This window comes from Amblyomma mixtum, chromosome 2 (genome assembly GCF_055824585.1).
Source record: "Amblyomma mixtum isolate Tamu chromosome 2, ASM5582458v1, whole genome shotgun sequence".
Classification (NCBI taxonomy): Eukaryota; Metazoa; Arthropoda; class Arachnida; order Ixodida; family Ixodidae; genus Amblyomma; species Amblyomma mixtum.
The window spans coordinates 227,651,216-227,767,735 of record NC_143013.1 but is presented as its reverse complement, the minus strand read 5'-3'; the positions used below and the strand labels follow the sequence as shown (position 1 = coordinate 227,767,735).

Here is a 116,520-nt window from a genome sequence, read left to right as displayed (position 1 = left end):
GCAGGGATGTGAGTGCCACTTAACCGTTGTGGAAGCCAGAACATATTTTCGGGCCATTTATGCAGTGTTTCGTTGCACGCACTGGCGACGCCTACTTAACAAAGAGGCCGCCCTTAGATGGCTACAGGTCTGAGCAAATGGCGCTGCGCTAGCCGAAAGCACTTGGCTGGAATGTGGATGCACTGCAGTGCGACGCGGGCAAGTCGCGTGGACGCCTCCATTTTATAGGAATGTGATGCGCCTGTTCCCCGTAATGGTGGCTTCCCCCCTGCGACACTGGCGGGTGTTGTCCCAGCTGGAGGCCTTCCAGGGCTGTTTCCTTGCCTGCTTGCCATATTCTGCCCCAAGTCACCGCTGAATCTCCACAGAAGTGACATCATACTCCTATCACAAGAGCCATGTCCTCAAGAGCGGCCCTTGCCGATCATTCTCCATGCTATGGCCTATTATAGGCCACAATGAAAAAAAGGAAACTTTTCAAAGATACGTATACTACAAAGGAATATTACAAAAGAGGATCGTGCGGCATAATCCTAACCTAGGTATTCCTAGATTACCATCTCCCACGCGAAGAGGTTTTATAAGGTACTACATAATTCGAGCTGAACATAAGATTCCACACCGCTTCCTCCGTTCTTTCTACTTCTCTCTAGTTTTTCAAAACATTTCGACGAATCTAGCATCTTTAACACGAAGAAATGATTCTCTATTCACGCGCAGTGATAAAGCTTGATTAACAGAGCTTAAATTTGTGCTAGAAAGTGGGCTTGGGGAGAACAGGTAACGGACGGCTACCCGATAATTCTATTTCTAATTCTCGGGTGTGGGCTGTATATTCTGATTCTATCTTATGAAACCAGTAAGCTGGCCCTTAATGCTCAGTATACAGTGAGAGTCGTCGTTATTTTCAGCCTTACGAAGTGCAAATGTCCCTTTTGGCCCTTCCCTGTTTTCTTCTCTTCAGAGCAGATAGCCGCCGACCACGATTAACTTTGTCCTAGTAAAGTGTTTTTAAACTGCGTGTCCAAAAACACCTTTCTTAGATCTGCGGCATTGTTTGTTCGCCCGTCATGACTATCCCGCTGAAAACTACAAAAGGTCGAGAAGTGCCAGCTCAGCACATGCAATTCACACGCTACCTGATGCGGGGGGATACTCCTAAGTACGGTCTTATTAGCCCTTAAGAAACAATGCTAATTTCAGAAAGAAGGACGTTCGCAGTGAGTAGAAAACATAGACGTATGATATTACTCCTCATCTATTGTGAGTACGCATAGCAGATAAACTGGCTGGTTCACCGCTTTTGCTGACCGCGCAATCCATTCGTTGTTTGCGCCTTGGTGGACACTTTTTCTATCAACGTCGAACTCCATCTCTTCCCGATTGCTACTACTGCTCATATGGCAGCAGAAATGAGCACTCCTCTAAGGCAATGCCAACAAATGGATAAGTTGGAGAGGCTGTATCGCCCGGCCAGCGTCCTTAGGTAGTGGTGCGAGAGCGCATGCAGTGGTTTCCTTGTTTTCAGGCGCCCTTTCCAGCAAACAATCGCATCCGTAACCACATTCGTAACAACTTACCGATATGAATGGCGTTGAGACTTAAGGACAAATGTCATCCGCTGCGGACCGCAGTCAAGCTGCCAGTGCTCACGCTTGAGTCGTCACGTGGATTTTTTTACTCGGTTCGGGACTATTCTTGTCGATGTGTGCATTTTATGCCACTTTTTCTCTTTCATTTGCTCTCCAACCAGCCCGTGTTATTATGTCAGCTCTGCGCTGCCGTGCCATCCACACAGGAGGCCGGCATTGTCATGCTTTTGCTTACCCCTTCGACATCGCGTCTGCGCAGTGAACGTGATATGCCACGAAGAAGCACGACAGAAAGCGTTAACTGCATCACTCGGGAAGAGGAGACGCGTGTGACTCTGTCAGGTGTAAAGTTGTGGAGGTGATCTACAGGGCATTCTTCGGCTGGTATGCCCGATTTTCACCCAGTTGTGTGCGGGAACATTGCTGCCGACGTTTTCGTTTTCACTGCGGAGCTAACATGAGTAGCAATAAAAAACACCCAGGTCTTTATAAGCGCGCACTTCCTGTATGTTAGGTAAGGTAGGAATACAGGTTATCCATGACGTCCGGGTGAGCATGTAAATCAGACAGATGAAGAGGAGGAATAAACAGCAGGCGAAAGAGAAGGAAGCCTCGATATAATGCTTGGGCTTCCGTAGGTAGCTTCAGGAAAGTTGATTTTGTGGCATTGGCACGCAGGATCTCAACCTTTTTATCTGTCAGCTTTTCGTAAGATAAACAATTTGCTGTGAGATCAATTTCAAAAGCAGCAATAAAACGTCGCACAAGCATTGTAAACTGTTAGTCCCTCCATTTGATTTTAGTTCTGGAGCAGAGCAGACGAAGCACCATTGTTTCTCAGTCGGCCATAATACAGAATTTAAAGGAAGGTATAAGGTGACCTTTCAAAGGCCTTACAAAACCACTCCTGTACAGAAAAGACATTACTTTGCTTTGATCGCGAAAGCTTGAAAATAAAGCACTAAGACTGACGTTAAAAGGTACTGTATTCCTCAATAAAGATAAAAATTAATAATCGAATACAAGAGCTTGACAAGCTGTATTACAAAACTTGATGAACAGAGGGACTTTCAATGCAGGCATCAAATTTATGGAGCTCTTTATTAATCTGAATAAAAACGAACTAATGCAGTGGATATAAAACGTAAAACTTATTTGAAGTAAAAAATTGCGAAAATCAAGCACAAAAAGCTTTCAAATCATTGAAATAGAACTCATATCACAGAGGTAAAGTTCTTATCAGGTAATAATATTTAACTTGGCTTTAACACTATTTTTAGCCCCTCTTTGTGATGAATAATTTATTTTTTGTTCTGGTACATTTGTCAGTTGTGATCAATAACCATGGTATGAGCTTCCGTCCAGGTTTATTTTTTTCTTCGTAACCCTACACGACGCCAAGTCAGCCGGCTCGGATTTTTCATGCTTGGTAATGAAGTTAAGACCCTGCAGGTATGTAAACGTTTTTGTACATAAATAACCTATGTTACAGCTTCGCTACCAAGCCCGAAAGGGCCTCTTTTTTTTTACGAATCGTAGTGCAGTGCATCAAGTTAGAGAATCACTAAAACATTTTCTTTAAAGGAATCAATTGTGGCAAGGTCATCATGTGCAAGTAACGTAGTATTATAACACGAACCACATGAGTGCGTAGCGTCGCGTAGAACGCTTTATGCTATTATTAGGTTTGGGTAGACATCCAGGTGAGACTGGCGAATACCCTCCTAGTGTTAGTATTCTTTTTCAACGAAATAGCCAGGAACAACCGATCTATGGTTTGCGGACACATTCAGGATATTTCTTCAGTGGGACAAACCCGAAACTATCTGCATGAAATTCAGAAAAAAACTCGCGGGTTTATTAACGATCGCGTAAGAATGCTCCGTCGTTGAAGAATTAAAGTGGCTACAATCCGCCACGTTGTCGTAATAAATGCTGTTTTTCGCTGCACGAGAGCAATATAATAAAATGAAGAAGGAATTCAGTCATACGTGAGCTGGCTGAGGCGCTTTTTTATACGCAAGAAAGATTTACCCGTACGAGTAATCAAAATTATGAGCTTGTTTCGGCATTACCTAACTTGAGCTATTTCATTATTTTTGAGTTGTTTTTTTTTGTGTGTCTTAAACGCTCGCCATTCTTTCAACCTGCGGCCAGTAAGCTCGTTGGGTGTGTATGCGGGCTCCTGACGCTTTCTTTTTCTTTTTTTGTGCTGTGCAGTGCAGATTTGGAATTTGTATTGTTTACCGCAGGCAATTGCTGCTTTACTGTTGTGAAGCCCATCGATCGCTGCGCGTTTTTTGAGTGTCCTGGGATTCCGGCCAGCCGAAGAACTCTGATGAGTTCAAGATCGAGGAATCAGTGGAGATGCGGGTCTCTGGTTAAGTGCTTTCGGCTATGCGGTAGAAAGCACTTTGCACAAACATATCAGGAGTCATGTTTTTTGTAGGGGTGATGTGTATAGCTTTATTCGAAGAATGCAGAGTGGCTAGTAAAGAAATGACAATGTTCCAACCTGCATTAGCTATTCCACAATAGAAGAAGCAGGGAGTATCGCAGCTTTATTCAAGCCGGCCAAATAGGTGGAATAACGCGTCATCTGGCGGCCTTGAATCCACACAAGATTGCCCACGATTGGACTAGTTTGAAGTTAACTTCAGGCGACCAGCTTTTCTAAAAATGTATATTGCGAGCCCCCCGTGGCACATTTAGATTGAAAGCCTGGCTGTAGGTGTGAACAGAACAACGAAAAATGAAATATTTATTTAAAAGACTAACTAACAAACAAGGTCACAAAAAATTGACGTGTTCTACTCTGTCAACCAAGTTTTCCACCAATATTACTGAAGTAGTGTAGTTGCACAATGCTCTCTCGGATGCTCTTCAGCGCTTCCTTTTTCCTCAGAGTATAATACGAAAACCGGACTTCTAGAGAGGAGTATAACATATGCCGAAATTTAATATAACTACATTGTTCTTATATGAACTATAAAAGGCAGGGAAATTAATGTGCGATTTTGTTTTGGTTTCTTTTTGTCAGTGCAATATTCACTTTTTCTGCTTGCGTCAACTCCTTCTCAGCAACAATGCTGAAAACAAGGGAGGGCTGCAGATGCGGCTGCGATAATCTTTTTTTTAAAAGAAATCTATGCTGCTTTCTTTGGGGCGCATAAACTTCGATGTGGAAGCGTTATCAATCATGCAATCGCTAACATTGCAGATCACTACACCCCACCGAGAGAGCAGCAATACCTTGAGGCCTGAGGCGTTCTTCGTCGTGATTGAGTATTGTAGTGTACGGATACTGAGGTCTTGGCTGATTTTTATAGAATAATCAAGCTAATCAACGGGAATCAGTCAAGTTATTACAGACAGATCCTATTGTGTGTAACAGTCAATAACTCTTGTACCACATGTTGAACAGTTTTGGCATACGTTACAATGCAAGCCAAACAATCTAAGGTTTTCTACGACGCCTTTCTTGAATAAAGCAGAGACAGGCACAACTGTAGTGGGGCTCCTGTTTGGCCTGACAACACCGGTACTTTCTCCGCGAAAAGTTCCTCTTTAAAGCTTTCGTCTCGAAGTAAATGGATGTAACGGACGGCACGCACTGCTTTAGGAAAGCAAAGCCAAGTGCAGCGTTCGCCAGACGGTCATTTTTGCAACGCTTTTACTTTCTTAGTCATGAAGGCCGCATCTCTATATTTCCAAAGCTTGCTTTACCCGAAGCAAACATGAGAAGTTTCGTTGAACTGTTTTTTGTTTATTTGCAGACCCAGAATGGGTAAAGTGTATCACATGAGCGCTCTTTTGCAAGCCTAGGCCCGCTAATAATGACCTCATTGCCAGCTCTCTTCGGCCATTGCTGTTAATAATTTTGACGCCCTTCTTTTACACACGTTTACCAGGTCAGAAAAATAATTTATATGACATGCGGTGACAATTGGAAGAATTGCTAGGCAGAAATAGGGTCATTTGCATTTGTGACCGACCCGCAGGCGCCCAGCTGTCACAGTGTGTCGTAGAACGAGCGAGACATTCGAACTGCCTCTTGCGGTGAATACTTGGGGCGCCAGGCGAGCGCTTTCCTGGTCTCGGCGTCGTCGAACAAGGCTCCGCCGTAGACGTAGCGGATGGTCGACGCTTTCAGCACCTGGCCACGTCGGACACCAGGAAACAGGCGGCCGAACACCCCGACAATGCCTTCAGTGCACGCAGCGAGAACCAGCATCGGCCGGTAGGGCAGCGGCCATGGGAATATGCGGATGCCGCGCCCTTCAACCAGGGGCGTCAGGAAAGCGGCGAAGTCCACGGGCGTGTCATCGCAGGCCACGAGGCAGCGGCCGGACACACTTGTCTCCTCGGACAGTGCATCCAGTGCACGTACTTGAACAGAAGCAGCATTTCCGGCGTAGATGAGCTGCGTGAAAGTCCGAGGACAAAGAAGAAAGCTCGAAACTCAAGGCGATGCTCAGCGCTATGGTACTGTAAGATATAGAGCGTACGCAGTCACCGCGTCACTTCCCGAAAACACTTGCCTACCCTAATAATGTGGCTGCCAAATCGCTTTCTGAAGAAGCGCTCGAATCCCGCTTTGCAGCTGTTGTTCTCTAAAAAGAGCAAAGATATATAGACGCGCATGAAAGTTTCCCTTTCCGCTCTAATTTTCGGTCGTCCAGAAAAACCGTACGAAATAAATTAGCCCTTAGCAATATCTGCACGCCTTCGCAATCACTCCTCTATCTAGAAGTCTGCCAGTGTCCTGCGGATAGATAGGATTAACTCGCCTGAGCCCTAAAAAGAGCTGACATGAACTGTACTTGATGTACAGGCGCTCCGCAAGGCATAGGGACCAAGTCTGTTGCCAAGAACGCCATCTGCTTCTGGCTCTTAACTTCCGTTTTTTATCTCAACTGTTTCATATTCTTAACGAGCCTATACCTGGCCAATCACTGTAATTTTGCAAATGGCTGAGATTGCGCAAACGGTGGCACTGACACGCTGTTTGTACCGGATTGTTTGTACCAGAGATACAAAGAAATGGTCTCCTCCCCGGCGACGAAGCCTACGCTATTGCGCCGGCTCTTGAAGGAGTCATCCTCACCTGAGGAGGAGTAGATGTAAACAGGACTCGAGCCGCATGTCTGCCACCATTCCATTGCTGTGGTCAAGAGGCGATCGTAACTCAGGCCCCCTTTCCGTAGTCAACATTCTATATTCCTGATTGCAAAGTTTTTTCTGCTCCGCAAACCCTTCTATCTTATCCTTGACATGCCTGGAGAACAGCGCAGAGATGGCACCACTGCGACATAGAAAGCGATTTCCTTTTCTTCGTGATTCTGCCGAGTTCCGAAGGCAATATACCTTGTGCAGTGTACCTTTGACGACAGGATATGCCTTAGATAAGGTAGGAAATGTAAAACGGTGTGACACGACACGACTCTCTTGAGTTCGCGAAGTTTTCCTCTCCGCTAACAAGCTAGCCCAAAGTGGTGCACTAATCTTCAAGATTCCACACGAAACTTCATGTCCCTCATTTCTGATGCCCCCATATGCGGGTAAGTTGTTCTGCAACATATTAGCGGTTGGTAGCCCAAACATCGCGTACACGATGTATGTTCGTATAGTTTAGAATTTCAGCAGGGCGCACACTTCAACGGGAAGAAAAGTGTCTCCCTCGGAATCGGCAACAGACACTCGGCATCAACGCACATTACCTGAAAAAAATTAAGCATTACATTCGCATTACCTGAAACCCTGGTCCGAGTTTGAAAATAGTATTGAACATCTTCTTCGCCCACTTAATTTGCGTAGGCACGGCGATATAATCCAGCTCTCCGTAAACCGGTGGCAGCCGAAGAACTAAAGTTCTTAGACGGTGTGCACCTGCGAAAAGAAACAGCTGCTGTAGAACGCCTCTGCTGAACATTGAGACGGTTAGGCAAGTCTAGCTTTAAGCTTCATCTGTACAGCCAAAGCAATGTTAACATCTGATACTGCGTAGGCATTATGTTGAAACCGCTCAGTTTTCAGGAGGGGGCGGGGCAGGGGACGGGGTTAGTAGAAGCAGCTCTAATGAGCTAACTCTGATTTAACATAAAAGTCTTTTAAAGTTCGTTCTCAAAGATATATGATGATATAATTGGAAACCGACAGAGAATAAATGAACGAGGTTTATGCAAAGTTTGAGACGTGAGAAACTCACCCTCCCTAAACTGACGTCTGTTGGCCTCACAAATGATCTTTTCAGCGCGTGCCTTGCTTTCTTGGTACGGACCATCATACCAAGTCTTGTCGTCCCCTGAAGCCTCCTTTCTCGTAATTACAGCCACGGTGCTTGCGTACACAAAGTATGCCACGTTCTCCTCGAGGCAAGCGTCGACCACATTCTGAGTACCTGCACGAGAAGTCATGAATGGATCTGTCATTGTGTGTCATGGAACGGTCGTTAAACGGGTGCCGGTCCAGAAGGTTGTGATGCAGGCAAGCTAACCGCAACAGTTTTTAGTATCTCACAAAGTGCCTGTTGGAAGCTATTAATCTGTAGCTAAATCCACTGCCCTAAAAGTAATCCCAGCTTCATTGATCTCAGAAGAATTAATTACTATCTCTATTTAAGTACAACGTCATGAGAGCCATTTAAGATTTCAGCAACTGAATGGGGAGCCCGAGTGATTCACGGGAGATACTTTGTCGCTCTCATATGCTAAGTACCAAACTGCTGCTGAAGTTCCCGCTTAATTACGGTTTTGGTGTTAAGAATCTTGTGGCCATTTTTCTTACTGGCATTCAATCCCCTCATTCCTTTCCCCGGTGCAGGGTAGCAAGCACTTTTATTCTTCCGGTTAACCTTCCTGCCTTTCCTCCTCTTCCTCCCTCAATCCAGTAAAAGTATAATCTACTGCACTGTATGCCTTTTCCAAGGTACAGTGAATTGCATGATGTATTTCAAGTGAAATAAAGTATAATCTTGGAAGAACACTACTTGGCGCTACCTAGCTTAACTATACCTTTTCTTGCGACTGAGCACTTTAAACATTGCGAGCATAAAAAAGAGTATTTCATGCACATGCGCAGCTCTGCGTTTCCTCTTAGAAACACTAGTTTGCAAATCACATACCCGAATTCACCAATCGACCTTATACCGGATGTTTTACCTAAAACTTTCCAGAATTTAAATAAATAGGCTTTTAGAGCTCGAAGACCATTTTTTTCCGGCATAGCACTGTCAGCGGGGCAGTATACCAGAATACAGATATGACGTGCTAACTAGCAGGAGAGTTAACTAGTATTGAATAACTAATATTTTAACTATTACCGTTAGGCTCCTTAATTATTGAGAGGCATGTAGTCCATCATAGACAGTATGCATATCAGTTTTTAGAATTTCGATACCGAGGTTACCCTCGGCGCTGTGGCCCAACGTTTGGCTATTTCGACGAGTTACAACTGGAGAGGCTGATTTGCCTGCAAGCTTCTCGAAAGCGCATGTATTTTGGCGCGACGTAGCCAAAATTTGTTGGGCCATCGCGCCGAGGCTACCGCGTTTTAGAATTCTAAAAAATGATCTGGATATTACGATGGGCTACATGCCTTTCAGTAATTAGGCAGCCTAACGCTAATAGTAAAGTTATCTATTCAATATTAGTTGACCACCCGTATATTAGCATGCTATAGCTTCATAATCAATGCATTGAACCTTTGACAGCCCTATGCTGAACAAAGCGCTGTTTTAACTAAAAAAGCCCATTTTTAAATAGTGTGGAAAATCTTAAGTGACACACCCTGTTACTTAAAGTTCTTCCGTATACCAAAGTATAACATAACAAAATATACTGCCTCACATCGCTTCATCACTGGCAGCGGAAATGTTGCAGATCTGAAAACATGTCGAAAACAAGTCAGTGATTCAAAGGCAGTTCGAGGACGCAGCCTTGTGGTCGTTCTCTTGCCGATGTATTTTTGCTACCTGCTCCATTATAGGGTTAACAAAAAACGCTGCCTCTAACTCTTTCTGGTGTTAAAAAGAGGAGGTGACCAATAGCATTTATCGCGATTAAGCATTTTTAGTCTCCGACCTCTGTAAATGTCTCAGTTCTCATCTAATGATAATATAGTATCGACTTCTCAAATAAGATAAAGGATATTGAAGGCTACTAAGTTGCTTAACCGCCATGTTCATTTTCAGTGATTTCTCAGCCGTGTTCGTGCGGCAGACGCAGCTATGCCACGGATGACTTGTCTGGTACCGCTTATACACTGACGCAGTTTACTCCACTGACACTTGCATGTCATGTTGCCAATCGCCCATTTATTTATTTATTTATTTATTTATTTATTTATTTATTTATTTATTTATTTATTTATTTATTTATTTATTTATTTATTTATTTATTTATGCAAAATATCCCTAAAAGACCTCTCGGCTGAGCGTATTACATAGGGCGGTACAGGCAAATAATAAAAATTGAAGATAAACCACAAAAAAACGAGGAAAAAAACACATTATAGGACATCGGAATGAAATACTGAGTAGTAATAACTCAACACTTAGGCTAAAATAAAAAGCAAAATAAACAAAAATGAGCAAATGCGCAAAGCACCAGAGGTTGCAAAATTATCCCCTGCTATACAACCTATACAATCTCATTGAAACCACAGCATTAGACTGAAGCAATGCGAATCATCGGTAATTAAAATGCAAGGCAGAAAGACCCAATGCATTAATATGAAGCAATTAACGCAAGAAAGTTAAGCGGCAGTAAGGGCGAGCATTAATTTGTAAAATGTATCCAAATCAGTCGCAGTCGCAACATGTAAAGGCAGAGCGTTCCAATCACTTATAGTTCGTGGTATGAACGAATGGGTGTAGGTAAATTCATTACATGCCACGCGCTTAACTTTAAAAGGATGATCGCGTCGGTCAAAACTGAAAAGAGGCCAACAAAAGAAGCCGTTATGAAGTGCTGAGTGAAGATACAGTCTATAGAAAAGCGATAAACATGTAACTTTACGGCGGAGACAAGTCGTCGCGTTTCTTGAAGACTGTGATGCTGGTATGACGTGAGTAATCATTGCAAATAAAATTAAGTGCTCAATTCTACAAAGATTCGATGTTATTTTTTTTAGATATGTTATTTATGTTATTTCTTAAAGAGCCCCCAATGACCTAATCAGCAAACAAAAAAAACTTCCAAAGTTCCGGGGAGTTGATTCAAGGACCTTCAGATTGCGAGGCCAGCACGTATGCAATCCATAGGGCGCAAAACCTCGCTGTTTATTGGCGAATAAATGTAAGCCTAGTGTACGCGTTACCTGACGACTTTGTTCTAATGACCGGGGGTGCAGCAGGGCTCTTTTGTTTTTCTGTCTTTTTCTTGCCCATTCTAACATATACAGGGTGTTTCACCTAAGACTTTCTGCAATTTTTAAAAATAAGCTATGTGAATTAGATGCACGCTTTTTCTGGCATAGCATTGTCAGTGGTATAGTACATCATAATGCAGCTAAGACGTGCTAACTAGCAGGCTTGTTAACCAATATTTAATAGTTAACTTTTAAACTATTACCGTTGGGCTCCTTAATTATTGACAGGCATGCAGCCCACCGTAAGTAATGTCCATATCCGTGTTTAGAATTTCGAGAACGCGATTATCCTCGGCGCTGTGGCCCAACAAATTTCGCCTACATCGCGCCAAAATACATGCGGTTTGAGAAGCTTGCAGGCAAAGCAACCTCTCCAGTGCACGTAACTCGTCGAAATAGCCAAAATTTGTTGGGCCACAGCGCCGAGGATAATCGCGTTCTCGAAATTCTAAAAACGGATATGGACATTACTTACGGTGGGCTACATGCCTCTCAATAATTAAGGAGCCCAACGGTAATAGTTTAAAAGTTAACTATTAAATATTGGTTAACAAGCCTGCTAGTTAGCACGTCTTAGCTGCATTATGATGCACAACACCACTGACAATGCTATGCCAGAAAAACCGCGCATCTAATTCAAGTAGCTTATTTTTAAAAATTGCAGAAAGTCTTAGGTGAAACACCCTGTATATGCGAATTAGTAGTTGTGTCAATAGAAAGGGAGGAATTTTTTTGAACGTCGCAACGGAGTTCATGATGAGGAAAAATGCGTTCGCATTCAGGGTACGTAAGTAGTGTACTGTGCGATGTAAGTGCACGTTAAAGAGCCCCAGGTGGTCGAAATTCCTGGAGCCCTACACTTCGGCGTCCCTCATAGCCTGAGTCGCTTTCGGACGTTGAGCCCCATAAAATAAACCTAAGTAGTTTTAATAGCCCTCCTTATTTTTTTCGAGCACAAAGCTACTTAATTAACACTAATTGTTATGCAAAATTTTCCTATCGTAGTTCGAGTGCTCTATTTGAAAACTCCAGACAGACCTCTAAAGCATACTTTTGTAGTCTACTGCTTAACTATGTGTTTCACAACAGGCTCATGAATATTTATTGTATGTGCAGAACTTTGCCTAAGAACCATCGCCAATAAATCAGGTCGTCATGTCACGGCAAAGCTATCAACAGTATAGCAGTTAAAGTAAATTTCTTCTAGTTGGTATTTCCAGTTTTGTGCGATAAACAGAAGCAAATGCAAACAAAGCGATGTGATCGCCACCGGTTCACTGAAAAGAACTAATGCAAGAGGAAAAAAACAAAGTCCCGCAGTCAACAACTTCTTAATTAGCTATGACATAACGAAATCGCCTCGCAGTAGACACGATGATTCGTTCAACCGCATGCTCCAGAATGATAGGTACTACCAATTCCTTATGTTTCTTCATGTTCCATGCTCACAACTGAAAGATACCTTGTGTACTACTGACATATCGAGGTGTTAACTGAAAGTAGCTTAAAACCCTCACTGTGCAGCACTGCAATTTTTCGTTTTCAAATCGACAGTCATTACACAAAGCGCTGCTAGGTGCCCTACGGGACACAGCTACGTTGGCAGTCAAGCAACCGAAACAGCTTTCCGGTTTCACGCCGCCTGAATATAATTCTAAATGTGTCATCGCACATGCACTTTGAACGCGGAACCACCACAGCAGTTGGAAGGGGCCATCATGACAGAAGCTCTAAAAGCTGTCGAAGAACTTGGTCGCTAAATGGTCGAGAGCTCCACCACAGTACGCAACATTAAAAGTGCCAACAGGCCACAATAAAACTTATTAATTTTAATAATCACCCTGTCGAAGAGCTGAGGACTGCTACACTAGCGACAATACTGAACTTAGCGAACAATAATGAAGAGAAATGATCTCATTGTGGAACTATAAAACGTTATGAGTCACTCACTATTTTTTAACAGTGCGAAAAAGACGACGACGGTTACACACACGAGAACACAAGAGCTGTTGTATGTGTAAACGTCGTCGTCCTTCTCGCTCTGTTAAAAATGGAAAAGAACCAACTAGTCAGCTTTATGTTCTTGTTTTCACTCACTATGGCTTGAAAGTTTCGGCTTCTTCATTTTAATGTCCTCCTCGACAAGTGGTTAAGGATCGCAGAACTCATCATGGGGAGGTGGGGACAATACCAGTCGAAATTCCTCACCGGTTGCCATCTTTCAGAGTCGATGGAGACGTTCGTTTTTCGCTGCTATTCATCACTGGTCCGTTTGGCATTCTCGAGTTTTTCCACACGCCCACTTTTCGTGTGCCGCAAACCCAGCTCGTGAATAGACAGTCCTTAAAGGGCACAAGACTGCGCCGGTAACGTCTAGAAAAGGCCGCATGAAAATCGACTCCAGGCGATGTTCATGTGGGCTCTTCTGGACGTTACCGGCTCCAGGCGATGGAGCATGCTCATCCAGTGGGTCTGGGAGCGAGGCAAAGTGTGCATACTATGTGTGTTGTGATGAATAGGAAGAGCTTCCACGACGCAACAGTATAAAAATGAAGCGCAGACCTAGAAAACAGATAATAACCATAACGAGTGCTAGGAAATCATATAAATTATTCCAGGTGGGAGGGGCGAGCTCTCTATACGGAGTAGAGCACTGAACTAGCCCGTGATTTCAATCCCGGGACCTTCCGGAGTGTCCGGAGTGTCCTTCGATGCATTGAAGGACTCTAATTATACCGAGCCCAGGACCGGCCCGCCAAGCTCGCTGTGAGGCCCAGAGCGGGCCTGCTCCCGCTGTAGATCAAGAGGCAATATGCTCATTGTGTGCAAGTAGACTCAGCTACAAAAGTAAAGAAGTGACTCAGGCGTTGAAACGGCAATAACTCTGTAAAAAAATGGTTTGGTAAACACCAAAAAAAAAGAGAAGATGAAGCGGCTTTCGCCCATTGGACTTTTCGAAGAAAACAAACAAAAAAAACATCACGAAAACTCTCTATGCACCCCTCTTTTTGACCGATCCCCCTGTGTGGGTATGCGCTATTCTAGAAGGTGAACAACAACAGCAACTTTTCGAAACGTGATTCTGTATGTGAGTAGCTCCGAAGTTCTCAAAATCAAATGGAAAGGTTTGCGCGCCTAATAAACTACTTTGTTGTTGACTTTATTTTTACATTCACTAATCTTTTTCCACCCCCAGAGTGCAAAAATTAAATATCCTCGCAGCCGCAGCAATGACTTCTTTTTTTTAAATGATAACGATTTGCAGGGTTGAGTTCAAGGCCGCACTGGCTGCGTTTCAATAAGGGAAAGCAAAATCACCTGTTTTTTGTGTAGTACGTATGTGTTAGAGGACCTGAAGTGGCCGGAATCAATATGCTGTACCCCTATGAATTTTCTCGTAATGCAGATATGTGTTTTTGGAGATGAAGACACACATTCAAAGCATACCTCGCAACAGACCGCGGCCCGTCCAGCTATCGAATAAGGTCCTCCTCCAGTGGTTCTATGAGATTGCAAACGTCCAAATTTTTGTCCTTTTATGCGTAGCATATTGCAATCACTCAGTTCAGCCCTTGGGCGCGGCCGGGCAGCCACCAAACCACGTGACGTGACGTCACGAAACCACGTAAAAAAAGAAAAAAGGGAAGAAAATAAAAACAAAAAAAAGGGACGGCTGAGCATGCTGGCAGTTGCCACCGACCCGTTTCAAAGTGGGCGCTCCTATCCATCCATCCATCCATACGTCACGGAGGAAAAGCTGCTGAGAAAATCGAGTGCCGCCAAGCAATACCTCGCGCAAAAAGACCGCGCAATATTCAACGCATTCTTGACTTAACCAAGCTAAGCCTGGGCCATTTTTCTCCCCTTTCCCAGGCCTCTATACTTATATGTTTACGTATACATTGTCACGTCACAATGACGAAAGCCAGAGACGCAGTCAAATATTTCCGAATGGTGTCATACGGTTAAGTGTTTCATGCAGTATCAACTTACTAGTTAAGTTAGAGCCTAGCTTGTGGCAGGGATTCGAACCGGCGACCTATAATTGGAGGCTGCGTATCATGCGTGGTTCGGGTGTCCAAAAAGATAAGTGAGACTGTTGCTGCGTCATATCCTTTCCTGACAAAAACTATTTGCGATTTGTCCAACGGGCAAGGCATCCCGCCGAACGTGCGATGGTGTTCCTTGAACTCCCTGGCAGCGCTGCAAGACGCTGGCGCGTTCCGCACTCATAGGCGAAGCTTAAGCGTCCTCCAAATTTTATTGCTACACTTACCACCGTCCTTTCCATAACTCGCTCTTTTGTTCTCAATTCACGACGTTATAGAAGCTTTTATTCTCCAAAGGTAACTACTTGGTCAACACAAACACCAACTAGAACTTAATTTTCTTAGCCTTGTCTCGTCAATAGCTTAAAGACATAGTCCGTTTTGGCAGTCTTGGTGCCGTAAGTAGCATAGGAGTGCTCTCGCGCCGCTGCCGCCCTCACCTTTCCATGACGTTGCACGTGGCACTTGCGGTATGACATGACATTTCACGTGGAGTCTTTCACAGAAGTACACAGCCCGAAGGGGTCTGCTTCTGAGTCTTGCAGCGCGGATCCTCTTGCATACTGAGCGGCCGTAATCTCACGAAGGTGAGGTGGAACTTAAGTCTTCAAACCTCCCAAGCTTAGGACGGTCAATTGTGCTTAATAACCCCGCTACACGGCTTGGAAGCAAACCCCTTGGGATGCATGTTTTTTTGACAAAGACTGTACGCCACTATGGCTGATAGCGGCGCTGGTGAACTTCTCAAGGGTAGATTACACGCAATATAAATACAATCGAAGGTAGAAGGTTGGACAGCTGCCGCCGTATAGGTCAGTTGGGAGAACACCGTGTGCGACATGCGGAGGTCATGGGCTGGGATCCTACCAGTGGCTCTTGGTTGTATTTTCTTTTTTATAACGAATCATCTTTTCGGTAAAATATCATCACTACTATTTTCTCATTTATTGACGCCATACTTAAAAAAGGCATGGCCCTGTGCGTTCCTTGGTTTCATTTATGTTTGGTTCCCTTATCGTGTAACACACTTTACTAATAGGTGAGCATCTTACTGGTGTGCTTCTTGAAAATTACGTAAAAAACTAATAATTGGTATCCATGCCTTTGAGAAGTTGCAAATCCTGAAAGTTGATTGCACTCACAAACTGCTCATATTCTTTCGTTGAAACTCAGTCGATTTTTTACGCAACTGTCTTTCAAACCCCCACAATCCTTCTCTGGAGGGTTCCTTCGTTTCCTGCATTAAGACTAGATCAGACACTGCATTAACGTCGCCTTGTTAGCACTTGTAGACTTTTATCTACTTGATAAAGTAAAGTGAAAAACTTCAACCTTAAGTTAAACTGCTCTATCACTTACAGTGCTGCAAAAACTTGAATGCTCCATTTATTTTGACGCTTAAAAACTGCAATGTTTTTTTTTTTCTGAAACTACCCATATTAATAACTTGGAAACACGCAGCGTCGGCTTTATTATTAAATATCTGCATTTCCCCTGTATCGTGTGTGTTTGGGTAATAGCTCTGGGAAAAAGAATGAGATCATTGGCTGCCAATATCAGGTCTTCAAACTTTAGGGATTTAAACAACAGAAACTCTGATGGGGATGAACGAAAAATAAAATAAAAATTGTCGGTTACACAGAAGTACAAAAATTGCACATAGTAAGCTAGGTGCACACACAAACCTTGTACATTGACCCTCTCGAACGCTGCTTTGTCCTCGGCGGCAGTTGGGGGCACTAGCGCCGCGCTGTGGATCACCGCGTCGGCTCCTCGTACAGCCTCCCGCACGGCTTGAGCATCACATACGCTCGCCACAATCTCTCGGGTCTTCTTGAGCATCGGGTGCCCTGCGCGTAGGATTCCTTCGTCACTCAAAGAGATAGCTTGCTTCGCATTTGAGTGGGGAAAAAAAAGCGAAGCGCACAGGCAGGCAGGGTGGCCTGAAAAGGTTCAGGTTGGGTACCCTGCATTTTAGTACGGGGAAATAAGAATGCAGAGATAAGAAAGTAAGGGGTATAGTATAATGTGCGCTGATGAGAGGAAGTATCAGGAGCAGCCACAGCACATTCTTCAAGCTCGTCGATATCAAAAATAGTTACACCGCATGAGAACCCTCCATGTCTGATGACTGTTGTGGCCATGGGTCAAGAACTGGGTACATCGTAAGCGGACCGCCATTACGGTTGTTAAGAGCGAAACACAGCGCCTGTATTTCCACTGAGCATAAGCGGCAAGCTCAGAAAATATGATGATCCTTCTAATATCCTCCGCGCTGGCTTAGCTATTAGGGCGCTCGTTTGGGGAGCCCGAGGATATGGGCTTCATCCCGGCCGCGGCGGTTACATTTTGATGGAGGCGAGACGCAAAGACCGCCTTTACTGACTCTGCCCCCCCCCCCCCCCCCTCTCTTACAGTTTCCCTTACAAACGCTGCTCCTCAAGGCGCTCCAAAAGCCAAGAATTTGGAACAGTACCACTCAACACACACCAGACAGAGAGCCAGCTTTCTTTTGTGGCTTATAGATGAGACCTCTTTGATTTTATCGAAGTGTAGGGGCTCACCTAACGTGTTTTCGAATGGCCTGGTGTCGAAGAGGCGCACTTCTTGCACGCTGAGATGGTCCTGCAGCTCGCGCACCACGTGATGACCCAGCATACCACTCGACCCGGTCACCAGCACAACCCTAATGGGTCGCTGGGTCCCATTGGCGCTGCACGAAGTGGGAGGGCGTTTCGAACGCTATTACTGGTCCACCTGTACTCTAAAAGTACGCCAGCCGCGGTGCTTCACCTGAACAGTTCCAAAGCCATGTTGTGTACCTTCCAGCGCCAGGCAAGCGCGAAGGGCAAGCGCATTACTCTCTTGGACTTAGGGAACACATTGTCATGACCTGCCAATAGATGGGGCTACATGCCTATCGGCATACTTTTGACGAAGTTTGCACCCGCAGACAGGAGAAAATATGCATAATTTAGGCATTGGCTGAGGCATAAAAGCGATGTAGCATCCTGGAGTGGGCTAGAGCTTGTCCGCGACTCAAACTTAATCAGCTGTCAAGCTAGTTCTAGGCATTGACTGGGTTGCAAAGAATTTCAGGAGCTCTACTCTGCTCCTCGTAGATGTTGTTATGCTGTTCTGATTCGCACACTCTTTTACAAACCTTGTGCATAGTCAGAGCTTACATATTTTCATTGCGCAGAAATTGTGGTGCGTTACTATTTTTCGAAGCCAGCGCAAAGCAAAAAATGGAAGTATGTACAAAGACAGGAAAGAGAAAAGGTGCCTGTGGAAATGTATTTGACCGTATCTGTAGCGCAATAGCCCATATTTTGCTTGTGTACCTTATAACTGCAAGGAAAAATCGGAGAAGCGATTTCGCTAGATTGTAAGGAAAGGCTGCCGCCACAGCACCAGAACGCCTTCCCAATAGACGACAAAATATAAAAGATGAGCTAGACCCCCAAGGGTCTGCAAAGAACATTTTAGAAGTAGGTACGCTTCATAACAGAAAAAGAGTTAGGGTGTCAGGAAAACATAAATTCGAACCAGTTGGTGCGGGCCGCACGTGTTATTAGCGGGAAAAAGACAACGACTGCGAGAAGATAGACGCACAGTCGGTACTATTGGTTGGGTGTACGGATTTTTTTTTCTTTTGTCTAGGTGCTGTAGAACACAGATGATCTCATTTGGCTACCAGTTTAACGCCAAGCCAATATTTCTCCCTTCTTTTTCGCTAGCTCCAGGATGTTCAAATTGCACTATTCAACACATGCACCATTTGGTTACTATTTATATCTGGGGGTGTTCAATAACCTTTTTAATGTCGTTTGATGTAGCTCGAGTACGAACGAATGCACCCCGAGGTTACTATGATTACCAAAATTCAGGACTAGCACATCTAGTTCCCATGGCTGCCTTCACTCGGCGCAGGGCTTTGAACATTCGAAAAGAGATTGGTAATACCATCCGAAACGTAAGAAATAACCTTATTGACGGAGCGGCTGCACAACAGAACGCATTGGACACTAGGCTTAGCGCACTAGCTGGGCGCAGTGCTTAATTATTGCTACCGTCATGTAATTTGGGGTTTTAGCCAAGGGCGCACCGACGACCAGGCATGTGATCACGGTAGGAGCTCTACAACGGCCGAGCAAACCACCCACCCAGGAAGCTCAACGAGGCAGCGGTGCCCGTGTATATCGTGGCTCCAGCAGTCCGAATTTAAAGCGGCAACTTTCGCAGCCTGATGCTGTGTTCCATTCAATGCATTTATTATTGTTCTTGCAGCTTCCTGTTGTCGCGCTGAGGCCTATGACGCTTTGTCGCCCCCAACGCGTTGCACGAACGTTGCATGCACCGTTCGGATTGTGTCATTCATCGTTTTAGATTGGCCCGGAATGAGCAACTGCTATTGCTCCTGCTTATGGCGCCTTACTCGTGGGTCAGGACTGAGGCTGGCGCTCCCCACACTAATTTTAAGGCTTCCCTTCACTGGAGCACACATGTAGCCTTCAAATGATGTGTCAGCTTTTCATTACCATGACGGCAAAACCTTGAAACGGTTGCTACGCTTCTTCTACATAACAAATAAAATATGTCAATCGTAAGATCGTGTAGGTATTAACATCACAGCTAAATACTGCTGCTCCCTCCGCCGTAGAAAACGCGAAATCATGTTTGAACATAATTTAGCTTGCTGTTTTCTCCGACGTTCAAAAATTCACCCCCTCTACCTTCAATTCATGCGTCACGTAAGCATCACGCAGGAAATGCAATGATAGCCAATTTAAAATAACGAACAGACGAGGCGCTACCGCAAAGTGTCGTCAGCCCGGCCGATGAAACCCACCACGACTGCGAGTAGCGACCTTACGAGGTATATAAAAAGGACAAAGAAGAAGCCACGGCATCATTACGCAAGCAATGTCATTCGCTGGGTGGGGCCAGTGGGGGCGCGTCTGGCAATAAAAGAGAAGGAAAGGTTATTGTTGTTGTTGTTGACGTGCTCCTGTATTCTGCACGGCTCGTTATTGTTTCCTGGTTACCTTGCATTTTCAGTCGCTGCGCTCGCTCATTGATGTCGCTCCTGACGCATGTACTCTTTTGTGTTGTCAAGTGTGTATTCTTGAGGGTAGCAGCGCACAAGGCAGGGACGAAAGGTAGAACACAGGACATTACTGAAGAATGTATTAACCTCAATAACATGTTACCAACTCGCCCGTTTTGCAACTGTATTGAAGTGTGGATGATGCTGTTGGTGGTCTTATGCAAAGATGCATATTTTGCCAGTACAAGCAGTTTCTTCAAATTTGTGGAAAGGAACTGTCGGTGCCGCAAACAGGCGCCAACCTCGTGCATATTGTCCAGCGCGAACAAGGCGAGCGTTAAACTTCCATTCCCATAACTCTACTTCTACAAGACGCACCTGAAAACAACAAGTGCGCGCTTCCCCTTTTCAGGAAATTGGGCCAGGTCACGTTTTATCAAACATCTAAAGCGTGGGAACTGGCTTATCCACTTTGCATAGGAAAAGTCTGCTTAGCTTACGTAGTCCACATTTAATATGGGCAGCAAACACAGAAGACCTTTTTCAGACTTTTCATTTCGTTTGCTAGGTCTGCTTTGCATCGCCTTCTTTTTAACTGAAGGCAAAAATTAGAGCAATCTTTTTCTTCTGTGTTCATCATCTTATCACGGCTTCTGCATAGTGTCAGTAAGCGTATTTGAACTGCCTATGCTGAGGTCGATGACTTAGTTTGTCAATTACATCTCATCAGCCTGACTCGCCCACTGCAGAGCGAATACCTCGCCCATGTCTCTCCGATTAACCCTCTCCTTCGCCAACTGCGGCCACAGTATCCCCGTTAACTTCTTTGTCTCATTTGCCCGCCTAACTTTCTGCCGCCCCATGCTACGCTTGCTTTCTCTCAGAATCCACTCCGTTGCCCATAAGGACCAGCGGTTATCTTGCCTTCGCATTACATGCAGTGCCCATGGCCATTTCTTCCTATTGATTTCGACTAGGATGTCTAACCCGCGTTTGTTCCCCCCCCCCCCCCCACTCAGCCCACTTGCGGTCTCTTAACGTTACGGCTATCATTTTTCTTTCCATAGCTCGCTGCGTTGTCCTTAACTTAAGCTGACCATTTTTCATTAGCCTCCACGTTTCTGCCTCGTAGGTGAGTACCGGTAAGATACAACTGTTGTACACTTTTCTCTTGAGGAATGTTGGTAAACTGCCATTTATGATCTGAGTGAAAATACCTGATGCGCTCCACCCAATTCTTATTTTTGCAGTTATTTCTCTCTTATGATCCGGATACGCAGCTACTACCTGCTCTAAGTGCCCGTATTACCTTACCACTTAAGGTACCTCGCTACCAATTGTGAACTGCTGTTTGCTTGCGAGACTGTTGAACATTGCTTTGTTCTTCTGCATGTTAATTATAAGACCTACTGTTCTGTTCTTCCTGTCTAACTCATTTATCATTCTTTGCAGATCATCTCCTGAGTGACTTAGCAAGTCAATGTCATCAGCGAATTTCAAATTACTTAGGTATTCTCCATTAACTCTTATCCCCAACTGTTCCCAATTCAGGCCTAAGAACGCCTCCTGTAAACAGGCACTGAATATCATCGGCGAGATCGTGTCTCCCTGCCTGACACCCTCCTTTAGTGCAATTTTATTGCTGGCTTTACGAAGTAATATGGCAGCTGTGCAGTCGTTATAGATATCTTATAGTATTTTCATATAGACTCTTCTACACCCTGATTTCCTAATGCCAGCATTACTGCTGAGGTTTCAATCGAGTCAAATGCTTTCTCGTAATTAATGAACGCTTTATACATATAAGGGTTGGTTTTATTCTGCACGTTCCTCTATCACCTGATTGATGTTGTGAATATGTTTTATTGTCTAGTATCCTTCACGGAAACCTGTCTGATCATTTGGCTGTTTGATTTCTAAGGTTGTCCTGATTCTATTTGCCATAACCTTAGTAAATATTACCTACGCGTGACTAGTTGTGGTAGCTTTCTGGTGGTGAAATCTGCAGTTCGTTTCTGGCGAGAATACAGAAATATCTAGCAAGAAACAACAAAACTAGCTTAGTTCACACCCTTTCTTGGTGATAAAAAGAGCAGCGATATCTGAAGGGCGTATCGAATGCGTCGAAAGCCAAATTTCACAAATAGCACCGGTACTGTTTCCCCTGAGTGAGCGTTTGCTTTGCTGGAAGGGGCGTAGAAACAGCTTTGTGAAAGCGGCAAGAAAGGCTTAATTTTGGAATGTGACTTGAGAAGATTACGAGGGGCTTTCTCCATTGTTTCCGGCTCCGTCGGGTTGTTCTTTAGCAGAGACATCACAGTAATGATATCATAGCCTAAATCCAGCCAAGAAGTGACTTGTGTGACGAATGTAGTGCGGTAAACAAATAACGGAGGGTAATGCACTATACTCATGGCGGAGAAAAAACGTATTGAAAAGGTTGAAAAGCTTTGCTAGTTGATTCATATGCTCTTTTAAACTTGAAACAGAGCGAATGCGAAGACGCAAGGAGAAACACTTCAATCCTACACCAGCGCTGTGTCTGAAGTTTCTATCCATCAGCGGTCGCTTTCAGGGTGTTTTAATAATTAAAAATATATACAAACGTAGGAATGGATTAGAATATTTGTTGGGGTACGCTGGCGCAGAACACGGCATTTAGGAGGTCAATGGGGGAGGTCCTTGTTCGATATCGCTATTTCACACCAAGGGAAATCGCAAATTTAGAGAGTTTCATAATGCAAAGTTGATAGCTGTTACATTAAATGCGTTTAAATTGAACATTCGGTTAATTCGAACTGAAGGCTTGATTCCATCTGCATCAAGTGCATTAAAAAGAGTTTCCTCAATTACAACTCCGTTTAGAACACCTTCGGATGCGTATCTTAAGAATAATTTCGGTAACCAAGTTGATGAGTATGCATAAAGCACAATATCTACAGTCAGCCCTCGCTTCTCACCGCTTCCCAAAGTTTTTATTTGGCTCTTTTGCTCTTTACCGTGCATTCCTATCGGTCATATACCCCCTGTATAATGAATCTTTTCAGCTGTTTTCTTTTTAAGAGCCTCGCAAAGCAGATAACCGCAAGCCGATATTATTTGACGCTTATTTAAAAAGTCGTTGAACGACATGAAAAAAACGATTTTCCTCATCCCGAGGTTTTCTCTCTTCGCTGGCCAATCCTACCCTGCTGAAACCTTCAGAATAGTTAGTTTAGAGAGAGAGAGAGAGGCTTATTTAAAGAAAAACGCAGAGAGGGAGAGTGTAGCGTAGAAAGTAGTGTAGAAAGTGCAACGCTACCGTTGCAGGACGTTCCATTCACACGATGCGTGATGGTCGGGAATATTCTTGAAATGAAATGAAATTTATTTCAGCAGAATCGGGGTACATATACTTGGGGATTTTTGTTTTTATACCTGCTGAGGTTCACGAGGCAAAAGGCGTCCATATGGTGCCTGACGGGGCCTCGTGACCTTCACGCACGCTGTGCGGCGAACAGTGCCAGTATTTGCTGAAGGAGACCTTGTACACTAGAGAAGTCACATGCGCAGTCTTTTTCAATTTTTAAACATCTTTGTCCTATCAGCAGTCAATAAAGATCGTTCATCTCTGAAATAATGACGTTAGCAGTTTAAATAAAGCTCGAAGGAAGGGCGGCTATTTATTACTCACCTGCAGCCGTTGTTCATAACGGGTTGTGCGTATGGCTCACCGCTGGTACTGATCCTGCAGTCCATTCGTGGTTTGTATACCGGGCGGCGCTCTTTCTCTTGAGCTAGCAAGACACGAACTGTCCCGAACGGCTATTGCTGCTGGCTTGGCGGTAAAGACGTCCCCTCCTGTCAGGCAGGGCCAACGCATGGACGAGGGTGAGAAGGTGTATCACTCAGCTAGCGTCCTTGGGGCCCTGATGGTATGAGTATCCTGACTTCCTTGTTTTCAAGTATTATTTTCAACAACGATCACGTCCGTAAGCGCATGGTGACACGGATGGCAGATTGGGCGGCTGTGAGAGGGTCGAATGTCATCCACTGCGGGCCGCCATTAAGTGGCGAGTCTTCTCGCTGAGCGCGAGCCTTAGACAGCCTTAGGCGTCGCACAGGGAGGGAATACGCTTGTGGCTCTGTTAGACTGCAATGAGTGACGTTTACTTTTTTAGAGCGAAAACACTTATAGGGGGCATTTCCCGCATTTAGCCGTTGTGTGTTTCCTTGTCTGTCTCTCTGTCCGTCTGTTTGTTTGTCTGAAGTCTGCTTTGTGGCAATCTGCGCACTTGTGCAGATATATATGCGCATATACATATGCACGTGTGCACCTCCAGCATTTTTGCACAAATATTTCGAATATTGGAATATTATGAGGCACTGTTACGGAAATATTGAAGGTAATGGTCCGTTCCTACGATGAGCAGCAAAATATTTCTTTTCGAGTTTTTCAATCGCTCGCATCGAGCCGTTAACACTACCTGGAAAACCAATGAGGAAAGCTTTTGATTGGCTTCATGGGGCTTAACGTCCCAAAGCAACTCGGGTTATGAGGGACGCCGTAGTGGAGAGCTCCGGAATAATTCTGACCACCTGGCGTTCTTTAGCGTGCACTGACATCGCAACGTAGACGGGCCTCTAGCATTTCGCTTCTACCGAAATCTCACCGCCGCGGCCGGAATCGAACCCTCGTCTTTCAGGTCAGCAGCAGAGCCCCATAACCACTCAGCTATGGCGGTGGCGGGGAAAACTTTTCATGTTCCTAAAAACGCTAATAGCAAAAGAAAATGCAAGCCTGCTCATGGGCGATGATCGGATATGTTGAGTGTAATAACAAAATTTCATAATTTGAGAAAAATCGCTTTCATAATTTCCTCCCCGCTAAAAGATGCATTTGTTCAGAACTGTTGGGTGTGATATTCATGCCTGGAAACCCGCCCACTGTAGCAGTTAAATCTACGATTGAACGCGAGAGGTTGCTCAGGAAGAGCAGCCTGGTTCTCACAAGCCCGACAGATGGCCGCACCTGCCACCGCACGACAGCAGCGCGTGGCTTAACCGCTGCACCACCACCCCAAGAGGGATACGAGTACTCCCGGGAATCTATGCGAAGTGGAGAACGACCAATTCCGCTTATATGGGGGCGATAACCCATTATTTAAGCGAATAGCTTCCAAGCTTCCATCCGTGAGCAATCGATCCGAGCATCGGAACCGAAGTGTTAGCGCAACAAATTCTTATTCGGCCTAACTACGCAAATGAACTTTAAATTTTTTTTAATGTGGAATTCTATTCTTGGGACTGTCAGCACAATATTCCCCAGTTTCGGGGTCCGTGATGAGCGGAACAATATTGCTCCCGCCCCGGAGGACTTGTCTGGATAACCAAAAAAGAGCACCCAGCTCCTAAAGGCATGCACAGCGTACGCGTGCACATTACAGTGGCTTTGACTTCGCCATGCTCGAAATCTTTGCTTCATTACTTGGCACCCTTTAAGTCGCCTCTCTTAGTACCTTCGTATCCCTTCATATCCCTTTGTCCCAGTGCAGAGTAGCAAACTGGCACGTACTTCTTGCGAATCTCCGCGCCTTACTTCTTGCACTCTATCTTCTCTTAAACCATATTCTGCCACGTAGGTTGGAGAATAGACCACCCATGTTATCCAGGTACATGGCTAACAGTTCTCGACAGAAGTATTTGTGAATGAAAAAGGCCTTACGAGCGAAATTTTTTGCACATTGTAAAATTTCACTATAAAAATCAATATAACCGCAGGTCCCCCCTCGAAACGCTTGCATTTTTTTAATTTTAGTTTTTACAACCGTCAAAAGAGATACTCAGTAGTTTTCTATGGCAGTACTAACTGCTGGATGCGAGGGATGAAAAAATTTAAAGATTTTGCTACATTTTGGAAGAATGAGCCATTGTATTCAATATTTCCATAACAGTACCTTACAAATTTCTAGTGTTTAAAATTTTTGTTCAATAATATTAGACGTGTGTGCGAAAACAAAGAAAAAAGACAGCAAGTGAAGAACATGAAGCTGGTATAGCTAGAATACAACGGCATGTACCCGACGGTTGCACCCAGCGTCTCGAGTGTGTATCTGCAGGCTTTTAATTGGGATCATAATTGGCTGCGATATTATCTTGAAAGCCAGGGGCCAAACGCCGCGTTGCTATTTTGCAAATACCCAGGCACTTCACGTGACGCCAGTCCTGAGCCAATATAGCCTCACGGACTCTCCAGTGACCATACAACGAAAGTGATTGAGAGGTGAGCGCTGAGATTTTAAACATTCCAAAGGCACTCGCAATCTCAAAGTGAGAGCCAGTTCATAACACTTTGTATAAATTTAGCTTTGTTTCCTCTGATCACGGAAGCATGAAAGCAATTGGCCGAGAGCAACAATAAAGCCCACTGTTTTCCTCGATAAAACGAAAAATGTAACCAACAGATTCTTATAGTTCTACCCTTCAAGAATTACTCTTATTCTAGAAGTCTTACTTTTATTTTTAGAGTCTTAATTTAACTATCCCGTAAGAAAGTCTTACATATAGGCTCTGCCTCGAAACTTTATAACTGGGGGTATTTTCAACGAGGCATAAAATTTGCGCAGGTCTCAGAAGATTCAAATTTAAAATGAATGGACAGGGCAATCGTGAAACGTAAGGCCTATTTTAAATAAACGATAGTGAAAGAAAGAAGCAAATACTTTTCCTGATCGCCGGAATAATATATGTCAGCCGAGCAAACGTGATGCGGCTTTGATAGTCGCTGCAGCTTTGTTTTCTTCTCAGCCATCATTTTTTTTTTGTCTAGTGCATCGGTCTCTCGACTTTCTTGATAACAGCTGCACACAACTTCGTTGTTGTTTATTCCTTTTTTTCTCACGGATGACAATCGTCAGCGTTTATGTGACGCGAAAGCAGCTGGAGAGAATAATAATCTTGTGTACCAAAATTGGCAGTTCGTTGGAGTGTAACGGTCATCGTTTAGAGAAAGGACGCCATGTTTCTGCAAAGACAGCCAGTCTAAAAGTGCGCCTTTACTTGTGTTAGCGACAGTGTAGTGCATTTCTACACCATTCGACTGGGGAATTCTTTAGTTGCGCTACACAATCTATTTGCAGCTCGCAGTCTTTTCATCGCCTTTTTGAGGACTAACTTATATCCCTGTCACACGGCATTCCAAGAGGACCTACCTTTCCAGCAAAGGCATCTCTGTTCACCAAAGGAACGAAAACTCAAAGGAGTAGTGAGTGACGCAGCTACACGCCTCAGCAGAAAGGTGAAACAGTCGTTGATGTTTAGCACTCGCTGCTGGGAATGACCGAACTGGCTGAAGTGAGTTTTAAAAATAAAGTGGGGTACTCTATCGATTCGTAGAGCTCACACTTTTTTTTATTCCTACCGCGTCCTTAGAAGAACTTCACCGGCTACTCTCATCACGAGCACGTTTTGTTTATTGCCTACGCCACCAGGGGCACTCGGTGCTGTTGCAACCATTTTACAGACTTGAAATCTGAGCATAAATTTTAAACACCCGTTCAAAATTAAAAACCAGTAAACCTTTTCTTATATTTATAAGATGTTTCCAAACATTGTGAGCTGCTTACATTTTATTCTATGGTTTTACTTTTTGACGCTTGATTGCTGCTATCGCAAATTCTCGATGGCCGCGCATTTGGGCTCGAAAGGTCTCGGACGATCGCCTTCCCCTCCGAGGAGATTAGCGGCTAAGGTGTAACATCTGTGCCTTGTAGCTGCACACCCTGCGCCTTTGGACATAAGGACCTGTTTCTCAAAGGCCTTTGAGATGCCCGTGTAGCCAGGGTATTGTTCTCCTCTCGTTTACAAATCCTACAATTTGCGTATTGGTTTTTCATTTCTTTCCATTTTTTTTATCACGGCAGGCGTTCCTCTAGTGGGTCTCTTACGTTGCGTCATTTCTCAATAGGCAGCAATTACATAAATACTATGTAATTTTTAATCGCATCTCTTGGCATCACCTTTCCCTCTCGTGCACTTTTTTGCTTTACCTATTTCCTGATTTTTTTTTTACTTTCTCCTGTTAATGTAATTGTTTGCTTCTTTGACAGTAAGATACTGTTGTATTTTCGTCAGTCCTCAGTGTTATAAGTGTGTAAATAATTGGCATTTTCTCTATAATCCTAACAAAGAGGAGAATCTGATATTTTTGCTCCGCTTTTCAGCAAAAGTTAGAGTGTGACTACAGTAGAGCTTAAATTGCGCACTGCAACACCGTAACTATAACCGCGAAGGGCACCCCTTTCAAGTTTTCATTCAAGAACATACTACATTAAAATTCAGATGTTTCAGATTTCACGGGACCCGAGGAAGTGTTCGGATGAATCCAGTGTTGAATGACCGCGAGGAGGCGAAAATAACAACGAGGTTCTCTACATCCATATAACTTTATTTCTTTTTAAAAAAATGTAGTCACTGATTGCTCGTTCAGTAAATCTACCTGGCAATAACTATTTTCGCAGTTTCACCAAACAGTATAGCACGCGCCCACAATAGGTTGAACGAACACATGTACATATTCTCTAGGACGCTGAGGGCATCAACAGGCCGTCCTTCCACGTACACACAACACATACGCAGCGCGAAAACAGCTAGGCCTGCATACGCGCACACGATGTATTGTGAAACAGTTGCAGGGCTCGCGAGAACACGAAGAACGTTGACAGCTCGGTCTACGACGTGGAAGCAACGGCAAGAAAAGAGAAACTGGCCAAGTGCAGCATAAACCAGAATGTCATTCCGTCGTACTGTCTCAGTCAATGATCATCGCTTTGAGTGCGGCGCCTTTATATTTGTTGGACGCCAGCACCACTCGTGCTAAAATGGCCAGACTTCTGGATCCCTTACCCACCAATATCTTCACCCGATCACCGGCGAACTCTGCACATGCGAGCTTCTCCACCTGCCCGAATTAACCGAAGCGAGGCGATACCTCTCCGAATTAAAGCGTTTCACACCATAGAGCAGCTTATAGGTTTCACGAGGCCTAGATAGGATGTCCGAACTATCAGGATTTTCGAGTTAACGGTGGTCGATTAAAGAGATTTTAATTAAAGAGAGCTGACGGCGCACGCCATTTATTAAAGTGAAATGCAGCGCTGGCCACAACTGCATTTTTTTCGGCGCCTCTCTTCCGTCATGAAAGCCTTCGCTCTACTGTCTTTCCGAAACTACACTCGGTCTCGAGCGCTCAACAGAAATTCGGCGTCCCTGTGTTCTTTTTGTTTTACTTCTTACGCAGAGTTCAATCAAACGATATGCAGGGTCCCCAGACGGCGCATCAAAAGCATTTTATTGAGGAAGCTGAATTGAAAAGCATGTGCCGTCTCGCGAAGAAAAAAACAACTCAAGCGCGGTGATCCCAAGCAATCTTTCCTCAAACACGTCATTGTGAAGGGTTCACAAGGCGCCCGACCTTCTACATGAACGGATTTCGTCAGAAGTCCTCTCTTTTTTTTCTTTCCTTAAAGGCTGAAGAAAAAATAAGGTTAGAAAAAAGCAACGCTGACGTCTTCATGCACCAAGATTTCAAAAGCAAAACGAAGTTCTTTTCTCGTTTCCGTCTAGTCGCATGTGTGGCGACAATCTGCAGATGCGTACAGCCGCCGTCAAACAATTCGAAAGAGCTCTCCACGTCACGCCAAAGATTTTGCGTCCGCCTCTCGCATTCCATCTTTGTCTGAGACGCCGCGTTCCCGTTGTTTTGCATTCGTTTTCGCACCACCTGTATTGCTATTCTGCTGCTGTAGTTATGAGCGATCACTTTGAAGTCTGCATTAGTGACGTGTTTTGAAATCGCTGGGCCGCGGAGAGTTTTAAAGTCTAGCTTGCTTGCGCCAGCAGCGAATGTTTGTTAGCTCACTCATAGAGCGCTGCGCCATCAGAGATATATACGTGGCAAAATAAAGCACCAAATGAGGTTCTGCGGCTACGTGGCGCAATTTTCCTGAAACCACGGCTCTGCTGTCACATGACACAATTATCATCAAGCCTCTCGGCTCCACCCTAACGCGGCGTAAGTTTGCTCTCAGTCCCCAAAATTGTTTTGGCCTACTCTCTACCGGGAAACCTCTTGCTGTTCACATTGTATACAGCCAGGAACCGTGTGCAAGCAGTCCTCGCAAGCGTAAATAAAGTAATTTGTTTAACAAAACAAGAACAACAACTGCGCATGAATTATTTGGAAAGCAAAATGTATCAAACACCATGCTTATATATGAAGCGTCAATGGTACATTTTCTGTAAAAAAAAAAAGAATTTTGCACAAAATACGACAAAATATTTTGTCGTTTAGTAGGAATAACATATTTTTTGTGTGACATAAAATTATTTTGCTACTACAAGAATCTAAAGGTGCACACTTCTCTTTCAAAAATGGTTTTATTAATCAAGTCACCATTTCGAAAATCTTTAGAGAAAGCGTAATTTTGTGACCTTATTCTGAATATTGCATTGTATTTCATGTAACTCAACTCATTGAGGACTTTTTTTATTAAGTTATGTAAGTTTTTGTGGTGAGCTTTTAAAAGACTTTTCTGTAGAGTACTTGCTAAATGTCGGACATTGGTTTCTCTCGATATCACGGAGTGCAACAAAGGTACACTTATTACAGTTATAGTCCTGCCTATCATAAAAGTTACACTACCGTATTTTGAAGCTGCCACCTCAGAAACGGGAACACATACTTTGCTGCGTCTTTCAGATGTGGCAAATTCAAAATTCCACAACTTAACTTCCATAATAGGCAGGCTGATAACCTTACACTTATTACTTTCCTTGATGCCAGAATAAACCAAAGGCACACATATCGGAACTTTCATGAAGCAAAATATCTTGATAGTACATCACAGAAAATTTGCATAAAATATCGCGTAATTCCTAAAATAATTGGTATACATGAAATATACCCAACATTCAGTATCAGCACACAGAAATACATGTTTCCTCAAGATTTCATCAATGTGTCATGTTTAAAAAGAATATTTTTCTCAGACCAGTATCGTTCAGCGTAGAGTATTCTGCAGAAAATATGTTGTCACGACAGAAAATTTTCTGGACTGTTTTTCGACAATGTTATTAGATAGGATACATGGGATAACGGTTGGTGGCATGCAAGCGCTCAGGAGTTTGGCACGAAATAGAAATGTTGGGATAGATGTGCATTGCAATATAACATCTAATGGCAATTTCGACCACTTGTAGCGAGATGCGAGTCTTAATTACGCACATTTCTATAGGTAAATAAAAGTAACTTACAACCATCACTGCACTCCGGACAGACTGAAATTAGCATTGCCAGTTCTACTGATTACCCAGTCAGCCAACCCGGGAAGTGTCTTTCGATGGCATACCTTCACCCTCCACCGGAAGTGGTCGCTCGGAGTCTGATTCAAAAGCAGAACACTCCGCCACAGTTCATCGATTTTGTGACGAATAAGATTTGGCCGGCCCGTATGCGCGAAGAGCATCATGATACCCATAGCCGTCATTCCTCTGCCTAGGTACAAGCCAAAATACCGCGTTATGTCCACCATGTCCACTTTAATTAACGACGCCAGGATGCCAGTGACGTACACATCGTCGACCCAAAAAATTGGAACATGCATCGAAGCTTCGTAGAGGGCTGACAAAACCGCCGGCCGCATCATGAAGGCTGCGCCGGCACAATAGGCTGGGTACTTGTCCAGTGGATATTCTTCTTTGCTGACGTACCATTTTGACTTTCGCTGCCTGGGAGGGCGAGCTTTGATGTGCAAGTGGCAATGAATGGCGTTCCACTTCATCGCAAGGCTGTCCACGTAAGACGACAGGGCGAATACGTTCACTACAACGTCGTCGTCCATCTTGACGATCGTCGTGGTTGAGCTGAGGAAACAGTTTTCCTCAACCCACTTGGCGCCTTGAGTGAATTTCAGCGACAGGTTGCGGTAGGTGTCTGTGAAATTCAACACAACGACGTCTCCGTGTTGAGTAACCTCTTCCTCGACGCGTCGGTGTTCGTTCGGGTCGGGCGCGTTGCCGACGAAGAAGACAACGGCTGAATTTACAAGGTCCTGGATTTTCGGATCGCCTATGGTCTTCCGTAACCACGCACGCTTTTTCACGTTCTTCGGTGCCGTATGCACGAAGTAGAGGATTCGGAGGCCGGGGCGACGGCACGCCGACGTGCCGGTCCATTCGGTGAAGTTCTCCTCCGTGGATGGCGACGACTCGTTAATGATCTCTCTTGTGGTATTAGTTGCACTAGGTGCAGCGGTAGGAGTAGCGGCTCTATCGGCAGTCGGGAGGCGTCCGTCACTTGCTTCACGAGTAATGCATTCGATGAAAAAAAGTACTATCACAGCTCCAAGAACTCGAACGACAAAAGCAAACCCGCGTGGTTTCTTCCGGTGGCGAAATATGACAGTCGCACTCAACGGTATCCTGAGGCGCTGGGCGTCGGTCGGTTTCGCTGTATCGAAGCCTAGGGAAGAAGCAACCATTTGCCTAGCAAGTCTTTGCCGAAATGCAGCGAAGAGAGACACTGCACGTCACGATATAGCTACGAAGCTTGCTATTGTGTGGATAAAATTAATCATCAAAAGCGCGCGACGAACTTTTCACGGCTGTCACAGCTGCTGTTCACCATTGTTCTTTGTTTTCGAGGACCCTAGCGTAATTTATATCTGGAGGTAGTGACGTGCAAACAGTACAAAAGCCAATCTATCGACTGGCTTCCCGCTTAGTTCGGTCCTGACTGAGATTCTGGGAAATGATCTTGAGAGAAACCGGCAAATTAAGGAAAGCCGACGGCTGTTTCGATAACAGAGCTGCCCATTTTTATGCCAAGGATAATTGAAGTGCACAGCCAGGGTTTATGGAACTGCGAGCGGTGCACTGCACGGAACCATTGTTGCTAGCAGGTTGTGCGACCAGACGCAATCAACAACGAGGTGGTGACGGAGGGGGGGGGGATTAATCTGCACTGTCCATGTCTTAACGGAGCTCATTCAGAAGAAATTATGAAATTAGGCACTGTAGGCAGCCTGCATATTTATCTCGAAACATTAGAGGCCCTTGTAGTCCTAGAATACTCTATTTGGCGGAGTACTTGCCGGCGCTCGTATTCGTGGATATATATTTCTGGAATTAAACTTAATCCGCGTAATTATGCTTTTCAGACAATGACGGTGGGTGCGAAACTCTTTCCTAGTATGATGAGGCTGGTGAGTATGATAAAAATACGACCAAGATTATGTTCCTAACATAAACATGGCCGCAGTGACTAAGAAGCTTAATGTCAGATTTCTGCAAAGATGTCTATCCGCCCCTCTCTATACGTCCGCCTAGTTGAGAATCTACGAGCAAGAACTGTTGTGGCACGCGGCTTATTATTTGAGCTTAAAACGTACTCAAACCCTGTAAAGACCCCTGTAAAGATAAGTGGGCCAAGAACCAGTGTGCAGTACATTTTAAGTAAAGGCCAGCCCTCAAATTACCAAACCTACATCTGCCCAGCAAAAAACGTAACACAGCTTATTAAATTCCCCTTTTGTATGATGATTCTTATTAGCGTGGACAAGCCGTGAAACTTTAACAGACTCTGAGCTAGTTTTAAATATTGTTAGATAGTGGTGACGGCAGTCCAACAGTTATAGAGGCAGTGAAAGGTTTCCAAAAAGAACTGTTTTGTTGAAATGACCCGGGCCCCAAAAAAACTGAGCGACTCGGCTGTCGCCGAGGCTTACCCGAGGCTTACACTGAAGAGAAGCTGTCCCAGGAGAACGAATGGGAATTGTACATTCCTGAGGTGATGCTTGAAACCAATGCTTTTGCACTCCGCACAAGGCGCCATGATATGGCTAGAAAATGACCGAATTTGTCGTCAAAGTTGTGTTAACTGGTTCTCACCGGTTTTTCGGCTTTGGCTTCCGGAAGAGTCGACGAGGCCGAGGAGTATATTCTGCCGGTTGGGGATTGTTATCGATTGTACTATGTGCTACTAGTACAAGATTCTTGGTCAGGACAGTCCCTAACTGCTCCCTCTCTGTAACTCTATAATGTACTATCCAACGTTTCGTACACCAGGCGTAACGCTGTGAAACGTACGGAAGTAGCACGAACGAGGCCATAAAGGCAGGCGTGTTACTCTCCGCTTGTTTTGTGGCATTCAGAGCCACTGTCATTTAGAAAAATATCACTGAGATTTTACATCACCATCATCAGCCTGACTACGCCCACTGCAGGGCAAAAGCATCTCCCATGTCTCTCCAATTAACCCTGCCCCTTGCCAGCTGCGGCCACCGTATCTGCGCAAACTCCTTAATCTCATCCGCCCACGTAACTTTCTGGAGCCCCCTGCTACACTTGCCTTTTCTTGGAATCCACTCCATTGCCCTTACGGGCAAGCGGTTATCTTGCCTTCACATTACATGCCCTGCCCAAGCCTATTTCTCCCTCTTGATTTCGACTAGCATATCATTAATCCGTGTTTGTTCCCTCACCCACTCTGCCCGCTTCCGGTCTCGTAGCGTTACACCTGTTATTTTTATTTCCATAGCTCGCTGCGTTGTCCTTACCATAAGATGACCCCTTTTCGCTAGCCTCCACGTTTCTGCCCCGTAGGTGAGTACCGGTAAGATACTGCTGTTGTATACAACTGCATCTCTCTGCACCAAGCTGCGAGTGTGCCTCGGTTACTATCGTTGTAGATCATAACGATATTGAGGTGATCTGTTTTTTTGAACAGTTTTTTGTGAATTCATTTGGAACAAAAAATTTCGAGTGCCTCATACTTAAGAGGTATTTATGAGGAGCACCTCACCGTTGTAAGCAATTATTCTTTATTGATAATTGTAACTCAATCGAGTTTTGTATTTTCTAGTTCTTTTGTGAAATACAATTCAAGATTTTCTATTTAAATTCCTATCATTCCGTAGCACATGTATGTTGGCATGCTTGAAAGTTTTAGAATATTTTAATTATATGTTCGCAATCAAAATGTTTGTTTATCACAAAAATGTTCCAGTAAAAAATCTTTACAATAGAAATGTTTACACCAACTAGTAATAAAATTCTTGTGTTAAAATATAGATTTTGTTATACGTCAAAGACAGACATTTTTTTTTTCCATGAGGAAGAAACAAATTTTTTTTAGCTTGAAGTATTCATCAGGTACATCACTGAACCTTCCGTGTTTTTATGGAGTAAACAAGTAACCTTCTCCGTATTTCATGTTTGAAAACGTTTTTCGCGTTTTAAACTTATCTCTCTTACTGAGAATTTTCATAACATTTTCTAATACACATCAAAATTTCACTGCTATGCAATATAGTTCTATTTTAAAATCATACAGCAAGTAGACACTCATTTACCTTCATTTTAATGGGCTGCATGTTATGTAACTAACGCCAAATTTTCGGCGAAAACATTGAAATGAACAGTCAAAGACACTCATTTATTTTATCGCAAGGAAAGAGTTAAATCAGTTCTTATGTAGACCTGTTGAAGATTTTTGACGTCGTCGTAAATGAATCTCGTTTCCTGTACGCCATGCGAGGGCATTATCAAGGAACTGGGTGCTGACCTGCAAGAGAGCAGCTGACTAGCCAGTTTGTCTTCGAGCTTAAACATAAATATTTTTAAAAGAATGCCTTGCTATATATGACGTTTAATAATTACTCTATACCTGAGGACCTCGAGCTGATAACAAACGCAAAAGAGTAAATTAGTGACCTTTAGGCAATCACTCAATCAGCGCTCACGCAGTCACGGATTTAACACAGCGCTCCCTCTGCCCCTCCCTCCTTAAACAAAAATTTAAATAAGAAAACAATTCTCAACGCTATTTTTGACGACGTAGGGATGACCCCTTCTACAAGAGAGGCAGAAACACATTCGGTTAAAGCTATTTCATAACCTTCACAGGGCCAGCGGTTTTAAGAAAACATGTATACTTGATTACACCTACAGGTACACCCGAGTTCACCGTTTCCCAGAAATCCTAGAATGCCACTGTCTAAAAAATATTTTATGCATTCATTTTCCCGAAAACCGTTCATGACTGCAACAACTTGCCGGAACGGACTGTCTGTCCATCGCCATGTTCAGACAATTGTTCAGCAAAGTTATTAAGTGAGCGCCATGTAACCTTTTCTTTCCTGTGTGCTTCAGCTACGTGCTGAGATAGCCGTAATATTCATGTTCACATCTTTCTAAATACATTGGAAGATTTTTTTGCATCGTTTATATTCACTTTTTTTGCGTGAATACTTGTTGAATTTTGTATTCTTTCTACGATAACATTGAGTCTGCATGTTGCACCATGCTGCCTACATGATATTTTCATGTTTTCTCCCCTATAATGCCAATTCGAACGCGTAGCTTTATGAGTAAATACAAAATAAAATGAAATAGATGTTAAAATGGGAGTACCCCCCCCCCCCCCCCCCCCCCCCGCCCCCTTTCCGCAGTTTCAAGGGATACCCATAAACTCCTTCCTGTGCTCATGCACACATTTTTGTTTCGTTTCGTTTCGTTTATTGATCCCTTAAAGGCCCGAAGGCATTACATAAGGGGGGGCATATATCTGTTTACAACGGCGATGATGGGAACATGCATAACAATAAAAGAACAAACATACAAACAAACATAAAAGGGGTTGTAGTCATATCAGGGTTTCCCAGCAGGTTATACATCATTTATTAAAGATATGTCAAGCAATACTCGCTACAAAGAGCGCGGAAGTGATCAAGATCTATGTGAGGTGAATTTTTATTTTCTCGCGGAATGTTTTGTGATCAGTGCATGCAGCGATGTCGTTAGGCAGTGAATTCCATAGTGCTATTGCGTTGGGGAAAAATGAGTTGTTGTAAGCAGGGTAGCAAATTATGAGCACTTAAAGATAAATAGTACGTACTCCAAAACAACTGGTCCCAAAGGCAGTTTTCTCGGCTACTCAAGCGATGGGTTAAAAGAAATTCGTGGCACATGTTCCCAGATCCCACTTTTCGCCGATGATTGTGTAATTTATCGTCAAATTTATTCTCGCTATGATCGCCTAGCCCGTCAGTCTGACCTCGACTCAGTGACAGCACAGTACTCTACCTGGCTCATGTAACTTAACCTTTCGTAAACAAAATTTGTCTTTTACTAACCGAAGGTCTCGAATTCAAACAGCATATTCCTTAAATATATTACTCAAGTCCAGTTGGTACCAACCTACAGGTACCTAGGTCTTCACCTTCATTCGGGTCTAACCTGGAACCACCATATGAACCTTATTCTTGCATCTGCTAATTGGTAATCACGTCTCTTAAAACACAACTTACAGCCTGCTGCTTCCCATCTTCGAACACGTGCTTATACCACACCAATTAGACCTAAAATCAAATATGCTTCGGCTATTTGGGACCCTCATCAAGCATATTTAATAAATAACATCAAATCATTGCACAACCACACAGTTCTTTTTATTTACAATGATTATTCACGTCATACTAGCACCACAGCCTTGAAGAAACGCGCACGTTTCATATATTAAGGCGAAAGCCTTTAATACCTCATACTGTCGTGACCAAGGAATGTAAGGAAGGAAGGAAGGAAGGGAAAACTTTATTTACAGTAATGGTTCTTCTGCGGTTTGGGGGCTTCGTCAAGGAATGTAAGAAAAAATTACGAGGAACTTTAGTGGCTAAAGTGCTGAAAGGCGAAAGCCTGAGTGCTGCATTCTGCTACCCGATTGTTCCCTTCCCATTTTGTTGGTGCATTAATTAACTGCTCATTAATGACGCTTAAGCTTCGCCTTTAGGAGTGGAACGCGACAGCGTGTTGCAGCGCTGCCAGGGAGTCCACAAAACGCCACCATCCGTTCGGCGCGATGCCTTGCCCTTTGAACGCAATGCTTTTTGAGGAAAGGAAATGGCGCTGTAATTCTCTGTCATCTCGGTGGACACCTGAGCCGCACTGTACAGGAAGGGAGGAAGTGTGAGTGAAAGAAGAAAGAGGGGCCGTAGTGAAGAAAATGAAAATTGTATTTGAGGAAAGGAAATTACGCATTCACTGTCTCACATATCTCAGTAGACACTAGACGAAAATTGTATTTGAGGAAAGGAAGTTGCGCAGTAACTGTCTCACATATTTCGGTGGACACCCGTCAAAATTCGCGCATGGTGACGTCACGACAATTTGGACCAATCAGAAACGCGGACAAATACGACTTGCTCGTCGGTAAATTGGTTTTTGAGGAAAGGAAATGTGTCTCGCATATCTCGGTGGACACCTAAACCTCGCCGTAACGGGAAGGGAGGAAGATGGGAGTGAACGAAGATACCGTATTCACTAGGCGCACCTTTGTTCATTCCGAACCATCGAGTTGGCATGGCGAAGTCATTCTGCTTCCGGCAGCCGAGCTGAACGGATCGCAGGGTCATGGGCTCCAGCGGAGCAGCGATAGCGGCCTTTGACGGCCGCGGAAACAGGATCGATGACTGCGGTGATAAGGATTACCAGATTATTTTGCCGACACTGCCAACAGGACGTGTTGTTTTCAACACCGTTTTTCTTCACGGCGACGTGCGAGCGAGGCCGTTCCGGGTCGAGGATTTCCGGGACGCCCTGGCCGAGACCGGTATGCTCCCCGACGTGGTCGCGTTGGGGGCGTACCAAATCAACCACGTGTGGGCGGTTACCCTGCGGAACACGGAGGCAGCAAAGAAGTTGCTCGCCTTCAACGAGCTGCAAGTTAAGAAACGCCGCTGCCTCATTATCGACCCCGAAGACCAGCAGGTAAAGCTGCGGCTACACTGGATGCTTCACGGTGTGGCCGACGACGACATCAGGACGGCATTCGCGGCGTTTGGCAAAGTGACCGACGTTACGCGTGAGCGGTGGCGGATACAAGGCGTCAATGACAAGAGCTCAACGACAAGAACGGTCCTACTGAAGTTGAAGCCCGGCTTGAAAGTGGATGACCTGCCACACCAGGTACGTGTCGCCGGAGAGTTGGCTCTTGTTGTAGCGCCTGGGCGTCCAATGCAGTGCTTGCGCTGCCATGGTACAGGCCACGTGCGGCGTGAATGCAAGGTTCCCCGCTGTGCGAAATGCCGGCGGTACGGCCACGCGGATAATGAGTGTGTCCGCACTTACGCGGTGGCTACGGGCGGGGCGTCGAAAGACGACTCTGCGGAACTCCTGATGGATGTAGTCGAGGCTGAAGAATCAGCGAAAGGCATAGAGGAACCCGAACCGCAAGCAGGATTGACGGGCTCTTCGGGACCCTCCAGCAGCGATGCCGGACGCAAGCCTGAAGGGACAGAACCTACTAGAAAGGAGACGAAGGCGTCGAGCGGTGAAGTAAGCGTGCCAGCGTTCCAACAAACCGAGCCAGCGTCTCTGACCGAGGAGAACCTTGACCAGAGTGGCGCCCGCACGGCCGGCGTCCCTGCCCCAGCGAAGCGGCCACACGCCCAGACTGGAACCGAAGACGCCAAGGCGGAGGCCCCCAGCGTCGAAGAGCCGCCGGCAAAAACGACCCAAGGACGGCGGTCGTCCATCCGGCTACGATCAAATGTGTCGACGGAGAGGAGAGCCCTTGACAAGCCCCCCCCGCTGCCAGGCCTGGCACCAGCACCGGATGGCTCCGGTGTCAATGATGTCGTCTAGCCAAGCGCTAGACGTGAAGGGTAAGCACCATATCCCTGGCCTCTTTCTTCTGCATTAAAATGGCTCATGCGTTCCCCATGAAAGTCGGTACACTTAATGTCAGGGGACTGGCAAGTAAGAAGAAGCAGAGCCAGGTGTACCGCCTTTTAACTGAGCACGACATTGACGTCCTGGCAGTGCAGGAAACGAAAATTGACGGGGAAGAGCAGACCGGGGACATGGTGAGACGTTTCACGTCTAGGTTTTTTGCAGTTGTTGCCCACGCTGTAGGAACGTCTGCGGGTTGTGTCATCTTTGTAAAGAATTTACCGGGACTTGAGGTTCAGGCATATACGGCGTGTCCATCGGGTCGATTTGTTTTGGTTGACCTCCTGTACGACAAAACATATTGGCGCATCATTTGTGTGTACGCCCCAAATGCGGTGGATGAGAGAACAGAGTTTTTTCAACGCGTACAAAAGCACTTCAGTTGTGAGAAATGCCTGATCGTAATGGGCGACTTCAATTGCGTCCTGAGAGGCTGTGACAAAACCAGTGCAACGGCATTTAGGGACAGAAGCACTGAAGTACTCTCAGAAATTATAGACACGTGCAACCTCGATGATGTGGCCGAGTGTTTAGAGGGCGAGCGTTGTGTGAGACTCACCCATTTTCAACGGTCAAGCCATGCACGGCTAGATCGCATTTATGTGTCACCGAACGTTATTTCAAAATGCAGTAGCTACAATGTATTACCGGTATCATTTTCGGATCATTGTTTAGTGCAGTGTGGGATAGGGACAAAGAAACGAGGAAATCAGTTTTCTTGGGAGATGTGGAAATTAAATAATAAGCTCATTACAGACGACATCTTTAGCAGGAAAGTCAACGAAGAAATCAGTAAATTAAAGCCGAGCGGGGAACTGAAAGTATGGCAGCAGTGGGAACTTTGCAAACAACAAATAAAAATAGCAGCAATCGAAAGGTCAAGCTGCATACGACAAGAGGAGAAGCGTGAGGAGGACAATTTAAGATCTTTACTAGCTAAACTTCTCGAAAGAGAAAGCGAAGAGCCTGGAAAATGGATGGATGACATTAGGAAAATAAAAAATAAGATTGAACTCTTTGAAGAAGAACGCTATCGTGGCGCACTGGTGCGGGCTAGGGCGCAAGATATAGCTGATGGGGAGACACCTTCAAAACGAGCGCTAGGAATGGAAAAAACGCATGCTCAACGAAACCACATTGAACAGATTGAATGGGGCGGGGCGTTATCTGGAGAAAGCGGGCATATCCAGCAGGCATTTCTTGAATATTATCAGGCGCTGTTTGCAAAGCAAGAAGTGGATGTGAGCGCATTCAAGGAAAAGTTTCTTGGCGCTTTGCCGCGATTAGATGACGAACAGAAAGAAAGGCTGGAGCTGTCGATAACTGCGTCAGAGGTCGAGCAAGCGATAGAAAATTTGAACCTGGGAAAATCTCCTGGACCTGATGGGTTAAGCGCCGCTTTTTACAAAGCATATAAACACGAAATAGTGCCAGTACTGACAGCAGTTTTTAACGAAGCCTACAAAGAAAATGAATTGCCCCCGTCTTATGGTAAATCACATACAGTGCTAATCCCTAAATCTGATGACGCAGAAAAGTTAAAGCAGGTCACAGCATATCGTCCTATCGCCCTCACAAACGTGGATTATAAAGTTTTCATGAAGATTTTAGCCTGTAGACTACAGTCAGTAATTCAGGATATAGTCGGTCCCCACCAGACGTGTGGGATCAAGGGACGCTCTATTGTTTCCAATATTCATAAAGCGAGGTGTGTGCTGGAATGTTGTGATTACACAAATAGCTGGGTAGCCATCCTCCAGCTAGATCTTGAGAAGGCATTCGATTGTGTTTCGCACGATATCCTGTTCTGCATACTCGACCATGTGAATTTAGGGTCCATTATTTGCGAGGGAGTGGCCTTGGCGTACCGGAGCTGCACGACAAGATTAATTGTAAATAAGAGTTTGGGGGCCCCCATTAGCCTGCAGCGTTCGGTGCGCCAGGGTTGTCCCCTCAGCCCTCTTCTATTCTGCATTTACATTGAAGCGTTGTGTTTGAATATCATAGAAAGTGAAAAAATTCGAGGATTCCAGCTACAGGCAGCAGAAGTTAAGCTGCTGGCTTATGCGGATGATGTCGCGGTGTTCACAGTGAACCGGGAAGGTATAACCGAGGCCGTGGCATGCGTAAAGGAATTCACCACGATCACCGGTAGTAAAGTGAATTGGTCAAAGTCCCTGGGGCTTTGGCACGGTGAATGGCCAACGAAGCCCGGTAATTTTGCAAACGTGTCCTGGGTGACGACCCCAGTAAAGTACTTAGGCGTCCCACTGGACGGTTATCGCGATAGCGATTCGTACTGGAAAGCACAGACGCAAGCCACACGTGAAAAGGTGGAAAGGTGGAAAGGGCGACACCTTTCAATTTTCGCAAGGGCCACAGTGTGCAATCTGTTTTTTATGTCTAGGCTGTGGTATGTGATGCAAGTGTTGCACTGTGCAAGGATGAACGTACAGAGACTGCACCGGATCTTTGCCGTTTTTGTGTGGGCTGCGGACTGGGAACGCTGCAGCCGGACCAATTTGTTTAGGCGGGTGAAGGATGGCGGCCTGAGTCTGGGACACTTATTTCTGCGGCAGATTGTAAGCAGATTTTGTTTTGTGCGCGATGTAAGCGATCCGTTTTTGCGCACTGTGTGCCAATTAAGGCTCGGAAATGCACTGCCGGACTTTGTTGTCACAACCGAAAGTTTCTCGGGACGTATTTTTGGTTACTTTAGAGAGGTTGTCGCGAGTGTTCGATTCCTGTCGGTTCGATTTTCGTATGAATATTTATCTTCTGTTAGCAGGAAAAAGTTGTATAAAGATTTGTGCGATGTAGTTCTTCCACAACCTATGTACAGGGCCTTATACAATGGAGGCCAGGGACGCGACGTACTTAAGCGTGTGAAGGCGATGCAGGTGCCGCCAAGTGCAAAAACTTTTTTCTTTAAATTACATACCGGAACACTACCAGTAAAGGAATTCTTGGAAAGGAAGCAGTTATTTCTACCTTGGGGATCACATTGTTTAATTTGTAAACAACCAGAAACAATAGACCACGTTTTTTTGCACTGTTGGGAGGGGGTATACTTTTGGGACATCTTGCAACGGACTTTAAAAAAGGAATTTCCGCTCGACGCTCATGGTATCCGGTACTTGCCTGTAGAGAGTGAGGATGGGACACCATTCGACCTCATTATGCTAATGGGCCTCCATTGTATTTGGCGCTCCAGAATGGCAGGATATCATTGCGATCCTGATGCACGGCCAGCACGGATCTATTTTCGGGAGTGCATGCATAAGTATATTGAAGTTCAGAAACTTGCTCCTGAAGCTCCCGAGTGGCTCGAAAGAGTCGAGCCTTTGGTGACGCTTAAGGAGTTTTAATATGACGAAGCCACGCGCCCCCGGGCGGATAGTGTTGTTAATTATTGCTCATTGCGCTCTGTAAGTGTATTTGTGTACTGTATTTGTATTTGTGTATTTGTATGTGTGTATTTGTGTGTGTGAAGTCAGGCAATAAATAAAAAAAAAAAAAAAAGTTGGCATGGCGAAGTGGTAGCGTGCTTGACTCGCACTGCGGAGTCCGGGGTTCGATTCCCAACCTCGGCCAATTTCTTACTCAGTTTTATTTATTTATCTGGTCTGACTAGAAAGGTTAATTGGACTAATTGGTTAAGTAAGCAATTAACTAAACTCAGTCAAACTTTCTTGGAGCATCACTATACGATCCCTTTAATTGGTTGCATGGTTAGTAGCCGAAGTACAATTGGCCCCGTTTGAAATTCGCGCACTGTGTCGTCACGACCGTTTCGACCAACTGAAAAGCGTGACATTTTCTGTCGACAGCTCCTGCTTACAACGATGAGGCATTAAAGGCTTCCGCCTTAAAAATCTGTCCGCGTTTCGGCGTCAGTTCTTAAAAAAAAAAAAGCTGTGTCGAGGCTGGGAACTGAACGACGTCCTTTTGAATTTTGAAGTGGAGACGCGAACCACGCCGCCACGAAAGCTCAGGGTTTGCGCATGAATAAAGGCGCATCTAGTGGATGCATAGGTTTCATAAATAAAATAAAAGAAACAAAAAATAGGAAGAAAACAAAAATAACAGAGAAAAATAAATAAAAATATGAAGAAAAAAAAAACATTAAAAAACCAGTGCTCCAGGAAACGCTTTCGCCTTGCAGCACTTTAGAGAGCCAAAGTGCCCCCTGGATTTTTTTTTGTCTTCGTCCTAAAGTTTCATGTTTATCATTTTTCCATAAACTGTGCCATCACTCAGCACTTCATAACGATTTATTTTGTTTGCCTTCTTCCATTTTTGACCGACGCAACCATCCTTTCAAAGTTAGCCGCCGCGGTGGCTCAGCGGTTATGGTGCTCGCCTGCTGATCCGAAAGACGCGGGTTCGATCCCGGCCGCGGCGGCTAGAATTTCTTTGGAGGAGAAATTCTAGAGGCCCGTGTACTGTGCGATGTCAGTGCACGTTAAAGAACCCCAGGTGGTCGAAATTTCCGGAGCCCTTCACTACGGCGTCTCTCATAGCCTTAGTCGCTTTGGGACGTTAAACCCCATAAACCTAAACCTAAACCTTTCAAAGTTAAGCGCGTGGCATTCATACCACGAACTATAACTGATTAGAACTCCGCCTTTACATATCGCGACTGGCCCTGAACCGGATAAATTTTTCAAACTAATGTCTTCCATTACTCCCACTTAACATTCTTGCGTTCATTGCTTCATATCAATGTATAGGGTCTTTTTGCTTTGTATTTTTATGAATGATGATTCACATTGTTTCATTTTAATGCTGTGGTTTCAGTGAACTTATATACGTTGTATAGCAGGGTATAATTTTTAATTGCCTCCTGCTTTGTTTATTTTCCTCGTTTTTCTTTATCTTGTTTTTGTTCTCGCTTGAATGATGAATTATAACTACTGAGTCTATTCCAATGTTCTCTAACGTGTGTTTTTTGTTTTTCTCATTTATTTCTAGTTTATTTCCTATTTTTATTCAATTACCTGTACCCTCTATGTAATACCCTCAGCCGTGACGGCCTTTGGGGGTATTTTGGTTAAATAAATAAATAAATGTTAAGTTCGAAAAACGACGCTACGCAAGATGAACGGACTGGGAAGTGCGCTGTATATATATTTTTTTCTTTTTCAACGTGTCCTTTTTCTTGTGCGCCCCGCTTGAGGACGAGGTTATACGTACAGTGCTATTATCACTAATAACAAGCACCAGCAAGACGCTTGGAGCGATTCAGCCTCACAAAGTGCCTCATTAACATCAGCAGATATCATTTATCAAAAAAAAGTTAGTAGCTAAGAAAACGTCAACCCACGGACCACAGCAATCAAGGAGCTTTTCAAAAGTTGTTGCAATTCAAGGACGGGTACTCACTGGCCCTCATATTATCGATGTTAACTTCATTCTCGTTATGAATTTTCAGCCTGCATTGCTACGCATAGCAACTTCACGATCCCAGCAAATCTGTTTAGCGGCCTCCCGTAATTTCAGATGTCCAAAAAGTGGGTCTTCAAGTTAACCTTCCAACACTGCAGTTTACCACCGATATAGATTTTTGGGCGAATTTGTCGATATAATTTCTGTCTAAAATCTGGAACCAGCCAATACTTTGCTAAATCAATAAATGTGGTGTCCCGAGAGCTAAGAGAGAACGCAATGCATTTCCCGGGAATAATAATAATAGCCGGTAGTCTGATACTAGGCCCACAAACTTTGTTGACCGGAGAGATATCCTACACAGAGTACAAGTTCACGTACTTCCTTGTGAATCCGAATTTCACTTGAACAGAAACAAGCATTAAAGGCACCCTTGGTTTGAAATAAAAGGCTACGAAAAGAAAAAAAGCAAATGTACCTCTTCACCGATATACTCTTCATGTACCAGTTTCGCCGGAAGTCATAGGAGCCCGTAGACCTTACACGGCTTTGATATGTTTTTCAGCTTCACTTTGACGTCATCCATTCCTTCTCGCGCATCACTCTCTTGTTGCTGACGATAAAAACGGTACAGTAGAGAGGGTTTTCGTGGCCAATTTTTTCTCGCCTCACCAGTGACTTCCCTATCGAAAAGCACAACAAAATTGTCTCTAATCACAATAGATTTTCCTGAAGTATTTTGGAACCTGACAGCACAAATTTTTGTATTAGCTTTAAGCGATAACATATTCAGTAATATTCTAAATTGATCAACACCACAAAATAATTAAATTAATTAAAAAAATCCCCTGTGCCCCTTGGTTTCTGTGGCTGTTGGCTTCTTTCATATTTATAACGAGCCCCTCATTCCCCTTCCCTTGTTTGCTTAATTGCTTAGCGAGGGTCTCGGTTCTGGCAGCCTTGACGCCACAGGGAGTATAAGAGGGTTCTCACGCAGCTTCCACCCTCTCCATTCGATGACGTTCTACGTCACACCTGCGGTAACTCGAGACGTTCTACGTCCGCCGCTTATGAACGTGGGTGGCGCTGATGAACACTGTCAAGGTTAGGTTACTTGTAAAACATAAATACCCCCGAAAGCAGAAGATTGGACAGCGGTCGCCGTAGCTCAGAGGTAGAGCACCGGACGCGTAATTCGGAGGTCGTGGGTTCGGATCCCACCGGCGGTATGTGGTTGTTTTTTCTTCTGCTTTCCTAATCAATTAGCTTTAAGCGATAACATATTCAGTAATATTCTAAATTGATCAACACCACAAAATAATGAAATTAATTAAAAAAATCCCCTGTGCCCCTTGGTTTCTGTGGCTGTTGGCTTCTTTCATAATTTTCTGTAGTAGAGAGCAGTCACCTGTCGTAGCGAAAGGGCCAGTTCGGTCGCAACAGCTGACAATTTCGCAATACAACAGAAACATCTGTCGTAGCGACAGGGCGAGAAAAATTGTTGTTGTTGTTTTGGGACTGGCTCTCTCGTATTTTTCGACTGGGTTGGCACGATACACGCCGACCGGTTTAGCAAACGACACAAGGAACACTTATCGTGCGCATCGAACTTGACAGTTTGCCAGAATGTGAAGGCCACTCATAAGACAAACGTATTTTTGCTGCTACCGTAAAAGTCTAAAAGCACGCTTTTTTTTCCATACACCATAGTTGAGTGCATCAAGATAAGCAACCTTTGAGCAATTTTGTGAGGGTAATATCTCGTCGCAGTGCCATAATGCAAGAATAGTGCCCGAATAGCCTGCCGAATAGAACGCTTCTACACCGGATATCCAAGAAATGGAGGCCCGGAGTTTTTATTAGCACTTTTCGCGCCCGGTATAGATAACGAGAAACTGTACATAAAGGGGATATTTAACAAAAATACGACGTAACAAGGACAAATACAGGAACGGCCATTTGTGTAAAGCTTTGTGCTGCCGATCGAGAATAAAAGGCGGCCGTGTGTTGTGCGATGCCAGTGCATGTTAAATAACTTCAGGCGGTCTAACTATTTCTGCAGCCGTACTCTACCGCGCCTTTTTCTCTGGTTCATCGTGCACTCCATACTTTGTTACTTGCGCTATAGAGTGATGCAATAGTTGCACTCTTACCTTTCCGTAAAAAGACATTTTCCCGCGGAATCAGTTGAATAAAGTTTATCCTACTTGTATTTGCTGTCCAATCCCATTTTCATAAAAACAAGAAGAGGTAATCATCGCACGTTAGCTTGACGGTTAATTTTTTAGCGTAAAAAAGGTATTGCGTAAGTTAGAAAGCTAGTGCCGCTCAAAGTCTTGAGTTTGTTCCGTCTATGCCATATCTTCGCGCATTTTCGATGCTGTATGTGCCTGTATCAATATAAAACTTCTATTCCGCAGAAAGTAATTTGTGTCTGTCCGTGTTGTGTTTGTTGCGCTGTGAATGGTACTTTGAAATGTGCTGTATTATACCGCATGACACAGAAAATGTCTTCTTTCATTCAATGAAGCTCTGTGAGCGTAAGGTACGTCGACTCCTTAACATGACATGGGAGCCGTGGGCTTTCACATTGCACTTGAAGACCTCATGAGAAACTCTGACGAGAAGGAGAGACATCACATCAGGAGAGGCAATGTACAGCCATTCGAGCGGGCGACGCTCACTGACTGTCCGTGTACAACATATGCCGTCGTAGTTCTACTGTTGAACTTCGCTCCGAGGCGCGCGGTTTTCGCTTACCATATTCGAAACGAAGCATCTGTATAACGGCTCCTGTGCTGGCTGCCTGTTCCTTTCTCGCAGTCCTTGCCAGACGGTCACTGAAAGTCACCTCGCATTAGAGCGCTTACAGTGAAGCCGATTACTTACCACAAAAAAAAAAAAAAACAATTACACCTCGAACAGTTTCACGTGCGCACAGAAACTGTGGAGCATGCCACAAATTTAAGCGTGAGCCTGATGTAATCGTGAACCTAGAGCAGCATAAGCGCGTTGCCATGCGCGCGTTATCGTATTTGCATGGGAAATCCTTCGAAATGACTGCACGCGAGATAGTGAAGGGTGCTTGGTGCATCGTGTCACTGCCATGGTAGTTAACATTTGCGTACTTATTTAATTTTTTGCCTTTCTATATTTAATAAAACATTGCAAAAATATTAGTTTTTCGAAACACCGCTGGTAAGAGATAACACCCGCTCAAAACGGGCTGTAAACAAAAGCCCGCGCTCTGGATTTGGACAACTTATAACAAGATCTCCATGCAAGTACCCAATCTGACAGCGACCTGGGATGCCGCAGGAGCATTAAATTTGGTAGTTTTAAACAGTAAGAATAAAAAGACCAAAGACAAGTATTAATGCGAACTATTCGTTGGGTCGATGAGGCGGAGCGCTTAGTGGACTTTTCCGATGTCAAGCGCGGTAAAGTTTTTAAGTCTCAAGTGATTAATTTCGGGCTTTCACAGGTCTTTTGAGGCTTTGGCCAAAGCCTAGTGCCGTGCTCCACTTTTTCACAGCCGTATCAGCCGAAACGCTTGCTGCCGAAACAGAACCAGTAGACTAGCATCTAGGTGCAGCAACACAGGGTGCAGAATTGACACGCTTGAAGGCGTTTTAAAATACTTGGATGTATTCACATAACAGTATTAGAGGTCTCATGACCATTTTTTTTTTGTTTTCAATGAAATTATTACATGTGTTGGGCATATGAGTCGACACAAGGGAATAGTATTTAATTAACAAGAAACGCTGTAGTTTCAAAAAAAAAAATTTGCATATGACAGGAGGTGAAAAGCGTCCCTTTTGCGATTTCGCAAAATCGCTAGTTTGAATCCCCGCAGAAAGAAAAAAAAATTCGGGGAACCTGTTTATTTTTAAAATAATTCTATGAAAACTTATCTGTTGGAAACGATGTAGAAATATTTTTTTTACTGCAATAACTTCGCAAAAAAAGCCGCGACAATTGTTGAAAAAGTAAGGCATTCCACTAAGGGCAGTGCTTAGTGCAATAATGGGGCACGAACGAGTAGAAACCTTACATTCAAATTTTTTTAAATATGTTTCTAACTTTTTCTAAATACATGTTTTTAAAATCAGGTAAAATTTTAAAAATTCCAAAAAAGGCGAACTTTGACGAAGATTTGAAAAGTATCTTCTCCGATTTTCCTTCAAATTTCCATGAGGAACCATCGGTATTTTACTTACTAACTTACTTACAAGCAAAACACGATTCCAGTTAATTTTATGACATTTTACATTGTTCTAACTAAAACGCGACCACATGCGCTTAGGTCGAATTTCAATTCATGACAGCCGGTCTTTTTAACAGAAAATATCAAGTAATTATAGTTGAACGAAACATGCTGTGCCTATATAATGCGAAAAATTTTTCTTCCTCAGTAATTGCCAAGTACAAATGGTCTCAGCGAAATTTGAAAGGAAATCAGAGAATTTATTTCTTTGAAATCCCCGTCAATTAAATTTCGCTTTTTTTCGATTTTTTGAATTCTAGACGACTCTAACGCCTAACTAAAAATAATCAGCTCCTTCTAGAAGTAAACATTTTTCCGTCTGTAGTAAAAAGGAGAAAATATTACTGGGAAAAATTTCAACTCAGGTACTTGCTCCTTCTTAGCCCATTATTGTCCTAAAAACAGCCCTTATTGGAATGGCGTACTTTTTCAGAAATGTTTTGCGATTTTTTTTCCTGCAAAATAGTAGGAACTAAAATATTTTTTCACTGTTGGCAATAGAAACGTCTGCATGCATTTATGCATTTACTGTAAAAATGATCGCATTCCACAAATTTCATTTTGGTTTCCGCGGGGATCCAAACTAGAGAGTTCGCGATATTGCAAAAGCGACGTTTTCCAACTCGTGCGATATATCAATTTTTTTCAAAAAGCGCATCGTTTATTGCAATACTAAGTACCATACCCTTGTGCCGACACATTTTTCCGTCACATATAAACGTTTCACTGAATATAAAAATGGCCATAGGACTTCGATTGTCGTTCATTTCTGAACATCCCCATATGTAGAAGCTAAAGAGCCGCCACATTTTTCCATGGGGAAAGTCATAAATTAACAGTCAGGAAGGGCGTCCGGCAGGGTGGCACAGTAGTATTCACTGCCCGTCTGCAAGAGGTATACAGAGAACTAAGTTGTAAGAGTTGGGGGTAAACGTTTATGGAGAATACCATAGTAGTCTCCGCTACGCTGATGACATCCCCTAGCTGTATAACTCAGGGAACGACTTGCAAAGCATGATCGATAGCCTTGAAGGGTAGAGAAGAACAGTGACTATAGAAATGAAGATAAAGATATGTGAAGTAATATCCAATAGTTTTCGGGAGGGTGCAACTGTTGCCGATAGGATAGGAAGCACTGGAAGTAGTAAGGGTAAGAGTAGTGACCGCAGACCCGGACCACGAGAGTGAAATAACTAGAATAACAAGAATAGGGTGGAGCGCATTTGGCGGGTTCTCTCAGATCATGAATGGCAGTTTACCAATAACTTTAACCTATAGGGCAGGAACGTGGCGGCTGAAGAAAGCCTTGAAGTTAAGTTAATGGAAGCGAAGCGAGCTATGGAATTAAAGGAATATGGTAGATGTAACGTTAATCGATAGGAACAGAGCAGAACTGGTCAAGAAGCAAACACAGCTTAATGACATCCTAGATGAAATTAAAAAGATGGAATGGGCATGGGCAGGGCATGCAGTGCGAAAGCAAGACAATCGATCGTCGTTAAGGGGAACGGAGTGGATTCCACGAGGAAAGAAGCGTAAGGGGGTGAGGCAGAAAATCAGGTGGGCAGATAAGATAGTAACGTTGTCGGTAAAAGGTAGCCTCGGGTGCAGATTACAAGGTTTATTGAGAGATACAGAGACGCTTTTGTCCTGCAGTCAGCATTGTTTGGCTGATAATGGTGATGTAGAGGCCTATATCTTAAACAACGTAGAAGAAAATGTCTTTCACCACTACTCGCGGAAGGTTTCTCGAGCCCCCATGAGACCGCTACAATGCACGGCTTTGTGTAGTGGGTCGGGAGCCCCTTCACCTGTGAACGTCACTCCATTTCGATAGCGGTCTGAGGCATCTGTGTCGAGATCATAAGGTACTCATTTGACATCTCGATGTGCTAAACTACTGGAGCAGCCCGTAAACAATAGCAGCACGTAAACAAAACAGCTGCATACCGCTTCGCGGGACACGTTACACTGCAAAAGAATACCAGAAGTTATTTTGCGGGAGCTTTCATGGCGCAAACCATTCGGCGCAAAAGGCGGTTTGTTTTCACACAGTGAGACGGCGTAGATTCCTTTCCCTGCAATAGGCTCAACACCTTTAGCAAAACACATGGGAAGTATGTTTTCTGATTTCTTCACGGCTTACCAACAACAACTACGCTTAAAGTTCTCATAATAGCGACTGCTGTATCATATACTGCAAAGTCGTTTCGCGACGCATTGCTTACTTGAGCGGAGCAAACGTAGAAATGTCTGCTAAACAAATATAAAAAGAATAGAAATAAAAATATATAGCTAAAAAGTATATATTCTATTATGTCCGTAGTGCTGCCCTCCTCCGAGTGCGTGGCGAATGCTAAAAACAAATTTTTGGCATCACTCGATGCCATACAGGTGGCATACAAGGACCCTCACTCGGCTACCGCCCTTGACAGTCTGTCATGTTCTTCTTGGCACCCGGTATACAACAGGATGCTCTTCGGTGTGGAGGTGCTGGTGAGCGCCCCGTAGGCTGCGAAACAAAGAAAAATATCCACCTGTGCTTTCCTTGGTTTCAGCGACTATTGGTTACTTTTTTATGCATATGCCAGCAAGCCCGTTCTTTCCCTACTCTCACCTGATTAAAGCGGTTTAAAATCTGACAGTTCGTGGGACCGACATTGGTGATGTGAGCGAGGGAGCGCTTCTTGAACTAGGAGCTGTTATGGACGTGTTTTGTGTGAGAGTTGAGTCAGTAGCCGAAAAGCGCTGCAAGTTATTTACCCAGTGTGTTCTCGAACGGCCTGACGTCGAAGAGCCGCACTTCTTCCACGCTCGGGTGATCCTGTAGTTCTCGCACCACGTGGTGGCCCACCATACCACTCGATCCGGTCACTACGACGATCCTGACGGGTCGCTGGGAACCGCCGACGGTGCGTGGAGAGATTGAGTACCTCAGGTTTTCTCCGACCTCAGTTTGCTGCCTAAGAGCGGCTACACGTGGTTAAAAGTTTTATCGGAAAGTTACTCTACCGTTTCCATAGAATCACATGCGAATTCTTAGAGTAGAGCGGGAACCATGCTTTGTAGCCGTCATCCCAGCGGCGGATGTGCAAACTGCAGAATTAGTCTATCTCTAATCGGCCGAGACTTCTGTCCGAACTCGCATCATGAAATGCTGCACCAGGCCGCGACAAAGTGTCGCCATCTAAAACCGCCTAGCCAGTTCAGTTTTCTGGTATCATAGATGTCAAGGCGAATTTATTAATATATTTGATAAATTATCGCTGGTCAGCGAATGAGTGGACGAGACATTGAAGCCAAATAGTTGGGATTGTTTGCATACACACTAGAACAGGAACATTGGAATCCCTCAGAATGTTGCCGTACGAAAAGAACTTTGAGTAATAGCAAAGAACTGGAAGGAACAAGGAACACTCATCTTTCAATGAGAAGAAATTATGAAATACCATTCCAATAATAATAAAAACGAAATAATACACTAGGCACCAGGAGAAGCAATTAACGGATTGTTGGTGATGGCGGTTTAACTTCCCAAAGCGACTCATGCTATGAGGGACGACGTAGTAAAGGGCTCCGAAAATTTTCGACCACCTGTGAATCTTTAACGCGCACTGACATCGTACAGTACACGGGCCTCTAGAATTTCGCCTGTATCGAAATTCGACCTCCACGACCGCGAACGAACCTGCGCCTTTCGGGTCAGCAGCCGAGCGCCACAACCACTTATCCACCGCGGCTGCAAGGGAAGAGATAATTTGACACTTATTGCTCTCGTTCGAAGACCCCAATGACGCAAACAACCGCATGACGCGAACCCCATGACGCTACTTCTGTGTCGTTATAAACACCAAGAAAAGGAGGGGCTAGATAACGGAGTCATTGGACTCCGGAAAGAATAAGCGTATTTTGCGACTTGCGACCGTTGGTAGTTACAAACTACGTGCGATCTTCTAAATGCGACTCGAGCCACTGGATTACTTGATCGCTTCCTAGAACACACTTTAGCTTGTATACCATGTTCGAATACCCGACAGCCGGATACATGAAAGGATAAAATCGGTTTTCCCACATTCGTCGGTTATATTAGCAAGCATGTGAACCGTTTACAAGAGCAGAGTGGAGGTGTCAAAGCGTCCCCAAAAACTATGCCATTCGTGGCGAAATAATTATTATCCAGGAATACCCATAAGTTATCGATGATGTCCTTAGTAGAAATGCTTAAGTATGGTTTTATGAAGCGTTTTGAATAAACAACTTTAGGTTTAAAAAAATTTGATATTTGTGGTTCGCTCAATTCTAAGTCTTCTTTCAGCAACAGGTGGGAATTGCAGACGGGCATCATTAGAGGTAAAATTTTTATTTTATTTATTTATTTATTTAACCATACTGCAGGCCAATGCTTTGGCCCTAGCAGGAGGGGCATTTTACAAACAGTGCAAAGTAAAAAGGCTACACAAACAAATGAAAAAAGTCCAGAATTTCAACACTAGTCAGTCTGGAAACAAATGAATACATGTCCACAAAAAAATGGGGACAAAACTACACAAGAAAAAGGACATCAGTCCAAAATACAAAAAGTACAACGTAAAGAGGCATTACTACAGAAAGAATGAGAAAATGACATTGTACATAAGTAATGGCAGGTAGGAAAAGAAAAATCAAGAATACAGTGCAATCAAGGCGCCTTTACTTGGAAAAAAAAGACATTCCAGTTCTGATAGAAAGTTACTCGATCCAAACATGATCGGTGGTAGTTTGTTCCCTTCATTCACTGTTCTAGGGAAAAAAATGTTCTGGTAGGAATATTAATGGTTAGGAATGTTAACAAAATATTATTAGTTCCTTACCGGTCGCCGTCCTGAAGAGCCGATGATGTCGTTTTGTTTTTGCAGCTACTCGTGTCCATCTCTATGTCTTGAGGTCAATTCTTTCGAGACACCAGCTTCAACGGTACCGTATTTAGAGCTGACAGAGTTGAACTGACCGTCAGCACGAAAGATATGGTAGCGACCACGTAATCTGGAAGGCCGCTGTGCCGCACGGGACATCGGCACTGAGAGATACAGTTGTGTATTCTGTGGCAGTCGGTGTGATACAATGAGAGTCGAGTGTTTAGCGCTGAGATTAACCGGAGGTGCGTCCTTTTTTTCAAGTATACGTAAATATTTTCGTGGAGAGGGAAGGACGTTGAAAAGGAGATACATCACCCCAAAGGACATTTCCACAGCACAAAAGGTCACGTTGGAGCAAAGTACGACCCCTTTGTGCGCAAACGTTCGTGGAGGGATAACGAAAATCGAACCACATGCTATCCCTCAGCTCGATGCACTGGAGTAAGGAAGAAATAAATGCTTGCTGACTTCGTACGACATGATTAACTGGGTCTTTAACCATGATCCTGCGACTGATTGATTCATATAATCTACACTTGATGTTTATGACACATGCTCGTAACAGGCTCACTCAAGAGTCTAACCATTTGTTTTCTGTTTGGGGAGGCATGATGGCGCATTATGCAAGCTGCAGTGGTTTAAGCGTGACACCACATGCTCCTACACTGCCCGCCTTGTCTAGAAGGACCGAGATCTGGCAACCGTCACGATAGAGAATCGAGGAGTTGGCTGAAGTTGTGAATCTGCACACTACATTGTCAACTAATTGCTTGTTTGTTTTGTTATTTCCCACAAGGAATAATAAAGTCCTGCTCCATAATCAGCATCCAGAAACAGAACTGTATTTAAATACAACAGTGCAAATGGTTTTTCAACTAGACAGAACGATATCTTTCAAAGGCTGAGAGCAAATCTCCAAAACATTTTATGTGTTTATAAGCACTAATCCCGGCTGCAATGAGATGAGGACGGTTATCGAGGTTTCATGACAATTTTTTTTCATTGAAATTCTTACATATAAGGGCAAATGCTTCGGCACAATATAATGAACCCTAGTTCTTAAAGAAAGAGCAGCAGTTTAGTAGATCTTCGTTTATGGGGGGGGGGGGGGGGGGGGGGGGGAGCCCTCTATCACATCCGATGGAAGACTTCACCTTTACGATTTAGGGCAATTGCAAATTTGAGCACGTACTGAACGAAAAAAATTGGTCCAACCTACGTCTTTCTTCTGTAGTATCGATTAAATTGGGTTTTGAAGACAGGAAATGACGCAGTGACTGTCTCACATATCTCCGTGGACATCATACTGCACCTTAGGTGAAGGGCTAAAGGAAGGAGTGAATGAAGAAAGGAAGAAACAGGTGCGGTTGTGGAGGTCTCCTGAATAATTTATTCGAGCTTTTTTTTCTGTTTGAAACATTACGAAATCTTGTGGGCAGTTTCTATTTCGCATGTAAAAAAATCGCGAACCCATGAACAAAAGGATATGCACATGAGCCCCGAGAGGAACTGTTTTTCAGATTTCACTTCAGTTGCTAGTGCGCTCCTGTTTCCTACTGTTGTATACATCAGCCTTTCGTCTTTTTTGTTAGTGCTATTTCAAGATAAAGGAGCAACCTGTTGACATTTATTGACCCATTTTTTTTTTGGCGAGAACTGAAAACCCCTCTCTCAAATAAACAAACATCCGGCTCTGGCACTGAGAAACACAGGAGGACATTTTGAAACCTGACATTTTTTATATCGTAGCCTCACTTTCCCATAGTAGACGATGTTTGCGAACCCTCACAATGGGGTTACGAAATAGAGTAAATACAGAGACTATGCGACTCTATGGACACGATGACCGCCGTGTCGGCTAGGCTGCATGCAGTGGTAATAATGAGAGTAATATTAACCGAATTGTACAGGTTTGATTAAAACTATTGGTGAGAGCACTAAGGCGGCTTTGAAAATGCGATAAACAAAATATTACAGGTGGTACATATCACATATGCCAGCAACCGCTTTTACCGACAGCAGCAATGCCGATATCAGTGCCGCTGCAAGTATAGTGGCTGCTTCAGTTGGGCAATTTCTTTGTTGAGAACATTTTAAAAAATGAACGCAAGGTTCAACAGTAGTATCAGATGTAATGTATTCAAATAATTCAATGAGCAAAAAGTAGGCTGCTGGAAGTTGGTGTAAACAAAAACAGCCGTCTATTAGACAGTGGGGCAACGCCACGTAATACAGTATAATACTCGAGGCGGCTACCATGTTAGCCGAAATGAGAACAGCCTGGCGCTATCATCCACTCATACTTGATTTTCTTTGCAAATTATAAATGCAAATACCCACCTAAACCGCGAGTTCTGCTCTTGTTATACCACAATCGGGTGAGATCTGCCAGAATATGTCGATAATTTTATACTCGCCTCTGATAGTAGACTGTCCCTTTAAAACACCAGGATACAAACATTCGATGCCCTAAGGGTCCCGGAATCCCTTTTCTTTTCGAAGATGCACATGACACAAGAATTCTAGAAAAAAAAATATAGAAATTGTAGTGGCAACAAAATCTTTCAACAAGAAAATGGCGGAAGACCTGCTACCAGGTTGATCAATGTGTGAAGTATTTTTTCTACTTTTTCTAATTTGTAAGCAACGCATTCTATTTCGAAGATGGATGCTAACTTTGCTGGGGATGATAAAATTAGAGCTAGATAGAGCGCACTCTGAGATCGACGTGAGAGTTCTCGAAGTGCACAGTTGTGCACAAAGCCCCTTAAATGGTTATTGCAGACATAGGGGTAAGGGTGGTTTACCTGGTGACGCTGAGGACGACGGAAGCAGCGCTGATGCAGAGGTGGTCCGCCGTCGGTCAGGTTGAGCATGGTCCTGCCCTCGGAGCGATGGCACTGCGGCTGGGCTTTCCGGGGAATATTCCCGGGGAAAAAAGGAGCGATCGTGGCGAGTCATGGCTCCGACAATACAACCGGGTCGTAGTACGGCTTGAGGCGCTGAACACGCACAGTCTCGCGGCTATGGCATACGGCGTGAATGGCTCAGTGGTGTAGTTAACTAGGTATGTGCGATTCAGGACGCCGTAGGGCCTTGATATTTCGAAATAAGTTTATTGGAGATGCCTGGAGTACTAGAAGGTATCCACAGCAACACGAGTGAACCGGGTGGGAAGGCGGTTGCAAGCTTATCTTCGTCATAGCGGTGATTCTTCGTCATAGCGGTTATTATTATCTATTATCGTCATAGCTATTATCTTCGTCATAGCGGTGGCTGTCGCGAGCGGCCGTGCGATCTGGCGGCAGTGTACGGCGTGCTGGGCAGCTTCGGAGGCAGTTGTGCATTGAGATACGGAAGGGCGCTAGGGAAGAATTGCTTCGATGGGAGCGGACGGATGCCGGCAGTACAGCAGAAAAAACGGAGAGAAGCCGGTAGTGGATTGTGTAGCAGTGTTAGAGGCGTTGTTATAGGCGTCAGTTATTGCTTACAGATGACACTCACTGATAACGGGTGCGTACGCATCAGTGTCAAGAACTTGAATTGCAACGCGAGTGGAGAGATAGGTCAGTGTGGTAGTGTGTGGTAGTGTCAGTGTGATAGGTAGTGTGCTTGAGATAGGTCAAAAGAAGAACCCCGACGGGAGAGGATGTGCATGCCCTTACCGAAGAGAGAGTGGTGGCGTATTTGTTTTTGATTTTGTTTGTGCTCTTAGCGAGACCCTGGGTTCGAGGCTGAGCCCAACCCAAGGGGCAGGTCCCACTTCGCATAATAAGTTTGATTGGAGAATGGATACTTGGGGCGAGCCACTAATGATGACCGCCCCTATTTCTTTGTTAATTAAAGGTATAAAAACCGAAGTGAACGAATGGAGTCCAGCCTGAGCTGGAGCGTCATGCTTAGCATGTAATACAGTGCTACTTAGGCTCTAACCTGCTAGGTCGATGAGTAAAGTAGTGCAAAGTTCGTTTTTCTTGTAAATTCATTCCTGTTTCTAGTGTTACTCTCTGTATATGTATGCTGTAAATATATGCTCTTCTATCATCATAATCTACAAGCACGCCTCTTGGTTTTCCTCCACGCCGAATTCACTAGAGAAGGGTTTGGAAACCGTCCTTGACATAAACGAACAAGATCATGAATTCAACTCTCCTCCTCTCTTTTTTGCCTCCGCAGCAGACGCCGGCGCCATTGTCGGGGGTATAAATCGCGCTTCGTTTCCTTTTGGTGCCACACAGTTTTGGTTGTGTTGGGGCAAAAGCGTGGAGGCTAACAAAGAGGGTTCAGCTTAAGTTAAGGACAGTGCTGCGAGCTATGGAAAGGAAAATGATAGGTGCAACGTTAAGAGATCGGAAGAGGGCGGAGTGGGTGAGGGAACAAACGCGGGTTAATGACATCTTAGTTGAAATCAAGAGGAAGAAATGGGCTTGGGCAGGGCATGTAATGCGAAGGCAAGATAACCGCTGGTCCTTAAGGGTAACGGAGTGGATTAAAAGAGAAAGCAAACGTAGAAGGGGGCAGCAGAAAGTTAGGTGGGCGGATGAGATTAAGAAGTTTGCGGGGATACAGTGGCGGCAACTGACAAAGGACAGGGTTATTTGGAGAGAAATGGGAGAGGCATTTGCCCTGCAGTGGGTATAGTCAGGCTGATGATGATGAGTTTTGGCTGGCGCGTTTCCCCAGTTTTGATAGAGTGTACGCGCTGCGGCGGGGAGGGCAGCAGGGGACGGCAGAAAGTCAGGTGGGCAGATGAGATAGGAAGTGCGCGAGTATAAGCTGACCACACCTGGCACACGACAGGTTTATTTGGAGGGATACGAGAGAAGGTCATGTCCTGCACTGAACGAAGCTGCGCTGATTACGATGATGGTAAATTATCCGAAAGCAATACAGGGGAGCGAGTAAGGTTCGTACGGAACACTGGATGGTATTCTGAAAACCAGCGGACAGCATGCTTGAGATTTGTTCCTTACATAGCTTACTTTGCTTTGATTTGTGGCTTACTTTCTAGCATTCGTTCGGATATTAAAACCTCCTCCACAAATTACTTAAATGCTGCTGAGAAGCTGAATTCAGCAAAACCCTCCAGACTACTGAAAAGCAATCTAAAGCGCTTTTGGAGCTTGTAAGAATAAATAACGAATGCCAGACGACATTAACAAAGGCCTGCGACCAGTTTCTTGTCACCTTTCTGCTCACATTTTACATAACGTGTTACGAAATTATTCACCCCTGCAGCGCCAAACGACCAGCTTCCCGATATTCATCGAACTTTACTCCTTTAGATCGCATCGTGTGTGGCACAGCTGGCGTAATTTTTTTTTCACAAATGCTTTTCATTTATGCTGATGAAATGACAAAGAAGCTTTGCTCAGCACTCACAAGCATTCCTGCATAATTGTACAATGTATTCTTTCCCGAGCGTATAACTTTGGCTTTAATCCTATTGATTTACATAAGAAAAAATATTCCCGATTTAACAAATCCAGCAGCACTCCTGACCATTCAGATTGCACATATTTCTGTTGTAGAAGTACGCTGTAAAAAAAAATTAAGCGCAGTCTATACACATCTGGTTAACTTGCTAGCAGCTTTTTCACTAGAAGGCCGAATTAATAAGTTCCACTTTTGCGTAACCCACCCTTTCACGTCTACTAGTAATATATATTAGAAGTTGTTCGCTGGCTTTCCACAGATGTCATGACATCAGTGAAGCATTTGAAACAATCTGTGGCTCATTGCTTTTACACAAACTAACCATGCTGATAATACACCCAGAACTTCTTAAAGGCATGCTTGGTGCATGCATGTTTATGACTGGAGCATGCGGCGGTATGGTGCTTATGCGCCATTGAGCTGCGTCTGCAACATATAAACCAGCAAATAGTTGTCATGTTGGATATACGGCATTCTGCGCCATACACCCAACATGACGCAACTCTTTATTTAGATTCTTAAATTGTTCACATCGCGTCTTCTGTTTTTTTGTTTTTTTTTAAATGTATTTAAACCTTCTTCAGCTCTCGTGTGTTCCGAGTTTCCGGAAGAATGTATTACCGAATGCATTACCGACAAAACTGCCAAATCCTCAAGACAAAGACTTCGTGCGTATCCTCTCAGCGACAAAAGGCCTGACTGCCACGGACAGCTTTCAGAAGCGTGCGATTGGGCATTACGCCAAAATTTGTTCGAGGTCACGGCAAGACCTCTCATTTCTATCCAGCTTTGAGACATGTAGCAAAAGAACTGACACTGCAGTAAACAGAAGCGTGTGACGAACGTTCCACTCGTGCCTTCCCGCACCTTCGCGCGTCTGACTGGACAACCTGGAGCTCGTACTGTGCGCACGGCATAAGACACACTAGGCTGATTGCTTCAAGTATTGAAAAAAAAAAAAGAGGCGCAGATGTCTGTTGTAAATGCCGGTCATGTCGCTCAGACATTCATCCGTCCGCCAGAGTATCTCCGGACGCGCATGCAAAAGCACCTTCACAGCTTTCTCTCCCTCGTGCGTTTTTTTTTTTTTGCGGTATGGGAGAGCCGGGTAGTAAGCGCCTGCTCTGGCGGGAGTGGAAGGGAAGGCGAAGAGGCGCTTTTCAAGAGGTGAACGCACCTCAGCGGTGGACGAGTCTGCTCGGCTCCAGAAAGCTACAAATATGGAAGAAACGTCCCGATCAGATCCGGCAAAAAGATATGAAGGCGCTTGTTGTTTCGGCGCTAGTAGCTCGTCCTTGGGGCAGCGGTAAACATGTCTTACTTGGTCAGGCGTTCCCGTGCCTTTGGGAGTTGGACGAGCTTCTGCATGGGCGTTCGGTCATATACCGCTTGATCCTTGAAAATGATAGACTTACGCGGCTGCTCACATTTAGAAGGTACGAAAAAAAAAAGACGGTCATGGTGCAGGGAAGAAGGCTACAGGAGCGACGAGGTTCACTCTGCCAGTTTTTGCTTTCATCTCTTCTTGCTGTTCTAACCAGAGTAGCTCACTAAGTAAGTTAAGCACCCACTAGGTACATTCACAGCTTTGCTGAGAAGGTACGATTTAGCTATTTTTTTAATGTGTTTATTCTGATTTCCAAAATAAAACAAAGGAAGGCGACGACAAACCGACAGCATGGCAAGAACCATCCGTCACAACTAGTTTAACCTAACAATATCAAAAAGCGTAACAGAATGCAAAGGGCAAAAAAAGCTCAGCAAGTCCAAGTACTGTACTGCCTAAGCGATGTAACTCGTTTTAACACAGTGGTATCGAGGCTTCGCTGACGCCTCCATAATTTGACAAGTACGCAGACCACTATGTCAACCAAAGTTACTCGTTTCCTGGAAGGCTAGGTGGCACACGACTATATGCAGTCGCTACGACAAACTAACATATAGGAAATCCATAGCAGAAGCCTTTGTGAAAGCTCTAGTGATATGAAGATGAATTAAAGCGCAGCAGTAACGATGTTTGATGCTCCATTGAAAATAGCGCTCACCATGTCTTGCTTTTGTGGTAGTCTCTGTGTGCGTCTACAAAACATGTCTAGATTATAACTCGCACCATTCCGCATCTTGCTCTTCTGACAGCTCTTTTTAAGTAAGCGCAAATTTACGTTCGGAGAATCCAGTTCAGACTACTTATTTGAACAAAATGACCGTATGAAACGCACAGGTCAGTTTCATACTCTACAATTTCCCTCCACAATCCTCTGCTGAGAATCCCTACCTTAGAATCAAGAATTTTTGAGCTGTTTTATGCTTTTGTTTCGAAAAAAAAAAGCAGCCTAAAGTGGGGTTCCCGTTGTGTTGTCAGTGCTTGAATTCTACTCATTACTAATCTATGATATCATTTTAAGAACCACAGTGCCGGAACATTGTGTGGCTCTGCTTAACAAGCCTTCATGGTTCCCCGTGGTTATGTCCCCTTCACTGTACACTCTCTGTTACATTGATATAATTACGTGGCAGTTAATTATGTTTACTTGGCTGTGCACTTTACCGGGTTGTAGCAGCCTAATCAATCATGGTGAGGAAAATGAGGTTGAAACCTGCACTTATGTGCTTGCCGCAATTGAATCATGTAATTAGCAGCGTTTCACCTAAAAATATCACCCTGCTCAGATGACAATGACGTACGAATTGACTCTATATACAGTTTCAGCGTTTAGTGACTTGATGACTGGCCATTGTGAACTTAACCTTTATATAAGCAGTGACGGTTTTTGTTCCCACCGATGCACAGATGAGAAATCGCTTTATTCAGAAAACCTGAATACGAGTGATGCAACAAGTCAAGAATGAACAGAGCGAAAGCGTCTATGGTGTTGATTCTTGAATAAAGAAGACATTACAAACGCAAGTGCAGACGAAGACTGGCCGCAGCCGAGCAAACGAAAGGGAATACGAGTATACGTGGTGTAGTATCAATGCAGTATCTTGCATCTTTCTCAGAAAAGCTCCCGCAAGCAGCGATATTGACCAGAACCCAACATGAAAAGAGTAAACTATTGATGACAGCTGTAGCCTCCTGACACCATCGATCAACAAATTGCTTCGAGCATAAGAAACAAAGGTTGCCGCAAACGGTCTTCACATGGGGTGGCATTTCTCTACAACTTCAGTCGTTCTTTGTCCTTCGGTGATGGGAACAACGATTTCTTCCGCACAACTTCTAACCTGTCGCACGTCGCAGGACTAAGCGCTTTCGACCCATCGTCAAAGCATCAAAGCACCGGCCATAGCACCATACACGCCCACAACCAAAACGCAGTCATATCTTCGTCAAACACAACACTACCCATGGCATTGATGACTGTCCTGAATACATCTTAAGTTCAACGAAACATTCTTCGCAAGCCGACCACAACAATCGGAATGGGCGGAGTGGATGGATGGATGGATGGATGGATGGATGGATGGATGGATGGATGGATGGATGGATGGATGGATGGATGGATGGATGGATGGATGGATAGGAGCGCCCCCTTTGAAACGGGGTGGTGGCAATTGCCACCATGCTCAGCTTTTCTTTATTTATTATTTTTTTTGTTTACTGTGTTGGCAATTCTTTCTCCATCACCTTTGCCTACGGTTTCCTACAATTCTAACCTTATGCCACATCTCTGCTTTTCGGCCACCAATCCTCCAATCGCTTTTTGCTGACTTCCACTGCAGATTTATTTACATGACCATTGTTATCTTTAAACCCTAGGGCCTCAGAAAGAGTGACTATGCCTGCATCGACATCCGGATGGATACCATCACATTTGATTATGAGGTGTTCAATTGTTTCCACAGATCTACCACACATTGCACATGTGTCATCTTCTTCGTTAAATTTCTTTTTGTAGCTGCGCGTTCTAAGACACCCTGATCTAGCTTCAAAAAGTAGGGCACTGCCTTTTGAGTTATCATAGAAAAATTCTTTCCTGATCTGCCTTTTCCAGAATCGATATAGTTCTACACTATGTTTCTTTTGCATTGAATTCATCCAATTTTTTACTTTCGCGTTTTTAACCTGTCGTTTAATGCTCTTTCTTTCTCCATCCTCATGACCGGCATACTTACTGGTTAGTTTTCTAGTTCTTTTCCGCCACTGTGAGTCAACGTTCTTTCTGTATAAATATTTAAATACCTTAGCTGCCCATCTGTTATCGTCCAATTTCCTCAGGCGTTCTTCATATAGTATTTTACTCTTAGCTTCCCGTGCCTCGAACGATGCCCAGCCCATATCCCCTTGTACTGCCTCGTTTGTGGTTTTGCCGTGGGCATCTAGTGCTAATCTTCCAACAGCTCTCTGATTTACGTCTAATCTCGACTGAACTTCTGCCCTTAAGTATAGAACCGCATTGCCGAAAGTAAGTCCCGGCACCATTATTCCTTTCCAAATACCTCTTAGTACTTCATATTTGTTGTACCCCCATAATGCCCTATGTTTTATTATCCCGGCGTCTCTTCGTCCTTTTGCCCTAAGAGCCTGTTCATGCTTTTCCGTGTATATCTGCCCTTCGTTTAGCCATATCCCGAGGTATTTGTATTCGGCCACTTTGGGTATTTCGTGGCCTTGTATTGTAAGCACCTGATCAGTTGTATCGTTAAAAATCATCACACCTGATTTAGTGCCCAGTCCTTAACGGCGCCATCTGTCGGCAGACAGCCAAACTGAGAGACTAATTCTGCAATGTTCACAGTGCAATAGAAGCGCCTCCGTTAGCACACCTCTTATATTCTTGCACTCTGAGGCTGGCAGATGATGGTTTGGTTTATTGGAGCTTAACGTCCCAAAGCGACTCAGGCTATGAGGGACGCCGCAGTGAAGGGCTGCGGAAATTTCGACCGCCTGGGGTTTTTTAACGTGCACTGACATCCCACAGTACATGGGCCTCTAGAATTTCGCCTCCATCGAAATTCGACATGAGTCGACACGGTGTATCAAAGGAAAAACACACCATTGCGCTTAGTTTTGCCGCGCTGGTTAGCATCTTTTGGCCGGTAAATTTCGACCGGCAGAAGTACGCGGTGGGACATAAACTTGGTCAAATATTTCAGCGATTTACATAGTTGCTCAAAACAAGCGGCGCATATGAGCAGAGCAAAGCTTTACAAAGCTAAACCCGCCAGCCACCAATGACCTTCACGTCACTACGCAGGTCCATCATTACTCATTGTTTTACGCAGTTCTTTTATACACAAAGCCAGTTGAATAAAAATAATAAAATGAGGCGAAATATGGAGGCCATCCTATGGAGAGCAGTGCAGTCATTCCCATCCGTGCCGTCTGCAGCCAACGGCTGTCACAGTGTGTCGTAGAACGAGCGAGACATTCGAGCTGCCTCTTCTGGCGAATACTTCGGTCGCCAGGCGAGCGCTTTCCTGGTCTCGGCGTCATCGAACAAGGCTCCGCCGTAGACATAGTGGATGGTCGACGCTTTCAGCACCTGGCCACGTCGGACACTCGGAAACAGTCGGCCAAGCACTCCGACAATGCCTTCAGTGCACACAGCGAGAACCAGCATCGGTAGATAGGGCACCGGCCATGGGAATACGCGGATGCCGTGCCCTTCAACCAGGGGCGTCAGGAAAGCGGCGAAGTCCACGGGCGTGTCATCGCAGGCGACGAGGCAGCGGCCGGACACACTTGTCTCCTCGGACAGTGCATCCAGTGCACGTACATGAACGGAGGCAGCATTTCCGGCGTAGATGAGCTGCGTGGGTGTGCAAAGGCAAATACAAACAAATAAAGAAGCTGCAAATTCAAGCAAATGCTCAAAGAAATTGTAAATGTGGCGTTTGCCTGTACGCAAGCACCTCGCGGCTAAGAAAGCTGTACGACTGTTGGTGTAATAGCACTCCCAGCAGGACAATTAGAATTTACTCTTCCCGGTGGCCTTGTCTTAAATTGAGGAATGTCTCCAACAACGCATGCAGTTCGAGCATATCGATCTTCTGGGCACATGCAGACGTTTATTGGACACCTTCTTTTATTGCAGTTCTGCAGCACAGGGGTGACAGTACTAGCGCATGCATATACTGGTTTCCAGTGCACCTACTGCGCACGCGCAGTGGCCCCTACCGGCCCGCACCCATACCACTCTGCGTGCACAGTAATGTACTGCAAACCAGTGTATGTATGCGCTAGTACGTCTCCGCTACGCTGAAAACCTTTATTGATAGAGCGTCTCATTCCGGGGAGTTTGGCTCCCTTTTTCCCTCCAGACCTCCAGCACTCTGGCTTACGCTGCCTGAGGCTCCAGTAAATCTCCTGTACTGTGCGCTCTTGGTGAACTCGCGCAGTGCTGCATTTATCAAACCAGCTCCAATACGTAGACATACTCCTGCATTAAAAGAAGTTGTGGGCGAACTAGATGGTTTACGTTTGCAAGAAGCATACAACAAACACAAAACAGAGAATGGACATGGGACAGCACCTGCTCTGTGTCCATATACTCCTGCTCAAGGGTGTTCGCAGAACTTTTTCCGGGGTGGGGGGGAGGAGGGGGGCACCCGATGTCCGGGGACGGGGGTGGCGGTAGGTTAGCACAAAAAAGGAACTAGGGCATAAATAATATCCGTAATTCCAAGGAGAGGGGAGGGGGCAACCGCCCCCCTTGCCCCCCCCCCCCCTTTCCGGACGCTCATGCTGCTGCTCCTGCTCTCGAAGCTATCGGTTCAGAACATATGGGCTTTAAATGTTGCCGCAACCCTGCATCGCTGCCTGTTGTGTCTGTGGCAAAAGCACCCCCACTCGTTCTCCCACAAATCTACATCCACATTTTCACTACCACTACTCAATCAGAACCCTATATGTTTAACTCGGATCCTCTTGAACTAGTCGCAGTGCGTTTGCATGTTCGCCAGTAGTGTTGTGCAGGTAATAGGCACCGTTTACTGGCGACTGAATATATCACACATCTGAATGCTTCATAGCTTTCCATTTTGCATTTTTCTTGGCCCTGTCCTCTTTTTTCCTCTGTGCCTTCAGTGTTCATCTCTGGGCATGGAGCTATACTCAGAACACAATTCAGGAAGCGCACTTACAAAAAGTTCTGGAATAGGCAGACCCTGATTCTATGGCACTCGGCTTCATAGTGTGACCCTGTGGTCCCACGACGTGTACACCTTGCTTTATCTATTAGGTCGCCCACTCTGCTTCGAAATACTCAATCTAACTCGCCTCTGCTCGCCTACATGAGTCAAGCGCTAAATTAGGGTATCACGATTATTCAAGGCAACTTATCGACCCTGCTCATGATATTTGCCTGTTGCGCCCGTGGGAAACGCTTTCAGGTGCAAATGCTCTACGCCTTCGGGGGCAACTTTAAAAAATTTATGTCAATCGAGCGAGTGCTCCAGCCAAGCACCACACTAACCGGGCATGGGAGTAATGGCAGGACCATTACATGCGTATGATTATTACACGTGCATAACCATAAAGCGGGCCGTACATTTCGGAGCACTCATCGTTGCTCTTGCACTCACGCTCCTGCCACAGGTGCGTCGCTGTACATGAATGAATCGTGTGAATCAGTCGGCTAACAAGCTGAGAAAGGCTTCTTTTCAAAAACCGTCAATGTATAATGAAACTTATGCCTAGCACTATTTTACGCAGTCTTCCAGCGTACCGTAAGAAATAGATTCGCCGCAAACAGTGGCTTAATGCATTCACACTCCCGCCTCTACCAAAAAACCTACCATAGCAACAGCCCTGAGTTGTGCAGCCTACCCGAGCCCCAAGAAGAGTTGTCATATAGTATTTTTTTCTAAATAACAGGCATCTCATTCCAGTCCTCTTTTTTCTTAACATGCAAATATTTTTATTAACTATCCATATTTTCACTCTTTTCTCCCGAGCTTACGAGCTTACGGATACGACCGTGCTGACACGTTGTGAATGGCATACGGAGGTCATTAACCTCTTCAAGCCATACATGATCGGTAAAAAGGAACACCTAGGCGCAAATAACTTCGCAAGGACAAAAACAGACGAGGAACAACGGACAGGCGCCCGTTGTCACCAACAAGCCCGTCAGCATGCCTTACTGAGAATACATGATCGGGTGCAGGGAGCACCGTGGAATACAAGGAAGATAAACTCGTACGCTTCGTAAAGGTGGCATGCAACACCTTTACAGCAAAGAGAAAACGATGTGAAAATTCCGCTGGTCGTCGACGTTAGCAGAGTCCCTGAAAGTGTTCGTATTGAATTATGTCGCAATTTACCGCCTGTGGCGATTTTCATGATATTTTCATCTACAAAAAGCCCTTTGTAGCTAACCGCAGGGACACAAATAAGGTTGGAAACCACGCCACACATTCGTCCCAAAATATTCCATGCGAGGCCAAGGGGCACTCTCATGGCCTTCCTAATTCAGCCTGGGAATAATTGACTTACCAGTTCGATTAGATGGCGTCGACATACATTATTCAGTTTATAATGAGCACACCACCAATTTGACGCATTGATGTTTGGACGCGCATCAGAAGTTAGTAATCTGCAACATAGGACTGAGGCAACGTGCACTACTTTTCCTCGATGCTTACTGCCTATTGCTACCTGACCCCTTCCTAAGTGTCGGAGGAGTCTCTCATCTATCTCATTGTGCTGATGAAACAGGCAGAGCTTCGCGTTATACACCTCGCTTGAGCTGCTGGAATGACCGACATATTTATTCTCATAGTCAGTAACAGGTGCAGTGCTATTCAATATCTCCTATCAATAAAATGGCACATGCGATTCACCACAAGTCCATCAGACTGAGCAATTTTGGTCCCATCATGCACCTCTCTAGTAGTTGGTCACAGAGGAGTGCCCGAGATGGTACACATTTACATGCTGACAAAGGGGGCGTTACACAACGCCTGAGCCGATCAAGCGGGTGCACTTGCTACGCGATGCGCCTACAATGAAGCGGGGACTATAGCCATGTCTGACTGCAGTAAGCCCTCCCTGCGATACCACCCACAACCATAAAAGCACACCAGAGATGTTCCCACGCGCAACAGCCATGCGCTCCAACGTCTCGTGGCTGAGACTGCTGGATCGCCGGCGTGGATTCACTCAGCTCATGTATGCATTGGCGCGGCTGCCCGCCATTGAACATACATGCATTTATTTATTTATTTATTTATTTATTTATTTATTTATTTATTTATTTATTTATTTATTTATTTATTTATTTATTTATTTATTTATTTATTTATTTATTTATTTATTTATTTATTTATTTATTTATTTATTTATTTATTTATTTATTTATTTATTTATTTATTTATTTATTTATTTATTTATTTATTTATTTATTTATTTATTTATTTATTTATTTATACTGAAGCGCAATTATATGCGCTATGGCAGTAGTGGGAAGAACACAAAATGCAAAATACGCAACAAGGTAACAAAATGCAGCAAAATGCACAAAGCAAGCACTACAATAAAGTTAAAATGCCAAAAGAAATATCGAACAAGAAATGAACTGTTAACGACAGGGTACGAATATACAGCTATTATGCGTCTTCTATGGCAGTTACAAAACTTTGAAATGGACAAGAACGAATGGACCCAGATAGAGAATTCCAGGCTTCTATTGAATGGGGAAAAAACTGAATTTGAACAAATTAGCATGCGCAAAATACGGTATAAAATTTAGCTCGTGATGACTTCTTGTAGATGATAATGGCGCAAAGTTAATGTAGAGGTTATCTGAGAGCCTTACCGAGGAATTGACGATACAATGCAAGAATTTTAATGATTCAGTGGGACCATGTATGGGCCTCCTTTTGCCTGGCTTGCTAGTGCCAGAAGCCACTCACGATGCTCCCGCCCAGCAGTCGGCCACCAGATCTAGAAGGATGCCTTCATGCTGCAGCTGAACCAGAAGTGCTTCTTTGGCAACCTCCTTAACTACATGCTTTCGAGCAACCTTGCACAGAAAATTTAACCCTGCACAACTGCCCACTCCTTTCCGCCTCACCCTTACGGCTGTAGGAAGGAAGTGATCGGAAGTTTTTGTTTTGTTTCTTTTCACAATAAAGCCTACATTCAAAATCGCCTCGCGTTCTATGTCCAATTAATTCTTGCCAGTCTCATTCTTGACAAGGCTAATAAAGAGCCGCAAGAAGGAATCACATTGGCCTGGGGAGCAGCGTACTTGTGTTCAGTACGCCATTCAGGCCGGAGTGTACATGTATTTATGGCGCGCAGTGCATGTCTGACAGCATAATAAGTGCGTAAATTCACAAAAACCTTAAACATGCTACGTCAAGTAGCGGTTCCTTTCAGTTCGTAATACTTTCCGTGGAGGAAGTATACAATCGCCGACTCAATGTTTAAGGAAGCACACATCTCCCGGAAAGGATACAAAAGTGCTTATCTCTTATAGCGCTTGTTACGATAAGCGTTTAAGAGGTAGCACAACAAGCTAAGCTGCTGCTGCTGTTTTGACGATTCTGCACGCAATCGATTGTTCCCATTTCGAGCAGAGCCGCTCCTCGGCTAAGGAAGAAAGTGGTTCTAAAGAAATGGGCAAACGACGTCCGGCAACATCGAGAATCAAGGGAGGTGCAGCTTACCTGGAACCCTGGTCCAAGTTTGAAAACGGTGTTGCACATCCTCTTCGCCCATTTGATTTGCAGAGGCACGACGACGTAATCCAGCTCTCCATAAACCGGTGGTAGCCGCACAACCAAAGTTCTCAGACGGTGGGACCCTGCGACACGGAGCAGCTGTGATGAGCACGCCAGCTAAATGTGAATACTGCTCGGTCAGATCAGACTTGGTCTAGGGTTCTGTACTACCTAAGCACTTTTAAATTTCTGACGCCACACAAGAGATTTTCTATAACCTTTGATTTTGTTGCGAAAGCAACACTACGCGAGTCGCTGAGCAATTTCGCGGAGCTGAAGAAAAGTCATACTGCGCGTGCGTGAGGATCAGTCACGTCACACGGTGCACAGCTGGCGCGCCTCCGCCGTCGCTGCGCGGGTGACTTCGAGGTGCCGCCGCCGCGCTCGCCAGTTGCGCATGGGAGGCAGCCGAGCATAGCTAGCGTGCCGGGGCCACCGCCGCGGCCGCGCGCTCTCCATCGCCTCTCTCCTCGTTGCTTTCGCAATCCTCCAGGTTTAACCAGAACTAAACCACTGCCGATTTTTTTTTTAATTACGAGCCGATTTAGTAACAGCAGGCGTAGCGAGCTGAGTCTGAGAGCTGGCTGTTTGGTCATAAAAGTATCTCGAAGAAGTTTACTCTGCTATGTTCATGACAATTAGAGCGTTTTATTTTGAAATAGCATTCCCCTCCTTAGAAAGCCGCAGAACAAAAACACATATTTGCCTCTTCCATAAAATTGTTTGCAGCCATCATCCTTTCACCGTACTTCTTACACAACCTTGCCACACATCACACCGATTGCATAATCATTTCAGTTTCACGGGTATTAGCGAAAGAGCCACCACTTTCAACTCATCAGCCCTGCCAAGTACAGTTATTTATTGGAATGGTCTTGTAGACAACGTTGCCCCATCTATCGCTAGCTATCTTCGGAGAATGTCTGCTGCATTTTGTTGTGCAAAGTTTGCTCCTCGGTGCATTTTCATTTCGTTGGTTTATTTACTACTGTTCAACAGAGTTCGATGTGGTTGTGAGGTATCTGAATAAAAAAAAGAGACGAACGATATTTATGTGAAGTTGACGCTGCTAGGAACTCACCATCCTTAAATTGGCGGTTGTTGGCCTCACAAATGATTTTTTCAGCGCGTGCCTTGGTTTCTGGGTACGGACCATCATACCAAGTCTTCTCGTCCCCTGAAGGCTGCTCCCTGGTAATCACGGCCACAGTGCTGGTGTACACAAGGTATGCCACGTTCTCTTCGAGGCAAGCGTCGACCACATTCTGAGTACCTACATGAGATGTTATGAATGGATCTTTCAGTGCGACTCATATAAACGCCGTTAAACGGATGCCGGTTCAGAAGTAGCGAGTGAAAAAAAAATATTTGTAGCGCCCCACAAAATTTACTACCTGACTTATTTCGTTTAATATATTAATAAGTCTCCTGTAGTCAAGGTAATTGACTACATCTTGACTTCAAAAATAGTTCTTTCCCATCACTTTACAAGCGCAACTTTATGACGTACAGTCGTTTCAGGTTTCAGCAACTAAATGGATAGTACGAGTGAATACCACGTGAAAGTTCACACCGCTCTGAAGTGTTAAGTAGGAGCTATACGTTAAAGTTCACATCTATTTAAGATTTCGGGCTCTAGAAACCTACGGCCATTTTGTTTAGTCGCTTTAAATCAAAAGAAAGTGCCACTTGCCACAGGCTAAGCTAAGATCAGGACAGTTGCGCGTTGCCATTTAAGTGCAAGAGAGTATAAACTTAGGAGGACAATACTTTGCGCGCTCGAGCTCCAGTATCTTCTCTTGCATCAGGCCGTTTCGACCATTCCGGAAACCAATGAACTATTTCATATACGTGCGAGGCGCTGCGCTTGTTATAAACACCGGTTGCTTGAAAATCACATACCGGCATTGCCAAACCGACCCTACATATTTAAAGGTCCATTCCCATACGACACCAGCACATAACCAAAAGTACTTACCATCAGCGCTTTATTCATGGCAGCAAATAAGCTCGCATTTCTACACACACGTGGAAAAAGAATAAGGGATTCAAGGCAGTTCCTGGGCATAGCTTCTTTTTTGCTTTTTTCCCGATATATTTTAGACACCTCTGACATCAGATTTCAATGGAAGCGCGACCTGCCACTTTTGAATTATAAAAAAGGACGTTACCAATTGCAAGAAGGCAAAATAATTATTCCATAAAAAAAAAGAATTTGCGGCCCCATTAAATGACTCTGCTCTGCTCTAATATTAAGATAATCTCGATTTCTGAAAGTGTATAGAAGAGAGTGAGCTTTGGTTAGTTGGCTGAAAAATACGCTCATTTCCTGTGGTTTCTGAGCGGCGACTGAGCTGCGTAATGCTGACATACCTTCACATAGTTAACAGAGGCGATGTTCACATCTCATATTGCTTAGCTCCCACTCTATGGACTGCAACAAGGCGCTGCATAGTTCTTTTTCCTTTTACGTCTCAGCACAAGCTTCTACAGTACCTCTGCTTTAACCCCTTCAGTCACGAAGTATGGTGGATTGGGAGGCAAATTTTCGAAATTTCAGATTTTAGACCGTAAGCTCTACTACGCCATATCTCCCAAAGTCATTCCTCTGCGTCCGGACAACCTGTAGCCGGCTTGGAGCGGAGGTGTGTTTGGGACGTCGCGCTGTCACGTGACCCCCCCCCCACCGCAGCAGCTAAACTATGCACAACAGAGCTTACGCCCGATACACTAGTTTCACGAACAGTTTTTCTTGAACATGCCTTTACTGCGGACAAAAATTTGCGACGTTTATGTTTTCTTATTAATGCGTTTAACCAGCCGGAAATTGCATGTGTTGCGTCATCCTGACCTCCATTGCATTCCAATAGCCTTTTTTCGCCTCTTCTGACCCCGCCTTCTTTATATATGTCAAAGCGGAAAACTTGGGGACACGTACTCCAACCAATTAGATCTGTTAAGTAGAAACGTAATCTACAAGCGAGAAGTGCGGTCGAATTCATCTGCTGTCCCCATGAACATCTTTTCACCTGTTCTGCCCTCCATCTCCTTCCTTCTATTCTTCAGAGCGCCTACGGTCTTTCCTCCTTATCTCATAGAAGACGCCAATGTCGCTAAAGCCAGGACCTTGACTTTAAACAGCTGTGTTGTAAAAACAATCCAGGTTATTGCAGCTCTTTTGAAAACCTAACGCGGGCAGAAACAGTGGACGATTGCAAATATCCTTCGGAGCGAACTCATCATGGAATAAAATTTCTGCGTATATTTCGCATACCTGGCTTAGAATGGTCCTGTTTGTTATCGAAATGGTTTCAAAATATGCGCTGTAACCATTCGTCGCACATTATACCGCTACAGCAACCAAAACCGGCGCAAAACTAGCTGCATACACACACGCCGTTACTAAAGGCTTTCGCCTTAAAACCGTACATGTAGGAAGCCCGCTAAGCGCCAACATAATCAACTCAACACAGAGTGAAAGTACTGACACCTAGACGAATCAATTTCTTGCAGACTGTGCAGGACATGACCGCGGTCTGCACGTTTTGGACAACTGCCGCCTCGCCAAAAGATTCTGAAACCGTCTCATGTTCATTGAGATACGTGTTTTTTCTTTGTGGACAGAGGCTTTATTTACGAGCATGAAAATTGCTTAGCATGCATATTTTGTGAGAATACTAATGACTACTCCTGACTATAGCGCCTCCGCACTCTCACTCCGTAGACGTGCAAAGCTGCTTGCGTTGGCTCGTTGCACGCTGGCATACATGTGCTTGGGAACAATTCACTTACGTAAGTGTTGCTTACTTACTCTTTTAAGTTAATATTCCTCCCCCTAAATTAGACTTTATTCGTTTTTTTATTCTGTCCTATACTCAATTTCTTTGATTTCACATCGAAATAGACAGTTTTTCTGTCGACAACACTCCCATCATCTCGCTCCATTAATAGTGCTCCATAGGAAACGCCGCGGTGGCTAGTGGTTACGGCACTCGGCTGATGACCCGAAAGACGCGGGTTCGATCCCGGCTGCAGCGGCCGAATTTCGATGAAGACGAAATTCTAGAGGCCCGTGTGCTGTGCGATGTCAGTGCACGTTAATGAACCCCAGGTGGTCGAAATTTCCGGAGCCCTTCACTACGGCGTCCCTCGAGTTGCTTTGGGACGTTAAACCCCAATAAACCAATCCAAGCATGAAATAGATGGGCTCAGCGCTGAGACACGTTGTCCATTCTAGGTGCAAAGTGTTAAAGCGGTAAGTCGTACTGCCTTCACAGCACGTCGGTGCGCCGAAGCATAGACACCTCGTCATATTTACACCGACAACAACTGGAAATATTCATTTAATTGCAAGCTTCACTGGTCACTCATTGTCAGGAATTCTGGACCGCGCCAAGGCAGTGCCGTTATACCTGGCCGCCTATCAAGCCCTATTCACCACCTACTTTGTCATTCTCATTCTCTCCTACGTCGCGGATGGAGTCAACGCACTATTTTCTAATATTCAAAGCCATACGCCTCGTTGTGGCAGCCAAGGGAACTGGAAGCGTTAGTCCCGAATCCTTGATGATGCGCACGCCAGAAAAAGCTTATGTTCGACACACAGCCACGCGCGCACATTTGGCACCGCTTTCACTCTAAACAAGAATACCCTTATGTAGGAGTAAAAGGGGGTAAATTATCCTCTAGCCCACTCTCTTTTATAAAGAACAGTACGATAGAGCACAGCTTACTCTGTTTTTACTGCTTTATGTGCAGAGTGTACGTTGGCGGTCATTTAGAAAGGTAGAAGGCGATGGTTCAACATCTGTGACCGGGCCTACCATTCACATTGACTCTCTCGAACGTGGTTGCGTCCCCCGAGAAAGTGGTGGTGGGGAGCAAGCCAGCGCAGTGGATCACCGCGTCCGCACCCCGAACGGCCTCCCGCACGGCTTGGGCGTCGCACACGCTAGCCACCACCTCCGTGGTCCTCTTGGTCATGGGGTGTCCTGCGCATTATGGTTCGGGCGAAGTGACATGTTTTGCCATTAGAGTTTGGCAGTGACGGAAGAAGCGGAATACGCAAATACAATTGAAACGCTTTTGAAATGCATTGAATAGCTCGATAACGACGTAGTTAACACTTCTTCATGACGTCCATTCAAAATTCATATAATATCCATATGACGGCAGATAACTGCAGGTTAGCTTGCGAACACCAAATAGTAAAAAGTAGCTCCAAACCTCGAAAACGCGCATATTCTCGTAAGCCGCTAATAGGCCCACATCTACGTCGACACACCTTAAATTGAGAGAAATATTTCTGCACACATGAAAAGATGCATAATAGGCGCGTTCCCGAACAGGGCTCACAGTGGTTTTGTTTCATGCTGCATCTACAGAAAGTTTGGCCTTCTTTGGCTTGATTCCGCAACTTCCAAACACTGTCCATTCAATCCGGATTACCTAGCAGACGCCTCACCAACAAGACGACCAACGACCTTTGGTGCGGCAAGGTACGTATAGTCGTTTCGGATGCTTTGTAGGCGATCTAAATAAAGAGTTTTTTATCTGGTTGCGATACTAAGCTCTAAGGGATGCTAAAGCGGAAAGAACGACAACAAAGAGCACTCGGATTTCGGAGATGTCCCGCGGCAAACAATTTAGGCTACCAGGCTGGTTGACTTCTATGAAGAACGAAGTACACTTGCACGCAAACTCGGCGTAGGTATTACTCTTCTTATACATGTGCCGGGAATATGTATGATTGCTTTCGATCAAGAGGAAACGCCATGGCGCGGCAGCATAGAGTACACAGCATCATCACAGTGTCGTAATGATCATCATTAGTGAGGTAACTCAGTTCCGAACAAACATTCCTCGCGGTTATTTCCAGGCAGTCTTGTTTTGCACAAACCGAGGTTGCTCTATCTGAGCAAATTTTCTTATCTTATCTCTCCACACGACTGTCACTCGCCACCCTCATTGTCCTTCCCTTAGCATTTCCGCTAAGGGAACTGCCCTGTTTGCATACATTAGGAATAGCGCATCAGATGCCCATCCCGAATGAAATTTCCGCTCTGTATTTAAACCAAGACCTCATTATCCCAAGTTTATTCTCTAATGCAGAGTACCTTCTTTCCGTTCCTTAACAATGAAATTTTGTTACTATTCAAGGGAGCATGCTTGAGGCGATTGCAAGCATTATACTGGTGTCGTAAACTTTCGCAACTCAGATATTGAAAATTTCTGCGCGTAGCATGCAAGCGACGGTGCATGCTAAATGCGTGCCGCATGCTTGCCAAATGTTTGACTGATTTGTTACGTTGTTCTCATTATGTACATTCTCGCAAAAAATATCCCTTATGCGAAGTGCACCAAGCTAGCAAGGTAGCAAGGGCGGCTAGTTTGTTGTACAGGGTCGTCCACTCTTAGTTAGAATGCGCTACCGCATGGCCGTGCTCTTTGGAGGGTCAATGCGTCCGAAACGGCTCCGCATCGAAGCGAAGTGGCAGATGACGCGAAGCACCACGTCCAGGTACACCTTCTCCTGCGCCACTTTGCTGTGATGAGCGACTGTGTCGCACGCGGTCGCCCTCTGAAAAGTGCGGCCATGCGCTAGCGCATTCCAACTAAGAGTGGACGACCCTGTACATACGAATGGGTTGACGCGCCACCCCTTGTAGGATATTCGGTCTCCCGCTGTGGGGTTCTTGGTGCGTGATTTCAAGTTTTCGCCATTCTAATAAAGTTGTTTTTGTGTGCTTAGATGCGCCGTCTTCCTGAGGCTCCGGACTGGAGGTGGGCCGTATCTTGCCAGCATAATGGCATCTTGAAGTTACCAAATAAAGGAATTAGGTACCTACGACCAGCTAAAGTGCGCACTACTGTCTTCAAAGACGATTAAACCTGGCTCCCTTGTATTACCGTATAAAACGCACACTGACAACGCTGGCCATGACCTAGACGAGTCTCGAGTGAAACAGATCGCCACCAGATGATACAGCTGCCTCGATTCATACAGGGGCTCCTAGTAATCCATGTGTACTGAATAATACGGGTACCCCGAACAAAACAGATGCCCCGAAGGATATAGGTGTTATTCTATAATTCCGCGCTTATCATGCCTGGTTAGATTTTTCAGTAGAAAGCTAGTGTGAGCAAAAATATTTCAAAACTAAAGAAATACAAATTTAAATGTTCCTTAAAAGATTTTTAGCAAACACCTTCAGAGCGCACCCTTTGATTCACGCGCACCAACATAAGTGCTGTTCTCTATAAATGATTTAAAAAGCGAGAGGAAGTGGGTAATTTAAATGTTACATGCCAGAGTTATTGCGTATTCGCTGTGTTTTTATAGCCTCCTTGCGCAGACTCTGCGGAGTGGGTACATGGACATGACGTTCTCATTTTTCTCATTTTTATTCGGCTTATTCAATGGTGCAAAAACAATATATTTAATTTCGTTTCCACTTAATTGTAGCTTGTTCATAAGCAACTACGCTGATAATCGAAGGAGGTATTGATTAACATGCATTTCGAATTAGCAACCGGATGCACATGCAAACAACACATTAACATCATCTGCGTACATGAGCAAGCGCGGGAAAATAGATGCATAAACTGTTACTACCAATATTCTCCGCTCTGAAAGTAGATACACTGAAGACCAAAGGCCTTTTTAATGAATATTCTTTGCGAAGTACCAACTAGCCTTAACCCAAAGTAAGCCCCTGTGGTGGCTCAGTGGTTATGGTGCTTGGCTGCTGACCCGAAAGACGCGGGCTCGATCCCGGCCACGGCGGTCGAATTTCGATGGAGGAAAAATTCTAGAGGTCCGTGCACTGCGCGATGTCAGTGCACCTTAAAAAACCCCAGGTCGTCGAACTTTCCGGAGCCCTTCACTACAGCGTCCCTCATAGCCTGAGTCGCTTTGGGACGTTAAACCCCATAAATCAAACCAAACCTTAATTCGAAGTGTGATCGCATGAACCTGTTATGTGAGGGCGTGCTCAGCTAGCGGCCCAGCTCGCCTGCAGCTTACCTAACGCATTCTCGAAGGGCTTTACGTCGAAGAGGCGCACTTCCTGCACACCCGGGTGATCCTGCAGCTCTCTCACGACGTGGTGGCCCAGCATACCACTCGACCCTGTCACCACGACGACACGAACGGGTCGCTGGGAACCTCCGACACTGCGTGACGCGATTAAATGCCACAGCCGTTTCGGGCACTAATGTTTTCGTTAAGCGCCCATTATTACACGAAATTTTCCATCTTGGTTTGAAGCTTCTCCTTAAATCAACACGCAGATCTCTCAAGCATACTCCGTGTCGTCTTTCATAACAGGCTGATGAACACCTGCTGTATGTCCTCCATATACATGTATAAATGTTTCGGGAACATTGGAGGCTTTTGAATAGGCAGGCCCATTAGGTTAGGGGGATAGGGAAGCAGCGGGGCTCCGGTGCGCATGCGCGCAGCAACAACTTAAGAAGCGTTGTCGCCCACTAATTCCCTTATCCCCCTACGCTATAGGGTTCTCGTTTCCTAAAATTTTTTTATTTATTTATTTATTTATTTTATTGATACTGTTAACCTTAACTTGAGGGTGGTTGCAGAGAGAGAACACGGCACAATGCAATCAAGTTTGGCACCTCATAGCGTCAAGTGAGACGCCCGCGACTCAAATTATCAAGAGAGCATTCCAATTTCTGCACGTCTGTTAAATCGGCAACATCACCAGGCAAAGCATTCCAGCTTTCAATGACGTCAGGGAAAAAAGAATATCGGAACACATCAACATGTGTGCCATACCTCTTGACTGCTATGCAGTGGTTTGTTCTCGCGCGGAGTATTCCGGCCTACTGAACATATCTATCCTCTTTTATTTTATATCGTCCTTGCAGCAGTTCAAAGAAAGTATTAGTCTGGCTTTTTGCTGTTGTGTTTCAAGTGATTCAAGCCAACATGAACGCAGAATTGCTGTTAACGAGTTCGCGCTTCGGTATCTTGAAGAAATAAAGTGAGCAGTCATTTTTTTTAAACTCTCTCTAATTTGTATTTCAAAACTTTTTGATGCGACTGCAGATAACGGAAGCGTACTCTAGGGATGGATGTATGAAAGTCTTGTACGCAATTAATTTAGCAGGTTTAGTTGGTTGTTCGAATTTTCTCCTCATGAAGAACAATTTTTGATATGCTGTCGAGCGTTTATTGTCGATATCTTTATGCCAGTGTAAATTATGGGTAATTGTGACCCCTAAATACATGAAGGTATCTACATTCCTTACTTTGATATTTCCTATCTTGTAAATAAATGGCTGCATACTCTTCTTGTTAGTAAAATGCGTAGAAGTCGATTTTGTGTAATTGATTTCCATGTCCCATTTTTGGCATCAAAGGTGCAAGGAATGAAGGACCCGGTTTATTCTAATTTTGTCGTCAGGATGCGTTACTCTTGAATAAATTAAACGGTCGTCGGCGAAAAGCTTCAGTTCCACAGGAAACTCGACCACCTCAGAAATGTCCTTAATATAGGTTAAGAACAATAACGGAGCTAAAACAGAGCCTTGTGGGACGCTAGAAAGCACGTCTAATGGAGAGGACAAGCAATCATCTACCCGCACAGCCTGCCTGCGATTGTGCAGGTAGGTTTCAAATAATTTTAGAATATTTTCACTAATCCCTGCTTTATGCAAATTGAAAAGTAATTTATTGTGTACGAATTTGCCCAACGTTTTTGCAAAGCCTATGCTGATGGCGCCGACTTCCTCGTGGGCATCTACGGCTAACGTAAAATTGTGAATAGTTTCTGTGAGCTGCATTACGGTAGACAGGCCTTTCCGGCACCTAGTATGCTGGTGCTGATAGACAAAAAAAAGTTGTTATTTCCAAGAAAAATAATAGCATGCTTACTCATGATATGCTCTAAGAGCTTACAGCAGACGCTAGTCAGAGAAACTGGGTGACAGTTATTTGTGAGTAATCGGTTACCGCTATTTAAAACAGGTGTTACAACTGCGCTACGCCAATCTTGTGGAAACTAGTCAGTTTTCAAAGGCTTCGCAAAGATTATAGCTAAGAAAAATGGCACCCACTACGCATATCGTTTAAGGAATTGGGTTGGTATTCCGTCAAACCCTGTCAGGTCCTATACTATCAAAGCGAATGGCAGTACCTATAAAATTATTCCAGTTGATATTTGCGTTTTTATACGATATATGGCCGCAAGCATGGGTTCAATCCAGGGCGCGGCGGCCGAATTTTGATGGAGGTGAAATTCTAGAGGCCCGTGTACTGTGCGATGTCAGTACACGGTTAAGAACCCCAGGTGGCGAAGTTTCCGGAGCCCTTCACTACGGCGTCCCTCATAGCCTGAGTCGTTTTGGGACGTTAAACCCAATAAACTAATAAACTAACCAAAAGATGCACAGAAGCAAATACAATTTAGACGACACCAATGCAGCAGGCTCACTGAAAACAACAGCGGCATGAAAAAAAAATCTTTCACTGTCACCATTTTATGTTAAGCTATAACAAGATAAAATCATTAGTATCACAGTAGGTATGACGACTACAAAACACATGCTCCGGAACGGTAGGTGCTACCCATTCCTAATGTTTCTTGATGTTCAATGGTTACAACTGTACTATACCATGTGTACCTTTAGTACACCGAGTTATTTAATGAAAGTAGGTTAAAACACTAACTGCGTTACAACCGACGCTTCCCCATCAGACATCATAACATAATGCGCAGCAGGCTGTCCTAGCTCACCGCTCTATTTCTGCGGTCGCGCAACCAAGATAGCTTACTGGTTGCGCGTCACCTCGGTAGAAATTTAAATATGTCGCCGTACACCGTACACGCACTTTGGGCGTGGAGCCACAAACGCAGTTCGATGGGGCCATCGCAGCAGAAGTTCTAAAAGTTCTGGGCGAACTCGGTCTATGATCGGCTAAGAGGCCGACCAGGGCGGGCATCATGAAACGTCTAAACGGGCCGCGATGAATCTCATTAATTTGGATAATCACCCTGCAGAAGAGATTAGAAAGACTGATACACTGGCGTTCAACAATATCAATGAGAAATGATCCCAATGTGTAAATATGAAACGTTAAAAGTCAACGACCATAGCCAGCAAATTTTGGTTGCTCCATCTTAAAGTTCTCCTTGAGCAATATGTTGAGGACCACAGAATTCATCATGTGGGGTAACAGAAGTAGAAGTTCCTCACCGGTTGCCATTTTGCTGAGTCGAAGGAGTCTTCGGTTCTCCTATGCTGCTCATCACTGGTCCACTCGTTGGTCGCGATGTATCCCACACGAACACTTTCAGTCTGCTGTAGAAATGGCTCGCAGAGAGAGCCTTTACGGGTCAAGAGCTGCGGTGACTACGCCCAGAAGAGTCTACATAAGAATCGACTCCACGCTATTGAGCTGCCTATTCAGCGGCGCTGAGAGTGAGACAGTCTACGTCGACGAATTATTGCGATTAGTCGTAAGAGAGTCCGATATGCAATATACACAAATGAAGCGTAGGAGTGGCACGGAGATAAGTTAGCATAATGAATAGTTCGAAATCAGAGTGCGTAACAATAGGATAATGTTCGAGCCGTTAGCAGAGCCTTGCGAAGCCTTTCGTGGGCTTGCCATTGTTATCCAGGCAAGCCTTGGCGATAAGGGTCACTCGGGCATGGTTGTGTGGCTGATTTCCATGCCCATTTTATCTGCGTCACTCGACCCTCTCGTCTGATATGCGTGCATACATACACATTGCCGCGTGTCTCCGAGGAAGGCCGTAGGCGCAGTCTAATGCTTCTTTTTTTTTGACAAAAAGTAGTGACAGACGATCAGATTATCCGATGCAATGAAGTGCGTAAGCAAGATTGGCTTTTGGGGCGATTTTTTCCGTTTGATGTTTTTCCATTCGGTGCTTTCCCTTTTTGCCGCCTCCCATTGCCTGAAAAGTGCGCCAAATAATTTTTCCAGTGTCTGTGTATATGTGTGTGTGTGTGTGTGTGTGTGTGGGGAGGGGGGGGGGCAGGAGGTGCACTCGGAGGGCAGCTTGGCTGCGAACTGCGTCTTTGACTTCTATTGCTCCGTCACTTTTTCATTGCGGTGGTGCTCGGGCTTCTGTGGATAAATTATGGGGGGTGACCGTAGGTGCGTTGTGGCAGGGGCTCTTTCTGAGGGTGGATTTGGTTTGTCGAATGATAGACTGAACTTCTGAAAGGTGACAGTGTGGCGGGGGGATGCGGAGTAGTGGGAGGTAAATCGACGATGGCTGTAAGTGAATGGCTTCGGCCATCGAGAACGGAGTTTGCGCGGAGGGACAGCGGCGTTTGCTTATATGCTATTAAACGCGCCAGACTGGCCCCGACAAACCGAAGTCAGTCACAAAGGAACGGCTAGACGGACTAGGCGCGTAATCGTAGATGAATATTACCTATACTGCTTGTGAACTCTGCTTGCACTCTGCGCAGAACGAGATGACCGAGCATCTAGTGGTCCGTGTGAAGAGGGCAGGGATGTGAGTGCGACTTAACCGTTGTGGAAGCCAGAACATATTTTCGGGACATTTATGCAGTGTTTCGTTGCACGCACTGGCGACGCCTACTTAACAAAGAGGCCGCCCTTAGATGGCTACAGGTCTGAGCAAATGGCGCTGCGCTAGCCGAAAGCACTTGGCTGGAATGTGGATGCACTGCAGTGCGACGCGGGCAAGTCGCGTGGACGCCTCCATTTTATAGGAATGTGATGCGCCTGTTCCCCGTAATGGTGGCTTCCCCCCTGCGACACTGGCGGGTGTTGTCCCAGCTGGAGGCCTTCCAGGGCTGTTTCCTTGCCTGCTTGCCATATTCTCCCCCAAGTCACCGCTGAATCTCCACAGAAGTGACGTCATACTCCTATCACAAGAGCCATGTCCTCAAGAGCGGCCCTTGCCGATCATTCTCCATGCTATGGCCTATTATAGGCCACAATGAAAAAAAGGAAACTTTTCAAAGATACGTATACTACAAAGGAATATTACAAAAGAGGATCGTGCGGCATAATCCTAACCTAGGTATTCCTAGATTACCATCTCCCACGCGAAGAGGTTTTATAAGGTACTACATAATTCGAGCTGAACATAAGATTCCACACCGCTTCCTCCGTTCTTTCTACTTCTCTCTAGTTTTTCAAAACATTTCGACGAATCTAGCATCTTTATCACGAAGAAATGATTCTCTATTCACGCGCAGTGATAAAGCTTGATTAACAGAGCTTAAATTTGTGCAAGAAAGTGGGCTTGGGGAGAACAGGTAACGGACGGCTACCCGATAATTCTATTTCTAATTCTCGGGCGTGGGCTGTATATTCTGATTCTATCTTATGAAACCAGTAAGCTGGCCCTTAATGCTCAGTATAGAGTGAGAGTCGTCGTTATTTTCAGCCTTACGAAGTGCAAATGTCCCTTTTGGCCCTTCCCTGTTTTCTTCTCTTCAGAGCAGATAGCCGCCGACCACGATTAACTTTGTCCTAGTAAAGTGTTTTTAAACTACGTGTCCAAAAACACCTTTCTTAGATCTGCGGCATTGTTTGTTCGCCCGTCATGACTATCCCGCTGAAAACTACAAAAGGTCGAGAAGTGCCAGCTCAGCACATGCAATTCACACGCTACCTGATGCGGGGGGATACTCCTAAGTACGGTCTTATTAGCCCTTAAGAAACAATGCTAATTTCAGAAAGAAGGACGTTCGCAGTGAGTAGAAAGCATAGACGTATGACTCCTCATCTATTGTGAGTACGCATAGCAGATAAACTGGCTGGTTCACCGCTTTTGCTGACCGCGCAATCCATTCGTTGTTTGCGCCTTGGTGGACACTTTTTCTATCAACGTCGAACTCCATCTCTTCCCGATTGCTAATACTGCTCATATGGCAGCAGAAATGAGCACTCCTCTAAGGCAATGCCAACAAATGGATAAGTTGGAGAGGCTGTATCGCCCGGCCAGTGTCCTTAGGTAGTGGTGCGAGAGCGCATGCAGTGGTTTCCTTGTTTTCAGGCGCCCTTTCCAGCAAACAATCGCATCCGTAACCACATTCGTAACAACTTACCGATATGAATGGCGTTGAGACTTAAGGACAAATGTCATCCGCTGCGGACCGCAGTCAAGCTGCCAGTGCTCACGCTTGAGTCGTCACGTGGATTTTTTTACTCGGTTCGGGGCTATTCTTGTCGATGTGTGCATTTTATGCCACTTTTTCTCTTTCATTTTCTCTCCAACCTGCCCGTGTTATTATGTCAGCTCTGCGCTGCCGTGCCATCCACACAGGAGGCCGGCATTGTCATGCTTTTGCTTACCCCTTCGACATCGCGTCTGTGCAGTGAACGTGATATGCCACAAAGAAGCACGACAGAAAGCGTTAACTGCATCACTCGGGAAGAGGAGACGCGTGTGACTCTGTCAGGTGTAAAGTTGTGGAGGTGATCTACAGGGCATTCTTCGGCTGGCATGCCCGATTTTCACCCAGTTGTGTGCGGGAACACTGCTGCCGACGTTTTCGTTTTCACTGCGGAGCTAACATGAGTAGCAATAAAAAACACCCAGGTCTTTATAAGCGCGCACTTCCTGTATGTTAGCTAAGGTAGGAATACAGGTTATCCATGACGTCCGGGTGAGCATGTAAATCAGACAGATGAAGAGGAGGAATAAACAGCAGGCGAAAGAGAAGGAAGCCTCGATATAATGCTTGGGCTTCCGTAGGTAGCTTCAGGAAAGTTGATTTTGTGGCATTGGCACGCAGGGTCTCAACCTTTTTATCTGTCAGCTTTTCGTAAGATAAACAATTTGCTGTGAGATCAATTTCAAAAGCAGCAATAAAACGTCGCACAAGCATTGTAAACTGTTAGTCCCTCCATTTGATTTTAGTTCTGGAGCAGAGCAGACGAAGCACCATTGTTTCTCAGTCGGCCATAATACAGAACTGAAAGGAAGGTAAAAGCTGAGATTTCAAACGCCTTACAAAACCACTCCTGTACAGAAAAGACATTACTTTGCTTTGATCGCGAAAGCTTGAAAATAAAGCACTAAGACTGACGTTAAAAGGTACTGTATTCCTCAATAAAGATAAAAATTAATAATCGAATACAAGAGCTTGACAAGCTGTATTACAAAACTTGATGAACAGAGGGACTTTCAATGCAGGCATCAAATTTATAGAGCTCTTTATTAATCTGAATAAAAACGAACTAATGCAGCGGATATAAAACGTAAAACTTATTTGAAGTAAAAAATTGCGAAAAGCAAGCACAAAAAGCTTTCAAATCATTGAAATAGAACTCATATCACAGAGGTAGAGTTCTTATCAGGTAATAATATTTAACTTGGCTTTAACACTATCTTTAGCCCCTCTTTGTGATGAATAATTTATTTTTTGTTCTGGTACATTTGTCAGTTGTGATCAATAACCATGGTATGAGCTTCCGTCCAGGTTTATTTTTTTCTTCGTAACCCTACACGACGCCAAGTCAGCCGGCTCGGATTTTTCATGCTTGGTAATGTAGTTAAGACCCTGCAGGTATGTAAACGTTTTTGTACATAAATAACCTATGTTACAGCTTCGCTAACAAGCCCGAAAGGGCCTCTTTTTTTTACGAATCGTAGTGCAGTGCATCAAGTCAGAGAATCACTAAAACATTTTCTTTAAAGGAATCAATTGTGGCAAGGACATCATGTGCAAGTAACGTAGTATTATAACACGAACCACATGAGTGCGTAGCGTCGCGTAGAACGCTTTATGCTATTATTAGGTTTGGGTAGACATCCAGGTGAGACTGGCGAATACCCGCCTAGTGTTAGTATTCTTTTTCAACGAAATAGCCAGGAACAACCGATCTATGGTTTGCGGACACATTCAGGATATTTCTTCAGTGGGACAAACCCGAAACTATCTGCATGAAATTCAGAAAAAAACTCGCGGGTTTATTAACGATCGCGTAAGAATGCTCCGTCGTTGAAGAATTAAAGTGGCTACAATCCGGCATGTTGTCGTAATAAATGCTATTTTTCGCTGCACGAGAGCAATACAATAAAACGAAGAAGGAATTCAGTCATACGTGAGCTGGCTGAGGCGCTTTTTTATACGCAAGAAAGATTTACCCGTACGAGTAATCAAAATTATGAGCTTGTTTCGGCATTACCTAACTTGAGCTATTTCATTATTTTTGAGTTGTTTTTTTTTTTGTGTGTCTTAAACGCTCGCCATTCTTTCAACCTGCGGCCAGTAAGCTCGTTGGGTGTGTATGCTGGCCCCTGACGCTTTCTTTTTCTTTTTTGTGCTGTGCAGTGCAGATTTGGAATTTGTATTGTTTACCGCAGGCAATTGCTGCTTTACTGTTGTGAAGCCCATCGATCGCTTCGCGTTCTTTGAGTGTCCTGGGATTCCGGCCAGCCGAAGAACTCTGATGAGTTGAAGATCGAGGAATCAGTGGAGATGCGGGTCTCTGGTTAAGTGCTTTCGGCTATACGGTGGAAAGCACTTTGCACAAACATATCAGGAGTCATGTTTTTTGTAGGGGTGATGTGTATAGCTTTATTCGAAGAATGCAGAGTGGCTAGTAAAGAAATGACAATGTTCCAACCTGCATTAGCTATTCCACAATAGAAGAAGCAGTGAGTATCGCAGCTTTATTCAAGCCGGCCAAATAGGTGGAATAACGCGTCATCTGGCGGCCTTGAATCCACACAAGATTGCCCACGATTGGACTAGCTTGAAGTTAACTTCAGGCGACCAGCTTTCCTAAAAATTTATATTGCGAGCCCCCCCCCCCCCCCCCCCCCTGGCACATTTAGATTGAAAGCCTGGCTGTAGGTGTGAACAGAACAACGAAAATTGAAATAATTATTTAAAAGACTAACCAACAAACAAGGTCACAAAAAATTAACGTGTTCTACTCTGTCAACCAAGTTTTCCACCAATATTACTGAAGGAGTGTAGTTGCACAATGCTCTCTCGGATGCTCTTCAGCGCTTCCTTTTTCCTCAGAGTATAATACGAAAACCGGACTTCTAGAGAGGAGTATAACATATGCCGAAATTTAATATAACTACATTGTTCTTATATGAACTATAAAAGGCAGGGAAATTAATGTGCGATGTTGTTTTGGTTTCTTTTTGTCAGTGCAATATTCACTTTTTCTGCTTGCGTCAACTCCTTCTCAGCAACAATGCTGAAAACAAGGGAGGGCTGCAGATGCGGCTGCGATAATCTTTTTTTTTAAAGAAATCTATACTGCTTTCTTTGGGGCGCATAAACTTCGATGTGGAAGCGTTATCAATCATGCAATCGCTAACATTGCAGATCACTACACCCCACCGAGAGAGCAGCAATACCTTGAGGCCTGAGGCGTTCTTCGTCGTGATTGAGTATTGTAGTGTACGGATACTGAGGTCTTGGCTGATTTGTGCAGAATAATCAAGCTAATCAACGCGAATCAGTCAAGTTATTACAGGCAGATCCTATTGTGTGTAACGGTCAGTAACTCTTGTACCACATGTTGAACAGTTTTGGCATACGTTACAATGCAAGCCAAACAATCTAAGGTTTTCTACGACGCCTTTCTTGAATAAAGCAGAGACAGGCACAACTGTAGTGGGGCTCCTGTTTGGCCTGACAACACCGGGACTTTCTCCGCGAAAAGTTCCTCTTTAAAGCTTTCGTCGCCGCCGCGGTGGCTCAGCGGCTATGGTGCTCGGCTGCTGACCCAAAAGACGCGGGTTCGATCCCGGCCGCTGCGGCTAGAATTTCTTTGGAGGAGAAATTCTAGAGGCCCGTGTACTGTGCGATGTAAGTGCACGTTAAAGAACCCCAGGTGGTCGAAATTTCCGGAGCCCTCCACTACGGCGTCTCTCATAGCCTTAGTCGCTTTGGGACGTTAAACCCCATAAACCAAACCAAACCAAAGCTTTCGTCTCGAAGTAAATGGATGTAACGGACGGCACGCACTGCTTTAGGAAAGCAAAGCCAAGTGCAGCGTTCGCCAGACGGTCATTTTTGCAACGCTTTTACTTTCTTAGTCATGAAGGCCGCATCTCTATATTTCCAAAGCTTGCTTTACCCGAAGCAAACATGAGAAGTTTCGTTGAACTGTTTTTTGTTTATTTGCAGACCCAGAATGGGTAAAGTGTATCACATGAGCGCTCTTTTGCAAGCCTAGGCCCGCTAATAATGACCTCATTGCCAGCTCTCTTCGGCCATTGCTGTTAATAATTTTGACGCCCTTCTTTTACACACGTTTACCAGGTCAGAAAAAGAATTTATATGACATGCGGTGACAATTGGAAGAATTGCTAGGCAGAAATAGAGTCATTTGCATTTGTGGCCGACCCGCAGGCGCCCAGCTGTCACAGTGTGTCGTAGAACGAGCGAGACATTCGAACTGCCTCTTGCGGTGAATACTTGGGGCGCCAGGCGAGCGCTTTCCTGGTCTCGGCGTCGTCGAACAAGGCTCCGCCGTAGACGTAGCGGATGGTCGACGCTTTCAGCACCTGGCCACGTCGGACACCAGGAAACAGGCGGCCGAGCACCCCGACAATGCCTTCAGTGCACGCAGCGAGAACCAGCATCGGCCGGTAGGGCAGCGGCCGTGGGAATATGCGGATGCCGCGCCCTTCAACCAAGGGCGTCAGGAAAGCGGCGAAGTCCACGGGCGTGTCATCGCAGGCCACGAGGCAGCGGCCGGACACACTTGTCTCCTCGGACAGTGCATCCAGTGCACGTACTTGAACAGAAGCAGCATTTCCGGCGTAGATGAGCTGCGTGAAAGTCCGAGGACAAAGAAGAAAGCTCGAAACTCAAGGCGATGCTCAGCGCTATGGTACTGTAAGATATAGAGCGTACGCAGTCACCGCATCACTTCCCGAAAACACTTGCCTACCCTAATAATGTGGCTGCCAAATTGCTTTCTGAAGAAGCGCTCGAATCCCGCTTTGCAGTTGTTGTTCTCTAAAAAGAGCAAAGATATATAGACGCGCATGAAAGTTTCCCTTTCCGCTCTAATTTTCGGTCGTCCAGAAAAACCGTACGAAATAAATTAGCCCTTAGCAATATCTGCACGCCTTCGCAATCACTCCTCTATCTAGAAGTCTGCCAGTGTCCTGCGGATAGATAGGATTAACTCGCCTGAGCCCTAAAAAGAGCTGACATTAACTGCACTTGATGTACAGGCGCTCCGCAAGGCATAGGGACCAAGTCTGTTGCCAAGAACGCCATCTGCTTCTGGCTCTTAACTTCCGTTTTTTGTCTCAACTGTTTCATATTCTTAACGAGCCTATACCTGGCCAATCACTGTAATTTTGCAAATGGCTGAGATTGCGCAAACGGTGGCACTGACACGCTGTTTGTACCGGATTGTTTGTACCAGAGATGCAAAGAAATGGTCTCCTCCCCGGCGACGAAGCCTACGCTATTGCGCCGGCTCTTGAAGGAGTCATCCTCACCTGAGGAGGAGTAGATGTAAACAGGACTCGAGCCGCATGTCTGCCACCATTCCATTGCTGTGGTCAAGAGGCGATCGTAACTCAGGCCCCCTTTCCGTAGTCAACATTCTATATTCCTGATTGCAAAGTGTTTTCTGCTCCGAAAACCCTTCTATCTTATCCTTGACATGCCTGGAGAACAGCGCAGAGATGGCACCACTGCGACATAGAAAGCGATTTCCTTTTCTTCGTGATTCTGCCGAGTTCCGAAGGCAATATACCTTGTGCAGTGTACCTTTGACGACAGGATATGCCTTAGATAAGGTAGGAAATGTAAAACGGTGTGACACGACACGACTCTCCTGAGTTCGCGAAGTTTTCCTCTCCGCTAACAAGCTAGCCCAAAGTGGTGCACTAATCTTCAAGATTCCACACGAAACTTCATGTCCCTCATTTCTGATGCCCCCATATGCGGGTAAGTTGTTCTGCAACATATTAGCGGTTGGTAGCCCAAACATCGCGTACACGATGTATATTCGTATAGTTTAGAATTTCAGCAGGGCGCACACTTCCACGGGAAGAAAAGTGTCTCCCTCGGAATCAGCAACAGACACTCGGCATCAACGCACATTACCTGAAAAAAATTAAGCATTACATTCACATTACCTGAAACCCTGGTCCGAGTTTGAAAATAGTATTGAACATCTTCTTCGCCCACTTAATTTGCGTAGGCACGGCGATATAATCCAGCTCTCCGTAAACCGGTGGCAGCCGAAGAACTAAAGTTCTTAGACGGTGTGCACCTGCGAAAAGAAACAGCTGCTGTAGAACGCCTCTGCTGAGCATTGAGACGGTTAGGCAAGTCTAACTTTAAGCTTCATCTGTACAGCCAAAGCAATGTTAACATCTGATACTGCGTAGGCATTATGTTGAAACCGCTCAGTTTTCAGGAGGGGGCGGGGCAGGGGACGGGGTTAGTAGAAGCAGCTCTAATGAGCTAACTCTGATTTAACATAAAAGTCTTTTAAAGGTTCGTTCTCAAAGATATATGATGATATAATTGGAAACCGACAGAGAATAAATGAACGAGGTTTATGCAAAGTTTGAGACGTGAGAAACTCACCCTCCCTAAACTGACGTCTGTTGGCCTCACAAATGATCTTTTCAGCGCGTGCCTTGCTTTCTTGGTACGGACCATCATACCAAGTCTTGTCGTCCCCTGAAGCCTCCTTTCTCGTAATCAGAGCCACGGTGCTTGCGTACACAAAGTATGCCACGTTCTCCTCGAGGCAAGCGTCGACCACATTCTGAGTACCTGCACGAGAAGTCATGAATGGATCTGTCATTGTGTGTCATGGAACGGTCGTTAAACGGGTGCCGGTCCAGAAGGTTGTGATGCAGGCAAGCTAACCGCAACAATTTTTAGTATCTCACAAAGTGCCTGTTGGAAGCTATTAATCTGTAGCTAAATCCACTGCCCTAAAAGTAATCCCAGCTTCATTGATCTCAGAAGAATTAATTACTATCTCTATTTAAGTACAACGTCATGAGAGCCATTTAAGATTTCAGCAACTGAATGGGGAGCCCGAGTGAATCACGGGAGATACTTTGTCGCTCTCATATGCTAAGTACCAAACTGCTGCTGAAGTTCCCGCTTAATTACGATTCTGGTGTTAAGAATCTTGTGGCCATTTTTCTTACTGGCATTCAATCCCCTCATTCCTTTCCCCGGTGCAGGGTAGCAAGCACTTTTATTCTTCCGGTTAACCTTCCTGCCTTTCCTCCTCTTCCTCCCTCAATCCAGTAAAAGTATAATCTACTGCACTGTATGCCTTTTCCAAGGTACAGTGAATTGCATGATGTATTTCAAGTGAAATAAAGTATAATCTTGGAAGAACACTACTTTGCGCTATCTAGCTTAACTATACCTTTTCTTGCGACTGAGCACTTTAAACATTGCGAGCATAAAAAAGAGTATTTCATGCACATGCGCAGCTCGCGTTTCCTCTTAGAAACACTAGTTTGCAAATCACATACCCGAATTCACCAATCGACCTTATACCAGATGTTTTAACTAAAACTTTCCAGAATTTAAATAAATAGGCTTTTTGAGCTCGAAGACCATTTTTTTTTTCCGGCATAGCACTGTCAGCGATGCAGTATACCAGAATACAGATATGACGTGCTAACTAGCAGGAGAGTTAACTAGTATTGAATAACTAATATTTTAACTATTACCGTTAGGCTCCTTAATTATTGAGAGGCATGTAGTCCATCATAGGCAGTATGCATATCAGTTTTTAGAATTTCGATAACGAGGTTACCCTCGGCGCTGTGGCCCAACGTTTGGCTATTTCGACCAGTTACAACGGGAGAGGCTGATTTGCCTGCAAGCTTCTCGAAAGCGCATGTATTTTGGCGCGACGTAGCCAAAATTTGTTGGGCCATCGCGCCGAGGCTACCGCGTTTTAGAATTCTAAAAAGTGATCTGGATATTACGATGGGCTACATGCCTTTCAGTAATTAGGTAGCCTAACGCTAATAGTAAAGTTATCTATTCAATATTAGTTGACCACCCGTATATTAGCATGCTATAGCTCCATAATCAATGCATTGAACCTTTGACAGCCCTATGCTGAACAAAGCGCTGTTTTAACTAAAAAAGCCCATTTTTAAACAGTGTGGAAAATATTAAGTGACACACCCTGTTACTTAAAGTTCTTCCGTATACCAAAGTATAACATAACAAAATATACTGCCTCACATCGCTTCATCACTGGCAGCGGAAATGTTGCAGATCTGAAAACATGTCGAAAACAAGTCAGTGATTCAAAGGCAGTTCGAGGACGCAGCCTTGTGGTCGTTCTCTTGCCGATGTATTTTTGCTACCTGCTCCATTATAGGGTTCACAAAAAACGCTGCCTCTCACTCTTTCTGGTGTTAAAAAGAGGAGGTGACCAATAGCATTTATCGCGATTAAGCATTTTTAGTCTCCGACCTCTGTAAATGTCTCAGTTCTCATCTAATGATAATATAGTATCGGCTTCTCAAATAAGATAAAGGATATTGAAGGCTACTTAGTTGCTTAACCGCCATGTTCATTTTCAGTGATTTCTCAGCCGTGTTCGTGCGGCAGACGCAGCTATGCCACGGATGACTTGTCTGGTACTGCTTATACACTGACGCAGTTTACTCCACTGACACTTGCATGTCATGTTGCCAATCGCCCATTTATTTATTTATTTATTTGTTTATTTATTTATTTATTTATTTATTTATTTATTTATTTATTTATTTATTTATTTATTTATTTATTTATTTATTTATTTATTTATTTATTTATTTATTTTGTAGGATGGGGTTGTGGCTGAGCAGAACCTAGGTCGCTTTGCAACGTTCAGCAAAGGTGCAGGCCTAGCGTTCGGGCTGCGAGCGAGCGTCACACCTCAGGATCGTCGTCTTCTTTCACTACTACAGTTCACCACAGTGAGCGAGCACGGCTGCTACACTACAATTACCCCCGGCGAAAAAGGAGGCATCCTGCCGACTTAGGGCGCACAGATGGTAGGCGGATCGTAGTACGGCTTGAGACGGTCAACGTGCACTGTTTCACGGCCACGACGGCGCGCATCTTGCGGCGGCGAAAGCGGTTCAATGATGTAGTTGACTGGAGAGGTCTGGCAGACGACACGGTACGGGCCGTGGTACTTTTAAATGAGTTTTGTGGAGAGACCGGGACTGGTGGAGGGAACCCAAAGCCACACGAGCGAGTCTGGGGTATAGGACGGAAGCGGACTGGTAGGGGCGCGAAGGTGCTTCTGGCGATTCTGATCTTGCGTTGTAAAAGAGCGGGCAAGCTGGCGGCATTCTTCAGCATAGGTCGCTGCTTGAGAAAGGGTAAGAGACTCGGAGATATCAGGGCGATACGGAAGCACGGTATCCATGGTACAGGAAGGCTCGCGGCCGTAAAGAAGAAAGAACGGAGAGAAGCCAGTTGTGCTCTGTGTGGCAGTGTTGTACGCATATGTCACAAATGGGAGAATGCGGTCCCAGTTTGAGTGGTCCGAGGCAACATACTTGGCGATCATGTCGGTCAATGTGCGATTGAAACGTTCAGTAACGCCGTTCGTTTGAGGGTGGTAGGCCGTAGTAGAGCGGTGAACAATGCGGCATTGGCGAAGTAGGGCTTCGACGGTGTCTGAGAGGAAGACACGGCCGCGGTCACTCAGAAGCTCCTTAGGAGAACCATGGCGTAGAACGAGATGATGCAGGATGAAAGACGCAACGTCGGGCGCAGACGCGGATGGCAAAGATGACGTTTCGACGTAGCGGGTAAGGTGATCGACTGCCACTATGACCCAGCGGTGTCCAGCCGGAGTTATGGGAAGGGGCCCGTAGAGATCGATGCCAACGCGGTCGAATGGGCGCATGGGGCAAGGCAAGGGCTGCATCGGAGCAATGGAACGGCGAGAAGGGGTTTTGTGGCGTTGGCATTCCGGGCAGGAGCGAACGTACTGTCGAATGAAACGGTACATTCCCCGCCAGTAGAAGCGGAGTCGAAGGCGCGTGTAGGTCTTCACCACACCGGCGTGAGCGCACTGGGGGTCGGCGTGAAAAGTGGCGCAGATGTCGGAACGCAGGTGGCGAGGAATGACAAGGAGCCATTTGCGACCGTCGGGAAGGTAGTTGCGGCGGTAAAGGAGGCCATCCCGTATTGCGAAGTGGCGGGCTTGACGACGGAGAGTGCGGGTCGCAGGTCGCTGAGATGGTGTAGACAGGAGAGCGAGGAGGGAAGCGATCCAGGGGTCCCGTTGTTGTTCAAACGGCATGTCGGCAATATCAAGGGAGGACGCATCAGCGGTGGCGAAAGATGTGGAGTCACAAGGTACAAGTCACAAGGTAGCGGGGACCGCGATAGTGCGTCGGCATCAGAATGCTTACGGCCAGATCGATAGATGACTTCAATGTCGTATTCTTGTAAGCGCAACGCCCAACGAGCAAGACGGCCTGAAGGGTCTTTGAGGGACGACAGCCAGCAGAGGGCATGGTGGTCGGTAACGACAGAGAACGGGCGACCATATAGGTAAGGGCGGAACTTTCCAATAGCCCAAATTATTGCCAAGCACTCCTTCTCTGTCACGGAATAATTGCGCTCGGCCTTTGTCAAAGTGCGGCTGGCATACGCAACAACATGTTCGGCGCAGCCGGGCTTGCGCTGAGCCAGCACGGCACCGAGGCCCACGCCGCTGGCGTCAGTGTGAATTTCAGTGTGCAGGCTGGGGTCGAAATGGCGGAGGATCGGCGGGGACACAAGCAGGCGCCGAAGCGTTGTGAACGCCGCGTCACAGTCTGGTGTCCAAGACGAGAGGCTGGTGTCGCCGGCAAGCAGATCAGTCAGGGGTGACAGGATGGAAGCGAAATTGCGTACGAAGCGGCGAAAATAAGAGCACAGCCCGATGAAGCTACGCAGCTCTTTCAATGAGGTGGGTCGGGGAAACTCGGTTACTGCGCGCAGTTTTGCAGGATCGGGAAGGACGCCTTCTTTGGAGATGACATGGCCCAAGATGGTAAGCCGCCGGGCTGCGAAGCAGCACTTCTTTAAATTCAGTTGCAAGCCGGCGTCGGTCAAACATTGCAGGGGCCAGGTGGGACGAAAAGTCTCGAGAAAAGACGACGATATCGTCCAGATAGCACAGACACGTGTGCCACTTGAGTCCGCTGAGAACTGTGTCCATCATGCGCTCGAATGTGGCCGGCGCATTGCACAAGCCGAACGGCATGACATTGAATTCGTAGAGGCATTTCTGTAACGGAATGTCTTAAATAAAGAAAGAAAGAAAGAAAGAAAGAAAGAAAGGCCGTCGGGCGTAACAAAGGCCGTCTTTGGCCGATCAGCAGCAGCCATGGGCACCTGCCAATAGCCGGAGCGGAGGTCCAATGAGGAAAAGAATTCTGCGCCTTGCAGGCAGTCGAGGGCATCGTCAATACGGGGAAGTGGATACACATCCTTGCGAGTAATCTTGTTGAGGCGACGGTAATCAACGCAAAAGCGGATGGATCCGTCCTTCTTCCGCACGAGAACAACGGGAGAGGCCCAGGGGCTGTGAGAAGGCTGGATTACGCCGCGCTGAAGCATGTCGTCCACTTCCTTGGTAATGACGGTGCGTTCAGGGGCCGACACGCGATAAGGACGCTGGCGCAAAGGGGCATGCGTTCCGGTGTCAATGCTGTGTGTGACGACGGATGTGCGGCCAAGAGAGCTGTGCGGGAAGTCGAAGGACGTACGGAAACGTTGAAGTAATGCGACGAGCTGATCACGTTGGTGCGGCGAAAGGCTGGCATCGATAGATCGGGAAAAAACAGAAACGGTGTCTTGGTTTGGCGTAGCAGGAGGCGAACCAATGGCATCTATCTGGAGAGGGGCAGGTTCGTCAGAGACGGAGTATGGAAGAGCGTGATCGACTGATTCTACATGGCCCAGGCATTCGCCGCGGAGAAGCGTTGATGGACAAGAAAAAGGGTTCATGACATAGATTGCGCTGTGGCCATCGCAGACAGTCAGAAGAGCGAACGGAAGGAGGAAACAGTGGCGACGGGCAGCGGCATCGGTCGGAGTAAAGAGGACAGTTGAATCAGGATCGCAGGCGCAAGTGAGGGGAACCAGGGCAGCAGAGAAGGCAGGGATGTCAGTATCTGCAGCGACCAGCATTTTGCCGAGGCGGAGAGAGGTGTCGGACGGCAGAGTAGCGCAGAGCGGAGAGAGTTCAATGCTGGCACGGGCACAGTCGATGACCGCATGATGAAGGGTTAGAAAGTCGCAGCCCAGAATGACGTCATGAGAACAGGAGGACAGCACGAAAAACTCGGCGATATACACAACATCCCGGATAACAAGGCGAGCTGTACATAATGCTAGAGGGTGAATGCGGTGCGAGCTTGCAGTGCGGAGGCAAAAGTTCGAAACAGGCGTCGTCACTTTACGGAGTCTACGGCAAAGGGCTGCGCTAATAACGGATACAGCAGCGCCCGTGTCTACAAGGGCGAGAACGGCGACGCCATCAACAAATACTTCGATAACATTCGCAGGTGAAGACGGAGGACTTGGGCAGTTCGATGGAATCGCAGTTCTTGCCTCCGGAACTGCGGCTGTTAGTTTTCCTCCGGACGAGAGGGTGATCGCCGGCGCATGGGAGAGATAGATCGGCGACGGGGAGAAGGCGACCGGCGTGAAGAATATGAAGAGCGGTCAAGGTGGAAGGAGTCCGCAGGGGTGCCGGAGGGAACTGGTTGCGAGGGAGGCGCAGGGTCGTAGTGGAATGGGCTTGCCTCGTCCCGGAAACTCGGCGGGTGTTGGCGACAAAGCCGGGCGACGTGGCCCGGCAAGCCACAGGAGTAACATATGGGGCGGTTGTCGTAGGTACGCCATGGGTTCATGACGGCACGGCGAGGCGGCAGGCGACGACGGACAGGTGCCGGCGGAGGTGGTAGCGGTGCGACAGATGGGTGGTTAACGTAGACTTCGGGGCGTCGGGGTCTGGCGGCAACCTCAGCGTAGGTGAGGGGGGCAGCCACAGGCGGAGGCCGAGGGCTAGATGGCAAAGAGTCGGCGACCTGCTCTTGGATGGTGCGTCGAAGGGTGGGATCTATGGGTGACGCAGGGTCGCCAGACACAGGCAGTAGGGACAGTTGGCGGGCCACTTCTTCCCGTATGAAGGCCTTGATCTGGGGAAGCAGGGAGGCCGAGTCAGAGACCAGACTGCAGACCGCCGGCGCAGGAAGGGACTCGTCGAGGACTCCGGAACGGCGAGTAGAATTCCTCTGCTTCCTGAGGACGTCATAGCTCTGACAAAGCTGAATGACATCCGCCACCGTTTGCGGATTCCTGGCGAGCAACATTTGGAACGCGTCGTCGGAGATGCCCTTCAGGATGTTGCTAATTTTCTCGGCCTCCGCCATCGATGGATTGATGCGCTTGCACAGGTCTAGAACATCTTCTAGGTAACTGGTGAAGGATTCAGTGGCGTGCTGAGCGCGAGCGCGGAGGCGTTGTTCGGCGCGCAGTTTGCGCACAGCTGGGCGGCCGAATACCTCCGAGAAGCTGGTCTTAAAGGACGACCAGGTAGGCAAGTCGGCCTCGTGGTTGCGGAACCACAAGTTGGCAACGTCGCTGAGATAGAATAGTACGTTACCAAGCTTGGTGGCATCGTCCCACTTGTTGTGTGCGCTGACGCGCTCGTAAGTCGCCAACCAGTCGTCAACATCGTGGTCGTCGGCACCGCTGAAGACGCTGGGATCTCGCTGCCGGAGCCCGCCAGAACACAGGATGGTAGGCGACGGGATGGGGGCTGTCTGGCTGGTGACTTCAGGCATAACTGGCGGCGAAGGTAAGGTGCGGCTACGGAGCTCCAGGATGAGGACGAGAGGGGGAACTTACAGCAGCCTCCACCAAATGTAGGATGGGGTTGTGGCTGAGCAGAACCTAGGTCGCTTTGCAACGTTCAGCAAAGGTGCAGGCCTAGCGTTCGGGCTGCGAGCGAGCGTCACACCTCAGGATCGTCGTCGTCTTTCACTACTACAGTTCACCACAGTGAGCGAGCACGGCTGCTACACTACAATTTGTTTATTTATTTCTTTATTTATTTTGTAAGACAGGGGTTTATTAAAGGCACTGGGACCTTATTGAAGGAGCAGGGCGGCAACAGTCTGCGGTCAGCCAAAGCGAGCCCAAAGCACGCGCAGCGATGGCACTGCCGCCGCTGCACAGAATGTTCGTCTTCGTCTTTACAATTGCCCCCGGGGAGAAAAGGAGCCAACCTGGCGACTCAGGGCGCAGGCAGGACGGCTGGGTCGTAGAATGGCTTGAGGCGCTGGACGTGAACAGTCTCGCGTCGACGGCGGCGGCGATCAGAAGATGGGTTGAGAGGTTCTACAGTGTAATTAACTGGAGATGTGCGCTCCAGTACGCGGTATGGGCCATGGTATTTGGCAAGAAATTTTGATGACAAACCCGGAGTATTCGTCGGAATCCAGAGCCAAACAAGGGAGCCGTTGGCGAAGTGTGGTGTTGTTTGGCTGAGGTCGTGGCGGGATTTCTCTCTGCACTGGGTGTCAGTCGTGAGAGCACGGGCGATGCGGCGACAGTCTTCGGCGTGCTGGGCGGCTTCAGATAGAGGCGTATACTCGGAAGCATCGGGTTGGTACGGGAGAATGGTGTCGATGGTAGCAGAAGGGTGACGGCCGTAAAGGAGAAAGAAGGGAGAAAATCCGGTAGTGGACTGCGTTGCGGTGTTGTACGCGTAGGTCACGCACGGAAGGACAAGATCCCAGTTTGACTGATCTGAAGAGACATACATAGACAACATGTCACCGAGGGTACGATTAAAGCGCTCGGTGAGACCGTTGGTTTGCGGATGATATGCGGAGGTGGTTCGATGAATTATATTGCACTTGGTGAGCAGTGCTTTCACAACATCCGACAGAAAGGCGCGGCCTCTGTCGCTCAGCAGTTCGCGAGGGGCGCCGTGACGAAGGATGAATCGGTTTAAAATAAACGAGGCCACCTCTGAGGCTGTGGCGGCTGGAAGGGCTGCGGTTTCGGCATACCTTGTCAAATGATCAACCGCGACGATAGCCCAACGGTTGCCGGCCGAGATGTACGGGAGGGGACCGTATAAGTCAATGCCGACGCGGTCAAATGGGCGTGGCGGGCAAGGTAGCGGCTGCAATTCTCCAGCAGAACGATGAGGAGGTGGCTTGCGACGTTGACAGGTAAGGCATGACCGCACGTATTTGCGGATGAATGTGTACATGCCACGCCAATAATATCGTAGTCGGATGCGATCGTAGGTCTTGAACACTCCGACATGACCACACTCCGGGTCAGCATGAAAATGGGCGCAGACTTCCGAGCGAAGATGACGAGGAATAACTAGCAACCACTTGCGGCCGTCTGAGGTGTAGTTGCGGCGATAAAGGAGGTTATCACGTATTGAGAAATGGGAAGCATGGCGGCGAAGAGCGCGCGAAGGCGAAGCAGCCGTAGGGTTGTCGAGGAAGTCAATAAGAGAAGAGATCCATGGGTCGGCACGCTGCGAGGAAGGCATGGCGCTGATGTGAAGCATAGGTGAGGAGGCGTCGAAGGCGGAAAGGCTGGAAATATTGGCTGGAAGTGGGCAGCGGGATAGAGCATTGGCGTCTTGATGTTTGCGACCAGTACGATACACGACGCGGATATCGTACTCCTGGAGGCGAAGGGCCCACCTCGCGAGGCGACCGGATGGATCTTTCAGAGAAGAAAGCCAGCATAGCGCATGGTGGTCGGTCACGACGTCAAACGGGCGTCCGTAGAGGTAAGGGCGGAACTTGGTAAGGGCCCAAACTATCGCCAGACACTCTTTTTCAGTGACCGAGTAGTTAGATTCAGCCTTTGTTATCGTGCGGCTGGCATAGGCAACGACGTATTCGATGAAGCCAGATTTGCGTTGTGCGAGTACGGCGCCGATGCCTACCCCACTGGCGTCAGTATGGACCTCGGTAGGTGCGTTTGGGTCGAAATGGCGCAGTATCGGCGGTGCGGTGAGGATACGGCGCAAAGAATCGAAGGCGTCGTCACAAACTTGGGACCACTGAGAAAGATCGGAACTGCCGGACAGAAGTTGTGTCAAAGGTGCAGCAATGGAGGCAAAGTTGCGTATAAACCTACGGAAGTAGGAGCACAGACCCAGGAAGCTGCGCAGATCTTTGATAGAAGTAGGTCGAGGAAACGCAGCCACAGCACGAAGTTTAGCCGGGTCCGGACGGACACCGTCCTTAGAGACATGGCCTAAAATGGTAAGTTGGCGGGCGGAAAAATGACACTTCTTTAAGTTGAGCTGAATGCCGGCGTCAGAGAGGCAGGTCAAAACGTGCTTCAGTCGGGAGAGGTGAGTGTCAAAGTCAGGCGAAAACACGACGATGTCGTCGAGGTAACAGAGGCAGGTCTTCCACTTCAGCCCACGCAGAATGGTATCCATCATCCGCTCAAAGGTGGCAGGAGCATTACAAAGGCCGAAAGGCATCACAGTAAATTCATATAGGCCGTCAGGGGTTACAAAGGCTGTTTTGGGGCGATCGGCCTCTTCCATGGGTACCTGCCAGTACCCGGAGCGTAAATCTAAAGAAGAAAATATTTCGGCACCTTGCAAGCAGTCTTGCGCATCATCGATGCGAGGCAGGGGATATACGTCCTTGCGCGTGATCTTGTTAAGGCGGCGGTAGTCTACACAGAAACGGATGGAGCCGTCTTTCTTTTTGACAAGCACAACTGGCGAAGTCCAAGGACTGCTTGAGGGCTGAATGACGCCGCTCTTGAGCATTTGGTCGACTTGATCTTCAATGACTTGGCGCTCGGTTGTCGACACACGATAGGGGCGCTGCCGTAGAGGAGCGTGGGCACCTGTGTCGATGCGATGTGTGACAGTCGAGGTTTGGCCAAGGGAGCTGTGATGGCAGTCGAAGGAGGCGCTGAACTGGTGGAGCAAGTGGAGAAGCTGCTTGCGCTGCGGCGGAGGAAGATCTGCGTCGATGGAGCGGAGAAACAGTTTTGTAGAGGAAGGAGTGGGCGTAGAAGATGGAGGGCTGAGCGCAGTGAGATTGATGTGCGATATTTCGTCAGTCTCCTCACGGGTTATAATAGACGCGATGGGTTGGACACTGCCGACACATTCGCCACGGCGCAAAGCACTAGGGCCGGAGAACGGGTTACAGACCCACAGTACGGATAGGCCAGCAGAAATAGTCAGAACGGCGTAAGGCAGGGGAAGACACTTCCGGCGGAGAAAAGTATGAGCGGGCGTGAAAAGTACAGTGTCATCACGGAGAGGGTCACAACAGAGGCGCACAAGGACGGAAAAGCACGGAGGCAGGTCGATGTCTTCGGCGGCGACGGCTTTAATACATGGCGACGAGAGAGCAGCGTCCGGCAGCGATTGGGGCAAGGCAGAGAATCCGACTTCAGCGCGAGCGCAATCTATGACCGCAGCATGACGAGACAGGAAATCCCAGCCCAAAATAACATCGTGGGAACAAAACGGCAGGACGACGAACTCGATTGTATATAGGACGTCCTGAATCAAAACTCGTGCTGTGCAAGCTGCTGACGGCTTGATGTACTGAGCGCTGGCCGTGCGCAGCGAGAGACCGGCAATTGGCGTCTTAACTTTCTTCAAGCGGCGACAAAGTTGTGCGTCTATCACTGAAATTGCGGCGCCAGTGTCGACAAGGGCCATGACAGAAATTCCCTCGACCGAAACGTCAATAAGGTTCGCAGGTGACAGCTGAGGTCTTTGGTAGTTCGATGGGGACGCAGTTCTTGCCTCAGGAACTGCGGCATCTAGTTTTCCTCTTGAGAACTATTAGGTCGACGACGCATCGGAGAGATGGAGCGGCGTCGCGGCGAAGGGGAACGGCGATCGGCAAGAGGTGAGCGGTCGGGGGAGAACGGACGAGTCGACGGACGGGGCTCAGCAGACGCAGAGTACTGATGCGCTGGAGGCCAGTACCCGGCCGGCGGTGTCGTGACTGGGAGACGGCGACGACAATAGCGGGCTACGTGCCCAGGCAATCCGCAGGTGTAGCAAATAGGCCGGTTATTCGTCGTGCGCCAGGGGTCTCGGCCTCGTGGAGAGGGTCGCATATAAGGTGCCGGCGCTGGTACGCGGGCACTGACACTGTAGGGTACGTAGGCGGCTGAGTTTGAGCAACGACCTCGGCGTAAGTCAGTGGACGGGCGGCAGGTCTTGGGGCGACGTTGGCATAACTCAGAGGCGTGGCGACAGGTCGGCGAGCGGCGTCAGCGTACGTCAGTGGAGCAGCGACATGTGATGGGGAATGGGCGGACGGAAGCGCCTCAGCAACCTGCTCGCGAATAGCATGTTGGAGAGCCGGGGCCAAATATGGTGGCGACCCCTGAAGGCTAGGCAAAAGAGAAAGCTGACGGGCCACCTCCTCACGCACAAAGTTTTTGACTTGCTGCAGCAGAGAGGAGTTATCAGCTGCGGGTGTCAGTCCAGCAAGTGACTCTACATGAGCTGTATGCTGACGAGTCAGGACCCTTTGCTTCCGCAGCTCCTCGAAGCTCTGGCACAGCGTGATGACTTCTGAAACGGTGCGCAAGTCCCGCGCTAGCAGCATTTGAAAGGCGTCATCATCAATACCTTTCAGGATCTGCTTTATCTTGTCAGCTTCCGGCATGCTGACGTTCACTCGGTTGCAGAGGGCGATTACATCTTCTATGTAGCTAGTGAAGCTTTCGCCGACCTGCTGCGACCGTTCACGCAAGCGCTGTTCGGCGCGGAGTTGTCTGACGGCTGGGCGACCAAACACTTCGGGAAACTTCGTCTTGAAGGCCGACCAAGTTCCAACGTCCCCTTCATGGTTGCGGTACCATAAATTGGCGACGCCGGTAAGATAAAAAAATGACATTGTTTAGCTTAGTCTCGTCGTCCCATTTGTTATAGAGACTCACACGTTCGTAAGACGCGATCCAATCTTCCACGTTCTGCTCATCTGTTCCGCTGAAGACAGCCGGGTCCCGCTGGCGAAGGGAGCCGGCACAGATGACAGTCGGTGGGCCTGCTTGCACGGCTTGATTTTGGGTGTCCACAGGCATAGCAGGTGTTGGAAGAGTGCGGTTACGGAGCTCCAGAGCCGATATCGTTACCCGGCACCTCCACCAAATGTAAGACGGGGGTTTATTAAAGGCACTGGGACCTTATTGAAGGAGCAGGGCGGCAACAGTCTGCGGTCAGCCAAAGCGAGCCCAAAGCACGCGCAGCGATGGCACTGCCGCCGCTGCACAGAATGTTCGTCTTCGTCTTTAAAATTTATTTATTTATGCAAAATACCCCTAAAAGACCTCTCGGCTGAGCGTATTACATAGGGCGGTACAGGCAAATGATAAAAATTGAAGATAAACCACAAAAAAACGCGGAAAAGAACACATTATAGGACATCGGAATGAAATACTGAGTAGTAATAACTCAACACTTAGGCTAAAATAAAAAGCAAAATAAACAAAAATGAGCAAATGCGCAAAGCACCAGAGGTTGCAAAATTATCCCCTGCTATACAACCTATACAACCTCATTGAAACCACAGCATTAGACTGAAACAATGCGAATCATCGGTAATTAAAATGCAAGGCAGAAAGACCCAATGCATTAATATGAAACAATTAACGCAAGAAAGTTAAGCGGTAGTAAGGGCGAGCATTAATTTGTAAAATGTATCCAAATCAGTCGCAGTCGCAACATGTAAAGGCAGAGCGTTCCAATCACTTATAGTTCGTGGTATGAACGAATGGGTGTAGGTAAATTCATTACATGCCACGCGCTTAACTTTAAAAGGATGATCGCGTCGGTCAAAACTGAAAGGAGGCCAACAAAAGAAGCCGTTATGAAGTGCTGAGTGAAGATACAGTCTATAGAAAAGCGATAAACATGTAACTTTACGGCGGAGACAAATCGTCGCGTTTCTTCAAGACTGTGATGCTGGTATGACGTGAGTAATCATTGCAAATAAAATTAAGTGCTCAATTCTACAAAGATTCGATGTTATTTTTTTAGATATGTTATTTATGTTATTTCTTAAAGAACCCCCAATGAGCTAATCAGCAAACAAAAAAAACTTCCAAAGTTCCGGGGACTTGATTCAAGGACCTTCAGATTGCGAGGCCAGCACGTATACAATCCATAGGGCGCAAAACCTCGCTGTTTATTGGCGAATAAATGTAAGCCTAGTGTACGCGTTACCTGACGACTTTGTTCTAATGACCGGTGGTGCAGCAGGGCACTTTTGCTTTTCTGTCTTTTTCTTGCCCATTCTAACATATAAATGCTAATTAGTAGTTGTGTCAAGAGAAAGGGAGGAATTTTTTTGAACGTCGCAACGGAGTTCACGATGAGGAAAAATGCGTTCGCATTCAGGGTACGTAAGTAGTGTCAGTGCGATGTCAGTGCACGTTAAAGAACCCCAGGTGGTCGAAATTTCTGGAGCCCTCCACTGCGGCGTCCCTCATAGCCTGAGTCGCTTTCGGACGTTAAGCCCCATAAAATAAACGTAAGTAGCTTTAATAGCCCTCCTTATTTTTTTCGAGCTCAAAGCTGCTTAATTAACACTGATTGTTATGCAAAATTTTCCGAGCGTAGTTCGAGTGCTCTACTTGAAAACTGCAGACAAACCTCTAAAGCATACTTTTGTAGTCTACTGCTTAACTATGCGTTTCACAACAGGATCATGAACATGATTTTTATGTGTAAAACGTTGCCTAAGAACCATCGCAAATAAATCAGGTCGTCATGTCACAGCAATGCCATCAACAGTATAGCAGTTAAATTTCTTCCAGTTAGTATTTGCAGTTTTCTGCGATAAACAGAAGCAAGTGCAAAGAAGAGGATGTGATCGCCACCGGTTCACTGAAAAAACGAATGCAATAGGAAGAGAACAAAGCCCCGCAGTCAACATCTCCTTAATTAGCCGTGACATAATGAAATAGCCTCGCACAAAGACATGATGGTTCGTTAAACCGGATGCTCCAGAAAGATAGCTACTACCCATTCCTTATGTTTCTTGATGTTCCATGCTCACAGCTGAAAGATACCTTGTGTACCAGTGACACACCGAGATGTTAACTGAAAGTAGCTTAAAGCCTCCACTGTGTGGCACTGCAATATTTCGCTTTCAAATCAAGAGTCAGCACACAATGAACCGACTAGCCCAACATCATGTCTTACTTCAGTACACAAAGCGCAGCTAGCTGTCCTATGGGACACAGTTACTTTTGCAGTCAAGTAATGGAAACTTACAGTGCTGTAAATACTTGATTCCTCCAACTAATTTTGACGCTTATAAACTGAAAGGTTTTTTTTTCTCGAACTACCCGTATTAATAAGCTGGAAAAATGCAGTGTCGGCTTTATTGTTGAATACCTTCATTTCCTGTGTGCCGTGTTGGGTTGGGTAACAACTCTGACAAAAAGGATGAGAGCATTGCCTGCCGAGAAGTAGGCCGTCCCAATAACACGTCTACAAAATTTAGGAATTAAACAACGGAAACTCAGGTGGGGATGAACGTAAATAAAATAAAAGTGGTCAGTAACACAGACGTAGAAAAACTGCGCACTGGGTGAGCACACAAACCTTGCACATTGACTCTCTCAAACGCTGCTTTGTCCTCGGCGGCAGTAGGGGGCACTAGCGCCGCGCAGTGGATCACCGCGTCGGCGCCTCGTACGGCCTCCCGCACGGCATGAGCATCACATACGCTCGCCACAATCTCTCGGGCCTTCTTGAGCATCGGGTGCCCTGCACGTAGGATTCCTTCGTCACTCAAAGAGATAGCTTGCTTGGCATTTGACTGGAAAAGAAAAGCGAATCGCAAAGGCAGGCAGGGTGGCCGGAAAAGGTTCAGGTTGGGTACCCTGCATTTAGTACAGGGAAATAGGAGTCGAAAGATGACAAAGTAAGGGATATAGTACGATGTGCACAAATGAGAGGAAGTATCGATCGCAGCCACAGCACATTCTTCAAGCTCGTCGATATCAAAAATAGTTACACCACATGAGAACCCTCCATGTGTGATGACTGTTGTGGCCATGGGTCAAGAACTGGGTACATCGTAAGCGAACCGCCATTTCGAATGTTAAGAGCGAAACACAGCGCCTGTATTTCCACTGAACATAGGCGACAAGCTCTGAAAATATGATGATCCCTCTAATATCCTCCGCGGTGGCTTAGCGGTTAAGGCGCTCGGCTTAGCGGTTAGGAGCCCGAGGATGTGGGCTTCATCCTGGCCGCGGTGGTTACATTTTGATGAAGGCGAGACGCAAAGACCTCCTTTACTGGCTCTCCCCCCCCCCCCCCCCCCTCCCTTAGTACCCTTACAGGCGCTGCTCCTTGAAGCGCTCCAAATGCCAAGAAGTTAGAACAGCATCAACATACGCGAGAGAGAGTGCCAGCTTTCTTTTGTGGCTTATAGATAGACACCTCTTTGCTTTTATCGAAGTGTAGGAGCTCACCTAACGTGTTTTCGAATGGCCTGGTGTCGAAGAGGCGAACTTCTTGCACGCTCGGATGCTCCTGCAGCTCGCGCAACACGTGATGACCCAGCATGCCACTGGACCCGGTCACCAGGACGACCCTAATGGGTCGCTGGGTCCCAACGGTGCTGCACGAAGTGAGAGAGCGTTTCGAATGCTGTTACTTGTCCACCTGTTCGGTAAAGGTACGCCAGCCGCTGTGCTTCACCAGAACAGTCCCAAAGCCGCGTTGTGTACCTTCAAATGCCAGGCAAGCGGGAAGGGCTCTCCTCATTACTCTCTTGGGCTTAAGGAACACATTGACGCGACCTGCCAATAGATGCCGCTGCATGCCTATTGGCATACTTTTGACAAAGTTTGCACACTGAGAAAAGGAAAAAAAAATGCATAATTTGGGCATTGGCTGAGGCGTTAAATTGATGTAGCACCCTGGAGTGAGCTAGAGCTTGTCTGCGACTTATGAGTTGTCAAGCTAGTTCTAGGCCTTGACTGGGTTGCAAAGAATTTCAGGAGCTCTACTGTGCTCCTCGCAGATCTTGCAATGTTGTTCTGATTCGCGCACCCTTTATCAAACATGATGTGTACTCAGAGCTTACATATTTTCATTGCATATAAATTGTGGCGTGTTACTATTTTTTTCGAAAACACCGCAAACATAAAAATGGAAGTATGTAGAAATACAAGAGATAGAAAATGTGTCTGTGGAAATGTATTTTGCCGTAACTCTGGCGCAATGGCCAAAATTTTTGCTTGTGTATCTTATAACTTAGAACACAGGAAGAAAAAATCGGAGATGTGATTTGGCTAGATTGTAAGGGAAGGCTGCCGCCACAGCACCAGACCGCCTTCCCGATAGACGACAAAATTTAAAAGATGAGCTAGATGCACAAGGCAGCAGTGTCTGCAAAGAACATTTTAGAAGTAGGTATGCTTCATATTAAGGCAAAGAGTTAGGATGTCAGGAAAACAGAAATTCAAGGCAGTTGGTGCTGGCCGCACATGTTCTTAGCGGGAAAAAGAACCTACTGCAACTAGATAGACGCAATAATGGCATTTTTGGTTGGATGTACGGATTCTTTTTCTTTTTTCTAGGTGCTACAGAACACACAAGATCTCATTTGGCTACCAGTTTATCTCCAAGCCAATAATTCTCCCTTTTTTTTCACTCGCTCTAGGATGTTCAAATTGCCCTATTTAACTCCTGCACCACTTGTTTACTATTTATATTTGGGGGTGTTCACCAACCTTTTTGATGTTGTTCGATGTAGTTCGAGTACGAACGAATGCATCCCGATGTTACTACCATTACCGGAATTAAGGACTAGCGCTTCTAGTTCCCATGGCTGCTTTCACGTTTCGCAGGGCTTTGAACATCGAAAAAGAGAGTGGTGATATCATCCGAAACGCAAGAAATAACTTTAATGGCACAGTGGCTGCACAACAGACCGCGATGGGTGGTAGGCTTAGCGTAAATAGTTGGGCACAGTGCTGAATTCTTGGTAACGTAATGTAACATGGGATTTTAGCCGAGGGCACGCCGGTGACCATGCGCGTGATCACGGCAGGAGCTTGACAACGGCCGAGCAAACCACCCAGCCAGGAAGCTCAACGTGGCAGCGGTATATCGTGGCTCCAGCAGTCCGAATTTAAAGCTGCAACGTTCGCAGCGTAATTCTGTGTTCTAGTCGATGCATTTATTATCTTTCTTGCAGCTTTCGGCTGTCGCGTTGAGGCCTATGACGCTTTGTCGCCCGCAACGCGTAGCACGAGCGGAAGCGACGTTTTGTTTGCATTGCGGTTTTACTGCATGCACCGCCGGGATCGCGTCATTCATCGTTTTACATTAGCGCGGAATGAACCACTGCTCTAGCTGCTGCTTATGGCGCCTTACTCTTTGGCCAGTACTGTGGCTCGCGTTCCCCACATTAACTTTAAGGCTTTCCCTTCACTGGAGCACATGTATAGCCTTCAAATGATGCGCCATCTTTTAATTACCATGAAGGCAAAACCTTGAAATGGTCTCACCGCTTCTTCAACATAACAAATAAAACAGGTCAGTGGTGAAATAGTGTAGGCATGAACATCCCAGCTAAATACTACTCCTCCCTCCGCCGTAGAAAACGCGAAATCATGTTTGAGCATAATTTAGATTGCTGTTTTCTCCAACGCTCGAATATTCGCCCCCTCTACCTTCAGTTCATGCGTCACGTAAGCATCACGCAGGAAATGCAATGATAGACAATCTAAAATAACGAACAGACGAGGCGCTACCGCAAAGTGTCGTCAGCCCGGTCGACGAAGCCCACCACAACTGCGAGTAGCGGCCTTAAGAGGTATATAAAAAGGACAAAGAAGAAGCGACGGCATCATTGCGCAAGCAATGTCATGCGCTGGGTGCCGCCAGTGGGGCGCGTCTGGCAATAAAGGAGAGGGAAAGGTTATTATTGTTGTTGTTGGCGTGCTCCCATATTGGGCACTGCTCGTTATTGTTTCCTGATTGCCTTGCATTTTTCAGTCACTGTGCTCGCTCATTAATGTCGCTCCTGACGCGTGTACTGTTTTGTGTTGTCAAGTGTGTATTCTTGAGGGAAGCGGCGCATAAGGCCGGGACGAAAGAAAGAACAAAGGACATTACTCGGGAATGTATTACCCTCTATAACGTATTACCAACTCGCCCGTTTTGCAACTGCATTTAAGTGTGGATGTTGTTGTTGGTGGTGTTATGCCCAGATGCACATTTTATCAATACATGCGGTTTCTTCAAATTTATAGAGAGGAACAGCCGCAAACAGGCGCTAGCCTTCCGCATGATGTCCGGCTCAAACAAGGCCAAGGTTGAATTTTCATTTACACAAATGTACTTTTACAAGACGCACCTGAAAACAACAAGTGCGCGCTTCCCCTTTTCAGGAAATTGGGTCAGGTCACGTTTTATCAAGAATCCAAAGCGCAGGAACCGCCTGATCCACTTTGCATTGGAAAAGAGGCTGCTTAGCTTACGTAGTCCACATTTAATATCGGCAGCAAACACGGAAGACCTTTTTTCAGATTTTTCATTTGTTTTGCTAGGTCTGTTTTGCATCGCCTTCTTTTTAACTGAAGGCGAAAATTATAGCAAGCTTTTTCTTCTGTTTTCATCATCTTATCACGGCTTCTGCATAGTATCAGTAAGCGTATTTGAACTGCCCATGCTGAGGTCGATGACTTAGTTTGTCAATTACATCTCATCAGCCTGACTCGGCCACTGCAGAGCGAATACCTCGCCCATGTCTCTCCGATTAACCCTCTCCTTCGCCAGCTGCGGCCACAGTATCCCCGTAAACTTCTTTGTCTCATTTGCCCGCCTAACTTTCTGCCGCACCCTGCTACGCTTGCTTTCTCTCAGAATCCACTCCGTTGCCCATAAGGACCATCGGTTATCTTGCCTTCGCATTACATGCCCTGCCCAAGCCCATTTCTTCCTCTTGATTTCGACTAGGATGTCATTAACCCGCGTTTGTTCCCTCACCCACTTCCCCCGTTTCCGATCTCTTAACGTTACACCTATCATTTTTCTTTCCATAGCTCGCTGTGTTGTCCTTAACTTAAGCTGAACACTTTTCATTAGCCTCCACGTTTCTGCCCCGTAGGTGAGTACCGGTAAGATACAACTGTTGTGTACTTTTCTCTTGAGGAATATTGATAAACTCCCATTTATGATCTGAGTGAAAATACCTGATGCGCTCCACCCCATTCTTATTTTTGCAGTTATTTCTCTCTCATGATCCGAATACGCAGCTACTATCTGTCCTAAGTGCCCGTATTACCTTACCACTTCAGGTACCTCGCTACCAATTGTGAACTGCTGTTTGCTTGCGAGACTGTTGAACATTGCTTTGTTCTTCTGCATGTTAATTATAAGACCTACTGTTCTGTTCTTCCTGTCTAACTCATTTATCATTCTTTGCAGATCATCTCCTGAGTGACTTAGCAAGTCAATGTCATCAGCGAATTTCAAATTACTTAGGTATTCTCCATTAACTCTTATCCCCAACTGTTCCCAATTCAGGCCTAAGAACGCCTCCTGTAAACAGGCACTGAATATCATCGGCGAGATCGTGTCTCCCTGCCTGACACCCTCCTTTAGTGCAATTTTATTGCTGGCTTTACGAAGTAATATGGCAGCTGTGCAGTCGTTATAGATATCTTATAGTATTTTCATATAGACTCTTCTACACCCTGATTTCCTAATGCCAGCATTACTGCTGAGGTTTCAATCGAGTCAAATGCTTTCTCGTAATTAATGAACGCTTTATACATATAAGGGTTGGTTTTATTCTGCACGTTCCTCTATCACCTGATTGATGTTGTGAATATGTTTTATTGTCTAGTATCCTTCACGGAAACCTGTCTGATCATTTGGCTGTTTGATTTCTAAGGTTGTCCTGATTCTATTTGCCATAACCTTAGTAAATATTACCTACGCGTGACTAGTTGTGGTAGCTTTCTGGTGGTGAAATCTGCAGTTCGTTTCTGGCGAGAATACAGAAATATCTAGCAAGAAACAACAAAACTAGCTTAGTTCACACCCTTTCTTGGTGATAAAAAGAGCAGCGATATCTGAAGGGCGTAGCGAATGCGTCGAAAGCCAAATTTCACAAACAGCGCCGGCACTGTTTTCCCTGAGTGTGCCTTTTCTTCGCTGGAAGGGGCGTGGAAACAGCTTTGTGAATGCGGCAAAAAGGCTCAATTTTAGGATGTTACGTGACTAGGTTACAAGGGGCTTTCTCCTTTGTTTCCGGCTCCGTCGGGGTTGTTCTTTAGCAGAGAAGTCACAATAATGATATCGTAGCCTAAATCCAGGCAAGAAGGTGACTTGTGTGACGAATGTAGTGCGGTAAACAGATAACAGGGTAATGCACTGTACTCCTAGCGGAGAAAAAACGCATTGAAATGGTTGAGACGCTCTGCTAGTTAATTCGTATGCTCTTTTAAACTTGAAACAGAGCGAATGCGAAGACGTAAGGAGAAACACTTCAATCCTACACCAGCGCTGTGTCTGAAGTTTCTATCCATCAGCGGTCGCTTTCAGAGTGTTTTAATAATTAAAAATATATACAAACGTAGGAATGGATTAGAATATTTGTTGGGGTACGCTGGCGCAGAACACGGCATTTAGGAGGTCAATGGGGGAGGTTCTTGTTCGATATCGCTATTTCACACCAAGGGAAATCGCAAATTTAGAGAGTTTCATATGCAAAGTTGATAGCTGTTACATTAAATGCGTTTAAATTGAACATTCGGTTAATTCGAACTGAAGGCTTGATTCCATCTGCATCAAGTGCATTAAAAAGAGTTTCCTCAATTACAACTCCGTTTAGAACACCTTCGGATGCGTATCTTAAGAATAATTTCGGTAACCAAGTTGATGAGTATGCATAAAGCACAATATCTACAGTCAGCCCTCGCTTCTCACCGCTTCCCAAAGTTTTTATTTGGCTCTTTTGCTCTTTACCGTGCATTCCTATCGGTCATCTACCCCCTGTATAATGAATCTTTTCAGCTGTTTTCTTTTTAAGAGCCTCGCAAAGCAGATAACCGCAAGCCGATATTATTTGACGCTTATTTAAAAAGTCGTTGAACGACATGAAAAAAACGATTTTCCTCATCCCGAGGTTTTCTCTCTTCGCTGGCCAATCCTACCCTGCTGAAACCTTCAGAATAGTTAGTTTAGAGAGAGAGAGAGAGGCTTATTTAAAGAAAAACGCAGAGAGGGAGAGTGTAGCGTAGAAAGTAGCGTAGAAAGTGCAACGCTACCGTTGCAGGACGTTCCATTCACACGATGCGTGATGGTCGGGAATATTCTTAAACATCTTTGTCCTATCAGCAGTCAATAAAGATCGTTCATCTCTGAAATAATGACGTTAGCAGTTTAAATAAAGCTCGAAGGAAGGGTGGCTATTTATTACTCACCTGCAGCCTTTGTTCATAACGGGTGGTGCGTATGGCTCACCGCTGGTACTGATCCTGCAGTCCATTCGTTGTTTGTATACCGGGCGGCGCTCTTTCTGTTGAGCTAGCAAGACACGAACTGTCCCGAACGGCTATTGCTGCTGGCTTGGCGGTAAGGACGACCCCTCCTGTCAGGCAGGGCCAACGCATGGACGAGGGTGAGAAGGTGTATCGCTACGCTAACGTCCTTGGGGCCCTGATGGTATGAGTGTCCTGACTTCCTTGTTTTCAAGAATTATTTCCAACAACGATCACGTCCGTAAGCGCATGGTGACAGGGATGGCAGATTGAGCGCCTGTGAGAGGGTCGAATGTAATCCGGTGTGGGCCGCCATCAAGTGGCGAGTCTTCTCGCTGAGCGCGAGCCTTAGACAAGACAGCCTTAGGCGTCGCACAGGGAGGGAATACGCTTGTGGCTCTGTTAGACTGCAATGAGTGATGTTTACTTTTTTAGAGCGAAAACACTTATAGGGGGCATTTCCCGCATTTAGCCGTTGTGTGTTTCCTTGTCTGTCTCTCTGTCCGTCTGTTTGTTTGTCTGAAGCCTGCTTTGTGGCAATCTGCGCACTTGTGCAGATATATATGCGCATATACATGTGCACGTGTGCACCTCCAGCATTTTTGCACAAATATTTCGAATATTGGAATATTATGAGGCACTGTTACGGAAATATTGAAGGTAATGGTCCGTTCCTACGATGAGCAGCAAAATATTTCTTTTCGAGTTTTTCAATCGCTCGCATCGAGCCGTTAACACTACCTGGAAAACCAATGAGGAAAGCTTTTGATTGGCGTCATGGGGCTTCCCAAAGCAACTCGGGTTATGAGGGACGCCGTAGTGGAGAGCTCCGGAATAATTCTGACCACCTGGCGTTCTTTAGCGTGCACTGGCATCGCAACGTAGACGGGCCTCTAGCATTTCGCTTCTACCGAAATCTCACCGCCGCGGCCGGAATCGAACCCTCGTCTTTCAGGTCAGCAGCCGAGCACCATAACCACTCAGCTATGGCGGTGGCGGGGAAAACTTTTCATGTTCCTAAAAGCGCTAATAGCAAAAAAATGCAAGCCTGCTCATGGGCGATGATCGGATATATTGAGTGTAATAACAAAATTTCATAATTTGAGAAAAATCGCTTTCATAATTTCCTCCCTGTTAAAAGATGCATTTGTTCAGAACTGTTGAGTGTGATATTCATGCCTGGAAGCCCGCCCACTGTAGCAGTTAAATCTACGATTGAACGCGAGAGGTTGCTCTTCCTGGTTCTCACAAGCCCGACAGATGGCCGCACCTGCCACCGCAGGACAGCAGCGCGTGGCTTAACCGCTGCACCACCACCCCAAGAGGGGTACGAGTACTCCCGGAAATCTATGCGAAGTGGAGAACGACCAATTCGGCTTATAGGAGGGCGATAACCCATTATTTAAGCGAATAGCTTCCAAGCTTCCATCCGTGAGCAATGGATCCGAGCATCGGAACCGAAGTGTTAGCGCAACAAATTCTTATTCGGCCTAACTACGCAAATGAACTTAAAATTTTTTTTAATAAGGAATTCTATTCTTGGGACTGTCAGCACAATTTTCCCCAGTTTCGGGGTCCGTGATGAGCGGAACAATATTGCTCCCGCCCCGGAGGACTTGTCTGGATAACAAAAAAAGAGCACCCAGCTCCTAAAGGCATGCACAGCGTACGCGTACACATTACAGTGGCTTTGACTTCGCCATGCTCGAAATCTTTGGTTCATTACTTGGCACCCTTTAAGTCGCCTCTCTTAGTACCTTCGTATCCCTTCATATCCCTTTGTCCCAGTGCAGAGTAGCAAACTGGCACGTACTTCTTGCGAACCTCCGCGCCTTACTTCTTGCACTCTATCTTCTCTTAAACCATATTCTGCCACGTAGGTTGGAGAACAGGCCACCCATGTTATCCAGGTACATGGCTAACAGTTCTCGACAGAAGTATTTGTGAATGAAAAAGGCCTTACGAGCGAAATTTTTTGCACATTGTAAAATTTCACTATAAAAATCTATATAACCGCAGGTCCCCCATCGAAACGCTTGCATTTTTTAAATTTTAGTTTTTACAACCGTCAAAAGAGATACTCAGTAGTTTTCTATGGCAGTACTAACTGCTGGATGCGAGGGATGAAAAAATTTAAAGATTTTGCTACATTTTGGAAGAATGAGCCATTGTATTCAATATTTCCATAACAGTACCTTACAAATTTCTAGTGTTTAAAATTTTTGTTCAATAATATTAGACGTGTGTGCGAAAACAAAGAAAAAAGACAGCAAGTGAAGAACATGAAGCTGGTATAGCTAGAATACAGCGGCATGTACCCGACGGTTGCACCCAGCGTCTCGAGTGTGTATCTGCAGGCTTTTAATTGGGATCATAATTGGCTGCGATATTATCTTGAAAGCCAGGGGCCAAACGCCGCGTTGCTATTTTGCAAATACCCAGGCACTTCACGTGACGCCAGTCCTGAGCCAATATAGCCTCACGGACTCTCCAGTGACCATACAACGAAAGTGATTGAGAGGTGAGCACAGAGATTTTAAACATTCCAAAGGCACTCGCAATCTCAAAGTGAGAGCCAGTTCATAACACTTTGTTTAAATTTAGCTTTGTTTCCTCTGATCACGGAAGCATGAAAGCAATTGGCCGAGAGCAACATTAAAGCCCACTGTTTTCCTCGATAAAACGAAAAATGTAACCAACAGATTCTTACAGTTCTACCCTTCAAGAATTACTCTTATTCTAGAAGTCTTACTTTTATTTTTAGAGTCTTAATTTAACTATCCCGTAAGGAAGTCTTACATATAGGCTCTGCCTCGAAACTTTATAACTGGGGGTATTTTCAACGCAGACATAAATTTTGGGTAGGTCTCAGAAGATTCAAATTTAAAATGAATGGACAGGGCAATCGTGAAACGTAAGGCCTATTTTAAATAAACGATAGGGAAAGAAAGAAGCAAATACTTTTCCTGATCGCCGGAATAATATATGTCAGCCGAGCAAACGTGATGCGGCTTTGATAGTCGCTGCAGCTTTGTTTTCTTCTCAGCCATCATTTTTTTTTGTCTAGTGCATCGGTCTCTCGATTTTCTTGATAACAGCTGCACACGACTTCGTTGTTGTTTATTCCTTTTTTTCTCACGCATGACAATCGTCAGCATTTATGTGACGCGAAAGCAGCTGGAGGGAATAATAATCTTGTGTACCAAAATTGGCAGTTCGTTGGAGTGTAACGGTCATCGTTTAGAGAAAGGACGCCATGTTTCTGCAAAGACAGCCAGTCTAAAAGTGCGCCTTTACTTGTGTTAGCGACAGTGTAGTGCATTTCTACACCATTCGACTGGGGAATTCTTTAGTTGCGCTACACAATCTATTTGCAGCTCGCAGTCTTTTCATCGCCTTTTTGAGGACTAACTTATATCCCTGTCACACGGCATTCCAAGAGGACCTTTCCAGCAAAGGCATCTCTGCTCACCAAAAGAACGAAAACTCAAAGGAGTAGTGAGTGACG

General features: G+C 45.7%; 3 protein-coding genes across 6 annotated transcripts; all 3 read right to left on the bottom strand.

The window, feature by feature from the left end:
- Positions 1–3,822: 3,822 nt before the first annotated feature.
- LOC149362819 (NADPH-dependent 3-keto-steroid reductase Hsd3b5-like) lies at positions 3,823–113,288 on the bottom strand. Of its 4 annotated transcripts, none has more exons than XM_089573260.1 (6): positions 112,956–113,288; positions 17,575–17,723; positions 16,696–16,860; positions 7,801–7,992; positions 7,345–7,481; positions 3,823–6,015 (listed from the first exon to the last, which is right to left on the bottom strand). In XM_089573260.1, the coding sequence occupies exons 1-6, from the start codon at positions 113,018–113,020 to the stop codon at positions 5,605–5,607; spliced, it is 1,119 nt and encodes a 372-aa protein (XP_089429386.1). In that variant the 5' UTR covers positions 113,021–113,288; the 3' UTR covers positions 3,823–5,604. The 4 variants fall into 4 exon arrangements, with proteins under 4 accessions (XP_089429386.1, XP_089429385.1, XP_089429384.1 ...); XM_089573259.1 differs by lacking the exon at positions 112,956–113,288 and adding an exon at positions 23,734–23,896; XM_089573258.1 differs by lacking the exons at positions 3,823–6,015; positions 7,345–7,481; positions 7,801–7,992; positions 16,696–16,860; positions 17,575–17,723 and adding exons at positions 87,300–89,266; positions 90,596–90,732; positions 91,053–91,244; positions 106,105–106,269; positions 106,983–107,131 and having other exon boundaries at positions 112,956–113,281.
- Positions 30,417–32,943, bottom strand: LOC149362821 (lactosylceramide 1,3-N-acetyl-beta-D-glucosaminyltransferase A-like). Its single transcript, XM_089569824.1, has one exon. It carries the CDS (start codon positions 32,576–32,578, stop codon positions 31,358–31,360), a length of 1,221 nt encoding a protein of 406 aa, XP_089425950.1. The 5' UTR covers positions 32,579–32,943; the 3' UTR covers positions 30,417–31,357.
- On the bottom strand, positions 64,737–81,938 carry LOC149362820 (NADPH-dependent 3-keto-steroid reductase Hsd3b4-like). Its single transcript, XM_089569823.1, has 6 exons — positions 81,705–81,938; positions 78,511–78,659; positions 75,308–75,475; positions 71,566–71,757; positions 70,431–70,567; positions 64,737–65,566 (listed from the first exon to the last, which is right to left on the bottom strand). Exons 1-6 carry the CDS (start codon positions 81,755–81,757, stop codon positions 65,156–65,158), a joined length of 1,110 nt encoding a protein of 369 aa, XP_089425949.1. The 5' UTR covers positions 81,758–81,938; the 3' UTR covers positions 64,737–65,155.
- Positions 113,289–116,520: the final 3,232 nt, after the last annotated feature.

Bases quoted from the DNA above. Each gene is read 5' to 3' on its own strand.
- LOC149362820 (XM_089569823.1), bottom strand. From the start codon at position 81,757: ATGAGCAGCATAGGAGAACCGAAGACTCCTTCGACTCAGCAAAATGGC. The intron at 71,758-75,307 runs GTAGGCCCGGTC...CATCTCATGTAG, and splicing joins CGAGAGAGTCAATGTGAATG to GTACTCAGAATGTGGTCGAC. The intron at 70,568-71,565 runs GTGAGTTCCTAG...TCCGTGTCGCAG, and splicing joins CAACCGCCAATTTAAGGATG to GGTCCCACCGTCTGAGAACT.
- LOC149362821 (XM_089569824.1), bottom strand. From the start codon at position 32,578: ATGGTTGCTTCTTCCCTAGGCTTCGATACAGCGAAACCGACCGACGCC.
- LOC149362819 (XM_089573260.1), bottom strand. From the start codon at position 113,020: ATGGACTGCAGGATCAGTACCAGCGGTGAGCCATACGCACCACCCGTT. The intron at 17,724-112,955 runs GTGAGTAATAAA...CACTTCGTGCAG, and splicing joins GTTATGAACAAAGGCTGCAG to CGCCAATGGGACCCAGCGAC. The intron at 7,482-7,800 runs GTGAGTTTCTCA...TTCTTTTCGCAG, and splicing joins CAGACGTCAGTTTAGGGAGG to GTGCACACCGTCTAAGAACT.